Here is a 144,179-nt window from a genome sequence, read left to right as displayed (position 1 = left end):
GGATGGGCCACGCTAAATTGTCCCTTAATTGGAACAAAAAATAACTCTGTACTCTAAATTTATTTTTTATAACTGAATTGAATAGTAATACAAACAATTATTTTCCGTCCCCCTTTGGTCCAAAGGGATTACTGTACTAAAATCGGGGAAAGTTGGACAATGTCTGCAAATTGTCATTTGTTTTTTTTTGCAAGGTTGCATTTCCTGTTAATCAATTTCTATTGGATATAGTTAGTCGGTAACTGTTAATGTTCTACCAGCAGAAAACTCACCAAGTTTGTGAAATAAACTGTTTTTTTGTCAACTGGATAATAGGGCCAAACCCATTTTGCAGTGTTAAGGTGTCTATGAAATGAAGTATTAATATTGCAGCCCTGATATTGTCAGCGAGGCAAGGGTGAAATCGGATCATTAGGCAGTCTTTGGAAAGCCCAGAAATGATTAGAATGTGAAGGCTTTACTGGATTGAATGGCAGGAGCTCATTAGAAGGTTTATCTATTTTTTCCAATTAAGAAGAAATTTAGCGTGGCCAATCCACCTCCCCTGCACATCTTTCGTTTGTGGGGGCGAGACCCACGCAAACACTGGGAGAATGTGAAAACTCCACATCGACGGTGACCTGGGGCCTGGATCGAACCTGGGCCCTTGGCGCCACAAGGTAGCAGTGCCAACCACTGCACCACTGTGCCGCCCAGAATTTTTAATTTTTGGTTGTGACAATAGGCTGAAGCCTGGGTGGATGTCTGGTGGGGTAAGGCCTGCGGTAGAAAGCAGGAGGGACAGTCCCAGACAATGAAGAGGATTCAAGGCCACCTGTGGGATGGGAACTCGGATCATAGAGATTTCAGGGTATTCCCAGTCCAAAGGATGTGCACAGAGGTGGTTCTGTATCCCGGAAAAGAGTGATTTTAGATTACAAGGTTGATTTGGGTGAAAGGGTGGACTTACATGATGGATGACATTAATGAGAGATCACCTGGTGGACTCAAAAAATGCGGTGGGCTTGGATTGTGGGGGAATAGGAGATCATTGTCAGCATCTCGTTGGGAGGCAGAATTAAGGAAGTGTGTTTGAGGGCTGGTGGGGCTGGTGGGAAGTACTCCTGCTCCTACTGGTCCACAAGCAGTGCTGGAAAAGCATTTCCCCAGCTCCCATCTCCTGCAAAGTGCTGAGTTTCCTGAGCCCTGGGAAACCTATCCTGCAGGCATTAGATCCAAACTGCCGAGATAAAACCTGGGCTATGCGGCCTTATTTAAATATTTAAAGTATGGCCTGTCTCTACAGAGTGGGTTACCTGACTGACCCTAAGCCTGTCACAGTTAAACTGGAAGTTCTTGGCGGTTTTGGACCAAGCTACCCATTTGTCAAAATTAGCCGCCACACCATCAGTGGAGGAGACTTAACCTGACATTACGTCAATGGTACACTAGAAATCCTAAAATATCTAGTACAAGAAGTTGGTTTTCAAAACATCTACTCAATCGATTGGTGTTGTTGCAGACACATGTTTTGGACAAAAGATTGCAAAATTTGTCAGGGTAACATGCTGGTTAACCTAAAGTGCTTGAATCTTGCCCTCCCCTCTGTAGTCCTGCTTGGAGGAAAATAAGTCGTTATGGGCTGGTTTAGCTCACTCAGCTAAATCGCTGGCTTTTAAAGCAGACCAAGCAGGCCAGCAGCACGGTTCGATTCCCGAACCAGCCTCCCCGGACAGGTGCCGGAATGTGGCGACTAGGGGCTTTTCACAGTAACTTCATTGAAGCCTACTCATGACAATAAGTGATTTTCATTTTCATTTCATGTATCATTTGCACATGGTGCCATCATGGAATAAATGATTACATTGATTGGATGCTTTCCCTCCCAAATCATAAGTTCAGAACTTCCTGAAGAGAAGCCAATCAGGGACGAGGAGCTAACTTTCCAGCCAACCTTTTACCCCATAAAGGCGCCTGAGATACTGCGCCTGAGTTCCTTTAAAACTCTTTAAAGGAGCGCTATTGACTGCCAATGGCACCTCCATGCAGAAATGGTAATATAAAGCTGGAGATTATTGAGCACACTTGGCACACGTGTCATATCTCCTTCTCACATTACTTAGAGTGGCAAACAACTCCAACCCTTTTTGTGGTTTATCTTTCCATTTCTGCGATACAACAGGACTGACTGAACGTGGCAGTATATACAAGGGCTAGGATTTTACAGTCCCTCAAAGGAGTGTCTCCCATGGGCAGATGCGTGGTGGGGGTGGGGGGGAGGGCATTTAAAATGCTGTTTACTTCAGCGGGAGCATAATATCATGCCGGACGAATGGGACCGTAAAATCCTGACCAAGGTGTTTGCCAAAGAAAATATGAGCTCAACTAACAATTTGAAGTTTGTGGACACCTCAACCTATCTGTTGCACTCGTCATGGCTATTGCCTCCAGTTTCTCTGCTTAAATATGTAGGGCGCTGTTACTGCTGGATTGTGTCATAAAAACAGGGGCTGTTTAGCACAGGGCTAAATCGCTGACTTTGAAAGCAGACCAAGCAGGCCAGCAGCACAGTTCGATCCCCGTAACAGCCTCCCTGAACAGGCGCCGGAATGTGGCGACTAGGGGCTTTTCACAGTAACTTCATTTGAAGCCTACTCGTGACAATAAGCAATTTTAATTTTCATTCCATTTTCAAACATGTGACTTAAATCATTTTTAATGCACAAATGACCATTGTCTAAAGAGGTAATTACATTGATTCTCAGTCGGATGAGAAAGTTATCCTAGGGGGAGAGATTGGGTAGAATGAGTCCATGTCCTCTCGAGTTTATAAGAATGAGAGGCAATCCCATTGAAACATTTAAAATTATCAGAGGGTTGGACAGGGTAGGTATTAAGAGGCTGTATTCCCCTGGCCATAGAGGTTAGAAGTAGTCTCAGGGTAAGAGGGTTGACCGTTTAAAGACTGAGAGAAAGAGACAGTTCTCCACTAAGACAGTTGCTAACCTTTGAAGTTTTGCGCACCAGAGAGTTGTGGGTGTTTGCTGCTTGAACACATTCAAGTTAGAGATCAATAGATCTTTGGAACTGAGGGAACTAAGGAATATGGAGGTAGGGCAGGAAAAGTAGAGTGGGGGTAAAAGATCGGCCATGATCTTATTGAATGGTGGAGCAGGCTCAGGGGGCTGTAAGACCTGCTCCTTTTCCCATTTCTTATGTTCTTATTGATGATACATGTGGGAGCTCTAAGCCAGGCCAAAGTTTGTTTAATTGATGATCTGATAGGGATGAGAAAGCAAAGAACAGCATTTTAATGAGTAACTTCTCTCTTCATTTAAATGTACTTTAAACTGACTTAGTGTTTTTGTTCTCTTGGTGGTACTTTATTGGAGTTAAGGTGAATGTGTAGAAAACAATGCAAATCCCAGAATAGTGTACCAAACAAGAAATTTAGTAAGTTCAGATAAATCATTGGGTGGGATTCTCTGGTCTCCGATGCTGAAATCCCGTTTGGTGATCGGCTGGAGAATCCACATTGGTGCCGAAATTGGGGACGGCGCTGCTTTTGCAATGCTCTGCCCCCTCCAAAACAGCACTAGGAAGATGCCGTACACCGTCGGGACAGTCTCAGGATGTTACCGGAGGTCCTCCCCCCTGATGCTCCGCCCCAGATGGGCCGTGTTCCTGACAGCGTTGGTCACTCATGGTATTTATTTTCGGGAACTTGTCGTGGTGGCTGCAGACTAAGTTCAGCACCGCCACAGTTGGGGAGGGGGGGGGGGGGGATCAATCCACGGGCAGGGGAGGCTTTGGCAGGGGCTGGGGGCACTGGTGAGTGGTGGTCCGGGGGTGGCGAGCCTGGCTGAAGTGGGTCACTATTTGGTAGGCCGGGTCCACGCACAGCCGCTGTTGCACGCCGCAGCCGCTGCAGACCACCACCGTGCGCATGCGCGGGCACGGAACCGTCAATTCCGGGCGTATCCACAGCTGGGGCTGAATATAAAAGAATATTTTACATCTTTTTACATTTATTATGTGGATCTGGGCGGGTCACTAGTCTTTCCTTCCTATCCTGATCCTTAATTCCTATCCCTGGAGAAAATGCCTTTTCAAATATTCCAGTCCATGTTGTGAAGGAACACAAGGTGATGTCAGACTGGCAGTTCCAGGAGTTTGACCCAGCGATCATGCAGGAACAAATGGCCAAATCCTGAAGGTGTGTGTCTTGAGAGTTCCTGAATGTAAGAACATTGAGCAGGAGGAGGTTATTCAGCCCCCTCAAATCTACTCCGCCATTCGATTAGCCGTTGGCTGATATGTATCTTAATTTCATGTACCTACTTTGCTTCCATTACAATTAATTCCATTGCCTAAGAAAAATCTACATCTATCCGTTTTGACATTTTCAATTGACCTCGCCTTAACAGCTTCCATTCTACTGGAGATCAACGAGAAGATACTTGAGTATATCTGACCAAAAATGTTATTCAAATCTAATTATCCCGAGTAAAATTATGGCTCTTTTAAGCTAATCTGACAATTTTTCAGAAAACCCATCATTAGCTTTCAATGGTAACTTTTCATTCCACGCAATACAAAATATATTCTATGCACTCAACAAGTGAAGCATGTGTATGCTTAAAATAGTATACAACTAATCATTAGATTGTACAGATTACAAATTAGAACTTTGACATTTTACATATCAATTTAATGATTTAATTAACCATTTACGATTTAATGATTAACCATTAATCAGCATAACTAGAGGGAATCAATTGTCTAATCTGTAAATCATTTAGGTGACAACAACTTCACAAATTAGATTAGGTGGAGAACAAAATGTATATTGGCACAAAGGAACATTACCAATTGGATAAATAGGCAGTTTATATATTTGTTTTCCATCTAGATTTTTGAGATGCATAATAAGAGTGGTACTATCTTCCTTTAATTGGAGCATTTAAGTGCTTTGGTCCATATTAATAGTTCAAAATCTGTATTTGAAAGCAGTCCTCTAAAAGTGAAAGGCAACTTTAGGTTATTAGTCTAGATTCAGTACAGTTATCTGATACAAAGTACAACTGGGCCCCAACAAAATATTTCTTTGGCATTTCAAGTTATGCCTGGGTCAGGGTTATTAATGGATTTTGATTTATTAGTGGTATTTTACAGCCTCTTAATTTCACAATGTATTCCGATCTGAGGGTTATTTATAACTTTGTTACAGGCTGCCAAGAAACTATAGGTGGATTTTTTTCCCACTCCTTGCCCTCACACGTAGCCAAAGCTCCAAGGACTTTATGGGTGGCACAGTGGTTAGCACTACTGCCTCACAACGACGGGGTTCGATTCCGACCTCGGGTAACTGTCTGTGTGGCGTTTGTATACTCTCCCCATGTCTGGGTGGATTTCCTCCGGGTGCTCCAGTTTCCTCCCATAGTCTAAAGATGTGCAGGTTAGGGGCAATACTAAATTAGGCTAATCTTAGACTGGAGTTGCAGGAATAGGGTGGGGATTAGGTCTAAGTAGGATGATCTTTCGAAGGGTTGGTGCAGACTCGATGGGCCGGATGGCCTCCTTCTGCACTGTAGGGATTCTATGACTTTGTGTTTCATATAATAAGCCTAGATATTGGTGTAAATCCTGGAGTTCATCTTAACCAAGATCAATCCATGACTTGATGTCATAACCTAATTTAATAGTGATTTCACCAACCTAACTGAGATGTTACTAAGCAACCTCCAGTCGCAAATTTTGACATTCTATGTTACATCTGAAGTTCCTGAAAGGGACTTTAACATTCAGGTGGTGCTAGAAACATTCATCATACAAAGATGAAGTTGTAGTTACCTCCCCCTTAAAGTAGGATTAAATATGCAATTCATTTGTTGAATTTAAAAATAAAGGGACTGATTACAGATAAATAATTTCTGGAGTTTGAAACTTTTAATGCTTTTGTTTACTACTTCCAACTGTTACCTGGGTGTTACTAGATGTAGTGAGTCTGGCAAGGGTAGCTGACATCAGGTATAAATGCAAATAACATCATGTCACTTTATTAGAATTAAAGGAATGCACATGTCATTTGAAATTATTATTACAACATAACAGTTTCAAGTGTTTGAGGACTTCCTATTTTACAAAAGGAATAAATGGAAGATTTGATTTTGAGTCTCAGTTGTTTGTTTTTCTTGGGCGCAGTGCTGGCCGCATTGCGGCAGGGAACATTGTGTGATGGAACACTAACGTTATCATTACCCTGGTGGAACAGCATTTAGACATCCAGTTATGAAATGGCATTGAAGAAGCTGCAATTACATTTGCAGCCTTAAAAAGCCATTCTTGCCCAGGCACAGCGGTCAGGCAATGCACATCAGCATGAAAAAACAGTAGACTATTGAGAGATATAAAGGTCAAAGCAGTCCACTTGGTTAGGACTCCATCCACCACCATAAATATTCATTCCCTCCACCACTGATGTACAATGGCAGCAGTGTGTACCATCTACAAGATGCACTGTAGTAACTCAAGACTCCTTTGACAGCACGTTCCAAACACCTGACCTCTGCCATCTAGAAGGGTGAGGGCAGCAGGGGCATGGGAACACCAGCATCTACAAGTTCCCCTCCAAGCAACACACCATCCTGACTTCGGAAAATATCACTGTTCCTTCACTGTCATTGGGTCAAAATCCTGGAAACCCCTCCCTAGCAGCACGGTGGGTGTACCTACGCTGCATTGGCTGCAGTGGTTCAAGAAGGCGACTCCCAGCCACCTTCTCAAGGGCAATTAGAAATGGCCAACAAATGCTGGACTAGCCAGCGATGCCTACACCCCGTTAAACAATGTTAAAAGAAGATTGTTCAACAGCATGAATGTGCATCATAAGAAAATAACAGGAAACATACTTTGATGTTACATGACAGAAAGCCTGCTCCCAACCCTAAATGTTGACAATTGTACCCAAAGTTTAGAGTTCTCTGTTTTTTAAATTTGATTCCCCATGTACTATTCGGGCAGCACGGTAGCATGGTGGTTAGCATAAATGCTTCACAGCTCCAGGGTCCCAGGTTCGATTCCCGGCTGGGTCACTGTCTGTACGGAGTCTGCACGTCCTCCCCGTGTGTGCGTGGGTTTCCTCCGGGTGCTCCGGTTTCCTCCTACAGTCCAAAGATGTGCGAGTTAGGTGGATTGGCCATGCTAAATTGCCTGTAGTGTCCTAAAAAGTAAGGTTAAGGGGGGGTCTGTTGGGTTACGGGTATAGGGTGGATACGTGGGTTTGAGTAGGGTGATCATGGCTTGGCACAACATCGAGGGCTGAAGGGCCTGTTCTGTGCTGTACTGTTCTATGTTCTATGTTCTATTCTGTCGTCTCTTGGTCAACTCCAGGCTGCTCTTCCTCTGCTCAGTGAGGCCAGGCTGAGAGAGTGCCAGACTCTCACACCTTTCTTTGCTGCTGGGCCAGTTACTGGTGCCAGCTCCATAGCAAGGCCAATGGAGTGCCAGACTTCCCCATTGATCCCATTCAGCTGAATGAAGTGAGCACCTAGCCTTCCGTGCTCGGTGGGTACCGCAGGGGTTGGATTCTTTTATCGACGCTTCTTTGCACACATTGATTTGATGTTTTTAAGTTTCCATTTCTCTTTTGTTATATTCGGGCTGTGCTTCTACTAGGAGCGACCCCTTTTAATTTATCCTTTGGTTACTTTCTGATAATCCATTCAGTTGAACTGCCCAATAACATCGTGAAGTGCGTACTTGAGACACTATACTATTACTGAAAGCACCAGGGCAGAATGGTGGCGCAATAGTTAGCACTGCTGCCTCACGGCGCCGAGGTCCCAGGTCCGATCAATCCAGGCTCTGGGTCACTGTCCGTGTGGAGGTTGCACATTCTCCCCATGTGTGCGTGTGTTTCGCCCCCACAACCCAGAAGATGTGCAGGGCAGGGTGAATTGGCCACACTAAATTGTCCCTTAATTGGATAAAATGAATTGGGTATTCTAAATTTATTTTTAAAAAATAAAAATAAAAACAAATGACTGAAAGCACCATCGTTAATACTGTTTCGTCACCTTTTCAGGTTGCTGTTTTCAGAGCATAGCTGGCTCACAGGGTGACCCAGAGCTGTCCCCAAACTATCTATTGTTCTGAAGTAGGCCAGCCGTTTTGCTTCACCACATTAAGGAGCGAGGTAATCAACTGGTACTTCCACATTCAGAAATTCAAAACATCCCTGCATATTTTGTATCTTTTTGCACACGAAGGATGAAATGCAATTCAAAGCAAACATCTAGAAACAAATGAAGAAAAAGTACAAATGTCGCTAAAATTTGAAATAAAAACATTGACAAAATAAGCAGGAAAACCAGATGGCTCATCAGCATCTGGAAAGAGATTTGATAAGTTAACATTCTGATAAATGGATGCTCTCCCTTGCTTGCGTTATCACTCTGTCCCTCGCATCCTTTGTTTCTCTTCCTTTTCAAATGCTGGAAGAGCTGTGGAGTCCCTGTGTTTTCCTTTTAAACATTCAACAGTGCTGGGAAGGTCTGCAAGTTTCAGATCTGCAGGAGTCTATCGAAGCTTCTTTTCCTCCTGGTTTACAACTTGTGACACACAGTACGGAACAAATGCCACAGCTGCCAGAGGCACGGCGGCACTCTTACAGAAAGACAGTAAGTAAAACAGGAATTCTCTCTGTGTCGGGGGCTTCACCGAGTCAAACAGGTGCAGGATGATCAGGGACGCGACGATGCAACTTAGTCTGAAGCTGAACTGCTGGCTTCTCTTTCCTTTGCAGCTTTCCACATAAATGGGGGAGTTGAGGGCTAATCCTAATCCAAACAAGGCTCCCATGTTCCTGACCAGACTAGCGAAGGGAGTGCTGTCGATGTGGACCCACTCTGCCCGGGCGCACCATCTCTTGGCTTTCTCCACAGACCACAGCAGATCCACTCCCAGTACCTTCAACAGCAGGTAAAAGCCCAGAGCGAAGGAAAAGAGGAAGAGAGTGATCTTCAGATACTGCTTGAAGGTTACATTGTAGATTGCATTAATTCGACCAAATACTTCGGCCACAACCAAACCTATGGAAAAAAAATTACAATTAATATTAAGCGAAAATGTAATTTCACTGATAGAAGATATATATATGTACAATATAAATATCTGTCAATAGCAGTCATTTTATGAGGATTTAGTGCACTGTATCTGAAATATAAATGCTCATCATTTTTAATTTCAAGCATTTGGGGGACGTGGGGATGAAAATTTGTCTCAAGTGGTGGCGTCAAATGGGCAACTTCAGATTAGTCGTCCAGTAAACGCAGCACCTAATATTCAGTTCCATTGGCTCCACAGTCAAATATAGTCATCCTCAGCAGAAAGAGTCAGTTTTAGACACTGCAGCCAAACAGCTATTGAATCAGTTGTGTTTTAGTCCCTTGAGAACTCAATTATGGAGGATATCACAAACAGGAGCAGAAGTTCAAAACAATGCAAGTTAAATGTATGCACAATTAATAGAGTCGTACTGTTATATTTTCAATTGAAAGAAAGAATCCTGACCTGATATAACCCCCAAGAAGACCTGATGTGGGAAGTGAGCAGCAAGGAAGACTCTGGATGTACAGACACAGGCTTGAATCACCCAAAACATTGTCCAAAACAATACATGGAGACACCTGGAAAAGGGAACGCTAATTATTGTACAGTTAATCAAAGAATGAGTCCATTATAATGAAACGTCACCAGGGATTACAGCATCATGCAGCCAACCAACCACTATGCATCCATATTTATTTGTAGTATCGAGTAAACTAGGTAGATTGTGATGTGACCATCAATTCACTAGACACGTGGTTGGAAGTGAACAGTGGCTTTAATAGTCTTACAACAGAGCCTGCCTGCGACGTGATGAACTGGCAGGCAGGCTCACAACTGCAAAGCTTTATACTTCCGGTTAGTGGGAGGAGCCATGGGCGGAGCCAAGGGTGGAGCCCAGTACAATCTCCTCATCACCCCCTATGGGCAGAGCCACGCAACTGCTCGTACACTGAGCTAACATGGAAACAGCACATTATATAACAACAGTGTGAATTACGCGGAATGTGATTCACCACAGATTGTATTGGAAAAGCTATAGTTTCAGATCATACCCTACATTTTCTGCATCTAGATTACCACCACATAAATCAACTTTATAACTGCCCTGGGCAGCCCCTCAGTAAAAGAGGTTCATCAATAAAATGAAAAGACAAAAATTAGCAAGGTAACTTCTCAGTACTAATCATTTCTTTAAAAAAAGTTCAACGGTTACTTATTACAAGCCACACAAATATAAAGTTATATCAATATGGATTGGTTTAGTAACTGACTGAGAATAAGCTCTCGCCCCAAATCTGGGAAGGTCAGAATGGACATTATCATGTACACATATGGGTGATTCATGATTCCTTTTTGTCATATGTTAACGTTACGTGCAGGCTGATGTTTGGGGGATTAGTGAGAGGATTGGATCGTTGTTATTGATATGGGGACTGACATTGCATTTGTTATTGATTGTTGGGTGATAATGTGAAAAAGGTGGAGAATAAAAATATATTTTTAAAAACTTATATAGTGTTCACATGGTACAAGATCCCAAATGATAAATAGCATTTGTGGGAATTCAAATCAACCCACAGGACATTTACTAAATCTACTTGTACATAAAAAGTTCTCAAGACTAGACACAGCGTGATAAATGTGGAAGTGTTGAGTTTAAACATGATCTATCTTTACACAAACACACCAACAGTACTGACATACAGAATTGCATACATATTGAACTGCATCCACACCTCACAGAGAGAACGGCATTTTATGTGCACGATAAAACTCCATGACTCCATGAGTCTATGACTAACCCATGTCGATCCAGACAAACACCATGTACAGAAGCAGACGGTAAATATCTATGCACATAATTGTATGATTTATTGAAATCTTGAACGGTAGGGAATTAGGCCGGCAGCAGCAGCAACCGGGGGGGGGGGGGGGGGGGGGGGGGGGTTTGGTTCGGTGGGAGGGTTCTGTGTACATGGGTTTGTTGGATGTGGCGGGTGTTATCTGTTTCCTTTTTGTTGTTTGCTTTTTTTTTGTTTTTATAGTTGCTTTTGTAGTTGGGTGGGTGTTGTTCTTGGGTTTTTACCATGGTTGTTTTGTTAATATTGCTTTGTTGTTTATATTTTGTGAAAATCTTAATAAAAATTATTTTTAAAAAAAAATTATTTATTGAAATCTTACCATTTTTGGAAGCCGGGCTGCTTCTTTTGTAATCCAAAGGTTAGGAGTGCCGTGACCATCACATACCAGACACCAGCTGAACCCATTGCATGACCAGATGGACTTCCTGTCAAACACATCATACAGAGGCTCAATTATAAAATGGTGTTTTCCTTTGCTGAATATTTAAGCAATTCTTGGCAATGCTTTTTAACACTTCTTTTCCTACTCCTGCAGATCACTCCTTGGCCCCCTCCTATCTGCCCCTCCATGACAAAATCCCAAAACAGTGTTAGTTTACTCATCTACCCTGACAACACCCAGCCGTACCTCATCCTCCTCTTAACTCCTCCACTTTCTCTAAATTGTCAGATTCCTTATCAGACACCCAGTACTGGATGAACAGAAATTGCCTCCAACTAAATATCAGGAAGATGGAAGAGACTATGGGCACGATTCAGTGACAACATTTCAGAATCCGGTTTCGGGCGTGGGTTTAGCTGCAGCATCGAGAAAGACCCCATTATTCAACGGCACTTTGTTGTTTTTTTTGGTCTCCGCCAAGGCCACACTTTAACCATTTCCTGCACTGGAAAGCGGAGTTCACCAGTGCAGGATGATCACTCACAGATCCCAGCCTGGCAGTGCCACCTGGGCACCCTGTGCCAATGCGAGTGCCAGGGTTCCACCGTGCCCTGTCCCCAACCACTGGGGGTGTCTAATGGCCTGGGAGACCCCCCCACCACCCAGCTGCTGTTACATCTGGTCTATGTTTGGCTGGACCAGTACTAAACGGCATCCAGTCGCAACCTCGCTGATGAGGCCGTTAATTCCTGGGCGCCGGGAGAATCTGACACAAGCATATTTTAATGAGTCTAATGGCTCATTTAAATATCCTGATTTAGATCTCGCCCAGCTGGCGAGATACAAAGGCATGGCGGATAATGGTTTCCTGGTGCATTCTCCATGGCAACAGCTTGACTTGCCAACCAATCAGCTCTGATTTTTCATTGTTGCTCCCTTTGAAATTTGGCAATCTTGCATCTGTCCGGGTGAGTGCAAGGTTTGATGGGATATCTCTTCTTTCTGAAATTTTACTTTAGTTGCTAATATCAAGAATCATTACAGCGCAGAAGGAGGCTATTTGGTCTATCATGTCTGCATTTTGATGTATGATCTACTTCAATCACAGTAGCATTGGACAAGGGAATTAAACATTGAAAAGTACAAATGATCAAGATTTTGCAGCATCAGTGCTTGCTGTCTTCTTTTTAGTGCAATGAATTGCTCGTACCTGGTCCTGTTTCACAGGTGATGGGAAACTGCTGCACCAAGGGAAGAGAGGAATTAGCGTAAAACTGAGTCTCATGGACCCACCAATAAGGTCTCTCTCCAAATAAGAACCTGTAAAAGAGGGAGGCTGATTAATGTGTGTCCAATATCCATTATGCGATTTGCTTATACGTCCTAGGAAATGCTGAGGGTTTTGGCCAAGGTTGGTATCATGACCGGTACAGGCTTGGAGGGCCAAAGGGCCTGTTCCCGTGCTGTATTGTTCTTTGTCCTAATTCTTTGTCAAGTACATTTAACTCCTCCAATACTAACTCTTTACTGACTGATACATGCAGGAAATTTGAACCATTGGGTTAGGAGTAGTTAAACGGGTCGGGCACAGAGTCAAGAGGCTCTGGCAGGTATGTCATTGGACTTGAATTCTGCAGATGCAAATTGGAACCAAACCACAAACTGGAATCTCCAGCTGAAATGTCCTAGCGCTTGCCAAGAATTCAGTTAATGGACTAATGTGCCACATTTCATAAGGGAGCAGGGAAGGAAGACGTTTCCAACTCTGTTACATTGATCTCAATCAGGGGTAAAATCAGATTCAAACTCTTTCAAGCTTGTTTTATTTTGGGAGACTGGTTTAATCTGCCCAAACACCTTGAAATATGAACTAATACTTAAACACAAAGTTGTGCTGAAGTAATAATTTTCCTCCTCTGAAAAAAATTCAAATACAAAAGATAACAATACAATATAAATATTAAACTTTAAAAAGATTAATTAACCAGAGATAAGACCAAGAAAAAAAAACAGGGTTAAAGAAGGATTTATTAAAGCTGAGGAAGGTTTCATGAGGAAATTGATATGGCCGAGCTTGCTTGAAGTTGCCAATAGGGAAGTCAGCAACAGCGAAGGGAAAAACAGACATTTTAACCTGTAACCTGGACTTACTGCCGACAGGGTAAGCTGGAGGGACAATATTGGAGGCAGTTGGCATTGTCAGGTCTGACAACACATGTAAGCTGCATCTCAGTCCTAACTACACTGTGTTGTTTCACAGTCAAAGCCTAGAATTGCTTCAAGGCCTCCTCAGACGTTTGGTGGAGACAACCAGAAAACACTTACCATTTAAAGATGAGGTTGAGCCAGTCTCCAATCACTGCCACCCACAGGAGTTTGATGCCCACCGCCTCACACAGGTGGAACCAGATGGGGAAGAAAACAAAGAAGGTGTTTCTCAGGTCAGCAGCGAAAGAGATGAAAGTGAACCAACTCTGGGCGTCCTGATAATTCACTTGTAGATACTGCACCAGTTCTACCCCTGAGCTGTGGAGCAGATCCATCCCGGTGTCCAATCTCTGCATGATCAGAAGTTTCTCCCAGTTTGCAGTTTGGCTCATGTGAATTCAGGGTTTTTATAGGGGAAGAGAGCATTTTGTTATCTTGTCATCAATTCCCATTTACAGCCAATAATCACGAAATGTTGTGCAAACCTGGGCAAAACAATGTCAATGGCCTTTTTGGCAACTACACCTGCGTCACTGGCCTGACTCAAACCAAAATCCTAACGCAGGCAGTGATTCACAAGGCCAACCCTTGTGAAAATATTGGAGGCTGACAAACCTATAAAATTCATCACAGAAAAACTCGACCATCTCGGCTGCTTACATCATTTATAAACTAAATAGAAGAGGGCGTACGCAGCAAAAGTAAATTTGCTGACAATATTAAGTTACGCAGCCAGATGACTAGGTAAGAGAGGCTTGTACCATTCAAAACGCTATGTAGAAATTAAATGGACAGGATACACAGTGATTATCCATTCTGATGCGGATACTGAATATTGCAATAAAAAATATGAATTGTCGGAAATGGGTAACTGATTTTGGTAGCAAGTGTTGAGTAAGGGTGATTGTAAGACTGACTGGTTACCTTCAGTCAGTCGAAAATTTTCAATGTTTTGTCTGCTTAATATCTTAACTTGAATTTGTTACTTCAGGTAGGAATTTCAATATAATTATACTAGTTTGTGGCTTAATGGGCAAAATGCTCTGTCCTTCTGTAATGATTTCTCAAACTCTCAGAGCCATGACTGAAGAATGAGACACCAACATTCCCCCTCCCCTAGGCTGTCCATTTAAAATAGTGTTGGCACACCAGGATGTTGGATATTTGGTGTACCATAAAAATCCAGATCTGCTTGTGGTGGTGGGAGAGGGCTGAGATGGGGCGCAGTGGTGTAGTTGTTGCTGAAGGGGGTCTCGCTTCAGGGATGCTGTGCGCATCTGGATGATGGCCGCCATTTAAAATGATGTCTTGCCCTGGGTCACTGTCCGTGTGGAGTTTACACGTTCTCCCTGTATCTGCGTGGGTTTCACCCGTACAACCCAAGAGATGTGCAGGATAGGTGGATTGACCGCACTAAATTGCCCCCTAATTTGAAAAAAATAATTGTGTACTCTAAATTTATTTTTTTTAATGTTGTCTTGGTTGAAGATCTCAGCTCTGCGATACAGGCTACCAGAGCTCATTGTGAAGGATTGCGGTGTACCTGTGCCAGAGCGGTGGAGGTGCATGAGAGAATTCTTGCACATGAAAAAGCGCTTTCCCCAGTGAGGGTCCACCTTCGTGTCATTAAGATCCTGCTGCATGGTGTGGTGTTTATCCTGACGGGTTTGAAAGGTAGGGGGAAGGCAAGGCGTGTTCGTGGGTTTGGTCCATGGCAAGAAGTGGGAGGTAAGTTCCCGATTGAGGTTGAAAATTGGCTGCCATGTTTTGTAATCTTAATTTGGAAGCTGGGTGCATCAGCACAACAAATCCGATATTTGAGGTCAGGGACGGTTGGGCCCACCAATTGCGGGTCCTATATTGTCCTATTCTCGATGCATGCCGTGGGAGATTGGAGGTGGCTGAGTGGGTTGAGTCAGTGATCTGTGCAGTTTTGCTCCTTTTTTGTTATAATGTCTTATAATACTTGTGATTGTATCTTGTTTATAAGAAAGGTGATTGAAGCCGGAGCAGGGTGAATGGTGGATGGTTGGGGTTGGTAGGGTTAGTTTGAGTCCTTACTGAGATTGAGGATAGCCCCCCAATTAGAGCTACTCTGTGGCAGGTTTTTCTTATGGATTTTATTTTAAATTTTAGTGCACTGGAATTTAAGAATATGTGCCTTTATCCTTCGATCGCCTGGGCAAATATTGTATCCTGGGGAGGACTGGGTTCTTTCTGACTCCTGAGGTTGAGCCTTCTTTCATTTGGGTCTCTCCCTGTGGTCCTGTTCAGAGCTATCAGAACACGATGATTTAACCATGGCACTTGCCTGGGTGAGATAGGCTAACTGTTGTTGAGGAGTGGGATTGCTCTTGGCATTCTTTCTGTGATAGTGGTCATTCTAAGTCAGTTCAGGCCCCCCCCCCCCCCCCCCCCCCCCCCCCCCCCCCCCCCCCCCCCCCGCCCCCGTGGGTCTTCGTTCTTTCTCTCTTGGCCTGGATGAGCAGGATTCTGTTTCTAATCCTGGTCTGGTCCAATGGTTTGGGGGAGGTTCCCCTGGTTGTATGGGGAGGAGGGAATTGGCGCTCTCTCCTAGTGCGCCCAATTGTTGGTATACTTTCCTGTGTGGTGGGAGGTACTGGGCTAGTATCCTGCTGCCGCTGGGGATTTGGGGTGTCCCTATTTTGAGTGTGCTCGTTGGAGGCATTCTGGTTAGTTAGGTTTTGCTTCTTCGGTACACCGGGACCTGGGAATATCGTGCTTGCTGGATATCCTGTTGTTCCCCTGAGGGGTGGGATACCATTTTGGTTGATTTCTTCTTCATTGGCGGTTGCTTGGTATGCACCAGGGAAATATGGAGCCTGGGGTGGGTCCTGATCCCTGGTTATCATATGGGTTAGTTCTGATGGTTCTTTTTCGCCTTTCTTGGGAGGCTCTGAGGGTTTGATCATAATCCGAAGAGGTAGCTGCCGGTCCTCTCTGCATAGTAGTAAGGAATGATGTTGGGTCTTAGTTTGGGGATTAAATTGCGTTGTGGGGTAGACATGTAACTCCCCTTAGAACTGATGGTTTTGCGTATTTTCTTTATTTTTGTTAGGGTTGTTATGAAAAACCCATTCTGCCTGGCTCCTATGTGGGTGCTGGTGGGTCCAGTATCTGAGGTGAGGAGGCTGTGGTAGGGTTGTTGGTGCCTTTAGTCTTGCTAGAATTGCAGGAGATGTATTTGTGGGAGATGTAGGTTGGCGTGCACCTGAACGTGGTGCAGAATAGTTATCCTGATTTTGTGTAGTAATTGTGGGTGGACGCAGTACGGGAGGGTGTGCACCATATTACTGTGTTTTTCATCGCCTCATCCTGTTTCTCCCTACCCAATTTCTGGTGGGGCTGTATAGGTACCTAGTGATGTTTAATAATTGTATCGAGCCAGTTGTGATATTATTCTCCAGTTTCTCTCTCTGTACTCATGTATGCTGAGCCGTTTTCTTTGTAAACCTTGCTGATGGCGATGTATTATTTTGTAATTTTGTTGTGTTACTCTTTAAAATGTAACGCCTTAATAAATATGCTTTTTTTAAAAAGCCAAAGCAATAAGCCATTTCAAAATGCTTTCTATTATATTATTGGCAGTTCACACCAAGTTGCCTTTTTCCAATCTGGCAGTAGCAGAGTAACCATCAAAACTGACTTAGAGGTCACCAATCTACTTTAGGAATAGTGACAATGAGGGACATTGGCATTAGATAAACCTTCTGAACTCTTGTTTCCAAAGGAATCTCAAAGGCACTTCATCTACTTTGCTCCATGCTGAAATAGTGTTTTTCTACTTTTGTTATCATTTCCACTTTCAGTAAATGATTACTACTTGGATCAATCCCAGTGAAAAACAGAGTCAATGTCCTTTCGATCAACAAGACTTGCGTCATTGCAATAACTGGGAGTGAAGCCCTACGCACATCTTGATTCACAAGGACAGGTCTTATGAAAGTCGCTGGAAATGTTTACAGAAAATAAATTGAGTTTTGAAGAGTGTCTTTTAATTATTGGTGAAATTTTAGCAACCAATTTATGAATTTATGGTAAATCAGCGAGACTACTCTACTGCAACAATCAATTGGATTTCAGATTTACCACACATTGTTTCCAATTACGCCAACGACAAACAGCAAACTGTTTATTGATGACATTGAAGTTTCCGTGGAATCAATAGAAAACACACTATTGACAGATCGTGGGAAGTTTTGAATGCTGGTGAATAAGATGTTATGGACAAGACCGTGTATTTTGCTTAGTATTACACAATTTTGTTTGGCTTACATATCTCTTTACAGATTGAATCCAACCTAATGCAGCACCACACAGAGAGGATACCGTGGAATCTCAAATTAAACACAACCCTCCTAATTGCATTCTTGTTTATGCACAGAAGTCTTTGGGAATGTTTAAACGCTGTGATGCAGAAAACCAAGTAAATTTGTTCAGTTTTAAGTAAATCTTCCTTAGGCTTCTGATTCCTGATCAGTCCAATCAACCATTTTCATGCCCACATCATTCCCCTCCGATATTTAGCTCAGTCTCCCGGGGATTAATTAGAATCAGAGCTCTGGGGTCAAGAGGTGAAGTAGGATAAGTCTTTTTAAAACTAGTATATCTCTGTTCAATAGAGAAGTTATATATTTTAACAACAAATGGTGGGAAGTTGGTAGCTCGACCATCAGTCTAAGCGGAGGTCTTGAGGCAGTGGGTAGCTTCCATGACGCGGAGTCTGAAGCTCCGTGTCAAGTCCCACGCTAGGATTTGATGGCCAAGGAAAGTGCGTTCATAGCGTAGCCAAGCAAGGAGAGTGCGAATTTGCAAATACTTCCAACATGCCAATGGCTGGTGGTAAGAGTGAGAGAGACTCATGTTCAGCCAAACTTGATGCAGAGTGGCGCCCCTCAATCTATAAGCCTCTGGCGACAGACTAGATGTGGGAAGAGAATTGAAATTGGAAGACTAAGTGGAGAACCTTTCAATCATTTGCCAGTTTCCATTATCTAAGATGTGCCTGGGACCTCCATTGTGGTAGATAATGGAACAATAATCATTAGAAATAGGAGAAGAAATAGATCATACTGCCGTTCAATACAATCATGGCTGATATTGTCTTCAACTCCACTTTCCCATCCATTCCCCATATCCCTTGATTCCCTCAGAGAACAAAAATCTGTCTATCTTAGCCTTCAATATATTGAAGTATGGAGCATCCACAATCATCTGGGATAGAGAATTCCAAAGATTTACAATCCTTCCAGTGAAAGAATTTCTCCCCTTCTCAGTCGGAAATAATCAATTCCATAGCCTGAAACTGTTCCCCCCGTTCGAGATTCCCAAGCCCTTTCAGAGTTTTGTATGTTTTAATGCGATCATCTCTTATTCTTCTAAATTCCAGAGACGATAGACCTAATTTACTCAGTCCCTCATCATAGATTGGCCCTCTCATCTGAGGAACCGATCTAGTGAACTTAGTTCATACCTTTGAAAAATATTCTGCAATACAATTCTTAATAACAAAATCAATAACCTCAAACATTCCTTCATTATACTCCACCTACCACCCTGTGTCCACTCACCTAACCTGTCCCCATCTCTTTGCGGCCTCTTTGTGTCCTCCTCATACTTACCTTTCTTCACAGCTTTGTAGTGTCAACGATCTAGGATCCACATGACTCTGTGTCTTCATTCATATAGATTGGAGCTAGCTGAAGCCCAAGACAATTGGAAGGCCAGGATGTCTTGTGGCACAGTCAGTAGCATCCCTACCTCTGGACCAGAGATTCTGGGTTCAAGTCCAACAACAGGACTAGTTGGCCACAGGGAGAATATTGATAATGTCGTCCAGCAGGCTGATAATCAGTTTGGGAATTTTTCCACCACTTCCCCCACTATTCCCCAAAGAGGTGGGGGTGGGGGTGCAGTGTGTATGTGTGAAGATATGCAGCAAAAGAATTGGAAGAACTAAAATGAATATATCTCTAAAATATGATGCAGGTGTATGAGGAGTGACTAGTTTGTCCACACTTCATGACTTCTGACTTAAGAGTGATATCTGGAAATAATGAAAGTAAGATCGATGTGTGGTGGGATCTGACCCCCAGCCAGCACCAGTGTTGGAACAGATCTCCAACTCAGTACCAAACTGGAATCTTCCAAAGATGGAAATCCCAATAGGCATGACTTCAATGCAGGTAATATGAAATTTTTCTCTCAATGTTTCAGTTGATCATTAGTTGATACTTCTTCGGTTCGCTGCCCAAAGGCAGGTCCGATCCATAGTGCCATGACCTCCACCATGGTTAGGGCAAGGAGGCAGGTGCCAAATCCATACCTACCAGAACAGGGATCGAATACTCTACTGCCGGCACCAATCTGATCCACGCCAGCCATTCAGCCAACAAGCCCTCCCAACGTTTCCGAGCTGCAGCGGCAACATGTACTTTTAAGCGGGTGTCGTAGTCCGGAGATTTGTGATGGTAGAGGCTCCAACTTTTCTTTCATCACATGGCTGGCCAGGAATCATTCTCGCATTTACTACCTGCATTTCGTGACTGTGGAGCTCAAGGAAGGAACCAAACAGGAGGGTAAGGAAATGAAAGGTTTATTGACGTAGAACAAAATCTGTGCACACTTGTCTCCGAAGGGGCTACCCATCCTCCCAGCCCAACCTCGGGCCCGGGATTTTATCTCCTGATTTTTTTCCCTCCTGATGAGGGAGCTCCATCCCTCAGTAGGAAATTTCTTATTCCACAAGACACACAGGGAGTCTAATCGTTCCGGTTCGTGGTCCTCATGTAGTTACAACAACAACATTGGAAGAATTTGCAGGTTAATACTTGACCTGATTGGTTGCATTATGAAGGCACCTTCCTTGGCCATCAAGTCTATTTCTGGGACTTAAACCTGGGCCTTCTGATCCAAGGCAGGCATATTACACCCCACTGTATCTCGAAACCTAGTTAATACAGAGGGAAACACTTTGATTTAGTACAGAGGGGTCCAGGGCCCTGTTGAGAGTGGGGTGGGGAGTAGAAATAAGGAAAATGGAAGGAAAAACATTGGGGTACAGTCACATGGATCTCAAAATACTGACTTATAATTTAAATAAAAGAATTTGAAGAAAGGCAATTACTTTGAGTATTGCTTGTATCCAATCAGGCCAGTCAATAAGCTGGAGTGTGCTTGGCTGAAGCATCTTTCAATAACTACTGAAAAACAGCCTTGTGGTTAATCTCCTCCTGTTGTTAGTTTTAGAAAGGTAACTGGCAGGTGTGCAAGATGAGATTGAGGGATATGTGCATTCGAGGGATGCATGATCCTTTGTGGACTTTCAGACTGGCCTAATCTTTTCTGGTTCCATAAGATTTCACAGTCACTGTTCCTACGCACAATTAATATTCCAGTGAAGTTATTAAGAGAAGGAATTTTGTTCCACCCCCCCCCCCCTCCAAACATCCCTCCAAGCACGGCATGGAACTGGCGCTAGCAACTAAACAGGTCATAAATATTAATTATTAAGAATACGCAGTAGACTTTGTTTTGCACATGATCATTAATCTGGGTACAAATTGCACTTAAAATTGCACTTTTTTTCAAAATCACATTATGGTTCAAGTTTCTGTTTGAGCGAATTTGCATAATGACCAACGTAAGGGGCGCGATTTTCTGCCCTCTCCGCAGCGTCCTTTCTGGCCATTGGCCAACAGTGGGATTTTCCAGTCCCGCCATTGTCTGGGGGATTTTGCATGGCCCCCGCCATCGGCCACTGGGAAATGCATTGCAGGGGGCCCGGGGGGGGGGGGGGGGGGGGGGAAGATGCAGTCACCATGGTCCTGGATGATCCCACTGGCTGGAAAGGCTGGAAAAATCCACCACAGTCATCAACAAACCAGTATTGTTAGACAACGCAATAGATCATAATTTTAAAAAATCCTTCCATTAAAAAATACCCATTTCTGTATTAAATAAAGGTAACCTGGTGCAGTTTGATTAATACATCTGAAAATGGGTTGACCACATGGAATATGTACCTTAATTTGAGAGTCATGTCCAGCAACTGAAACCTAATTTTAGACTCACTAAAGAAGACCACACTAATCCCTTTACTAATTTCAATGGTGCACAATTACCAATATCTTGTATATTGCTGAATATACCTCCAAATTTTAAACGATCACAGCAAAATTTGGTATTCTTGTGTTTGTCCTGATGAAATCGACAAAAAGCTTTGGCGGCATCTCTCCCTTTTCAGCAATGTTTAAAATCAATTTCTTACTAAGTTAAGTATATTTAATATAATGTATATATTTACAGGTAAAAACTGTTAAAATATTACCTTTTGTGTTCTGCTGCAGAAAGCATGGCAGCGAAGGAGAGAACTGCAGCATAATCTTTGGCACGTTTATTTGCAGAGCTGCACACTGCAAACATACAACTCCAAGCCCAACAGCCATAGGTTCAACTTGCTCCTATTTGTAGGAACAGAAGTGAAACCCCACTTGATGCCCACCACCTAAATGTAATTAATTAGAATTTAATTAACACTGTGCTCCTAACATTAATTAGCTCAATTCGAAGAGAATTCTGGAATGGTTACAACCAAGCGCAGTTGGTCAAACCAATACCATCCTTGCTAATTCAATCGGCGCTTGGCCAATTTTGCGGCTTAAACCAAATGTAAAGTTCATGGAAGTTTGATTTACTCTCAGTATAACTTACACATCAATTCCGTCATCTTTTAAGTTGGTGTGGCCAATTTTGGAATAATTGGTCCGTTAAAGCCAGCACAAACTAATGGAAACTCTAGACTAAATTATCCATATTACAAGTGTATGCATTTTGAACATTACTCCTCCCTTTGAAATTTTAAATATTTACAGCCAATCATGGCAAATGTGACCTTGGATGAATAAGTCAAATTTAAAAATTATATCAATGGACAAAACACATATCCTTAATAGTTCTGCTGTAAAAAGGAAGAAGAATATGTAAACTGTGTTATTTGATGAATAGTAGATTGTTCTTTTGTAATCCTTAGCATAAATGGTCAATGTTCTTGCAACCTCTGTAGTCTCTGCAAATGAGTGGGAAGATTTTCGCTGAGAGAACTCCTTTCATTTTGCATTACCTAAGACATTGTGCAACCATAATTTGTGAGTAATGATTAGTGAATTCCTGAGAATGGGATAAAATGGTAAGAAATTGGTTACACAGCTAGAGAGCAGGTACAGTATGCACCAGCACATCTTATGCAAATTCAGAGCCTCGTGGTTAAATCAGAGCAAAATCCCCAGACCATTTAACAGAAAACGTATACATTTATTTAAAGAAAACACTTGTTTTTTTTTTAAACAGGAGAAATTCTGTACACTGGCTTTCATACAGATAGTGTCTCCCCGCATGACCTTTACAAGGTGGTGCACAGATGAGCTATTTGTGAATATTTACTCAGTAATTTAACATGCTTATGTGCTATTAGAGAAAATCCCAGCTGTTACAGGGTTAAAGCTTGCTTTCTTATGTTTGAAAATAAATGCGGATCTTAAACATTATAATTCATTTACTTTATTTCAAAACTTAGCCAGACTTAGACCTCTGCTACCACGTCTAAAATTACATTAGGTGAAGTGCAATAATGTTAAAAACACTTCAATCCTTCCTCTCTAGTTGTCTATTAGCTCAATCAATAAATTCAATGACTTGGGTGTTTTTTAAGCTAATAGGTATCCAAATATGTTTGCGTCAGCCTGACATGATCTTGCTTTGTTCGTTGACTCTGTGAGCCCAGCATTTGAGTCCAAAGATCACTCTGTGCGCATTATACAGCTGGCTATCACAGTATATAACGGATCCACTTCGCTCAGCAGATTAGAGCAAATCCTGCAAAGGGACAGACTGTGAGAGAGGTTGCCTGAAGACTCCAACGGTGCAGAGAATGGATGCTGGGATGGACATGCTCCACAGCTCGGGGGTAGAACTGGTGCAGTATCTGCAACTGAATTACAAGGATTCCCAGAGCTGGTTCACCTTTATCTCTTTCGCTGCTGACCTGAGAAACACCTTCTTTGTTTTCTTCCCCATCTGGTTCCACCTGTGTGAGGCGGTGGGCGTCAAACTCCTGTGGGTGGCAGTGATTGGAGACTGGCTCAACCTCATCTTTAAATGGTAAGTTTCAGAACATAAAATTACAATATATAGATTTTTTGTTACCTGTCAAATCTCAAAAATAGCCTAAACCTTTCTGAGAAGCCGACCATGTAGAATACAAATGGTTCTGCTTCCATATACAAGCCAGGAATAACCTGATCTTGGTTAAAAAGTTCCTCCACAATCCAATTTTCATTTTTGTGGGATTTGGCTGTGCAACGTTTTAGCCTCAATGAATAATAACAATAATCTGGCCTTGTTCTGCATTACAAGCCAGCTGTTTAGCCCACTGTGCTAAACCAGCCCTTATTGGACCTTTCTGGGTCAGCTCAGCTATTCAAAGGGTGAACAAGTTGAACCTTTGTGGATCCCATTACCACTGTCATCTGAAGGACGTAGAATCACAGAATTTACAGTGCAGAAAGAGGCCATTCAGCCCATCAAGTCTGCAGCAGCACTTGGAAAGAGCACCCTATCAAGCCCACACCTCCACCCTATCCCTGTAACCCAGGAAACCCACCTAACCTTTTTCGGACACTAAGGGCAATTTAGCACAGCCAATCCACCTAACCTGCACATCTTCGGACTGTGGGAGGAAACCGGAGTACCCGGAGGAAACCCACGCAGACACGGGGAGAACGTGTAGACTCCGCACAGACAGTGACCCAAGCCGGGAATCGAACCTGGAGCTGTGAAGCAACTGTGGTAACCAATGTGCTACCATGCTGCATTTTGTATCTTCCATCAAACTTTTCCTCTTTTCTATCAAAAGTGTTGATTTCCTCCAGGCTGCACCTTGGTAGAAAAGGTAAGTCAACCACCGGGTGCATCACTATCCAATCCCCTCCACATCAGATGTTTACACCTGAGAACTTTCCAAGCTATACCCTGGTTGTTGTTTCCTTCCTTACCTCTGGGGCATTGCAATTGCAACATTAGACCCCCTCCAGTGGCCGACCAATATAATTGAGATCAAGGATACATGCCAGGACCTTTAGCTCAGTATTGCACCAATTACAGTCTTGTATGTTTGCACTTTGTATTCTTGTATGCAATTGAAATAAGACGAACCGTGCTGACCTTTTTGTTCTGTTCATGCCCACTGCTTCAATTGAAGGGGAATTCTTCAAATATGTTTGTTCAGAAATTGATGTAGGGTTGATCACCCAAAGAAATATAAAACCCACAGCTACAGCACTGCATCATGTACTCGACTTCAACAAATAATAAAAGGACTTGTTGACCAAGCGACCTTTCTTATTCCAACACATTTTTAAATTTGAAAATGATGGGAGGATGGATTGAATCTTGTACCCGTTCCACTCTTCCCACTAAACTGCTGACCACACCACTTCTCTTTCTGGTTCCTACACTGGCTAATGCTGCTCTCTCCTCAGGTACTATCCTCCTCTCCTTCATGCCTGATATCACCCTTCTTCTTGAAAAATCAACCCTTGGCCCCTCTGTCCCTGAACGCCACTGACCCATCTCCAATATCTCTTTCCTCTCCAACGTCCTTAAATGTGTTGTTGCCACACAAATCCTAGCACCAGCGAAGCCACGGATTTCTGGCGCCATTTAACCTTTGTTTCAATAGTAACCTTTAGTTACCATCTTGGGGGACATGATGTAGATACACTTTGTTGGGAGAAATTCTGGGAGACGAATAAACAGGAATCAGTAATTAACAAGACCAAGGTAATATTCCAAGATAACCTTTCTACAATCAGGCCTTGGTAAACAGGAGGCACTTGGCCCTCAAGTTTAACAATAGTTGCAGCTTCTGAGTTCAACTCATTGTTCAATGTACTTTTAAAAAGAAATTCTTATCAGCATTTTCTAGATATTCCAGTGTAAATGTTTAACAAATGTTCCAGTTTATTTGGTTTCAACATGTTTTGCATTAGTTTAGCGATTTTCTTGTGTGAATACCAGAAGTTATCTGAAATCCAAATATAAATAATTAAATATGGTTTTTTAAAAATTAAATATGTTTTTTCCTTTCCTTTGCAGGACATTATTTGGCCAGAGACCTTACTGGTGGGTTCATGAAACTTCCTATTATGGCAACTCGACTGTTCCTGTGTTAGAGCAATACCCCATCACCTGTGAAACAGGGCCAGGTACTTATCAATAAGATCAGGGCTGATTTCATTATGATCTCATTTCCACTTTCCTGTCTGCCACGCAAAACCTTTGACTCCCTTCTCTATCAAACACCAGTCTAATTCTGCCCTGAATAAATTCAATGACCCAGCCTCCACTGCTCTCTGGGCAAGAGGATTCTATAGACTAACGACCATCAGGGCAGCACGGTGGCCTAGTGGTTAGCACAGCTGCCTCACGGCACTGTGGTCCCAGGTTCGATCCCGGCTCTGGGTCACTGTTCGTGCGGAGTTTGCACATTCTCCCCGTGCCTGCGGGGGTTTCGCCCCCACAACCCAAAAATGTGCAGAGTAGGTGGATTGGCCACGCTAAATTGCCCCTTAATTGGAAAAAATAATTGGGTAATCTAAATTTTTTTTTAAAGTCTAACGACCATCTGAGAGAAAGAAAATTCACCTCACCTCCACCTTAAAGAAGCCTCTTATTCTTAAATAAAAACAGAAAATGCTAGATACACTCAGCGCATCTGGCAGCATCTGTGAAAAGAGAAACAGAGCTCATGGGCACGATCGAATGGCCTTGCTGTCCCCGACTTGGTGACGCAATGAGGCCGTTAACCTCTCGTGGGAGTTATGATGCTTGGAATGCCTCGCGAGATCTCCTCGGGCGCCGTTTAGCATCGGTCCACACATTGTCTCTCATTCTTCCAAAAACTCCAGTGGCTATAACCAATGAGAGAGCAGCACACTTGCAAATAATAGAAACTGTAGATCTTTAAAAACTGCACATTAGACTTTTTCCATCACCACTGATGATCCCAAACCTTCTCTGTTTCAGGAAGCCCATCGGGCCACACTATGGGATCAGCTGGGGTTTGGTATGTAATGGTGACAGCCTTTCTGACCAGCACACTTCAGAATAAGCAGCACGGCGTCCAAAACTGGTGAGTTTGTGAAACACCCTTAATACTTATAAATTGGAGTCCAATTAAATTTGATTGAACCCCTGTGTTACGCAGAAAGCCTCTAAAAACTGGAGGCGTTTATACTGTAGAGAAAAAAGCTCAGGACAGATCTTAAATGAGAAATGAAAGACGTTAAGGTGTGGTGATAATTTGAACCATAATCGTATGATTGACAGAGACAAAAGAGATGAACAAACGCTCAAAAACTGAAGAGTTAATTCATTGCTTAGAGGTTAGTGAACTGCGCAACAAACTGCGCAGGTGATTGATAGTTTGAGATAATCCTAGACGGGACTGGTGAGGTATTTACCAGATGACACGATTTCAAAGGTAAAGAAAGAAAGGAACAAATATAAACCTTAACGAAAGGAACTTTGGAACTGGCCTGATAAACCACTTTGGTCCAGTACATTCCAACCTAGGTCATAAGTGGGTTGTGGGTTGGCCACTGCATACTCCACCCCTCCTCGATCCTCCACCCCTCTCAGGCAGAGGTTACTGTGCGTGTGGAGTTTGCACATTCTCCCTGCGTCTGCTTGGGTCTCGCCCCCACAACCCAAAGATATGCCGCGCAGGTGGATTGGCCACAATAAATTGTCTCTTAATTGGAAAAAATGAATTGGGTACTCTAAATTTATAAAAATTTTAAAAAATAGTTTTGGTTTTATTGGTTGAGGGAAGAATGTTGTCAAAATTCCAGGCAAATTCTCTACCCTTCTTTGAAAATTGTGCCATGAGATATTTTGCATTCACCAGGTAAATGGCAAATCGGTTTCACATCTTAATGTACGATAGTGCAACATTTACTGAGTGCAACACTGAGGTAACAGTTTCCTAGTTGGCACAGGCTATAGTCACAGGCTACAGACTGAAGCTACTCAAATGAGTACATCAAAGTTGGTAGGTAAACATTGCAAGCTCTGGAATGTTGGTAGATGTTACGCTGCAGAGTATGTAGGAGACCGATGTTTATCCCAAAGGTAAAAAGGGAGATATATAAGAATGGATGCTAATTTATTTCAAAATCAAGTTTGCTCAATTGAAGAAACTCCTATCTCCACAATTTCACCTTGTGCCAATCATGTAAACCTGATAAACATCTTGGGGATATAAATAGCGTTATGACCAGAGAGTAAAGCTGAATATTAGTTCAACATTATTTGTTTGACAAGAACAATCTGTTAATTTGGTAGTATATGCGCTAATTGCAAGTATGCAACGTTCAATCGGAATGATCATGTTATGTTGTCGTCTGTTGTCACCACTGCCTTCACTCTTACAGGTGTCTGCGTGCTTTACTATGGGGAGTCTTCTGGATGATTCAGATCTGTGTCTGTGCGTCCAGAGTGTTTCTGGCTGCTCACTTCCCGCATCAAGTCTTCCTTGGGGTCATTTCAGGTCAGTGGAAGTATTTAGTAATCCTTCCTGTGTGACTGAGAGACCACAATATCCGACCTGTGCTGTTTATAGGAAGCAGCTGGGTTGCTGCTGCAGAGAGCAGGCACGGGGTTGATGGGCTAAATGGCCTCCTTCTGTGCTGTAACTATTCTGTGATTCTTGTACAGAATACCTTTTTCTGTTCATTTAAAGCTGCTCAGCACCTCTGTTAAACTAGCATACATATGATAGTTGCACAAGTGCATTTGGTCATATGAGAACAGCTCAGATTGAAATGTGCAATGCAGAGCCAGTGTTTACTTATAGGGCCAGGAGTCCTGAGTGATGCTGATTACTGTCACACCGCCACTCTGCTCCTTTCTCAATCGGCCTTCCGACTCAAGTCGGCAGAGAAACGTGCAGCATGCCGGCTTCTGGTATTCTTCTCCGCTATATACTGAAACCACACCCCGGATGGAATTCTCCGCTCCCGCGATGAATCTGGGGGAGGGCAGGGAGTAGTCAGGAAGTCTGGTGGGGTGATGGGGAGATCCAGTATGGATCACTAGTATAGTTTACCAGATATTAGAAGTGGTTTTAATACTTCTAACCTTTCCTGGGTAACTATTCTGCTAACACAGTCAGAATCATCAGAAGTCTCCAATTTAAATTGGAGTATTGGATGATTTCCAGTACAGGGTATTTACCCATTAATTTCCCAGGCAACCGCCGTGCAGTCCTTGCATGGGGACTTCCGGGGGGCCCCAGTGGACCTTCTGGAGTACATCCCAGATGCAAACCCCCAATCAGAGAATGGAAGTTCCGGGCAATTTGTCGCCTTGACAACAGAGTTAGCACAGAAATACTTTGTAAAGTTATTTTAACCACCTTGTAATAGCTTCATAATTGAAATTGCCTTCTCGTCTCTGCAAGTAAGAAAGAAAATGTTTTTTGCAACCATATTCTCAGGATGTTTCTAAATGCTCCACAGCCAATGAACTACTTTTGAAGTCGGCGTATTATTCAGAACCTAAATTTGATTTACAGATGGCAGTGTAGAACTGAGACGACACAACTTCAAGAGATTACTTGACTGTTCTGTGGACTTTTCTTGAGTTTTATTCCAGTACCTAGAGCTTGGTTTTATAAAATGAGTTTCTCCCCCTTTCATTGTCCGATTTCTCCCTTCCTCCATTTCTGAAGCTGTGAATACCTTGCTGGGGTGGGTTTCCATGGGCACTGGAGGCCCATTAATTCCTAGTTCAAGTGCCCATTCTCAACTTGTGAGCCTGAACAATGAACTTTGACTAACGGCTAGATCACAGCTGAGATCTATCCTGTCCTTGTGAACAGGGAGCCATTGGATAAAGACCAGAAGCAGGAACACTGACCAATTACAGGACACTGAAGCTAGATATAGAACCCATAACGATATCTCATCTGACATTGTTAACTCAGCAGAGTTTAGTGAGTGCACATAGAACCATAGAATCCTTACAGTGCAGAAGGAGGCCATTCAGTTCATCAAGTCTGCATCAACTCTGCAAAAGTGCGCCCTACCTCGGCCCAATCTCCTGCTCTATCCCCGTAATCCCACCCAACCTTTGGATACTGAGGGTCAATTTATTATAGCCAATACACCTAACCTGCACATCTTTGGACTGTAGGAGGAAATTCATGCAGACAAACTCCACACAGACAGTCACCCAACGTAGGAATTGAACTTGGGTCCCTGGCGCTGTGAGGCATCAGTGCTAACCACGGTGCCACCCTTCCAAAGCTCTTCCAACATTTTGCCTAACCTCAAAAAGTAACGAAACAAGAATGATATTCCAGAATGTCTATGTTTTCATCTTCTTTATTCTGACAGGTTGCTTTTGCCGTCTAATACTTGGTCCCAGTAAGAGCTAGCAGCCATTTTGCCTGCTTCATTATCTCTAACTTCTCTGATCCAATTAGCCTTTAATCCTGTACCAAACCAGATTTAACTTTTCTCTAGTATTTGTTTCATTAGATTGTTAAATCAATAGCATCAAGAACAGATACACTGGACAGACATCTCATTGGTGTTCGTGGATCTTTTCCAAGTGTCAGCCCACTCAAGAAGGGGCAGCAGGGTAGCATGGTGTTTAGCATAAATGCTTCACAGCTCCAGGGTCCCAGGTTCGATTCCCGACTGGGTCACTGTCTGTGTGGAGTCTGCACGTCTTCCCCCTGTGTGCGTGGGTTTCCTCCGGGTGCTCCGGTTTCCTCCCACAGTCCAAAGATGTGCGGGTTAGGTGGATTGGCCATGCTAAATTGCCCGTAGTGTCCTAATAAAAGTAAGGTTAAGGGGGGGTTGTTGGGTTACGGGTATAGGGTGGATACGTGGGTTTGAGTAGCGTGATCATGGCTCGGCACAACATTGAGGGCCGAAGAGCCTGTTCTGTGATGTACTGTTCTATGTTCTATGTTCTAAGAACAGATCAAGTAGTTCAAAGCAACTCACTCTATGCAGATATGACCGATGTGATAAGGCATTACATTACATCAGTACAGATTTTACTGTTAAAGATAGAGGACAATAGATCATTTGAGATCAACTGGTTTCAACATAATCCATCAAATGACCTTCATCATGAATTATGTCAATTACGAGAGGAGTTCCATGTATGTTTACTATCAAAACATGACAACAATTTCTTGGTCTTTTTACATTCACAGTGTTAATTTTGTACTGTTTTGTGTTCAGGGATGGTTGTGGCCGAAGTATTTGGTCGAGTTAATGCAATCTACAACGTAAGCTTCAAGCAGTATCTGAAGATCACTCTCCTCCTGTTTTCCTTCGCTCTGGGCTTTTACCTGCTGTTGAAGATACTGGGAGTGGATCTGCTGTGGTCTGTGGAGAAAGCACAGAGATGGTGCGCCCGGGCAGAGTGGGTCCACATCGACAGCACTCCCTTCGCTAGTCTGGTCAGGAACATGGGAGCTTTGTTTGGATTGGGATTAGCCCTCAACTCCCCCATTTATGTGGAAAGCTGCAAAGGAAAGAGAAGCCAGCAGTTCAGCTTCAGACTAAGTTGCATTGTCGCGTCCCTGATCATCCTGCACCTGTTTGACTCGGTGAAGCCCCCGACACAGAGAGAATTCCTGTTTTACTTACTGTCTTTCTGTAAGAGTGCCGCCGTGCCTCTGGCAGCTGTGGCAATCATCCCATACTCTGCATCGCATGTTATGAACCAACAAGAGAAAAAAGTGCTATAGATAACTAGAACTGAAATATTTGGACAATAGGGGCATAGTAATGTCACTCTCCAAATCAAATCAGTTTGACTTTGGTTATTTTTTGTACTTTGGGAGAGAATATGAAAGCCAAAGCCACAAATCTAACAGGTCCCACTGAACAACACAGTTAGACAATGTGACTTACGGAGAAAAACTGCATGAGCTGGAGGTTTCCTCAGAATGAACTGCACATCATAGATCAGCAGCTGCATTTTTAATTGCTGTTCTGTCCATATTCCATTGTAATCCAATATTTATATTGAGTTTCATTTATCGAAGTCAACTCTTTGGATATGCAGTCACCCTACTTATTGTTGTGTGGTAAAATGAGAACGTAAGGGTTGTATTTTGTATGGTGCTGTTTGCCTTCAACAGGCTCCTTGTCAATAAAGCTGTTTGTTTCAAGGGAACACCTGGAACACCCCTGACAACCCAATGTGAAACTGCACACATGATATGTTCTGGACAGGTCTCATGTGCAATTTGTTGAGTTGGTTGATCTTACCTGAGCGTAAGCCAGTGTTTCAGCTCCTGACCGTTGGACTGTGTAGAAAGTATGCACGCCTGGGCGAGGGCAGGATTGTGCTAAATCGTGATTCACCCCAAGGTCGAATACGCTATTGACAGTCTATCTGCGTACACATGAAAGAATGGCCGACTGGATACGTTGTGGAGGCACAACGGTCCGTGTGAAGTATCCTTCCAGTTTGGTGAATAGAAGATTATATCGCATTTCTACCATTTCAATTTCTAATTAACTTGTTTGACATGACTAATTGCTCGTTACCAGATAGTTTGCTCGTTACCAGATAGTTTGGTCAACATCTTCGAATTGACAGGATCCAACTCTTCAGAATTTGTGCTATAACAAAATGATTTGAAAATGTACCTGAGCTTTGGCATTTTTTTTCTGATGGTGGGTGGACAGTTATTTATTTTATATAGGTGGTCTTTATCATGGAGAAAACAACTGTTAAATGCTTTCAGACAACTTAGCAATATTCCACCATTTTGTTCTTTTTCATTGTGCACATCTTTGAGTAATTGTTTTCTTCAGTGTTTTATTGTAATAAATATTTTGAAAACAGTGATGTTGTTTGTTTTCCATTTGTTTTAACTTATTTAATTTGATATTAATTAATTAAGTGTGCAGTTCTGGTCACCTCATTATGGGAAAGATGTGGAAGCATTGGAAAGGGTGCAAAGGAGATTTACCACGATGCTGCCTGGATTGGAGGGTAGGTCTTATGAGGGAAGGTTGAGGGAGCTAGGGCTTTTCTCATTGGAGCGAAGGAGGATGAGAGGTGACTTAATAGACGTTTAGAAGACGATGAGGGGGATAGATAGAGTGGACGTTCAGAGACTATTTCCTCAGGTGGATGTAGCTGTTACAAGGGGGCATAACTATAAGGTTCGGGGTGGGAGATATAGAAGGGATGTCCGAGGTAGATTCTTTACTCAAAGAGTGGTTAGGGTGTGGAATGGACTGCCTGCTGTGATAGTGGAGTCGGACAGTTTAGGAACATTCAAGCGGTTATTGGATCGGCACATGGAGCACACCAGAATGGCAGGGAGTGGGATAGCTTGATCTTGGTTTCGGACAAAGCTCGGCACAACATCGAGGGCCGAAGGGCCTGTTCTGTGCTGTACTGTTCTATGTTCTATATTCTATGTTCTTACTCCTTTAATTTCCAAGCACCGTGTATGGTCCCAGCTGAGAATACAGGCTGAAGAACTGTTCCTGGGCCCACTCTGTAGTTAATTGTTAGGGGGCATTGGAGTAGGCTAGACCTGCATTCTGCCAACAGAAAATGAATTGTGCTTGTCTGAACATCATGAGAATCTCCATATGCTCCTGGCTAAGAGTCTGAGCTGACAGAGGAGGCTTCAGCCACGGTAGGCCTTTCATGGCCCTTGTGACCTCCAAGTCCTGGCCCAACCGCAGAAAAGACTGCATTCTGCCCAGTTTGTAAACTCACAACTACAGGATCTTCAACATTGCAACAAACAATAGTTATAGACATATGTGGTAATGAGAGTACAGTATTTTTAGGTTTAGTCAGGAGTTAAAGAACGATTAAGGACTGGGAGGACCTTTAAGGCATTTGGTATTGCAGGTTACAGTGTAGAATCAAGACATGGCTGAGGTATTAAAATACTTTGCATCTATTTACATGACCGAATATAACACTGGCCTCATCGCGCCTGACCCGGGAAGCGAAAAGGCCATTCAATATCTAGAGATGCCTCTAACGTGTGCATGTTTGGACGAGCGATCAGGTTTTAAACAATTAATTTATGAGATGTGGGCGTCGCTGGTTAGGCCAGCATTTATTGCCCCTCCCTAGTTGCCCTTCAGAAGGTGGTGGTGAGTTACCGTCTTGAAGCGTTGCAGTCCTTGTTGTGTTGGTACACCCACTGTGCTGTTAGGTAGGGAGTTCCAGGATTCTGCCCCAGTGACAGTGAAGGAACAGTAATATATTTCCAAGACAGGATGGTGAGCGACTTGTAGGGGAACTTCCAGGTGATGGGATTCCCATGTATCTGCTGCTCTTGTCCTTTTAGATGGTAGTGGTCATGGCTTTGGAAGGTGTTGTCCAAGGAACCTTGGTCAGTTACTGCAGTGCATCTTGCAGATGGTACACACGGCTGCCAATGTTCATCGGTGGTGGGGGGTTTGAATGTTTGTGGAAGGGGGAGCAATCAGGCGAGCTGCTTTGTCTTGGATGGTCTGGAGCTTCTTGAGGGTTGTTGGAGCTGCACTCATCCAGGCAAGTGAAGAGTATTTCATTATGCCCCTGACCTATGCCTTGTAGATGTTGGACAGGCTTTGGGGGAGGGTCAGGAGGTGAGTTACTTGCTATAGGATTCTTAGCCTTTGACCTGCCCTGGAAGCCACAGTATTAATATGGCTAGTCCCGTTTAGTTTCTGATCGATGGTAACCCCCAGGATGTTGATTGTAGGGGTTTCAGCGATGGTAATATCATTGAATGTCAAAGTGCGATAGTTAGATCCTCTCTTGTAGGAGATGGTCTGCGGGAAATATGTCTGCGTTGGAGTTGCCCAAGGCCTGGGATCGTACGTCCACACCTGGAAGAATTCACCCTGGCATTGTTTAGCACTGGCCCACACAAACGAGGACCAGGTGTAACGGCACCTTTGGGGAGGGGTGTCCCAGGCCATCAGAGCACCCTGGGTTGGTCTCCCAGGCAATTGGAGGCCCCCGGGTGGTTGGGCTCTGAGGCAGGGTGGTACCTGGCAATCTGGCTGCCACCCAGGCACCTAGTCAATGCCAGCCTGTCACCTTGGCACTGCCACCCGGGCACCCTGGCAGTACCACCCAGGTAGTCGCCCCATGACATTGACAGGTGCCTGGGGGAAGAGAGAGATCAGGGAGGCGTGTAAAAACGGTGCCCCAATCTCTCCCTGTACTGTCGGCTGAACTCGTCAGTGCAAGAAATGAAGGTAAGTGCTGCCTTGGCAGGTCGTTCCTCGCCAAGGCCGGAAAAGAAAACGGAGTCCCATTTGATCGCGGGGTCATTCTCGGCGCTGCAGGTACCGAGAAATATCCCGCTAAATGTGACTCTTTTTCCCTATTAAACCGTGCCCGCTATGTTGTTAATGTTGACAATTAGAGGGGCAAGTAACATTCAATATTTGGAGATCAAATAGTCCTGTTGGGGTTAAGGCCCTTAGAAGGCTCACAATACTGGCTCTGATGACATTGAGGTATTGAATAATTAGGGCTGTGTTGCAAACTATTGACTAATCTATCCGGTAATGAGCAAAGTGTTCCCCTTTATCCAATTATGCATGTAATAACTGGCAATATTTAAGGAGGGAAGTAAGTCAGAATTAGTGATGACTTGTACAGCCACCTTGGGTTGAAGTGGTTTTAAGGGCTTTTGAACTAGCTTGGTTGAATTGTTTGACGAGCTGGCAAAGCACTTGAAACACTGTAGCACACAAGACCACAGACCCAGTGCTGGCCAGCACAGACACATACATAGAAACATATATCGAAAATAGAAGCAGGAGGGGGGCCACTCTGCCCTTCGAGCCTGCTCTGCCATTCATTTTGATCATGGCTGATCGTCGAGTTCAATACCCACCTTCCCCCCTCATCCTTTGATCCATTTAGCCCCAAGAGCTCTATCTAATTCCTTCTTGAAATCACACAATGTTTTCACCTCAACTACTTTCTGTGGTAGTGAATTCCACAGATTCACCACTCTCTGGGTGAAGAACATTTTCCTCACCTCAGTCCTAAAAGGTTTACCCCTTATCCTCAAAATATGACCCCTAGTCTGGACTCCCCCACCATCAGGAACGTATACAATGGGCTAAGGGGTCTCTTTCTGTGCTGTACAACTCTCTGACTCTATGAGGTTTCACCCAATGGAAATTGACCAGCTAATTTTACACTGGGCACCAAATTGGTTCCAATATCATAGGCGGAGGTAGGCAAGTGATGGAAAGTAGCCTGGAATCCGATTTGGTCCACAGTGAAATACTGCCGAGATCTATGCTGTGACCATGAATATTTATCAAACTTAGCAATCATAGAATTGTTATAACACAAGATGGCCATTCAGCCCATTGTGTCTGGGCTGGTTCTCTGCAAGAGCAACTCACTTAGTCCCAATTCCCTTCATAGATACATAGATGCATAGAAGATAGGAGCAGGAGGAGGCATTTTCCTCCGCCATTCATCCCGATCATGGCTGATCATCCAACTCAATAGCCTAATCCTGCTTTCTGTCTGGCCTTGCAATTTTTTTTCTCTTCAGATAATCATCCAATTTTCTTTCTTAAGCCATGAATGAATCTCTCTATCACACTCTCAGGCTGTGTATTCCAGATCCTATCTACTCTCTATTCAGAAAGGCTTTTCCTCATGCTTCCTTTAACAATCGCCTCAAATTGGTGTCCTCTGATTTTCAATCTTTCTGCCAACAGGAACACTTTATTCTGATATATTCTCCCCAGACCCCTCATGATTTTCAAGACCACTATCACATCTTCTCATGGAAAACAACTGCAACATCTCCCATCTATCCACATAAATGAAGTTGCTCATTCCTGGAATCATTCTCCTGAATCTTTTCTGTATTGCCTCTATTGCCAGCACATCCTAGGCCCAAGCATTTTCGGCTGCCTTGTGTATGACCTTCCTTCCATCATAAGGTCAGAAGTGAGGTTGTTCGCTGATTATTACGCAATGTTCAGCACCTTTTCCGACTCCTCAGATACTGAAGCAATCTGTGTCCATACGCAGCAAGACATGGACCGTTCCAGATTTGAGCTAACAAGTGGCAAGAAGCATTTGTGCCAGGCAAGGCCTATCTCCAACAGGAGACAATCTGACCATTGGCCTATGGCATTCAATGGCAATAACATTGCTGAGTTCCTCACTATCAACATCCTGGGGGTTACCATTGACCAAAAATTGAACTGGACGAGCCATAGAAATTTGATGGCTGTAAAGGAGGTCAGTGGCTAGGAATCCTGTGGCGGCAAGTACCTCAGCTCCTGACTCCCCAAGGCACAGGTCAGTAGTGTAATGCAATACTCTTCAATTGCCTGGATGAGTGCAGCTCCAACAACACTCTTGAAGCTTTGCACCATCCAGGACAAAGCAATCCGCTCGATTGGCAGCCTTTCCACAAACATTCGATGATTTGGATGAAGGGACTGAATATCACTAAATTTGCGGAATAAGATCAAGATCAGTAGGAAAGTAAATTGTCAAGAGAAAGTAAGGAGTCTCCAAAGACGCCATTACACTCTTGACTCCATTAAACTCCTGACTTGTACCTTGTAGACGGTGGACAGGTTTTGGTGGTCAGGAGGTGACTTACTCGCCATAGGATTCTAGTCTTTGACCGGTTTTGGTAGCCACAGTATTAATGTGGCTAGGCCAGTTCAGTTTCCGATCAATGATAGTCCCCAGGATGCTGATTGTGAGGGGTTTAGCGATGGTCATACCATTGAATGTCAAGCGACGATGGTTAGATCCTCTCTTGTAAAGGGCGAAAGATTTATATGATCTGAAGAGAAACCAGAGTGTATTGTAGATCCTCTCTTGTAAGAGACAGTCATTACCTGGCACTTGTGTGGCACAAATGTAACTTGCCACTTGTTAACCCAAGCTTGGATATTGTCCAGGTCTTGCTGCATTTGAACATGGATTGCTTCATTATCAGAGTTATAAATGGTGTGGAACATTGTGCAGTCATCTGCGAACATCCCCACTTCTGACCTTGTAATGGCAGGAAGATCATTGATGAAGCAGTTGAAGGAAGTTCTGCAGTGATGTCTTGGGACTGAGATGACTGACCTCCAACCACCACAACCATCTTACTTTGCACTAGATATGACTCCAACCAGCGGTTTGTTTTCTCCCTGATTCTCATTGACTCCAGTTTTGCTAGGGTCCCTTGATACCACACTCGGTCAAATGCTGCCTTGGTGTCTTGGGCAGTCACTCTCACCTCACCTCTGGCATACAGCTCTTTTATCCATGTTTGAAGCAAGGCTGGAATGAGTTCAGAAGCTCAGTGACCCTGGCGGAACCCAAACTGAGTATCCGTGAGCAGACTATTGCTGAGTAAGTGCCTTTTGATAGCACTGTTGAAGACTCTTTCCATCACTTTGTTGATGATGGAGGGTAGACTGATAGGGTTGTAATTGGCTGCGTTGGCTTTGTCCTGGAAACACCTGGGCAATTTTCCACATTGCCGGGAAGATGCCAGTGTTGTAGCTGTACTGGAACAGCTTAGCTAAGGTGTGCGGCAAGTTCTGGAGCACAAGCCTTCAGTATATTGACGGAATATTATCAGGACTCATAGCCTTTTCAGTATCTAGTGCCTTCAGCCATTTCTTGACATCACATGGAGTGAATTTCATTGGCTGAAGACTGACATCTGTGATGCTGGGGACCGCTGCGGGAGCCCAAGACGGTCATCCACTTGGCACTTCTGGCTGAAGGTTGTTGCAAATGATTCAGTCTTGTCTTTTGCATAGTTGTGCTGGGCTCCTCCATCATTGTGGATGGTGATATCTGTGGGGCGTCCTCCTGAGTGAGTTGTTTAATTGTCCACCATCATTTACGACTTGATGTGGCAGGACTGCAGAGCTTAGATCTGATACGTTTGTTGTGGAATCACTTAGCTCTGTCTATTACTTGTTGTTTATGCTGTTTGGCACACAAGTAGTCCTGTGTTGTAGCTTCACCAGGTTGACACCTCATTTTTCGGTATGCCTGGTGTTGCTCCATCATGCTCTCCTGCACTGCTCATTGAACAAGGATGATCCCCTGGCTTGGTGGTAATGGCAGAGTGGGGGATATGCTGGGCCATGAGGTTGCAGATTGTGGTTGGGTACAATTCTGCTGCTGTTGATGGCCCACAGCACCTCATAGATGCCCAGTCTTGAGTTGCTAGATCTGTTTGAAGTCTATCCCATTTAGCATGGTGGTAGTGCCACACAACACGATGGAGGGTATCCTCAATGTGAAGGCGGGACTTTGTCTTTACAAGGACTGTGCGGTGGTCATTTCCACCGATACTGTCATGGACAGATGAATCTGCATCAGGCAGGTTGGTGAGGATGAGGTCAAGTATGTTTTTTCCTATTGTTCGTTCCCTTACCACCTGTTGCAGTCCCAGTCTAGCAGTCATGCCCTTTAGGACCCGGCCAGCTAGATCTGTGGTGGTACGACTGAGCCACTCTTGGTGATGGACATTGAAATCCCCCATCCAGAGTGTATTCCATGCCCTTGCAACCTCAAAGCTTCCTCCAAGCAGTGTTCAACATGGAGGAGTACTGATTCATCAGCTGATGGTGGCCGGTACGTGGTAATCAGCAGGAAGTTTCCTTGCCCATGTTTAACTTGAAACAAGAGACTTCACGCGGTCCATTATAACTCCACTGGGAAAAACAGTGGAGTTATAATAAGGGGTAAGGAGGAAGCTGGTCAGGACATTGTTTGGAACTATTGTTCTATTCACGCAAGGCACTGGCATCAGAAGGAATTCTATCCGATCTTCAAGAGGCGTTGAAAGTTAAAAGTTGTGAATTTCATTAAATGCAGCACACTCAATACCAGGCTTTTCGAGGCTCTGTGTTCAATGAAGGGGTTGAGCACACTCAGAGGTACGTTGGCTGTCAAACAGTCGGGTGCTTGGCAGAGATTACAACTGAGGTGTAAAATCAATGCTTTCCTCCTTGAGAAATCATCCCCACTGGCTGATTCGCTTAGTGATGAAACTTGGATGCTAATTGTGTCTTACCTTGTCGACATCTTTTCAATTCTAAACAAGCTAACCTCAAATTGCAAGGGAAGGATGATTATCGCTTTCGACGCTGTGAAGAAATAGATGCTTCCTAAAAGTCATTGAAATTTTTGCGAGTACAAAGCCAAAACTACTACTTGTTCCCCACACTGTTACGACACATTGAAGAAAACAATGTTAGTAAGGGAACTGTCAATAGACTGGCTGTGCTGATCAACAGTTTTTGTTGCTACTTTCCAGAGGAGAGGTTTCTGATTTTGAAAGAGAAGAGGTGGGTGAAGGATCCCTTTGAGTTTCAGACCACAGACTCAATTATTAACTTGCAGCTGACCCCAAATGAGGAGACTGAACTTCTGCACCAGATATGTGACAGCACATTAAAAGCACGCCACAAGTCCATTTGAGGTTGTCAGCATTCTGGAGTAGCATCTCCGAGAAGCATCCAGTGCTGAGTACAGCAAGCATTTTGTTGCTTCATGTCCTTCATGACGACCTAGATGGACGGGGTTGGATTTTCCATTATCACAAAGATAAAGACGATATAAAGGAACCGACTGAACTCTGCATCTGATAGGTGCATTGCCCTCTCCTCCTGTGAACCTGATTGGAGTAAGATTGTGCTGAGGATCAAGTATGCCCACCTGCCACATTAAAGGTAAACAAAAGTGGCACGTGTCACGAAGGTCGGCCAGTTTGGTAGCAAAGGTTGGCCGGCTTGGGTCCTGAAGGTCAGTGAGTTAGAAAAAGATGTTCCTGGGAAACAAAGTTTGAAAACCACTGACTTAGGGCATGGTACCTGAAGGATGAGGAAGATTTCTACTCTCTGCTTCCTGCTAGCTAACCAGTTCTTTAACCAGCTATTCATGCATTGTTTTTGGCCATTGTAATTCCAGACATATGTGTAACATACTGGATTACTCACTAGAGAAGGTGATCAGTAAAGGGATCTATGGATTTCAGTTGGTGAAACATTGAAAAGTTGACAGCGAATGTGAATAAGGAGGTAAGATGTGTTACTAGGACAGGGAAAATAAAACTAGAATTACAGTACTTATCCGGAACAAATACCTGGTATGTCTACTTTCAGAATGATATGCCTTGATTTGGTCCTTTCACATGAAGACCCTGAAGAAAGTTAGAGGAGCTCCACTGGAATAATACCTTTGGGAAATTGACTATCAGTACAGGCTCAGGCAAAAGGGGATTTTATCATTGGGAAAAGTCTTGGAGGTGGCATCATTAAGGTTTTTAAAATGATGGTGGAAATAGATGCTGTTCAGATGAATAGGTTATTTGTGTGATTTGAGATCGAATTGGGTGAAGTGGGGTTCCCAGTGCAAAATACAATAAACATTGTTAGGTTACAGACCACCCAAATAGATTAGCAAAACAGGTGTTTAAGTACAGATTCACTGTAGGCCTTGACAAGCATATTTGATGAATTACTGAGAGTGGGCAAAGAATTACTGAGTAAAAAATGGGCAAAGGGTAGTTATAATTATTAATATCAATTAATAACTCTCTGGGATTTACTTGATTTGAGGCCAGAGAAGGATTTATCTTCCTAAATTGGTCTAAGTTTTTTTACTCCATGTTTGACATTGCCCCTCCCAGGAGATTATGTGATAGGGTGGACTCTGGGTGCATATAGGCCGAATGGTTCAGGTGATCTTCACCCTTTTATTTCATTTATTAATAATTTACAGTAATCTTTTCCATTTTGGAAAGATTGAGAGTTCAGACAGAGATTGCGGAATCACAGAATTGTTACGGTGCAGAAAGAGGCCATTCAGCCCATCGTGTTTGCATCAGCTCTCCAAACCAGCATCATGACTCACTGCCATTCCTCTGCCTTTTTCCTGTCCCCCTTTATTATGGACCAGGGCTTAGAAAATCCAAAGTATATTATGAAGTCCACCTGACCGACAACTTTACGTTGAATTTGGCTAGGATGAGCACAAGAGCCTTCCCTTCAGGTGTGATTCAACAGTCTTCCTAGACACTTTAATAAAAATAAGCTTTATGCTAAGAACTTAGTTAACACACACACATATATATATATATATATATATATATATATAAACAAACAGCAAGAATTTTTATCAATTACAAACATAAAGACACCCCACAGCTACAGTAATCTAAATAATAATGAATTCCCCCTTAACTATTCCAATTCTGGCCCAGCACTCTGCATTCTCACTTGAATAAGACTGGCTTTCCCTGCGATTCTGACCCTGTCTCACCAGCAGGTTTAAACCCTTCCGGAAAGCAAACTATATCTTTTAAGTTACCAAAGCAGGTCGCTATAATCAATGTTTTTTTATCTGGAACAACTCTTTAAAATGAAATAGAGAGAGCCAGAGAAAATACTTCTTTTCTCCTGGAGTCCACAGCAGTCAAAACTGAATGTGAAAGTAAAACAAACCCCGCAGCCACAGCTCAGCTCCGCCCACAAAATAACATCCCTGAAGCCATGTGACTGGACAAAACCCTTTCTTAAAGGGACACTCCCAAGACACCTTGCATATTTCTTCTCATTCAAATAATCACCGAATGCCCTCTCGAAATGCCTCGATTGAATTTGTCTCCATCACATTTCCAGGTAGTGCATTTCAGACCTGAGTCACTCATTGTGTGAAAAAGGGCACGATCTTCCAGCCTCGTTATGCTTACGCTCAAGCGAAACAAGGCCAGTGAATAGCAGGTGAGGCCAAAAACAAGAACCGCGGCAGGGCAGGCACCAAACAATTTGCGATGCAACCAGCCAGCTCCCGTAGGCAAAATCGGAATGTCGCTGCAGAGAGGCGAGAAAGCAATTATCACCACTTAGCCCTATTTCTACTATTTCTATACAATCAATGAGAGCCACCCCATATCCTACAGCCTCCTGTCATCCAGCGGCCTCCCTAACAAGTGCTCACGCTGGCGTTAATTAGTACTCCTTTTGAAAAACGTTAACCTAGCGGAAGGGCTTCTGCAGGGAGCCGAGGAGGGAAGTAGCTATCTTTGCTCGCAGGCAAAGAGCCTGCGGATGCTGGGCTTGCCACCATAGGAGGGTGGGCGGGAGGTGCTAGGGGGGCAATCGAGGGCAACTGTTCACGGCACCATGCCAACCCCTGGATCGTTCACCCATTCCAGGGGCAACCCTTGTCCCTGCCAGTCTGCCCCACTGACCACCCATAACCCTAACCGATTGCCAAGGCCTCTGGCCTTGCGGCTGAAGGCCATGCTGATAGGGAATTGGCAATTGTGGTTAAGTGAGCACATCGCACATTCCAAGTGGATTCCCGGGGGTGGGCAGGCTCTGTAGCTAGTAGGAGTCATTACCTAGCATCCCAATCACACCTTGATGCCCGGACACTGTGATTGAACACTGTGGGAGGCAACACAACACACGCAGCAGCCAACATCCGAATACCCAGGGGATGGGACAAGCCCTGAGGAGACGCAAAGGGGGCATCGTTAGCCACACACGTGGTTCACAGTGATGGGAGGGCTGTGTGCGAAGGGAGGATTGGGGGGTGGTTGAAGGGGGGGTTGTGGGTCACATGGGAAGTTGGGGGGTTGTGGATGCTCCCTTGGGGGGGGTGGAGGGTGTTGGTGTCTACTCACTCGTGTCACCCAGTGTAGATTACTGACCTTTTGTCGGCGCTGGAGGCAGTCCTTCTGGTCACACTCCCCGAGCCATGTGGCTCACCCTCCGGGACCCTCGGGGGAACAGGACTTCCCTCCTGGCCTCCACCGCATCTAGCAGACCCCCCAGACCTGCGTCTCTGAATCCTGGGCTGGTCTCCTCGGCATCATTATTGCGAGCTGGCTGGGGTTGGCTGAGCAAGTGCAGCTCAAGTGCTGTCTGGCCTTGTTAGCGGGGGGGGGGGGGGGGGGGGGGGGGGGCTGTAGAGCCCGGCCCTGGCAAATCAGCTGTCGAGCCTTCATTTGAGGCGAAAAGCACATGAGGCCTCGTTAATTCGACCAATTAACGTTGAATAGCATTGCTGGCCTGAGCACCATGAAACCCACAAAAATTCCCGCTCTCTACATCACTTGGAAACTTTTCCAGAGAATCGCGCCCAGAGTTTTTTCTCACATCATATTTGCTTCTTTTGTAAAGCACTTTCAATCTGTAGGTCTGGAGGAGGTTGGAATGTTAGTGAGGATGAAAGCCACAGGTATCTCAGTATAGTATGTTGTTATATTTGTCCATAGTCCATACATTTGAAAAGTGCCTCACTGCGTGAGGTACTTGGAGATATTCCACATCATTCGGAGCTCGCTGAATCCAAGTACTACTGTTAGTTTTAAACTGAGCCAACCCCAACTTTTAAAACATCTGTTTCAATAGATTTTCTACTTGAATTTACTGATAAATGGAATTATTTCAGTATTCAGAATTACAGCATATTTAAAATGTGACTGATTTTGACCATTTGCCCTGATTTTTTCACCAAATGCCCCAGATTTTTCAACTTGTAGATTAAAGATGATTTTCCATATGCAGGGACACCGCCAGCAGGTGATCACTGAACAGGAAGGATTGGGATCACAGCTCAACCTGACTGTTGTGCATGTTCCCAATTTGTGTGCCTATCCATAAGGACAGGGAAGATTAAGCCACCTAATGTATAATGTGAGTACTGCAAGACCAAATTCAAACACATTCCTCTTAGAATCATAGAATTTACAGTGGGGAAGGAGGCCATTCAGCCCATTGAGTCTGCACCGGCCCTTGGAAAGAGCACCCTACTTAAGCTCATACCTCCACCCTAAATCCGTAATCCAGTAACTCCACCTAACCTTTTTGGACACTACGGGTAATTTATCATGGCCAATCCACCGAACCTGCACGTCTTTGGACTGTGGGAGGAAACCGGAGCACCCAGAGGAAACCCATGCAGACACGGGGAGAACACTGTCCTCACAGACAGTGACCCAGTGGGGAAATCGAACTTTGGACACTGGTGCTGTGATGCCACAGTGCTAGCTACTTGTGCTACCGTGCTGCCCCACGCTACCCCATTTTACTATGTTAAAAATGCAATATAAATGCATGTTGTAAAAAATTGCATGCTTCCTTCTCCTAATAAGGTTTTACTCTTAATGCAAGTTATTCGAGCTGTAAAATACATTCAATAGTAATGACATAGACACCTTGTCTGATTCAGCATAAATATAATAGAAAATGTCCAAAGGTGTGCAGGATTTCCCATGCTAAAATTGCCCCTTAGTGTCCAAAAATGTGCAGATTAAGTGGGGGATAGGGCGGGGGAGTTAGGTATGGTTCCCTTTCTGAGAGTTGGTGCAGACTCGATAGGTTGAATGGCCTCCTTCTGCAATATAGGGATTCTATGGCTCTCTTATTGATGGCTTACTAGGGAAATTGGCACCACATCCATCACCTTCAACATCAACTCCCTGCACCATCAATGCACAGTGGCAGCAGTGTGTACCACCTACAAGATACACTTCAGCAATTCATCAAGACTGCTTTGACAGCACCGTCAAACCCACGACCTCGACCATTTTGACAGACAAGGGTAACAGGTGCATGGGAATCCAAGTTCCCCTCCAAGCCATGCACCATCCTGACTTGGGACTATGACTAGGATAGTGAGAGACTTGGCAGACGTGGTGGTGTTCCAAGGTATCTGATACCCTTGTCCGTCGAGATAGTAGCAGTCGTGGGTTTGAAAGGTGCTGCCTAAGGAGCCTTGGTGAGTTCCTGCAATGCATCTTGCAGATGGTTCACACTGCTGCTACTGTTAGTCGGTGGTGGAGGGAGTGAATGTGGAAGAGTTACTCGCTGCAGGATCCTTAGCCTCTGATCTGCTCTTGTAACCACTGTATTTATATGGTTAGTCCAGTTCAGTTTCTGGTCAATGGATGTTGATCGTGAGGCGTTCAGCGATGGTAATACCATTAAATGTCAAGAGACGAAACACCCCAAAATGCATCGTGGCGAATGACGTACTTTAGAAATGTAATCACTGTAAAACCTGAACAGTGCACACCATCTGCTCATTGTGAAGCCTGAAGAGAATGGAGATGGATTATGGAGATTTGTAGTGCTCTGTGTAAACACCACAGAATTAAACCTCGTTATTGTAATCTGTAGTGACCATAAACAGTCAACCTTCTTCTTATTGATTCATGGCTCAGGTATTTTTTGAACTGCTTTTGCTGACAACATTGGAGCTACTGCCGAGATCTGAAGAGGGGTTACTAACGAAGTTACACGCTATTCTATGGCATGTGGTGCCGACCCTTCCCGATTGCAGCTTAAATCAAAATTAGGTTTCAGTCACCAAAAAAGATGAAAAGAAAACTCTAATAAAACAATTGCACTGAATTGGTTGAACTGAAGAAAATGTGCTGTTTATTGTCCAATTTCAAAGCGTAGTTGGTGAATCAATAAGTGAGATACTAGAGGTATTTTCAGTGCGAATGTCCTTAAACGCATTTACGTCAGCTTGGAGTGACATTACATCACTCATTGACTTTGGGTCAATTTTAGAAGACCAAAGGTCACTTTATGCACAAGGGCTGTTTTGCTGGCTGTCGTACATAACTGTCGCAGCAAAGAGAATTTCAGACAACAAGCCGAGAAAGGGGAAAGGTAAGAACCGAGAGAAATAGGAACCTCCGCTGGACTCTTTGGCCACTTCTGAACGTGCAGAGATTGGACACCGGGATGGATCTGCTCCACAGCTCGGGGGTAGAACTGGTGCAGTATCTACAAGTGAATTATCAGGACGCCCAGAGCTGGTTCACTTTCATCTCTTTCGCTGCTGACCTGAGAAACACCTTCTTTGTTTTCTTCCCCATCTGGTTCCACCTGTGTGAGGCGGTGGGCATCAAACTCCTGTGGGTGGCAGTGATTGGAGACTGGCTCAACCTCATCTTTAAATGGTAAGTGTTTTCTGACTGTCTCCACCAAACGTCTGAGGAGGCCTTGAAGCAATTCTAGGCTTTGACTGTGAAACAACACAGAGTAGTTAGGACTGAGGTGCTGCTGACATGTGTTGTCAGACCTGACAATGCCAACTGCCTCCAATATTGTCCCTCTAGCTTACGCTGTCGGCAGTAACTCCAGGTTACAGGTTAAAATGTCTGTTTTTCCCTTCGCTGTTGCTGACTTCCCTATTGGCAGCTTCAAGCAAGCTCGGCCATATCAATTTCCTCATGAAACCTTCCTCAGCTTTAATTGTCCAATTTCCATTCTCCGGCCATGTGCGTCCCTCATCACACATTAATGTATGCTGATACCTCATATGTTACTTATCTTTTTGAGGATCAGATTTAGATTTGTTTCAGTTTCTTAGACCCTGGATTAAAATACTGTCACTTCTACCTGAATACTGAGAGAACTGAGCATCTCTAAGTTCCAAATAACAGTTCCCCGTAGCCACCATCTCCTGTTGCTTTCCTCTAAGTTGGAGCTTACGTAAAACCACGTGAAGATGGAGCAGCCACGTCTCTGACCCCCGACCTCCCCCCCTCACTCTGTGTGCTGACAGTTACAACTACTTTGCAGCTCCACTGCCGAGCAGTTACACGGGCAGTCATAAATCGTGTGAAATGTCCACCAGCACTCGCTCCTCCACCGCATCAGGAGGTCAGATTGCAAGTCACATGAGGCAACAAGTCAAACTCTCAAATGATGAATAGGATATTCATGCTGATGAGATCTCTGCCTGTGGGAGGGGAGGTGGAGGGGGGGGGGGTCCATTTTAACTTGCATTAACAGGGCCACAGCTGCCTGAGAATGGGGTCCAATAATCCCCATGATGAAATGAGTGCCACTTTGTAAGGGGCCCAGTCCAAGGCGAGAAGCCTGAAGTGCTTAAATAAAAGCAAAACACTGCGCGTGCTAGAAATCTGAAATAAAAACAGATGTGGTATGAGGATAGGGTGGGGGTGTAGACTTGGCTGGGTGCTCTTTCCAAGGGCCGTGCTGATTCAATGGGTTGAATGGCCTTCTTCTGCACTGTGAATTCTGTGATTGGGATTCTGCGATTGGGATCCCGTAACAGGCAGCTCTTCTCACCCCACATTTGACAACCTGCCTTCATTTTTTTCTTTGCAGGATATTATTTGGCCAGAGACCTTACTGGTGGGTTCATGAAACGTCCTACTATGGCAACTCGTCTTTTCCTGTGTTAGAGCAATACCCCATCACCTGTGAAACAGGGCCAGGTACTGAGAGGCCAAATAACAGTCACGGCAGATCTTAATAAACCAAAGATTGAATTTTCTTCAGTGTTCCTGATGTAAACTTGACCTCAAATCATGTCTATTTCAGGAAGTCCGTCGGGTCACGCCATGGGATCAGCTGGGGTTTGGTATGTGATGGTGACAGCCTTTCTGACCAGCACACTTCCGAATAAGCAGCACTGCGTCCAAAAGTGGTGAGTTTTACATCTCAAACTGGGGGTTGGAAATAGTGAGAATTAGTTGTTTTACAAATAAGCATCATTGACTGAACTTGAATGAGAACGTTGAACGATATGTATAATACAATTTAATCACAGCAGCGTTACAGTAAGACAAGGGTGATTCTGTGTGTGTGGCTTGTCCAAAACGAGGGGCCATAAGTATGGAATTTAGCCACTGGGTTTTAAATCTGGTCCAGTTGTTACAATGCCCCAGGTCTCATTTACTGTGGATGCTAGAATCTCAAACAAAAACAGAAACCCTGGATGATCTCAGCAGGTCCAGCAGCATCTATGGAGAGAGAACGGAGTTAACATTTCGAGTCTGGATGACTCTTTGTCAAACCTCTCGGGCGGGATTCTCTGACCCCCCCCCCCCCCCCCCCCCCCCCCCGGGTCGGAGAATCGCCCGGGGCCGGCGTCAATCCTGCCCCCACTGTGTCCCGAATTCTCCGCCACCAGAGATTCGGCGGGGGCGGGAATCGCGCCGCGCCGGTCGGCGGGCCCACCGCTGACAAGCCTCTCCCGCCGGCGTGGATTAAACCGCCTCTCTTACTGCCGGGATTGGCGGCGCGGGCGGGCACCAGGGTCCTGGGGGGGGGGGGGGGGGGGCGGGGCGATCTGACCCCGGGGGGTGCCCCCATGGTGTCCACCGATTGGCGGGCGGGCCTGTGCTGTGGGGGCAACCTTTTTATCCGCCTTCGCCATGGTCTTCACCATGGCGGAGGCGGAAGAGACCCCCACCCCTGCACATGCGCCGAGATGACGTCAGCAGCCGCTGATGCTCCGGCGCATGCGCGGACTTACGCCAGCTGGCAAAGTCCTTTCAGCCCCGGCTGGCGTGGTGCCATAGGCCGTTCACGCCAGCCAGCGGATTGGTAACCACTCCGGCGTGGGCCTAGCCCCTCAATGTGAGAGCTTGGCCCTTAAAGGTGCGGAGACCTCCGCACCTTTGGGGCGGCCCGACGCCGGAGTGGTTCATGTCACTCCGACACGCTGGGACCCCCCGCCCCCACCGGGTAGGGGAGAATCCCGGCCCTCATTTCTGGACGAGTCAAAATCGGACCAGGAGCTGTAATTAAACACTGGTACTCAATGATGCTTTGTTCTAAGGCTTCCTTCCTGTTCCAGGTGTCTTCGTGCTGTATTGTGGACTGTATTCTGGGTGGTGCAGGTCTGTGTCTGTGCATCCAGAGTGTTCGTGGCCACTCATTTCCCACACCAGGTCTGTCTGGGAGTCATTTCAGGTCAGTGGCATATTACTTCCAGGTCACCACTGCTTTCCATCCAATATATTATGCTTTGTTAATATTTCAACTCGCAAGATATTCAAATTTTAGTTTGATGGACTGCAAGTACAGTATTATAAATAATGTAAATAGTGCCATGTATAATCTATAATTTAATTTAAACCTCTATTGTGCTACTAAACAAAGACATTTCTCGCTATTTGCGGTTGATGGTGATTGTATTGTTAAGATCAGAATTAATGGAAAATACTTACTTCTATCTTGGCTAATGCTCATTGCTGAAAGACCACCACCAAATACTCCAGCTCACTGGCAGTGTATTTGGGGCCCTACAAGGATTACATCACCTTTCCCTAGACCCAACCTCTGGCACCCCCCTGCCACTCACCCATTGTGAGTTGTTGTGAGGCATTGGTTTGTCGCCGGCCTGCAGCTCACCAACAGCCCTTAGAGTCATAGAATCCCTACAGAGCAGAATGAGGCCATTCGGCCCATTGAGTCTGCACCAACCCTCTGCAAGAATCCCTACAGTGCAGAATGAGGCCATTCGGCCCATCGAGTCTGCACCAACCCTCTGCAAGAATCCCTACAGAGCAGAATGAGGCCATTCGGCCCATCGAGTCTGCACCAACCCTCTGCAAGAATCCCTACAGTGCAGAATGAGGCCATTCGGCCCATCGAGTCTGCACCGACCCTCTGCAACAACACGCCCACTTCCCCACCCCACCCTATCCCCTCAACCCCACCGAACCTTTTGGACACTTACGGGATATTTAGCATGGCCAATCCACCCAACCTGCACATCTTTGGACTGTGGGAGGAAACCGGAGCACCCGGAGGAAACCCACGCAGACATGGGGAGGATGTGCAGACTCCACACCGACAGCGATGAAAAGAAGCCAGATTTGGCACTGGCTTTTACTCCACTGCTTTTGCACTCAATTTTGAAGAAAGTAGAATTTCTTAGCCACAGAATTTAAAACACATAAAAGCCACGGAGAAGGTAATAATCCAATAAAAAATTTTAAAACACAGAATTTGGCTTATCACAATCACCAGGAAAGAGTGGCCTTGGCCCGTGGCCTGTTTGCCTCTTGGGTTAATTCATAAGTGTGAAGCTTTGAACTAATTGGAGGGAGTTCAATGATTCTCCTCGATGCTAATTGTTGGACTGTTTTGTGTTCAGGGATGGTTGTGGCCGAAGTATTTGGTCGAATTAATGCAATCTACAACGTAAGCTTCAAGCAGTATCTGAAGATCACTCTCCTCCTCTTTTCCTTCGCTCTGGGCTTTTACCTGCTGTTGAAGATACTGGGAGTGGATCTGCTGTGGTCTGTGGAGAAAGCCAAGAGATGGTGCGCCCGGGCAGAGTGGGTCCACATCGACAGCACTCCCTTCGCTAGTCTGGTCAGGAACATGGGAGCCTTGTTTGGATTAGGATTAGCCCTCAACTCCCCCATTTATGTGGAAAGCTGCAAAGGAAAGAGAAGCCAGCAGTTCAGCTTCAGACTAAGTTGCATCGTGTCGTCCCTGATCACCCTGCACCTGTTTGACTCGGTGAAGCCCCCGACACAGAGAGAATTCCTGTTTTACTTACTGTCTTTCTGTAAGAGTGCCGCCGTGCCTCTGGCAGCTGTGGCATTCGTTCCGTACTGTGTGTCACAAGTTGTAAACCAGGAGGAAAAGAAGCTTCGGTAGATTTCTGAAATGACACATTATCAGAGGTAAGAGGGTGAGAAGTCAGAGGACCCTAAACAAAAAGTTTACATTTAACTGATTCATGTACACCACACAAGAAAAGCTTTCTCCACAAAACCCACGTTCACTATATATTTTGCTTTGGGATAGAATAGAATGATTATTAACCCGTCAGGGGATTCCTATTGGCTATCTGATTAACATCTCAGTAATTAAGTACCTCTTTAGTAAGGCTGAGGGATATAGGATAGAGAGTCGAAGGGTTGATACGTGTGTGCGGGTGATCCACTGCACATTTCTGCCAGCACCCAGACACAGAAAAGGATCAGAGGAGATGGGACAGATTTTAAATGGCAATGGATCCTCAGTCATACCTTGAGCTTCCTCTACCTGGCGTTTACCTCTGTTTGGTCAGCGACTTCACAAATACTTGAATTTTAGACACTTGAAATGTGACAAGATCGCGAATTGTTATTTATTTATTTTTGGTGATTGTGTTTTTGTTTCAAAAGTATGTGACAAGAGTAAAGCTAAATTTGAAATACATTATGACAATTAAGTTTCTTTTCATGTAATGTTTAATTTTGTTATTTCACAGTGGAAAAAAAATCCAATAAAGAAATTGGCAAATGCCGGATATGAAATGACTGAAATTTTGCGCCTTTGGAAAAGTTTTCTGTTTTAAACTTGACTTTTGGAGCCCCATAGACTCAAAACATATAAGTGACAATTGAAGCATCTACCCCTTCCTCCCAGAGCTCTCTTGCCGGAACAGTGGATTATTGTTGAATGCATGCATGATTAGGCTTCCGTGTCTAACCTGTGTTATGTTAGTATCCACCCAGTTATAAGACCATAAAACCATAAGATGTAGGAGCAGAATTAGGCCACTCGGCCCATCAAGTCTGCTCCGCCATGCAATCATGGCTGATATTTTCTCATCCCCATTCTCTTGCCTTCTCCCCATAACCCCTGACCTCTTATTAATCAAGAATCTATCTATCTTTGTCTTAAAGGCACTCAGTGATTTGGTCTCCACAGCCTTCTGTGGCAAAGAGTTCCACAGATTCACCACCCTCTGGCTGAAGAAATTCCTCCTCATCTCTGTTTTAAAGGATCGTCCCTTTAATCTGAGATGGTGTCCTCTGGTTCTAGTTTTTCCTGCAAGTGGAAACATCCTCTCCACATTCACTCTATCCAGGCCTCGCAGTATCCTGTAAGTTTCAATAAGATCCCCCTCATCCTTCTAAACTCCAATGAATACAGACCCAGAGTCCTCAACCGTTCCTGATACAAGTTCTTCATTCCAGGGATCATTCTTGTGAACCTCCTCTGGACCCTTTCCAAGGCCAGCACATCCTTCCTGTTGATGGTTATTCAGTTCAGTGCACTGCATTTTATAAGGCAGCACTTTGCCAAGGGAGTTAAGAGTTATAGGGACAGGCAAGAAAGCGGAGTTTGTGGTGTTCTTTGTGTTGTTAATACTCAGGATGGGTTCATAGCACACACAAAGACCACAAGAAGCTAAGCCAAATAAACAAAGCTAAAATTTATTAAACTATACAGTTTGATCACGATTCCTAAAACAAGCAATATTATAACTAAGCTACAATCTACACTATACTAATACCCGTCTCATGCACACTATCTTAAATTGTTCTCTGCTCTGCTCCTATTCTCCCACCTTCTCTACACTCTCTCCCAGAAGCCCGAGAGGCATTCCTTTTTATAGGTCTGCTCCCTGCTCCATCTAGTGGTCGGCTAGACTAGAGCATTACATTAACCCTTCATGTGCTAGACATTATACGTAATGTCACAGATTTAAGACCACAATTGGCTCAGTAATGATCTTATTGAATGGTGGAACAGGCTTGATGGGCCAAATGGCCTTCTCCTGCTCTTATTTCTCATGAACTTTTGAGCATATATCCAGAACCATACCTGCACATCAGAGAGTTTGATCTATAGAAGAATTGTATAAATTCACAGCTAATTCAGCTTTGACGAAGAGTTATCGGACTCGAAACGTTAGCTCTTTTCTCTCTCTACAGATGCTGCCAGACTTGCTGAGATTTTCCAGCATTTTCTCTTTCGTTATAAATTCACAGCACAGAAAGAGGCCATTCAGCCTACTGTGCCTGTGCCAGCTCCTTGAAAGGGCAGTCAAAATTAGGGCGCGATTCTCAAGCCACATTGCGCTCTCGCTCGAGTGAAACGAGGCCCGTGAATAGCAGGAGGCGCCAAAAACGAGAACCGCACCAGGAGCCAAACAGCTTGCAATGCAACAGGCCCGCTCCGTAGGCGAAATCGGGATCTCGCCGGAGCATGGCGAGAAACCAATGATCACCTCTTAAGCCCTATTTCCATACAATTAAGGGAGAAACTCCTTGTCCAACGGCCTCCGGTGGTTCACGGCCTCCTCAGCAAGTGGCCAGGCTGCCACCGATTGGTACTCCTTTTTAAAAACGCGAACCTGACGAAAGGGTTTCTGTGGAGAGCAAAGGACGTGAGTAGCCATCTTTGCTCAAAGGCAAAGAGTCTGGGGGTACTGGGCTTGCCGCCCCGGTGCTCGGGGGGGTGGATTTTGGTCCCTGGGCTGGGGGGGGCACCCTCCGCAGGGGTGGGCTGCCATGCGAAACGGGGAGGGGGGAGGCCCTGGGGAGCAACTGTGAACGGCACCACCGTGCCAGCCCCCAGATTGTGTGTACCCATTCCGGGAGTAACTCTCGCCCCTGCCCGTCTGCCCCACTGACCACTCATAATCCCACCGACTGCCGAGGTCTCTGGCCGTGCGTCTGACGGCTATTGCTAATAGGGAATTGGCAATCGTGGTTAAGTGAACACGTCACACAACCCAAGTGGATTCCCTGTGGGAATCATTGCCGAGCATCCCAATCACACCTTGATGCATGGATACTGCTTTGAATACTGCAGGAGGCAACACCACATATGCAACAGCCAACATCCAAACACCCAGGGATGGGACACAGCTCCCTGAACATGTCCACAGTGTCATGATATGCAAACATGCAACCAATGAACACTCAGAATAGGACACAACCAATGGGCAGTCAGGACACTCCACGATGGCATCACCACTAGGGGGCATGACATAAACACTATAAAAGGGATGAGGCACTCACACCCTGCCTCTTTCCACAGACAGACATCTAGAGAGTTAGACAGGGTTGATCAGCAGCATCACACCCCAGCACATGGCTTAGAGCAAGCTGGTACAATTAGACTGAGTTACTACAGTTAGATTAACAGAGAGTCAAACTCATTTGAGAACTGTGTTAACAGTTCAATAAACACGTTGAACTCATTTCAGAGTCTGGAGCATCCTTTAGTTAAGACTGCATCAAGTAGCAGCCTGTGTTATCTGAAGCAGCATAACAAAACACACAGCTGGAGGGTGGTTGAATGCTAGAGTTTGGGGGGGGGGGGTGCCTGGAGAGATGGGCCAAGGGTTCAGAGGTCAGACTATATTACGGAACAAAGACTCAGAGGCATCATACTGGTTATGGTCAAGGGCCACGAAGAATCCAGCACGAGTTTTCAGGATACAAATCACCGCCGCCGCCACCGCCACCACCACCACATTTTGCCGCAGGCCGGATACCATTTGCACGAGGCGCTGGATCGGGCGGCATGTAAAGAGATGGAGACCGGCGCTTCCGTGATGAACGGCGTAACGGTTGTACATCCACGGCCTGTGGGCCCGAGGATTCCCCCTCGGAGGTGTCTTGTGTCTCCATCTCGGAGTCAGAGTCTGCTGCCTCCGTCATCTCGGCGTCTTTATCTCCACGCGGTTCTGTCACAACCTGCGCAGGCTTTGAGTGAGGCACCAGAGGAAGATTGTGAGGAATACTTTCCATTGTGTCTGGTCAGCTGTAGAAATGAGCTCCTGGGGCGGGGAATCTTTGGAAGGGATAGTCTTCTGGACCGAACATGGTCTACATGTTTGCGCTGGGGATGACCCTGGGCTTGCACCTGGTAAGAGATAGGCCCGTTTGGTGAAAGATTACGCCAGGGACCCACTGGGCACCACCAACAAAATTCCGAACGAACACTGGGTCACCGGGCGTAAACTGCCGAATCGGCTGATGCCGAGAAAAACCATGTCCCTGCCATTCTTGTGTGCGGCGTACTTTTGCGCCAATGTCCAGAAAAACCATGCTAAGGCGGGTACGAAGTTTCCGGCCCATTAGGAGTTCTGCGGGTGCTACCCCAGTCACCGCATGGGGGGGTTGGTCCTATATGAAAAGAAAAAACGAGTCAGTCTCGTGTCCATCAACACAGAAGACTGCTTCTTTAGGCCTCATTTGAATGTCTGCACTGTGCGCTCCGCCAACCCATTTGAAGCCGGGTGGTAAGGGGCAGTGCGGATATGGCATATGCCGTTCATCTTCATGAACCTCGCAAACTCCTCACTTGTGAACGGAGTGCCGTTGTCCATGACCAGCACCTTGGGGAGGCCATGCTTACTGAAAGACAAACGCATCTTCGATTGTTGCGCAGGACGTTGTGCCTCCCATCTTATGCACCTCTAGCCATTTAGACTGGGCGTCGATTAATAGACGGAACATGGATCCTTGAAAAGGGCCGTCAAAATCCCAAGCGCACCCAAGGCCATTCCCAGTGATGTAGGGGCGTGGCCGGCGGAAGCTTCTGATGCTCCTGGCAAATGGAACAGTTTTGGGCCACCTTCTCAATGTCGGTGTCGAGGCCTGGCCATCAGACATAACTCCGGGCCAACATTTTCATTTTGGTTACACCTGGATGCCCATTGTGCAAGTCTCTCAGTATCAGCTCCTGTCCTTTTTCCGGGACAATCACACGCGTCCCCCACAAAAGGATGCCGTCTTCCACGCTGAATTCGGACAGCTTGGAGGAAAATGCCTGCAACTCGCCTGGGAGCTGTCTATGCTGCCTACCATACAGGACTATGTGTCGAACCTTTGACAGGACTGGCTCCGTCTGGGTCCACTCACGGATCTGTGATGCCGTGACAGGCAAGGTGTCCATAAAATTTAGGGTTGCGACCACCTCACCATTCGTGGGGGTCGACATGGGGCCAGTCGATAAAGGCAATCGGCTCAGTGAGTCGGCATTCCCTATCTGGGTTCCTGGTTTGTGCTCCAGAGAATACTCGTATGCAGCGAGCAACAAAGCCCAGCGCTGGATCCGTGTGGAAGCAATGGGCGGTATTGGCTTATCCTCTCTGAAAAGTTCCAGCAGAGGCTTATTTAGAATTTAGAACAGTACAGCACAGAACAGGCCCTTCAGCCCTCGATGTTGTGCCGAGCAATGATCACCCCACTCACACTCACGTATCCACCCTATACCCGTAACCCAACAACTCCCCCTTAACCTTACTTTTTAGGACACTACGGGCAATTTAGCATGGCCAATCCACCTAACCCACACATCTTTGGACTGTGGGAGGAAACCGAAGCACCCGGAGGAAACCCACGCACACACGGGGAGGACGTGCAGACTCCGCACAGACAGTGACCCAGCCGGGAACCGAACCTGGGACCCTGGAGCTGTGAAGCATTGATGCTAACCACTATGCTACCGTGCTGCCCAGATGATCAGTCACGATAGTGAAGTGGCGGCCATATACGTACTGGTGGAAACGTTTCACTGCAAAGACCACTGCCAGGCCCTCCTTCTCGATCTGCGCGTACTTTTTTCCCGCTGCAGTCAATGTGCGGGGGGCGAAAACTATCGGCTGCTTGGCCCCGTTCTCCATCTTGTGGGACAGGACGGCCCCAATACCATACGGGGATGCATCACATGTGACGAGCAAAGGCTTTCCAGGATCATAGTGGGTTAGTAACCCAGACGACAATAATTGTTGTTTTACCCGCCGGAAAGCGGTTTCTTGCTGCTGACCCCAAACCCAGGTGTGATTCTTTTTTAGCAGAAGGTGCAACGGGGCCAGCGTAGTTGCCACATTGGGGAGGAACTTTCCGCAATAGTTTACGAGGCCGAGAAACGAACGAAGATGCGAAGTGTCAGTCGGGGCGGGGGCCTGTTGCATTGCGTGCACCTTCTCTGCGACGGGGTGCAAACCTTCGCGGTCCACCCGATAACCCAGGTAGACTATTTCCTTCGCTTGAAAGACGCACTTTGTGTGACGTAAACGGACTCCAGCCTCCGATAAGCGTCTAAGGATAGCCTGCAAATGCTCCTGCGTCCCTGTGATCAAAACGTCATCTAAGTAGGCAGCAACACACGGTAAACCTCTCAAAATGCCCTCCATAACACATTGAAAAATAGCGCAGGCAGAGGATACTCCAAAGGGCAAACGTGTATATTCATACAGGCCCCGGTGTGTATTAATAGTTACATATGGCCGGGAGGCAGGGTCCAGCTCCAACTGTAGGTAGGCGTGACTCATCTAATTTTGTGAACGAGAGTCCGCCTGCAAGCTTCACGTAGAGATCCTCTATGCGAGGCATTGGGTATTGGTCGCGTCGGGAAGCCTTATTCACTGTAAGTTTATAGTCGCCGTACAAGCAAACTGTGGCATCTGGTTTCATTTCAGGTACAATTGGTGCTGTCCAGTCAGCGAAACGGACGGGCCTGATGATACCCAAAGTCTCCAAACGAGTGAGCTCCCCTTCTACCTTCTCGAGCAAGGCGTAAGGCACCGGGCACGCCCGGAAATAGCGCGGCGTGGCTCCTGGTTCGACTTGGATACGGGCTGCAGCCCCTTTTATTTTCCCCAAACCGGGCTGGAATACATCTGGGTATCGTCCTAGCACCTCAGTCAACTCTCCAGAAACTGTTTGGAGGATGCGCTGCCACTGCAGCCTCAAATGGCGCAACCAGCCCCAACCCAACAGGCTGGGCCCGTGGCCGCGCACCACGGTAAGTGAGAAACGCCCCTCCTGGCGTCCATAAACAACAGGGGTCAGGGCAGCACGGTGGCGCAGTGGTTAGCATTGCTGCCTCACGGTGCTGAGGTTCCAGGTTCAATCCCGGCCCTGGGTCACTGTCCGTGTGGAGTTTGCACATTCTCCCCGTGTCTGTGTGGGTCTCACTCCCACAACCCAAAGATGTGTAGGATAGGTCGATTGATCACGCTAAATTGCCCCTTAATTGTAAAAAATGAATTGGATACTCTAAATTATTATTTAAAATAAAGAAATAAACAGGGTTCATCGTAGTTCCTGCAATGTCCAATGGTTCCCCCGTGTAGGTGGCCAACCTGGCCTGTGTGTCGGTTAATGTAAGGGTCTGTATGCCCTGCTTGATGCGGTCGAATGTCCGCTGGGCCGTCACGGAGACCGCTGCGCCAGTGTCCAACTCCATCTCAAATGGGTGACCATTGACCCATACTGTCACTTTAATGGGGGCCACATGGGGAGCTGCCACACAATGCAGCTGCAGGCAGTCATTCTCCGTCTCCACGTCCTCGGGTGTAGTCGCCGCAGGTTCATCCAAATGAAAGGTACGGCCCCTGGGCTGGTCCCAATTTCGGTCGGAACGACAGCGCCTCTGGCGCCCCCAGGACCGGCGTCCACGACGGGGGTCAGCGTCTACAAGTCTGACACGGACATGGCTCCTCATTCATTGGTTCTGGAGAAGGCTCCCTTCGGGGAGGAATGTCCGACGGCCACTGGCGTCGATCAATACCTCGCCCAAGGTACCGGAGGGGTGCACGGGGACGCTTTCAGACGGAAGGAGTTGCACCCCGAGGCACCTCCATTCCCTGTAGCTCCTGCACTCCTCGTTCTGCGCTCTCTCGAGACAATACTATTTGAATGGCCTGTTGAAAAGTCAATGTTGGCTCGGCTAACAACTTTCTCTGGGTGGCCGCATTGTTAATACCGCAAACCAAACGGTCGCGTAACATTTCTGACAAGGTCTCACCATAGTCACAGTACTCCGCAATCATAGAATTTACAGTACAGAAGGAGGCCATTCGGCCCATCGAGTCTGCACCGGCTCCTGGAAAGAGCACCCTACCCAAGGTTAACACCTCCACCCTATCCCCATAACCCAGTAACCCCACCCAACACTAAGGGCAATTTTGGACACCAAGGGCAATTTATCATGGCCAATCCACCTAACCTGCACATCTTTGGACTGTGGGAGGAAACCGGAGCACCCGGAGGAAACCCACGCACACACAGGGAGGATGTGCAGACTCCACACAGACAGTGACCCAAGCCGGAATCGAACCTGGGACCCTGGAGCTGTGAAGCGATTGTGCTATCCACAATGCTACTGCGCTGTCCTGCATAGCCTGGATAGAAAGTCGGCAAGGGATTCATAGAATTTACAGTGCAGGAGGCCATTCGGCCCATCGAGTCTGCACCAGCTCTTGGAAAGAGCACCCTACCCAAGGTCAACACCTCCACCCTATCCCCATAACCCAATAACCCCACCCAACACTCAGGGCAATTTTGGACACTAAGGGCAATTTATCATGGCCAATCCACCTAACCTGCACATCTTTGGACTGTGGGAGAAAACCGGAGCACCCGGAGGAAACCCACTCACACATGGGGAGGATGTGCAGACTCCACACAGACAGTGACCCAAGCCGGAATCGAACCTGGGACCCTGGAGCTGTGAAGCGATTGTGCTATCCACAATGCTACTGAGCTGTCCTGCATAGCCTGGATAGAAAGTCGGCAAGGGATTCATAGAATTTACAGTGCAGGAGGCCATTCGGCCCATCGAGTCTGCACCAGCTCTTGGAAAGAGCACCCTACCCAAGGTCAACACCTCCACCCTATCCCCATAACCCAATAACCCCACCCAACACTCAGGGCAATTTTGGACACTAAGGGCAATTTATCATGGCCAATCCACCTAACCCGCACATCTTTGGACTGTGGGAGAAAACCGGAGCACCCGGAGGAAACCCACTCACACATGGGGAGGATGTGCAGACTCCACACAGACAGTGACCCAAGCCGGAATCGAACCTGGGAACTGTGAATCAATTGTGCTATCCACAATGCCACCGTGCTGCCCCCATTCTCCTGGGGTCTTCTCAGCGGTATTAAACCGGTAACGTTGGACTATCGTGGATGGGGTTGGGTTAAAATGTTGCCCCACTAAGTTCACAAGTTCATCAAACCTATTGGTCTCCGGCACAGCTGGGTACGTAAGGCTCCTAATCACCCCAAACATATGCGGGCCGCAGGCGGTGAGCAGTATGACCACCTGCTGCTCGTTTTCGGTGATGTTGTTTGCCCGGAAATAGTAACACATCCGTTGTACATACTGATTCCAGCTTTCCAGCGCAGCATCAAAAACATCCAAACGTTCACACAGAGGCATGGTGTAATAGAAAACAACTTCCAACCTGTATCCAACAAAAATCCAGGGAGGTGGCTTCAGCAGTGTAGACAGCTATTCACTTTAACCCTCGTCGCCAGTTTTGTGAGGGCCACGAAGAATCCAGCACAAGTTTTCAGGATACAAAGAAATAACATTTATTTACAATAACATACACATACAGATATATATATATATATAATATATATATATATATATACAATGACAGCAGCAACTTCTCTTGCTGCCCACTCCTCTCTCTGCTGGTTCCAAACTGGCCAGCTCTATTTATGCAGGGAGTCTGCTAATTATTTCTCTGCCCCCCTCATTGGGGAAGCTCATACTCCCACAGGATTGTGGGATTGTCATTAGTCCCCAGCTAATGGTAAGCAGGCAGGCTATAACAGGTTTTATGTTTTTTAAGTTTCCGTTCTTCATTGTTCTTTTTGGGCTATGCTCTGGTTGTTCTTTGTAGGAGTGGCCTCCTTTGATATATCCCTTAATTAGTTTCAGTTCTTCTAATTAGTAGATTGGCCCTAGAACACACCATGGGCAACCAATTGTCCCCAGCCAATAGGATCTGGGCAGGCTGTAAAAGTCTCTTAGTTTTATATTCGATTCCTCTATTCATAAATCCAAGTATCCCATATGCTTTATCAATGTGCCCTGCCATCTTTAAAGATTTGTGAAGGTGTCCAATCAGGACTCTACTCATCTATACCTTTCAAAATCATGTCATTTGTGGTGTCTGCCATAGAATCGCTGCAGTGCAGAAGGAGGCCAATCGGCCCATTAAGTCTGCACCAACCATTTTGAAAGACCACCCCACTCAGACCAAATCCCTGTCCTAGCCCTGTAACCTCAACTAACCTTTGGACACTTAGGGGCAATTTAGCAAAGCCAATCCACCTGATCTGCACATCTTTGGACTGTGGGAGGAAACTGGAGCACCCAGTGGAAACCCATGCAGACATGGAGAGAATGTGCAAGCTCTACACAGACGGTCACCCGAGGTCAGAATTGAACCCAGGTCCCGAGCACTGTGAGGCAGCAGTGCTAACCACTGTTCCACTGTGCCGCCAACTGATATTCATCATTCACATTTTCTAAATTGCACTAGAAATCCCATGGCAAGTAAGTCACCTCTTGTCCACCATCCACAAGGCACAAATCAGTAGTGTGATGGTATACTCTCCACTTACCTGGATGGGTGCAGCTCCAACATGTTGTGTCCAATTTGAGTGTTTCAAGAAGCTTCACACAGTCCAGGATAAAGCAGCCCACTTAACTGGCAACCCATCATTCAGTGTGTACCATCTACAATATGCACTGTAGTAACTCAACACGGCTCTAAAGACATCACCTTCCAAACCCATAACCACGACCATCTCGAAGGGCAGCAGACACACCGCCACCTAAAAGTTCCCCTCCAACCCACTCACCTTCCTAACCTGGAAAAAACATTACTGCTCCTTCACTGTCACTGATTCAAAACCCTGGAACTCTGTCCCTAACAGCCAGCGCCGGCTCTAGGGTTGCTGGCGCCCCAGGCAAGCTGAACTTCGGCGCCCTTGGGGAGGGGGGGGCGGGGCCGAGGGGGGGGGCGGGGCCGAGGGGGGGGTCGGGGCCGAGGGGGGGGGGGGGCCGAGGGGGGGGGCAAGGGGGGGGGGCGGGGCCGAGGGGGGGCGGGGCCGAGGGGGGGGGGGCGGGGGGGGCCGAGGGGGGGGGCCGGGGGCGGACACGCGGGGGGGCGGATGCGGGGGGCGGACCCGAAGGGGGGGCGGACCCGAGGGCGGGGCGGGGCGGGGGGCGGACCCGAGGGCGGGGCGGGAGGGCGGACCCGAGGGCGGGGCGGGGGGGCGGACCCGAGGGCGGGGGGGCGGACCCGAGGGCGGGGCGGGGCGGGGGGGCGGACCCGAGGTCGGGGCGGGGGGCGGACCCGAGAGGGGGGCGGACACGCGGGGGGGCGGACGCGTGGGGCGGACCCGAAGGGGGGGCGGACCCGAAGGGGGGGGCGGACCCGAGGGCGGGGCGGGGCGGGGGGGACTGAGCGGGGGGGCGGACCGAGCCGGGGGGCCGCCCTGGGGGCGGGCGGCCACCGCGCATGCGCTGGTTGGCACCGGCTCAACTGCGCATGCGCGGGTCCCGAGTCTCTGGCGCCCCCGAGCACATGGCGCCCCGGGCGACGGCCCGAGTTGCCGGTGCCTTGAGCCGGCCCTGCTAACAGCACAGTGGATGTACCTACACCACAGCAGTTCAAGAAGGCAGCTCACCACCACCTTCTCAAGGGTAATTGGGGCTAAGTGCTGGCCTAGCCAGCAACACACACATCCTGTGAATGAATCAAATATCGTTGCCATGCCTCTGCCCATTTCACTATCTTCTTTATGTTGTTCTGAAGCCTTTGACTATCCTTGCAATGATTTACAAACTTTCTCAGTATTGGATCATCTGCAAATTTCATGTTTCTCCCGACAATGAGGCTTGGCTGTTTATAATAATTGCATTCTTGGTAAAAACCCAAGGCAGATTTGAAACTGCAATCAAGTTAAATATAGTTATGCATATAGTTCCCAATTTGGATATTTTTGACTTTAGATTTACTTCGGTTCAATGACTTTGTATTTTTTGGCTGTTATTCTGAAGGTCAATGCGTAGGAAGGCATCTGTTTAGTAACATGGATGTCGTCAAAAAGCTCTGTTTGGCTGGGTAATGTTAATCCGATGGAGTTAATCTTTTTCTGGCCTTTGGGGTGACCAGATGGGCTGCAGTGGTTCAAGCAGGCATTGCCCCACCACCTTCTCAAAGGTAATTAGGGTTGGACAATAATTGTTGGCCACGCCAGTGACGTCCACACCTTTGTGTAAATAAAAATTGTCTGAGCTGGCTGCTGATTACCACAATCTCTAAGAATTTCACTGACAAAGAATTACAGAGGAATGATAATCAGAAGAAAGGTTGATGCTTGCTCTGCCTTCATGGATTGTGACATTTGGAATTATATTCAGGAAGTTTTCAATAGAGGAGCCTGGTTTGCATTGCAGAGATTGAGACAATAAGTGACTTTGTTGTACAACCACCAATTGAATCCTCAGTAATTGTTAGTAACGTCTCAGCAACCGTCCCTGCTACTCCAACAGTCTCGTAACTTAATGTCAGGGCAGGAATTTTGCAAATGCAGACTCATAGGTAAATATAAACGTATCACCATTACATAATTAATGAGACACAATAATTAATTTGCTTATCTTTTGGCACTATGTTTTTATACAAAGTATGTACTGGTTGATGCCAGAATTTAGGGATTAAATGAACTGGAATTGTCTATAACTTAGAAAAACAGCTAAGCTGTTTGTAACGCATACATTATCCTCATCTGAGTCCTATGAAGCTATCAGTAAAGACTTCTGCACTTTGTAAAGGCTAACCTAATTAATGGTGACACTTCTCCCTAACGATTAATGTCACGGTCAGTAATGAGACAGAAATCCGTTGTGGGGTTTAAAAGCTCAAACCTTGAATTTACACTCAGAGTACATCAAATTGAAGGGGCGACCTGATAGAGGTCTACAAAATTATGAGGGGCATAGACAGAGTGGATAGTCAGAGACCTTTTCTCAGGGTAGAGGGGTCAATTACTAGGGGGCATATGTTTAAGGTGCGAGGGGCAAGGTTTAGAGGAGATGTACGAGGCAAGTTTTTTTACAGAGTGCAGTGGGTGCCTGGAACTCACTGCCGGAGGAGGTGGTGGAAGCAGATAGGGTGAGGGTGGGATAGGGTGAGGGTGTGGGCCTAGGTAGGGTTCTCTTTCGCAGGGTCGGTGAAGACTCCAGACCCACAGCAATGTGGTTGACTCTTAACTGCCCCTCTGTGATGGGGTCACAAGTCAATCAGTTGTACCAAACTGCAACAGAAACACCAAATGGGGTGCAATGGGTCAAGGAGCTGACTCACCACCACATTCCCAAAAGTAAGAGGGATGGGCAACAAATGCTGACCTTGCCAAGAATGCCTAATTTCTCATCCTAAATTTAAAACCCTTATCATTTTGCCCTGAATTTTGTCCTTATCTGAGTCCTATGAAGCTATCAGTAAAGACTTCTGCACTTTGTAAAGGCTATCCCATTTAATGATGACACTTCTCCCCAATGATTAATGTCATGGTCAGTAATGAGACAGAAATCCGTTGTGGGGTTTAAAAGCTCGAACCTTGAACTCAGAGTACATCAAATCGGCCAGGTACAAATGTAATTGTCAACATAACATTAATACAGTCTGATTGATTTCAATAAAAACTGTCATGCAAAGTTACACAGAAATAACAGCACGAAAGCAGTCTATTAAGCCAAACTCATTGTTACTTGCAAATGTACAACTGAAAGTCAAAGAAAGCTAAAGAATGATTTTGTATTCTTAACCTAAAACATCTATGCAAACAAAAGAGATTAATTAACACCATGAATCGCCGAGAAGGACAAGGATCTCCAATGTAGTGGGCTGATCATCACTTCCACATCCCTCCAAGTTGACACATGATCCTGATTATGGACTGATGTCGGCGTTCCGTCATTGTAACTTAATCAATTAAATTCCCTCCCCAGCAGCATTGTGTCAGCAACAGCACTACACATTCAGGAGAATGTTCACCAGCAGCTTCCCAGGACAATTAAGGTTGAGCAATAAATTCAGCCTTGCCAGCATTGCTCACATCCCATGAACAGATAAATGTGGATATTCCAATTCCAATGGGAGTTAGGGTAGGTGAAGCGAAAGAAGTCTGAATGTCTGATCAATCAGAATGCCGGTGCTTCCTCAGACGCAACCCACAGTCTATTATGCTTGCAGTGACCCTGTAATGAAATATTGCAGGATCAGCAACCTGTAATGGCTGAACTTGCCAAGGCACCAAGAAGCACGGTAGCACAGTGGTTAGCACTGTTGCTTCACAGCACCAGGCTCCCAGGTTCGATTCCTCGCCGGGTCACTGTCTGTGCGGAGTCTGCACGTTCTCCCCTTGTTGCGTGGGTTTGTTCCGAGTGCTCCGGTTTCCTCCCACAGTCCAAAGACGTGCAGGTTAGGTGGATTGGCCATGATAAATTGCCTTTGGTGACCAAAACGTTTGGGTGGGGTTATTGGGTTACGGGGATAGGGTGGAAGTGAGGGCTTAAGTGGGTCGGTGCAGACTCGATGGGCCGAATGGTCTCCCTCTGCACTGTATGTTCTATATTCTAAGCCATGAACCAATGTTGTTACATGTATCTGGCAATCATCATAGCATCTCAGCCTGCAGAGAGCCAGACGTGACCTGTTATTAGGTCAGTTGTAGTTGACGTGGAGCAAAGGATTTTCCCTGACAGTGCGTATAAGTTGATTGTGACTTCAGCCTGTCTCCTTCTCCTTCTTGGAAAAGCTGCCACCCACACCTCATGCAGCATCACATTCACTTTTGTAGCCATATCCAATAGATAGGAAATCATTTGGGAGATAGGTGTGCATCCAATTTCCCAATGTGCACAAAAGCCTGTTTGAAAGTACACAGGTCAGAAAGAATATGTAAAAAGGGGGGAGTTAATATTTTGAGTTCATACCTAATGCCGGGGTTCCACCTGAAGAATGAGCCTGCCTCTTTGGTGGCATAGTGGTTAGCACTGCTGCCTCACATCTCCAGGAACAGTCACACAAGGAAGAGTTCACATCTTAGTGCTACCAATGCACTCTGGAGCTGCATGTTGGAAAATTGCACAAACGCAGCTCTTATTGGATGGAAATTCTATGCCCAAGGGTGAAGAATTGCCCAGCATGCACTTCTGCGAAGTAATTAAACTGTAAAACTGACAGGTATTTTGCATTAATTTTATTCGTATTAATTTAGCCTATGTTGAAATATCTCAGAGAAATATTGGTAAACTAAGAAGTACCACCTGGAACATGTCACCTACTATTTCTCTGGTGCTTGCTTCTTGTGCCTTTAGAGGGATATGATGGTCATTTGCCCCACTGAAAACTAACTGATCTGCTTAATAACATCTCCAGATAGGTATGATCGCATAAAGAAGAAATTTGCACTATAATGATAAATGACATTTCTAGGAATAAACAAACTTATTGCCTCATCAATCATATCTTTACTGAAAATGGGGGTGTAATGAAATTATTACAAGCTCATTGTACATATAATTGCATTTTTTTTGGACTAATAGTTATACATATAATTGCTAAATGAGAATGAACTCTGGAAATTGCCAACTTACCTGATGGTGCTGGTTTAGCTTAACTGCATCCAACCTCTTTGTTCTACATTAAGGGAACTGTTTGTTCATTTAAAATAAAAGGTTTAATCCACCGTTAAAATATCAGAATGTGGCACCAATATATTAAGTCTTTGTGCAATTGCATTGACCACTTTAATTTCCCGTTTTAAATTTTGTCTGTATAGTTCAGAGTCATGAATCATCTGGACTGTATCCAGCATTCAACCTGCTTTCTTTTTAAAACAGCGCAATAGCCTTTGCAGCATGTGATCTGCAGAAGTGTTAGAGAACAGTGCCCTCTCCTGAAAGAGAATAATTGCTGCTTTACCATAGAATGAGACTATCGTCAAAATGTATGTTTGGAAAATAAAGGTAGCTTGAAGGGATTTATATTTATATTGGTAAACATTAGAAATAAGGTAGAGTTTTCAGTGGGTTTAATTTAATGTTCCCGTGCCTGGAAGGGTAGAACCTATAGTTAGATTCATGCTGGACAAAGGTGTTTGTCAGGGCAATTTAATGAAAATGAAACAGAGTCCTGTCTTGGGCAAGGAACAGCCCGCCCAGGCTGCACTTAGTTCCATTTCCTGCATTGACGAGCTCAGCTCGCCAGTGCAGGAAGAGATCTAAATGGCACTCCGATCTCTCAACCCGCAATGTGGCCTCTGGACCCCCAACTTACCAATTGGAGGTCCTAGAGTCCTGTCCGCACCCCACTATATAAGGGCAGGATACCCCCTGGTCCAATCCCCCAGGCACCTTGACACTATCAGTACAGCCTGGGCACCACCAGGGTGGCACATAATTGGCACAGTCAGGGTGCCCAAATGGCATTCCCAGGGTGCCAATGTAGCAATAATGCTGCCCGGGTGGCATGAAGAGGTCCAGGGTACGATCCTGCCAAGAGCCCATACAACCGAGGGCCCCCAGTTACCTGGGAGACCCCCCCCCAGTTACCTGGGAGACCCCCAAAGTGCCAGTATGCTTGGTCCACGTTTGTGGAGACCAGTGCTAAATGGTTCTTGGCTGGGGCCTCCAAGATGAGGCCATTAGGTCCCAGGCGCTGGGTAGATCTGACATAGGCATATTCAGGTGAGGCTAACTACTCACTTGAATAGGCAAGTATCTCGCCCATTGAGGGTGAGATCTAGATCGCAAAACTTTATGAGATCCTGTTAGATCTTGCGAGGCGTAAAGAGCACTGTAAATCTCACGAGAGGCCTCTCAGGATATTTAACGGTTCGTCACATCCCGAGTCGGGTGCAACAAGGCCGGTAGATTGCAGCCTGTATGTGTGGGGGTTGGTTAAATCCCAACTGGGTTTCTATTGTGCTGAGAGAGAGGGCTACGGCATGAAGAATGAATAAAAGCATGAGCACATGGGTGTTGCTTAACAACTGGAGCCTTGTACGGTATAATAGCTTTTAAGTTTTAATTTTAGCTGAATTTGTGGGAAGTTGGAGGTAGGTAGCGAGAGAGAAAGCAGCTTTTACAGCTCTGCTAACAGCAGTTGGCTTTGAAGGCCAGTGAAGGAACATCTCTCCCAGATTTGCTGGAAGAAAAGCCATACCAGGGAGTAATGGTTAAGAAAACAAGTGTAGAGAACTGAAGAGCAGCTAGCTATGGAAACTAGAGAAATAAAGAGAAGTTTCCAAGAAGTCTGATTTAAAGGTACTAGAACAGAGAACTGTTCAGCAAAAAAGACAGACAGAGTTGACATGAAGGCTGAGATGCCAGAAAGATACCTAAAGTGAGATTTTACTACAGCCTGCGGCATGTGAGTTGAAATAATGATGGAAATTGTTGGTTAGATCTCGGAGTTTGTGTAAAAGCAGTCAAGGAAAAGGAAACGTAAAAGGAGGTGGTGTAAAATCCTGGACTGGATTCTCCGTGAAACATTGAGTGGAAGCTTTGTTTAAAAGTGTCGTTAGAAAATGCTGGTCTGGATTTCGGAATGCAAACCGCTAAAGGAAGCCTAATTATAAGAGAGAATTTTAAAGCATGTTCTTGGGAATGGAGTTTAGAAACTCTCACGTGACAATCATTTGGAAGGATTCTGAGGAGACTTCCACAGATATTTACTTGGGGTGCAGAGTATAGGTTAAGATATACTTTGTAATCCATGTGAATCGTAAAACCTGTGTGTAAGTGTTACATTAAACGGGGATTAAAAGAGTATTGTATCATGATACAATCCTTAAATGCCTTTTTCTTGATGTCAAAACTAATTTTAAAGAATAAATTTACAGTACCCGATTAATTTTTTCCAATTAAGTGACAATTTAGCTTGACCAATCCACCTACCCTGCACATCTTTTGGTTGTGGGAGTGAAACCCACACAAACACAGGGAGAATGTGCAAACTCCACACGGAGAGTGACCCAGAGCCGGGATCGAACCTGGGACCTCGACGCCGTGAGGCAGCAGTGCTAACCATTGTGCCACCGTGCTGACCTGAAGTTAAAACTAATTAGCGATCCTATAACTCTGTGCCTCCATGTTTAACATAAAACAAAAATGTTAAAGTCTTTTGAGCCAGGATTCTATTCTGGGACCTTCCCGTCCAGCGATAACATCAACTGTGATCGACATGGTGGCTCACAGGTGTCGAATTGAACTCACTTTAAAAATTGTTAGTTTTTTTGTCCAACATTTTGCCCTCACCTCTGCTGATTTAAGCTGGGTAACAGGACCCCAGTGGCTTGTTCAATGCTTACATATGTGGCGCTAACAATTATACTCAAAGCCGAGAGACTAGTACAATAGAGGCTTTATTGCTGTACGATGTTGTCCCTCCATCTGCAACAGTAGACTAAGGGTCTGAGCAGCTCTCATACATTTATACATAAGCTCCCTGTGGGCGGAGCTAGCCGGCAGGGGCTGACCGGAGGAACCTGTATTACAGGTACAGGCATACATCCCCCTACTGCAGTACACATAACTACAGTGGTTATATCACCACATTCACCCCCTGTAAAAAATGAGTCCGGCGGGGTGACATGTAACTCTAATACAAAGGATGCTATTTACAAGAGGGTCCAACAAGGAAAATCAAGAGTCCATCCGGTTAGCAGGTTACAGGTTGAGCCGAATCGGTGGTCGAACGTTCCGCTGTGATCGGCGTAGCTGTGGTGGTGATGTCGGCACAGGCGGTGATGGCAACGATGGTGCAGGTGTTGGCGGTGTTGGTGCTGGCTGCTGGCGGGATGACTCCGAGAGCAAGCCGAAATCTTCCGTGTCCTCCAGGGTGGGCAGGGGGATGAGGGATGGACCTGATGGGGACGAATAGGGGGGCGCAGGAAGGGGTGTGGGCATGGGATCGGCACCTGAGGGAGCCAGGTCCCGGAGCGAGACTGTGTCCTGGCGGCCGTCGGGGAACTCCACGTAGGCATACTGAGGATTGGCGTGGAGAAGGCGTACTTTGTCCACCAGGGGTTCCGCCTTGTGGTGCCGTACATGCCTACGGAGAAGGACTGGGCCCGGAGTCGTGAGCCAAGTCGGGAGCGACACTCCGGATGTGGACTTCCTAGGGAAGGCAAAAACACGTCCATGGGGTGTACTGTTAGTTGCTGTGCACAGTAGTGACCGAATGGAATGGAGCGCGTCAGGGAGGACCTGCTGCCAGCGAGCGGCTGGGAGGTTCCTGGACCGTAGGGCCAGCTGGACGGCCCTCCATACCGTCCCGTTCTCCCTCTCTACCTGCCCGTTTCCCCGGGGGTTGTAGCTGGTCGTCCTGCTGGAGGCGATACCCCTGCTGAGCAGGAATTGATGCAGCTCATCGCTCATGAATGAGGATCCCCTGTCACTGTGGATATAGTCGGGGAAACCGAACAGGGCGAAAATGGAATCCAGGGCCTTGATGACGGTGGCAGACGTCATGTCTGGGCATGGTATGGCAAAGAGGAACCTAGAAAATTCATCGACCACACTAAGGATGTAGGTGCTGTGGTCGGTGGAGGGAAGGGGCCCTTTGAAGTCCACGCTGAGGCGTTCAAAGGGGCGGGATGCTTTCACCAGGCGCGCGCGATCTAGCCGGTAGAAGTGCGGCTTGCACTCCGCACAGATCTGGCAGTCTCTGGTGACTGTCCGTACTTCCTCGACGGAGTAGGGCAGATTGCGGGCTTTGATCAGATGGTACAAACGAGTGACCCCCGGATGGCAAAGGCTGTCGTGCAAGGCACGGAGCTGGTTCACTTGTGCACTGGCACATGTACCTCGGGAGAGGGCGTCTGGGGGCTCGTTGAGCTTGCCGGGGCGATACAAGATCTCGTAGTTAAAGGTGGAGAGCTCGATTCTCCACCGCAAGATTTTGTCATTCTTGATCTTGCCCCGCTGCGCGTTGTTAAACATGAAGGCTACCGACCGTTGGTCAGTGAGGAGAGTGAATCTCCTGCCGGCCAGGTAATGCCTCCAATGCCGCACAGCTTCAACGATTGCCTGGGCTTCCTTTTCGACAGAGGAATGCCGAATTTCGGAGGCGTGGAGGGTGTGTGAAAAGAATGCCACGGGTCTACCGGCCTGATTCAGCGTGGCGGCAAGGGCGACATCTGAAGCGTCGCTCTCTACTTGGAAAGGCAGAGTCTCGTCTACGGCGTGCATCCCCGCCCTGGCTATGTCAGATCGAATGCGGGCGAAGGCCTGTTGTGCCTCGGCCGAGAGGGGAAAATGTGTGGACTGGATAAGTGGCCGGGCCTTGTCTGCGTATTGCGGGACTCACTGGGCGTAATAAGAGAAAAACCCAAGGCAGCGTTTGAGGGCCTTGGGGCAGTGGGGGATTGGGAGCTCCATGAGGGGGCGCATGCGGTCGGGATCGGGCCCCAGTAGTCCGTTTTGGACTACGTAGCCAAGGATGGCTAAGCGGTCTGTGCGGAACACGCATTTCTCCTTGTTGTACGTGAGATTAAGGAGAGATGCGGTGTGGAGGAATTTATAAAGGTTGGCATCATGGTCCTGCTGGTCATGGCCGCAGATGGTGACATTGTCGAGGTACGGGAAGGTGGCCTGCAATCCGTACCGGTCAACCATTCGGTCCATTTCTCGCTGAAAGACCGAGACCCCATTCGTGACGCCGAAGGGAACCCTCAGAAATTGGTACAGACGACCGTCTGCCTCGAAGGCAGTGTAGGGACGGTCCGATTTACGGATGGGGAGCTGGTGGTAGGCGGATTTCAGGTCAATAGTAGAGAAGACCCGGTACTGTGCAATCTGATTGACCATCTCAGAAATGCAGGGGAGGGGGTACGCGTCGAGCTGCGTGTACCAGTTGATGGTCTGGCTGTAGTCCACGACCATCCTGTGCTTCTCCCCGGTCTTAACCACTACCACCTGGGCTCTCCAAGGGCTGTTGCTGGCCTCAATGATACCCTCCCGAAGCAGCCACTGGACTTCGGACCTGATGAAGGCCTTGTCCTGGGTGCTGTACCGTCTGCTCCTGGTGGCGACGGGCTTGCAACCCACAGTCAGATTGGCAAAGAGGGAGGGAGGCTCGACCTTGAGGGTCGCGAGGCCACAAACGGTGAGGGGAGGTAGGGGTCCACCGAATTTGAGGGTGAGGCTCTGGAGATTGCACTGGAAATCCAGGCCTAGTAAGAGTGAAGTGCAGAGGTCGGGGAGAATGTACGGACGGAAACGGTCGAATTCCACGCCCTGAGTTTAACCAGGCAGAAACCCCGGATCGGGACAGAGTGGGAACCGGAGGCAAGGGAGATCTGCCGGTCGGCGGGATGGACCGCAAGGGAATAGCGCCTTACCGTGTCCAGGTGGACGAAGCTCTCGGTGCTCCCGGAGTCGATGAGGCAGGAGGTCACATGGCCATTGACCAGCACCAATGTGGAAGAGGGTGCCAGGTTGTGAGGACGGGACTGGTCGAGCGTAACGGAGGCGAGCAGTGGTTGGTCAGCGGTTGAGTCAGATGAGTCCGACGAGGAGCGGTAGCGACCCGTGTCCCGTGATGGCGGCTCCTGGAGACGAGATGGCGGCATCCGCAGTAGCTGTGGGTAAAATGGCGGCGTCCATGGAGCGCACGTTATGGGGTCGGAACAAAATGGCGGCGCCCATGGAACGCACATGGCTGTGGTGGATGAAGATGGCGGCGCCCATGGGGCGCACGTGGCGGGGGCGGCAAAAGATGGCGGCGCCCACTGATCGCACGTGGGGTCGGGGGAAGCGGACGGCGGGGCCCATTGAGGGAGCGGCTGAGGCGTGGGGACCGGCGGCGCGATAGCGGCGACCGTCCGGGACTGACACACCGCTGCAAAGTGGCCTTTCTTGCCACAAGCTTTGCAGGTCGCTGTGCGGGCCGGGCAGCGTTGGCGAGGGTGCTTCTGTTGGCCGCAGAAGTAACAGTGGGGACCCCCAGGGGGTGCGGTGCGGCGGGCAGCGCAGGCATAGTGCGCGGGGGCGGCTGCTGGGGGGGGCCGTTTGTGGGGTCCACGAGGGGTAGGACGGATGGGCCTGGGGAGCCGTTTGCGGGGTCCACGAGGGGTAGGACGGATGGGCCTGGGGAGCCGTTTGCGGGGTCCACGAGGGGTAGGACGGGTGGGCCGAGTGGCTAGCGGAGTAAGTTTGCATACTACGGGAGGCGGCCGTCATGGAGAGCGCCAGGGCCTTTGCGGCCGCGAGGTCGGGGGCGACCCCTTCCAGCAGTCGTTGCCGGATGGGGTCCGAAGCAATGCCTGTAACAAAGGCATCGCGCATGAGTAAATCAGAATTTTCCGTGGCTGTGAGGGCCCGGCAGTCACAGCCTCGTACCAGAGGTATAAGGGCCCTCCAGAAGTCCTCAATCGACTCACCTGGCTGCTGGACGCGAGTAGAAAGTTGATGCCTCGCAAACAGGGTGTTCGCCGATGGTGCATAGTTCTCCTTGAGCAGTTCCATAGCTGCGGTGTAGTCGGTCGCATCTCGAATGAGCGGAAAGACGCTGGAGCTAAGTCTAGAGTACAGGAGTTGCTTTTTCTGAGCCTCCGTCGGGGGAGGGTCCGCTGAAGAGATGTAGGCCTCGAAGACTGCCAGCCAGTGATCAAAGTCTTTTCTGGCGTGAGGCGAATGCAGATCCAGCTGCAGACGGTCAGGCTTGATTCTGATGTCCATGGTGACTGGGAAATCGTACAGCAATAAATTGTGGCACTAACAATTATACTCAAAGCCGAGAGACTAGTACAATAGAGGCTTTATTGCTGTACGATGTTGTCCCTCCATCTGCAACAGTAGACCAAGGGTCTGAGCAGCTCTCATACATTTATACATAAGCTCCCTGTGGACGGAGCTAGCCGGCAGGGGCTGACCGGAGGAACCTGTATTACAGGTACAGGCATACATCCCCCTACTGCAGTACACATAACTACAGTGGTTATCTCACCACACATACCCATCCAGCCTCTTACACATTTCTTCATAGGATCGCTGGATAATGATAATTGGCCAGAATTTGACTGGGGTTTTTTTGTGGGTTTCAAGTGTTCATGAAGCAGATTTTACTACTGTTCTCAACCAATCTGACATTTATAACTCCCTATCGTGATGTGGATCTGCTGCTGGAAAGCTAAGACTGTGACATCTATCGAATGTTATTTGTACTGTTGATGACATGTAACTGCAAACCCCAAATTCAGTATCAGTGCTGGATTGGCAGCTGATGTGCAATCCTCAAAATAATCACATTACCAGCTGAAGAATAGAAACCAGACTTTAAAAAGTAAACATATAAATTTTCTTTTATCCCCCTTCAGTTCCCATACAATGATGGTTAGCAGCTGGTTTTAGTTACATGACCTTTGCTTCCCTCCACAAAACCTCTTTATCGTGCTGGGGATTCTGGGAAATGGTGGACACGCAATCAAACAGCACTAAGCTGTTCTCCTCGAGGTTATCCAAAGCTCTGCTGTCCGTGTCTTGACTCACACTAAATACCATTCCCTTATCACCCCTGCGCTCACTGGCTTGCAATTGGCTCGTGTTCAAGCAATGTCTTTTCCTCAAATCTTCCCATGGCCTCACCCCTCCCTCTCTCTGTAACTTCCTCCAGTCCTACAATCCACAGTAGCACCGTGTTTAGCACTGTTGCTTCACAGCGCCAGGGTCCCAGGTGCGATTCTCGGCTTGGGTCACTGCCTGCACGTTCTCCCCGTGTCTGCGTGGGTTTCCTCCGGGCACTCCGGTTTCCTCCCACAAGTTCTGAACAACGTGTTAAGAGGTGAATTGGGCATTCTGAATTCTCCCTCAGTGTACCCAAACAGGCGCCGGAGGGTGGCAACTAGGGGCTTTTCACAGTAACTTCATTGCAGTGTTTAAAAAAAAAATTTAGTGTACCCAATTAATTTTTTCCAGTTAAGGAACAATTTAGCACGTCCAATCCACCTAAATTGCACATCTTTGGGTTGTGGGCCGAAACCGAGGCAAACACGGGGAGAATGTGCCATTGCAGTGTTAATATAAGCCTACTTGTGACAATAAAGATTTTTATTATTAAAATCCTCCGCGATATCTTTGATCTTCTAATTCTGGCCTGTTGTGCGTCCCCAATTTTTAATTGCTCCACTATTAGATGCTTCGGCCCTGAATTCTGGAAAAGCCTCTACTTCTCCATCTCACTGTCCTCCTTTAAGACACTCCCTAAAATCAAAGTCTTTGCCCAAGCTTTTGGTCATCTGACTGATATCTCCTTATGCGGCTTGGTGCCATACTTTGTTTTATAATGCTCTTGTGAAGCATCTTGGCACATTTTATTCCATTACAGATGCTATACAGTTAGAAGTTTATGTTATCGTGGTGATATCAATGGAAAATGTGCAGCTGCTGAATATCAAAGATTGCAGCTGAAATTCAGATTCCACAAAATGTTTATAAGATTGTCTTGAACTTTCAAAACCTTATAAAATAGATTTGATCTGTATATCATATGTCTGATTATCCAAATTGGATGTTTATTACAAGATTGCATCCTTTGTTATCCACAGCAGTGCCCATGGTAACAGGTAGGACACAACTCTAACACTAACAAAGCCAACCATTTCAAAATTTGTTGGCCAGAAACTTTTGATCAATCAATATTATTAACCTATCATTCAAGGTGGAAGTGACTCTTCATTTTATAGCAAACTCCATAGTTTAATTCGTTGTTAAACGCAGAAATGTGAAAACATGTTTTTGCATAAAATGACAAAACAATTGATTCAATCTGACTTAATTTCTGCTTTATTTATATTGAAACATTTAGGTTCTCAAAATAATCACAAGCAGGTGGCTAGAAAATCAGCAATCATGTCAGAAGAGGCTCTTTAATTTGTGCTTTATTTTTCATCAATCTCTTAAGATTGTGTTACAATACCCTGCGGTCAACTTCAGCCCCACAGGCCCTGGAGTCACAATACAAGTGAATTACCCAATAACTCATATAAGAATTCCCAAAATTGTTGGCTCTTGGCTACCCAATAATTACAGTCAGCAGGTTTGTAAGTTGAAACACAATTACTGTTTATTTATAACAGGATTAATGGTGAAATAGGCAGTAAATGCTAACCTACTACCTCATTAACTGTCCAACCCTCTACCCCCACACACAAGACAGACAAACACAGAGGGGTGGGAAGGGGTAGAAATAATAAGGATTAAGGTAAAAGATAAGAGTCTTTGGTTCAGATGATGAGTTATTTACAGCAGGCTTTCCTCCCAGCATGCTGGTTGATCAAAGCCTCTGGTTTACAGCTGGCCATGGTCTTCCTGCACAGCCATTCATTCAGTAGTCACAAGCAGTCGGCATTCTTTTGGAGGGACACTTTAGTTTTTATTGAACTGGGCCTTCAACTCAAAGGTTCACATTCAGGTCTATTTCTTTCTTGAGATCCTGGGCAGAATTCTGTTTCTCGACGGCGTCAACACGGCCTCAGGATCAGCAATTCTGGCCCCTACCAGGGGCCAGCACGGCACTGGAGCGACACACGCCGCTCCAGATGCATCAGAGCCCCCCCCCCCCCCCCAGGGTCAGACCCCCTCCCCCCCACAGGCCACCCCCGACCCTTCCACGCCGGGTACCCACCGGCTGAGAGCAGGTGTGGACAGCGCCGGCGGGACTCGGGTTTTTTACGACTGCCGCTCGGCCCATCCCGCCAATGCGGCCGATTCTCTGCTCTGTGGAGAATCACGTGCCGGCGTCAGGGTGGCGTGGCGCGATTCGCGCCGGTCGCGGGGATTCTCCAGCCCGGCCCCGGGCTGAGAGAATCCCACCCCCTTTGTCTCACATCAAGCCCAGTTTCTGACCTGCAGTTTGACTTCAAACAGTCTTGAGAGAATAACATCCAGTCTTGCTGGGGAGAGAGAGAAGAGCTGTTACACTGGTTTTCTACAGAGAATTCATCTGATCTTAGAGAGAGAGAGTTTGGATTCCTCCATCTGGGCTTCAGAATCAAAAGTGAAACTAACTCCAGCCTTGACTCTGAAAAACATCTCAGTGTAATCAGAACCAATCACCATTGGCCACCGGGCAAGGCCCCAGCTGTCTGGGCTGATTCATTGGCCACTAGCCAAGTCAATCAAATGGAGTCATCACTAATGTCAGTCGAAAACAGCACAGCCTTCTGGGTCTTCCTGTTCAAATTAAAGGTGCAGGCTGCTTTGCCTTAAAGTCACAGGTCCATTAAACAGCCATGGACCAAAAATGTATGTGGCTGGTTTAGCTCAGTGGGCTAGACAGCTGGTTTGTGATGCATAACAAGGCCAGCAGAGTGGGTTCATACCAGCTGGACCAGAACTGGTGCTGGAATGTGGCGACTTGGGGCTTTTCACAGTAGCTTCATTGCAGTGTTAATGTAAGTCTACTTGTGACAATAAAGATTTTTTTTTAACAGCGGAAATAAAAGAAAGGGGAAAACAGGGAACAAACAAGATTTAAACAAGGGGGAGCCCTTACAATTGACAAAGAAAATGTTTGCACAAGGATATTCAACAAGGTCCATGAAATGGAGCCCGACAAAACCCAGATGCAATTATGGAATTGAAAGCATTTTTACTTTGACTGTCTCACATTAATTCTTCAATGGAAATCCAACCGAGTGACAAGATCATCATTTTACAGTGATTACATTTATCCTAAAATGGCTGTACTTGGTATTGTTTCCATTGATGTAGGACAAGAAACCACAGTGCCAAGTGTAGACCTGCTAATCAATAGAACTTTAAACCTAAAGACGGCCTTAATGTTGAAGATTGTTTCCCTGAGGCTGGGTTATGGGAGGAGACTCTGAGGAGGGTGAATGCATCCTCTTTGTGTGCTAGGCTTAGCCTCATTCAATTTAAAGTAGTCCACAGCGTGCATATGACAGTGGCCAGAATGAGCAGACTTTTTGAGGGGGTGGAGGATAGGTGTGGGCGGTGAGCAGGAGGGGCCCACCAACCATATCCGAAGCTGGAGGGAATTTGGGGGGGGGAGGGGGGGGGTCGCTGATGTGATGTCTGAGGTGCTGAGAGTGAAGGTGCTCCTGACTCCAGAATTGGCAATTTTTGGAGTGTCGGAAGGCCCGTGAGTCCAGGGGGCGGCGGAGGCCAACGTTTAGGCCTTTGCCTCTCTGGTCGGGGCTGGTTTAGCACAGTGGGCTAAATAGCTGGCTTGCAATGCAGAACAAGGCCAGCAGCGCTGGTTCAATTCCCGTACCAGCCTCCCCAAACAGGTGCCGGAATGTGGTGACTAGGGGCTTTTCACAGTAACTTCATTGAAGCCTCCTTGTGACAATAAGCGATTGTTATTATTATTATTATTATTATTGGTAGCCCGGAGCCGGATCCTGCTGGAATGGAGGGACTGGGAGCTGTCAAAACCGGGGGTGTGGGTGAGCGACCTCACAGAATTCCTCAGGCTGGATAAAATTAGGTTCACCTTGAGCGGGTCTGTGGAGGGGTTTGCCCGGAGATGGAAACTGTTTATCGACTTCTTTCAGGACAGTTAAGTTAGCAGGGCGAGGGGGGGGGGGGGGGGGGGGGGGGTTTGGGGGTTTAAAAAAAGAGAGAAGGCAGAGCAGGGTTAATGGGGAGCACAGCAGGGAGGGTGGGGAGCGGGTGTTGGTTATTTATTTGTTATGAGATTTTCTGGTTGTTCTCTTTTTGGTTTTGGTTGTGTTTGATGTATATATATATATATAAATGCCTTAATAAAAATATTTTTTAAAAAGATTGTTCCCTAATGTAATATTACAGTATGTAAAGATAAAATACTTTTCATTTGTATCAGCGATATGCAGGCAGGGCCTAATCAGAGATTAGTTCAGTGATTTAAATGTAATGCTAATAATGTTACATGACCTTCAATGACGTTGATCATAACTCCATTTATACATCGATTTATCCGTTATATTTTATTTGAATGACCCACTAACGTATAGAAGAAATAAAATATTCAACATGGCATTGTTGGCATTTGGCAAAATATGTGTGACATTATGAATTATGTAGCCCATGGCATTATTTTACGAGGTGGCACAGTTGCAATATAAAAAAATATAAAAATGCATTGAAAATTACGTTATAAAAATGTTTACAAATAGAAAGTCAAACCAACGGTGACATAATGTCATTATATCCCCTTTGTGAAGCTTTGCGCAACACACTCTGTGATTCAATATTTTCTAGGGAAGAATAATGGAAACTTGGAATTCAATCCCCAGAATACCAGCAAAAGTCGTGGAATGATGCAGAATCTCCATGTAATAAAACAGAATTTGACTTATTCGGGCACTGGAAATTGCTGTCCTAATTTTGAACAGCTCTGATTTTGCAATGCAGATTTCAGAACATTGTAAAAGTCCTCAGAGCCCTTTTAACAAAAGTGAAGTTCAACTTAATCACACAAAAAAATCAATTAGTCACAATTGATACAGCTAGCTTCACATTTGGAGACATTTACCAAATCTTAACGACTAGCTAGGACGCATCTTTAATATGTTGTAATGATGTATCAACTCGAGCCTGAGCTATTAAAGAAGTTCCCTTACACACCAATGTTTCAATTAAGCACTCTGTTACACAGAGGCGAGAAGATATCAGTTAGTGTGTGAGCAGTTGAACGTAATCTTGTTTTCATCCATAATAGATTTAAGGGTAAATTTTACTAAAGAAGATTTCCCTGATGCTGATCTTTCTGCATCAGCTATGCATGTCTAGCATTTAAGCATGGAGGTCACTTAGTCCTGGCAGGATTTCCTGCCCATTAAATTTGATGGATAGAGGCTCTTGTGGGGCCCCTACACTCCCAGCACACAAGGTTCTGTGCCAAGAGCAGCAATTTATGAAATCTACCCAATTGCATGAGTGGGGCTGAAAAAATTTCAAGTCGATCATCCGCGTCTATATAAGTGATTTCTCAACAAAAAATGTACTGTAGAGTTAAATTGAAAGTGGTGGTCAGTCACAGTTAGCTTGCTAATTCACTAATTCAGTCCTGCTAACTATCAACAGCTAATCTTCTGTTCCATAGGTAAACTCTGGGATATGGGGCGTACACGAAGCATATTCGACTATACATGCCATGGGGTTAGTCTTGCATGCTTTTCCACTCTGGGAAGAATTGATGTAGATGGCATCTTGAGCTTCAATAGAAGGATCATTGCGGAAGTAGTTGACTGGTTTTAAAATGAAGCCAACACCATTTCCAGCTGTGGCCGTATTGGGAACATCCTCTGCGTGGGGAATGTGGAGGAAGCCAGCGGTAATCCAGGCGACCAGATCCTGTTCATAAACATGAAGGAAATGGGAGCATGGTTAACATTTTGACATTTAGATCGTAAAAGAAAAAAACTCCCACCATTTTTCTCCTGTCCTTTAATAACATGGGGTGAAATTAGCCTACAGCAGAAGTGCAAAACCGGCTTCCCGTCATCATGGCACCAAAGGAGGCGATTCAGACCATCAAATCCGTGTCATGTGAGTCAGCAGGGGGGGGTCTTTCTCCATGAGCGGGAAGCTTAGCCAATGGGGCGGTAATGGCAACAAGCCCAATTTGAGCATCATACATGTGCATGTTTCAGCAGAATATGGAGGCCTACCGAAATTTGCCTGGGGTGGTGGGGGTGGGGGTGGGTGGTGGGTGGGGAGGTGTGATGACTGCAATAACACCACCACTGCACTGGCTGGGATCAGCTCCTCTAACACAGATCTTCTGCCTTACACAACTTCTCATGAATATCAATGGGTCATGTTGCAGCCACGGAATATCAATAGGTAGGCAAGAATGGATTGGGATTGCTCACTCAGTTTCTCTGGCAACTATGATGCAATCGAAAATTTGCAGATCCAAACAAAAATACATCTCCCATCGTCAAACAAATGGTTTATACACATAGATAAACAAACCTCATTTTTAATATTCTCATCATTAATGAAGTCTGCAAATAAACAGCAGGCTCCCAGGGGTTATTCTGATTGTAGATACTGCTGCTCCTTGTCTCTTTGTCCTTGTATTTTGTTATTGCTAACTGATACCTAAATTGGAAGCGACAGCATTATTAACTCATGTTGTGCATGAGCATGCATAAATTCAAATGCAAGAACATTTTTACAGGGTCTTTAAGCAATAAAACATCTCAAGGCACTTTGCAGCAGCTTTATAAAACAAAGCTTGATATCCCGTAAAGGGATGTCAGAGCAGATGACTAAAGGCCTGGTCAAAGAATCAGGTTTTAAGGAGCACCTTAAAAAGAAGAGAGGTAGAAGATGGAGAGAGGGATTGAGGGAGTTCCAGAGCTTAGGAGGAGGTTGAAGGTTGAACACAGAAAAGTAGGCTGTCGAGAAAAAGATACAGTGAATGAAAGGGGCATGCGGATTGCTAGTAAAATGGAAAGGCTGACAAATAGAGAGGAAAGTAGAACATGTGAGAGAAGCAGGCAGAAAAAGTGCAGGCACAAAGAAAAGAGGCGAAAGGCAAAACTTACAAAAAGAAAAACAGAATGAGAAGTAGGCCATAGACAAATATTGAAAGGAGACAGAAACTGAAAAGCAAACAGAAAACGAGAGCGAAAAAGGCAGTTAGTGACAGAGAAGTAGAGGAACACAGAGAGACATTATTTTCATTGGCAAATCATTGAGCATCGACTAGTTTACATAATACTTCCTTTAATTAATGCTCCATAATCTAACAAACAGTAATATTTACAGTCCAATGGTGATAAAGGGAAACCTTGTGTAAGCATGTATATATAAATTTACCAATGATTCTACATTCCCCATATGTAAAATATTATTTATTATAAATGTCACCAGAAGTTATGTAATTAATCCCAACTGTGGTTGACTATTGCAAGGAATCTAAGATCGGTCGCATGATTTTTGTAACTCAGCAGGACAAGAGGGCCAGACAGTCAAGTAATGTACAATAAGTCTTGTATTTCTCAGAAGTCTGAAACAATCACACTTTAAACCCAAATATTGGAGCTGACATTGAGTGTATCTTGCCATATGCTACAGAATAATACATCGTTAATTTGAAACACTGACTGTAGTGCAGTAGTAAGTGATGTGGCATTTCAGATACACTGAACATGGAGGCAATAGGGGCAAAACTACAGTCCCTAACTCTTCTCGAATAATATAACCATGTAACAGTAACCAAGGGCTAAATGCACCATACCTTTGCCAGGAGATGGCTTTTTCTTCAGGAATTTCTTCAGGCACACTGTCAGGGTTGAAGCTCACCACTTGAATTCTGTAACCTCGATAATGGTTCCAGTCATTTCTTTGTTCCAGATTTACAAAACTCAGATATTTAGGCATTTTTGTTCCAACTCTGAAAGCTGCTTTGTTTTCGGTGTCTAATATTTGTTCTTTCACGGTTGGCACTTGTACCTTCTGATCGCTTTCCCAGGGGACTGACTTGAGCTTGTATTCCACGTCCTTTGTTTCAATGGAGTTACTTGTTCCTAAAAGGAACAAAAGTCGCAATGAACTGATGAAATCAGTTTCACACCAGTGGCGGACTGGCCAGGGTGTCAGCTTGCCCGATGGCAAGTGGGCCCCTGATGAAGTGGGGCCCCCTATATCAAATAAAAATGCAATAAAGAAACAAACACAGACAACTGTTTTAGTAATAAAAAGGAATAAGAAAAAAAAGAGAACAGGACACAAATAAGCAGTGCATGAAAAGGAACGAAGCAGGGGAGGTAGTGGAAGGATGTGGAATAGGGGGGTCCGGGTCGGGCATAATGAAGGAAATTCCATGTTTTCAGCAAGAGTGTGTGAATTTAAAGATAAAGTTACAATTCGTGATTTGAGATGGTTGGCAACTTCAAAGGATATCAAGCAGTAGTTTTGGTTCAGCCGGTACATCGGTCCGGGGCCCGGAGAGCCAAGAAGGGGCCCGTGAATCTCTGAAGGGCCCTTAAAAATTATAATTAATTAGATAAATAAATCTCCAACTTCTTTCCTGAGATTTGTATTCTAACTTAATAAAATATAATTGTTTTTAAAAAGAGCAATACCAAATAAAAATGCAATAAAGAAACAAACAAATAATCACTCAGTGTATGAAGGAACGAAGCAGTGTTAAACGGATGTGAAAAGGCGTGGAGGGGGCCGGGGCTGGTTCACCCGGTTCGGACATAGTTGGAAATCCACGTTTTCAGCAAGAGTGTGTGAATTTAAAGATAAAGTTACAGTTTGTGATTTGAGATGGTCGGCAACTTGAAAGGATATCAAGCAGTACATAGGGTCGTGAGGTCACCGAAAAGGAGAAGCGGTACCTTTGACCGTGAATCATGAGGTCAAAGATATTGAAGTGATAAGCCATGATTGATAAACGCAAAGGGTTGCGATTTGTAACACTACACTGGTATCAAACTGGACATGTTAACTTTGGTCGTGGGACCATTCTTACTGTCTTACAATAGTCGGACCAAACTTCTAAGTTTCAACAGTTGTCTCAGTTGCTTGCTGGTGTGAACACTGGACAGTGGATTGCCTCCTCTTCTGAAGCTGCATAGGCCACAGTAGTATTGACTAATGAACATAGCCTATCGAAGTGTAAGTAAGTTATTTTATATTTTTTATCAAGTAGGGGTTTATCTGGCGTTCCTTCAAGTTATTCTTGCAATCATCAATATTCATTTTTCCCAATGTGGGCTATTTTTAATTAAGTTTTTATTTCAGGAATATTACCCCTACCAGCATGGAAAAGAAAAAGCATAAATCTGGGTCACTAAAACGCAAAGAACAAAAAGAAGCAGAAAGAAAGGAATCAGCCAAGCGATGCAGGCCTATTACAGAGTTTATAATACCACAAGCACAATCCACATCAATATCCAGTTCTGCAACAAATAATCAAGAAACAATGCTCATGGTGATGATGCAATGACATGCGAGTTACAAGAACAGAGAAGAGCTACTTTGAATGTAGAGACAAATACAAGTGCATCCATTACTAATCAACTCAGGCCCAATATTTCTTCTGGCTTCCTTATTCCGGTATCTGTACTGCCTGTAGTTGCAACATCTGAACACATAGCTTCAACTAGTGACAGGGAATCAGATATTCCTTCAAGCATAAATGACTTGGTTTCTGAAGCACATCCTGTAAATGAACCTACGCAAGAAAATGAAAGATCAATTACTGGAATCTTCCAATATCCATCACGAGCAAAGCTAAAACAGTTTTTTGCTGAACATCCACTTCAGCCACTTGATGATCTGCCATTTGATGCTCGTTTGTATGAGAGGAAAATTATGAATGACTCAGTCCCAAGAAAATGGCTAACATATAACAAAGAAAATAGATGCTTATATTGTTCATACTGCTTAGCCTTTGAGTTTCCCAACACTTGTAATCCATCACCCTTTGTACGTGGCTTTAGTGACTACAGGCGTATTAGCCAGAGCTTGACTTTACATGAATCGACAACAACACATGTCAGAAATGCTCAGCAATATATCAGTGTGGTTAATGATGGCACCTTAGATAATTTTTTTGCAGCATCACTAATTAAAAGGAAAGAAATATTGAAGCAGAGAAGTATTGTCATGAGGATTATAGACATCATAAAGATGTTAGGCAAGCAAGCACTTCCTTTTCGAGGTCACAGAAATGAATCGGCCTACACTCTAGATAATGAGGTTCTGAATCATGGCAATTTTTTAGCTACAGTGCAGTTGATGGCAAAATATGACCCCATTATGGCAGCTCACATTTCTGCAGTGCAAAACAAGTCGAAACAAAGAATCAAACGATTAGAGCAACAAGGAAAGGCTCAAAGTAAAGGCCATGGTGGACTTGTTACATACCTGAGTAAAACAACTATAAACATGTTAATCAAAATTATGAAGAATATGATACAAGAAAGAATTAGTCATGAAGTTTCTCAAGCAAAATATTATTCTATTCAGGTTGATTCAACACAAGATAATTCATCCGTCGATCAGTTTAGCATTATTTTTTTTATTTATTTTTTTTAAATTTTGAGTGCCCAATTTTTTCCAATTAAGGGGCAATTTACCATGGCCAATCCACCTATCCTGCACATCTTTTGGGTTGTGGGGGTGAAACCCACGCAGACACGGGGAGAATGTGCAAACTCCACACAGACAGTGACCCAGGGCCGGGATTCGAACCCGGATTCCTCAGCGCCATAGGCAGCAATGCTAACCACTGTGCCACCGTGCTGCCCTCAGTTTAGCATTATTATTCGGTATGTGCTTAAAGGTATTACCTGTGAGCGACTACTTTCAGTTGTGCCAAGTAATGATGGTACAGGACAGGGACTTTTTCATTTATTGATTGAAACATTACAGCATCTTAAAATTGACCCCCAAAAATGTTTATCTGATAGGACAGATGGCGCTGCAAGCTACCATGGCCAGTATAATGGTTTGCAAAGTAAAATTGCTGATGTGGCTGATCAACATGTTCATATATGGTGCTATGCCCATGTCTTAAATTTGGTGATAACTGAAACAACAAAATGTTGTGTGCCTGCAGTTTCTTTTTTCAATTTGCTCCAGAATATAGCGACTTTTGTGAAAGCATCATACAAGAGAATGGCTGTATGGATAGAAGTTGTTGGAAAACATCTAGGACAAGAAAAAATGAAACGATTAAAGCTAATTGGTGAGACCAGATGGTCAGGAAAATCCAATGCAGCAACAACTATCTTTGGACGTTTTGATGATGCCGCTGCCAGTACTTTCGTAAATCTATTGACATGCTTATCAATGATACAAGATTCAGAAAGGTTTGATGCAAAAACAAAACATGAAGCAAATGTTTTACTTCAAAGTCTTCTAAAGTTTGAAACCATATTGACAGCATTTACCTACTTGTATATATTTGAAATTACAACCCCGTTATCAAGTTATCTACAGACAAGTGGTTTAGATATGTTTACTGCATGGAGTTTGGTAGATTCAGCTACAACAAAGCTGAAGGAACAGACAAGAACATTTGATAATGTTCACAGCAAGGCTTTGGAATTTGTAAATAAATGTAATGACAGGATTTCACAGATGAATATGGATGAAAATCAACATTGGAAATTGATGCGTTGGAAACAGCATTGCCAGTTAAGAGGCAGAGAAAGAAGAAAAGAATGGCAGATGAGCTTATTGATGATGAAAGAAATTCCTCAGATTCTCTAGCTGATTTTCAAGTAAATGTGTTTAACCTAATAATGGATCGCATTGTCCAGTCACTAGAATCACGCTTTGTACAACACAAACAGTTGTATAAAGATTTGTCCTGCTTGGACCCAGCAAAGTTTAAAACTATTGCAGAGAAGGGCCTTGAAGATGAAGCATTGGAAGGTATTATTAAGCTGTTTCCACAACTCAGCAAAGATCAAGTAATATTGGAATTGTTTTCTTTTGCTTCAAACTTTGATGTATTAAAGCTATTGCTTAATAATGGTGAGAATATTGATTCCAGTTGCAACAATTGTAAAATTTGCAGCACTTGCCCATCGTGTGTACTAAAAATTCTGGCATCCAACAGACTTCATGACAAGGCATATAATAACCTTTATGAACTTTATAAAGTCATCTGCACACTATCAGTTACTCAAGTCCAATGTGAGAGGACATTTTCAAAGCTAAAGATCATAAAGACAAGGTTAAGAAATTCGCTGTCTGAGGAGAATTTGGAATCATACATGTTGCTATCCATTGAAAAGTAATTGTAGATGAATTGGATGCAGAAGCAATTATTGGCAGATTCGCACAATCTTCTAGCGAACACAAATGATTGCTCTTAATATAGTAGACTGCATGCAATGCTCTATTGTGCTTTTGAACTATCTGTTAATGTGCAAATTGTGTCAACCAATTACTTTTTAAAAAATTTAAAATTAAAAATTCTATTATAACATTCTGTATTTACATTTGGTATCTACTGCCAGTAATATGTACAGTACATGTACACTGTAATTACTAAGAAATACACATTTTTTCCACAAAAATTTTAATTGTACTTTTTTCCATGTGTATTGTTTGAAAATTGTATTTATTCGTTATGAAAATTAAATGATAGCATTGTAGTTGTGGGTGGGCCCCCTTTGTCTCCTGGCAACCAATATTTTTAGACCCAGTCCGCCACTGTTTCACACCGGTGTGAAATTACAGCGGAATCTTCTGATGTGCCAGCTGTGACAGATTGGGAAGGCTGCTGGACATGAAACTGATTCATATTGCGCTGATGTGGTGCAGATAAAGGTCTACCCAGAATCTTCCCCGAACACTCGATTCTCTGTGATGCCAGCGGAAAAACATGCCGGTGCGGAACACATCTGGAACAACGTGGTGTGCAAATGTCAGGACTTACCTGAAGAACACTTGGGGCTGGCTGCCCTTGCAGTTCAGGTTGGAGGCCAACAGCAGCCCTGGAACAGCATAGCAGTGGGTAGGGAGCATCTTTCAGCTGGATCGTCCTGATTCAGTCTCCTTCAGGAGGTCCATCTTCCAACCTTAGAATGCTCCTGAAGATGCATCTTCTTTCTTTATATTGAAAAGGCGCTTGACATCACTGACCCACTGTTGGGTCAGTGTCAAGCGCCTTTTCAATATAAAGCACGGATACAATGGCAGAACATGCACCATCAAGCTCTTCCTGCCACAGAAGATGGTGCAAAACAGCCAGTTGCATATCTAATTACATTGGGAACGGATTAGAGGGCATGGTTTCCCGTCAGCCTCCGCAGTGGGAACCACTCAGTGCCCCCCCCCCCCCCCACACCCGCCGTGGGACTTAATCCCGAATGGGAGAATTAAACCTCAAAGTTGCCGACATGTTGCAACGAATGCAAAGTTAAAATGCACATTGCTGCTGTTATCCTGAATAGTTAGCACTGTTGCAAAGCGAAAACAACTCCACAGCGAGCAAAAGATGTATAATAATCTTAAGAGATGTTAGTTCTAGTTGCTGTCTTCATATGAAGACATATTCAGCAATAAAATCCTTAAACACCAAAGTCCTTCAAGATTTCATCCAAGAAAGTCGTGACGTCCAATCTAATTAAAGACAGTGGGCGCGATTCTCCCAGAGAGGGAGAAATCGTAAGGCTGGCGTCAAATCTGGGCGGGTTTGACGCCAGCCTCCCCCTCCCCGACCGGGAACCGATTCTGGTCCCCGGTCGGGGCTAGCATGCCGCCGCCGTAAACTCCGGCATCGCGGGATTAACGAATTTCGTTAAGCCCGCTTCCCAGAGTTTGCGCCGGCTGACGCGTCACATGACGTCAGCCGCGCATGCGCAGATTGGAAGACTCCAACCCGCGCATGCGCGGATGACGTCATCGCGCATTTGCGCGAAACCCGCGCATGCGCAGGCCGGGATGCCCCTCAGCCGCCCCGCAAAGTGATACAGCGGGGCGGCGGAAGGACAAAGAGTGCGCGGGTATCGGACCCGCTGCCCACGATCGGTGCCCACCGATCGCGGGCCCATGGCACCCTTGGCACGGCCGTGGTACTGCCGTGCCAATCGGTGCCATGGTTTTAAAAATCGGCACTTTACGGCCGTTTTTACGAACGGCCAGACCAGGTGTGTTTGCCGTTCGTAAAAACAGCCGTAAAGGGCTGGGAACTCGGCCCATCGGCCAGCTGAGAATCGCTGCTGGCCGTAAAAAAACGGCGGCAGCGATTCGTATCGGGAGTCGGGCGTGGGGGGGGGGGGGGGGGGGGGGAATAGCGGGAGGGCGTCAGACTAGCGTGGCCGTAAAATTTTACGAACCCCGCTATTTTCCGCACCGTCGTGAGTGCGGAGAATTGCGCCCACAAAATTCCACATGACTTTCTACATCTTATTAAGCAGTTTCCAGTCTCCCTATTAGGATTTCCGCTTTTCTGTCCACATTGCAGGGCTATGGGGAGTGAGGGGAGAGTGGAACTAAATGGCCAATTCTTTCAAAGCGCAGGCACAGCCGCATCCACAATAGACAGCTCTTGTCACCAAAAATGAGTGCTCATAAATTTGGCAGCTGCCTCAGTCCTGCTCAATTACATTCTTAGACAAGTTGACAGTTGTGTATGAAGTCAGATTTTCATGCACTGTCAATTTTGAATACTTCAATTTTTTTTGTTAAACCTGAATGGCATTTGAGCTATGTATTAATTTGTATTTTTAAAGGAAGCGTAACAATGTCTATGGGCAAATGGCTTTTGCACAATGAAAGCCACTTAGTAGAGTTCAAATGTTCATCAGCTAAAGCTTTGAAAAGCAGCTTGCAATGTGATAATGTCATGCATTCTTGGTATTTGTCAAATGGCAGGCAGGAACATTTTCCAGGGATGTCAGTGAGCTGTGCTTTTTGTATAAACTCAACTTGCTAAAAGCACCTATGAGAAAATCTTAGTTCAGTTACATAGCAATTTCGAGAATTGATTACTAAGCACAATTGCCCTGTCCAAGTTTTTAGGATCATTACAGATTCTCAGCTTTGTCAGTTTCAGATTGTATCCATACTTGATTCATGTTGTGAGCTACTCACAGAAAGAAACAGCCCAATTGTTGTGATATCAGACATTCTCTCCATACAACAGAAAACTTTTGGAGCATGTATCCTTGCTTTCATACTTGGATCCACTTTAACATGATTTATGTGGTCTTCAAACACATCAACATACATTTTATATGTTTCACACTCAATATATATATTTTTTTAAATAATTTTTATTGAAATTTTTACAAAATATAAACATCTCAAATCTATTAACAAAACAACCACGGTAACACCCCAAGAACAATACCCCCCCCAACTTCAAAAGCAACTACAAACAAAAGAAAAAAAACAAAAGAACACCCAAACAACAACAGGGAAAGAGATAACACCCGCCACACCCCGCAAACCCATGTACACAGTTTTCCCTCCCACCGATCCAAACCCCCCCCCCCCCCACCGATCCAACCCCCCCCTCCCTCCCACCGATCCAAACCCCCTCCCTCCCTCTCCCCACCCTCCCCCCCCCCCCCCCGGGTTGCTGCTGCTGCCGGCCTATTTCCCTACCGTTCCGCCAGGAAGTCCAGGAAAGGCTGCCACCACCTAAAGAACCCCTGTACTGATCCCCTCAGGGCAAATTTCACCTTCTCCAATTTAATGAACCCCGCCATATCATTGATCCAGGCCTCCACGCTTGGGGACGTCGCATCCTTCCATTAGAGCAAGATCCTCCACTGAGCTACTAGGGACGCAAAGGCCAGAACACTGGCCTCTTTCGCCTCCTGCACTCCCGGCTCCACTGCAACCCCAAAAATTGCGAGTCCCCAGCCTGGCTTGACCCTGGATCCCACCACCCTCGACACCGTCCTTGCTACCCCCTTCCAAAACTCCCCCAGCGCTGGGCACGCCCAAAGCATATGGGCGTGGTTCGCTGGGCTCCCCGAGCACCTAGCACACCTGTCCTCGCCCCCGAAAAATCTACTCATCCTCGTCCCAGTCATGTTGGCCCTATGCAGCACCTTGAACTGTATGAGTCTAAACCTCGCACAGGAAGAGGAGGAATTCACTCTCTCCAGGGCATCCGCCCACGTCCCCTCCTCAATCTCCTTACCCAGCTCCTCTTCCCATTTACCCTTCAGTTCCTCCACCGAGGCCTCGTCTACCTCCTGCATTACCCGGTATATGTCCGAAAATCCTCCCTCCTCCAACCCACACCCCCAAGAGCAACCGATCCCGTACCCCACGTGGGGGCAGCACAGGGAACTCCTCCACCTGCTGCCTGGCAAACGCCCTCACCTGCATGTACCTAAACATGTTCCCCGGGGGGAGCCCAAACTTCCCTTCTAACTCCCCCAAGCTCGCGAACCTCCCCTCCACAAACAGGTCCCTCAACCTCCTAACCCCTGCCCTGTGCCAGCCCAGAAATCCACCATCAATGCTCCCTGGGACAAACCGATGGTTCCCCCATATCGGAGCCTCCATCGAGCCCCCCACTTCTCCCCTATGTCATCTCCATTGCCCCCAAATTTTGAGGGTAGCCGCCACCACCGGGCTCGTGATATACCTCGTTGGAGGGAGCGGCAACGGCGCCGTTACCAGCGCCTCCAGGCCCGTGCCCACACAGGACGCCACCTTCATCCTCTTCCATGCTGCCCCTTCCCCATCCATTACCCACTTACGCACCATCGCTGTGTTGGCAGCCCAATAGTACCCACAGAGGTTAGGCAATGCCAGCCCCCCCTATCCCTGCCCCATTCCAGGAACACCCTTCTCACCCTCGGAGTCCCATGCGCCCACACAAATCCCGTAATACTCCTGTTGACCCTCCTAAAAAAGGCCTTCGGGATAAGGATGGGGAGGCACTGGAACAGGAACAAAAACCTCGGGAGCACCGTTATCTTAACGGACTGCACCCTCCCTGCCAGTGACAGCGGTAACATATCCCACCTCTTAAACTCCTCCTCCATCTGCTCCACCAACCTTGTGAGGTTGAGCTTGTACAGGGCCCCCCAACTCCCACCTGGACCCCGAGGTACCTGAAGCTCTTCCCTGCCTGCTTCAGTGGGAGCCTACCAATCCTCTCCTCTTGATCCCCCGGATGCACCACAAACAACTCACTCTTGCCCAGGTTCAACTTATACCCAGAGAAAGCCCCAAATTCACTAAGAATCCTCATCACCTCCGGCATCCCCCCCCACCGGGTCTGCCACATACAGCAACAGGTCGTCCGCATACAGCGACACTCGATGCTCCTCCCCACCCCGCACCAGGTCCCTCCAGTTCCCTGACTCCCTCAATGCCATGGCCAGGGGCTCAATCACCAACGCGAAGAGCAAGGGGGACAGGGGGCACCCCTGTCTCGTCCCCCGGTACAGCCGAAAGTACTCCGACCTCCTCCTATTTGTGGCTACACTCGCCATCGGGGCTTCATAGAGCAGCCTCACCCACCGGATAAACCCCTCCCCAAACCCAAACCTCTCCAGCATCTCCCACAAATACTCCCACTCAACCCTATCAAAGGCCTTCTCCGCATCCAATGCCACCACTATCTCCGCCTCCCCTTCCATGGCCGGCATCATAATGACATTGAGGAGCCTTTGCACGTTCGCATTCAACTACCTTCCCTTCACAAACCCCGTCTGGTCCTCATGAATGACCTCGGGCACGCAATCCTCTATTCTAGTGGCCAGGATCTTTGCCAGCAGCTTAGCGTCAGCGTTTAGCAGCGAAATCGGCCTATATGACCCGCACTGCAGAGGGTCCTTGTCCCGCTTCAGGATCAAGGAAATCAGCGCCCGTGACATAGTTGGGAGCAAAGCCCCCCCCCCCCCCCCCCCCCCCTTGCCTCGTTGAAGGTCCGGACCAACAGGGGGCCCAACAGGTCCAAATACCTTTCATAAAATTCCGCCGGAAACCCATCCAGCCCCAGCGCCTTCCCCAACTGCATGCTCCCTATCTCTTTGACCACCTCCTCCAGCTTGATCGGTGCCCCCAGTCCCTCCACCTGCTCCTCCTCCACCCTCGGGAATCGCAGCTTGTCCAAGAAGCGCCCCATTCCACCCCCCTCCACTGGGGGTTCCGAACGGTACAGCTCCGCATAGAAGTCTCTGAAGACCCCATTAACATCTATTCCCCTCCGCACCACCTTCCCAGCCTTATCCGTCACTCCCCCAATCTCCCTGGCCGCGTCCCGCTTTCAGAGCTGGTGTGCCAGCATCCTGCTCGCCTTCTCCCCGTATTCATACACCGCTCCCTGTGCTTTCCTCCACTGAGCTTCCGCCTTTCTGGTAGTCAATAGGTCGAATCTGGCCTGAAGGCTACGCCTCTCCCAGACTGTCCCCACTCGGACCTCCCCGTTATCATTGGCCTTGAGGTACCTCTCGATACACCCCCGAACCCTCTCGGCCACCTCCTCATCTGCCAGCAGCCCCACCTCCAAGCGCCAGAGCGGACGTTGGTCCCTCTCTTCCCCCAGCCCGAGGTCCACCCAGTGCGGGGCATGATCTGAAATGGCAATGGCAGAGTATTCAACATCCTCCGCCCTCGAAACCAACCACCTGCTCAGGACAAAAAAATCAATCCTCGAGTAGGCCTTATGTACGTGGGAGAAAAACGAGTACTCCCTGGCCCTTGGCCTCGCAAACCTCCAGGGATCCACACCCCCCCATCTGGTCCATAAATCCCCTCAACACCTTAGCCCCCGCCGGCCTCCTACCCATCCGGGACTTGGATCGATCCAATGGGGGATCCAGTACCGTGTTGAAGTCCCCCCCCCCCCCATGATCAGGCCCCCCACCTCCAGGTCCGGAATGCGGCCCAACATACGTCGCATAAACCCCGCATCGTCTCAATTTGGGGCGTAAACATTCACCAACACCACCCGCTCCCCCTGCAGCTTACCACTCACCATCACATATCTCACATATCACATTAGGGGCCTCACGGTAGCATGGTGGTTAGCATCAATGCTTCACAGCTCCAGGGTCCCAGGTTCGATTCCCGGCTGGGTCACTGTCTGTGTGGAGTCTGCACGTCCTCCCCGTGTGTGCGTGGGTTTCCTCCGGGTGCTCCGGTTTCCTCCCACAGTCCAAAGATGTGCGGGTTAGGTGGATTGGCCATGTTAAATTGCCAGTAGTGTAAGGTTAATGGGGGGATTGTTGGGTTACGGGTATAGGGGTTACGTGGGTTTAAGTGGGGTGATCATTGCTCGGCACAACATCGAGGGCCGAAGGGCCTGTTCTGTGCTGTACTGTTCTATGTTCTATGTTCTATCTCCCGCCACTGTCAGCCACCACATTTAACGCCTCAAACGACACCTTCTTCCCCACCAGGATCGCCACCCCCCTACTCTTCTCATCCAGCCCTGAGTGAAATACTTGGCCCACCCATCCCTTCCTCAGCCGGACCTGGTCCACGACTCTCAGGTGTGTCTCCTGGAGCATGGCCACATCCACCTTCAGCCCCTTCAGGTGCGCAAATACCCGGGCCCGTTTGACCGGCCCATTCATCCCCCTCACATTCCAGGTTATCAGCCGGATCAGAGGGCTCCTTGCCCCCTCCCCTGCCGATTAGCCATACCCCATCCCTTGCCCACCACCGGCCAGCGTCCCCCGCTCTGCCAGTTTCCCACGGCGGCAACTCCCCCCCTCCAGCACCCCCTGCATCCTCCCGCTCCTTCCTGACCGTTTCAGCAGCAACCCGGTAACCCCCCCCCCCGGCTAGGACCCCTCCTAGCCGCGCCCCTCCCTCCATAGCACTCCCGTGAGCCAGCTAACTTCTGCTGACCCCGGCGACTCCCGCCCTACCTCCGACTCCTCCCCACGTGGGACTACCCCTCCTCCATCGTGCCCGTAAATGGGTCCTCCCCCCTCCCCCCCCCCCGCTCTTGCGCGGGAAAAGGAAACAGCCAGCCACGACCCGCGCTTCTCAGTCCCGACCCCGCCCCCACCATCTCCCAGCGCGGGAAACCCGCAGAAAGCCCGCGCTTTCGCCCTGCCCGGCCCCGCCTCCTCCAGGGCTACTCCCATTGTCAGTCCCCCCACCAGCTCCCCGAACTCTCCGTTTACCCCCCTTTCCCGAACCTGTCCACCAGACCCCTACAGAAAAACCCATATAGAAAAGACAAATCGACATCACCCCACCCACCCTAAGGCCAACCCACATCTTACATTAAACCAAGCAAATACAAATACAGTATTATACAGCATTCCCCCATCTTAGACCCTCAGTTTGAGTCCAATTTCTCGGCCTGCACAAAGGCCCACGCTTCCTCCGGGGACTCAAATAATGGTGCCGATCCTTTTAGGTGACCCACAGACGCGCCGGCTGCAACATGCTGAACTTCACACTCCGTCTATGGAGCACCGCCTTCGTCCGGTTAAACCCGGCCCTCCGCCTCGCCACCTCCGCACTCCAGTCCTGGAAGAGCCGCACCTCCGTGTTCTCCCACTTGCTGCTCCGCTCCTTCTTGGCCCACCGGAGCACACACTCACGATCAACGAACCAATGAAACCGCACCAACACCGCCCGCGTCGGCTCGTTTGGTTTGGGCCTCCTAGCCAGAATTCTGCGGGCCCCCTCTAACTCCAGGGGTCCCTGGAAGGACCCAGCCCCCATCAGCGAGTTTAACATAATCGCCACATAGGCCGCCAGGTCCGACCCCTCCAGCCCCTCCGTGAGGCCCAGGATCCGCAAATTCTTCCTCCTCGACCGGTTGATTGGCTCCTCGAACCGCTCCTGCCATCGTTTATGGAGCGCCTCATGCATCTCCACCTTCCCCTCGACGGCCATGGCCTCATCCTCCCTTTCGGAGGCCTGCTGCTGCAGCTCCCGGATCGCAGCCCCCTGGGCTGTCTGGGTCTCCATCAGCTCCCTACCTGTTGGTTACCTTCTGCGACTCCAGCAGCTCCAACTTAAGCTCCTGGAAGCAGCGCAGCAGAGTCGCCTGCTGCTCCTGAGCCCACTGCCTCAGCTCCTCAAGGCCTCCGCCGGCCGCCATTTTGTCTTCCTTCCCCCGCTTTTTCAGGGGTGCGTTCTCAGTTTTTCTCCTTACCCCACTCCTGGTCCGGACCATAGGACCGTAGGGGCCGACTCCTGTCCTCTTCCCACGTCGGGATTTGCCGACACAGCTCCGTTGGGGGCCCTGAAAAGAGCCCCAAAGTCCTTTTTCAGCGGGAGCCGCCGAATGTGCGGCTTAGCTCCGCATTGCCGCCACCGGAAGTCTCACACACTTATTATAAATTGTCCAACGCAGCATATTCAACAACTAACCATTAGAATATTTACTAGGTTACATCTATATGAGCTGCCAGCATCTGCTAAACGTTTTACATATTTCCATGTTCAACAGGGGCATGATAACTTCTGGATCCAATGGGCCCCCAGTAAAGCCTGTCTTTTTGTGGAGTATGTGAAACATTCCTAGTTCCAGTCCTATTCTGGGCCCAGCCCATAACTCTTTTTTCTGTTAATCAATAACTGTATCGGTGCTCTCATCCAGAACTGGAAAAAATAATAAATTTTGCATCCAATTTCCACCACTTTCACAATTTCACGTGATCCATCTCCGACACTTCCCTTCCCTTCCCTGACTTCTCCGTCTACATTTCTGGGAATAGGCTATCTACTGATATTCATTATGAGCCCACCGACTCAAACAGCTACCTCGACTGCACATTCTCATACCCTGCTTCCTGTAAGGACTCTGTTCTCTCCTTCCAATTTCTCCATCTCTGTTGTACCTGTTCTGATGCTGCTACCGCCCACAATGATGGTTCCGACATGTCTATCTCTTTCTTCAGGCCAGGACTCTCATCCCTGGTGTTTAACAAGGCCCTCAACCGTATCCAACCCATTTACTACTCTTCAGCCCATGCCCCATCCTCCCAGAATCAAGATAGGATTCCCTTGTCCTCATTTAGCACCGCACCAGCCTCCATATTCAAAGGGTTGTCTTCCACAGTTTTGAAGCAGATTTTAACCAACCCCTACAATTCTGCCATTGTGTAAGTGTATCTGAAATCTTGTTTGTCTGTTTCCATGGGTTCAGTAGCTCATTTCCTTTTGGGGACTTACGTTTAGGAGGGGCAGCACGGTGGAGCAGTGGGTTAGCCCTGCAGCCTCACGGCGCCGAGGTCCCAGGTTCGATCCTGGCCCTGGGTCACTGTCCGTGTGGAGTTGCACATTTTCCCTGTGTTTGTGTGGGTTTCGCCCTCACAACCCAAAGATGTGCAGGCTAGGTGGATTGGCCAAGCTAAATTGCCCCTTAATCGGAAAAAATGAATTGGATACGCTAAATTTATAAAAAATAAATTTTTTAAAATTCATTATACGGAAGTCAATGAGGCATAAGCTTATTTAAATAGGGCTATGTGATCCCACTATTCAGAAAGGGTGTTGCAGCACACACAGGCAGCTATTTGCTCATTAACAGTTTATATTCCATGTAAAATAAAGAAATAGATGAAAGGTTGAGGATTCTCTTTTCAATACAATATCCTTGATGACTTCGAGGAAGTAGCATCCTGGCTGACAACAGAAAGCTGAATGAGAGGCTGTACCTAAACTTTCAGAAGACATTTGGTAAAGTTTTTACTTTCAGTTACATTCCAAGCTTTGGGGATTCAATGTAAATCTGAGGGATGGTCGAGAAACTGTCTGAATGATAAAGAGAAACCAGAGCATTTTTAAAATTTGCTTTTGAGACACAACATTTATTATTCATCTCCAGTTGCCTTGAGGTGATTAAGAATCAGCCACTTCATGTGGGATCTTGGCCCTCTGGCACAATGTGAACATCACAACACTGCATAATACAGGTTCCTCAAATTGTTGAGCATAATTGATGACACCCACATAGTGAACACTTACATTATCCATAGAATCCCTGCAGTGCAGAATGAGGCAATTTGGCCCATCAAGTCTGCACCGATCCTCCGAAAGAGCGCCCTACCTACACCCACTATCTATCCCCGTAACCCCACTTAACATGCACATCTTTGGACACTAAAGGGTAATTTTAGCATGGCCAATCCACCTAACTTGCACATCTTTAACTGGGGGAGGAAACCGGAGCAGCCGGAGGAAACTCACGCAGACATGGGGAGAATGTGCAAGCTCCCACACAGACACCCAAGACCAGATTTCAATCCAGGTCCCTGATGTTGTGAGGCAGCAGCGTTGACCACTCTTCCCTAAAATTTCTGAATAAAAGGGGGATTCCACTCAATGCGTATGCAGATCACGTGCAAATAGATGTAAGAAATTAATGCCAGGTTTGTTGAAAGTTGGCAAAAAGGGCGGCACATTGGCACTGCGGTTAGTTAGCACTGCTGCCTCATGGTGCTGAGGATCGGGGTTCAATCCTGGCCCGAGGTCACTGTCCGTGTGGAGCTTACACATTCCCCCTATATCAGTGTGGTCTCAGTGTGAACATCGGCTCAATACAGTTTGCAAACAATGTTACAATGATGTATATACGTTCACAAGAATTATAACTGACAGAGCTGTAGATGGTTTAAGGAGAGCTTTTGTTGTTCCATAGATCTGGAGAGGTTCCACAATATAATTGTAAGCATGTGCCCTGCACAGTGGTAACTTGAAGCCTGTTAAATATGTTTACAATTTGAAAAGGCTTACACAGAGGCAGACGGGTTTAACTGCTTAGGAAGCACAAGATAATTGGGTGGAATGGTATGAAGACTGGAAGACTACTTATTCAGTGACGGCTATAAGGAGCATCAGATTGCATCTCATTATTGAAGCATTCCCACCCGTTTGACAGTCTCCATTTACTTGATTTTCCCTGCCTTCACAAAAATTCCAATTCCTTAAATGCAATAACCACCCAAGAATCTTACAGAACTCTTTGCAACAGGTTTATTTTCCATTTCTAACAGTAAAGCATTCCAACTTGCTTCACATTCACTGAACCAGGGACGGAGGTAATAATAATAATAATCGTTATTAGTGGCATACATAGGCTTAGATTAACACTGCAATGAAGTTACTGTGAAAATCCCCTAGTCGCTATGCTATGACGCCTGTTCAGAGAAGAGAATTCAGATTGTCCAAATCACCTAGCAAGCAGATCTTTTGGGACTTGTGGGAGGGTTGACCAGGGTAATTGAAAGCAGTAAATGGGGGTACTCCAGATCAAGAATAGCCCCAAAAGGGGCTAGGATTGTAACACACCGCAGCTGTAGCCAGCCTTCCACAACATTCCATCATTATGTCATATTTAAAGGTTGCAAAAATACACCCATCCCCCTCCCCCCCCCCACTTACAGTACAGTACATGTGCATCCCATGGATGTTGCACTGCAGAAATGCAAGAGGGTATTTAAATGAGCAGAGTCCCCATTCCAAAATACAAACAGAAAAGGCTGGAAATATTCAACACAGTGGACAAGATCTGCAGAGAGACCTTATGTCAAAACTGGAAAAAAATTAGTGCTGCAAGTACAGAGCCAGGGAAATGGGGGAAGGGAAAGTCGAAAGGGAAGGCCAGTGAAAGGGGAAAATGCAGGAGAGATTAAATAATAAAAGGGATGATGGTGCATGACATGAGGGGATATGGGAATGGAACGAAGAATGAAGCAAAGGATGATTCTGATGGAAGTGTAACTGAATAGCAGAATCCAACAGTCATCCAAAAACAGCAAAAAGAAAGGCAACAAAAGAAACACAAAGAAATGGGGGCAGAGGTTATGATTATAAATTGTTGAGTTCGGTCCAGAAGGGTCTAAAAGTGCCTGATCGAAAGATGAGGTGTCGCTCCTTTAGGTTTAAGTTGCGTTTTATTGGAAACATGTAGGAATGCAGGAGAAAGAGACATCAGTGGGATGAAGAATTAAAATGGCAGGTGAGCGGAAGCAGGGGGTCATTATTACAGGCTTAATAGAGGTGATTCACAGAGTGGTCACCCCATCGGCTTTGGTCTGCCCCAATTTGGAGAAAGCTGCAAGATGAGCAAAGAATACAGTACACTAAATTGAAAATTGTACAAGCAAATCTCTGTCACCTGGATGGAGTGTTTGGGACCTTGGATGGTGACAAGAGAGGAGATAAAAGGGTGGGCGTTGCATTTCCTGCGCTTCAGGGAAAGGTACGCCTCATGTACTGCAGCGGTTAAAGAAAGCAACTCACCACCACCTTCTGAAGGGTAACTCGGGATGGGCAATAAAGGGCTGGCCTAACCAGCGATGCCCCATCCTGTAAATGATTTTTTTTTAAACTCCTCTTTATCTTGTACTTTCAACCAGTTTTTATATTGTTCAGTGCCCTACCGGTTCTACCAGCAATACTTACATTCTTCCGCTGATTGGCCCCTTCTGGCAAGCATATCACTTTAGTGCCCAACTTTTGCCAGTTGTCATTTGGGACCGACCAATAGCCTCATTTGGTTGGTCAGAATTACTATGTCCCTCTTCAGATACCTTGTCAATTTGCACGATCTGGTCCTCAGAATTCAGTAACATATGTGCATGAGAAATACCTGATTCCTCAGCACATTCAATGAACCCCTTTGAATCTACAAGCTTGTAATCTGTACCCATTAATCTTGGCAAATGTACCCAAACAGTTTGGTTTCCAGGCGGCAAAAGGATTGTATTACTATCCGGACATATATCCTTTCCTTGACCTTTGCACTCATTAAATCCATCTCTTTTATGGTATGCCATTTCTCCCTGTTTGCAAATAGTTTCTGATGGCTGTACATTGTGCTTCAAAGCTCTCCAAATTCTTTGTGAGATTTCTGCTTTAAGGAATGCTGTCCTGCCCGTGAGGAGTGCATTCAAATGCTCAGAAAAGGTCGAACTAATCGTAGTCCCATCCCAAGCTGCAGGATGATCATTTGTGAGTGAACGATTTTTGGGATTTCTCCCAAAAAACAACAGATCGGGGCGAAATTCACCGACCCCCAGCAGGGTCGGAGAATTGCCTGGGGCCGCCTAAAATCCCGCCCCCGCCGTGGCAGAGATTCTCCGCCACCTGGGAAGTGGCGGTGGCGGGAATCTCGCCACTCCGATCGGCGAGGCCCCTGCGGTGATTCTCCGGCCCGGATGGGCCGAAGTCCCGCCGCTGGGAGGCCTCTCTTGCCGCCGAGGTTTGAACCACCTCTGTAACAGTGGGATCAGCGGCGCGAGCGGGCCCCGGGGTCCTGGGGGGGGAAGGGGGGGCGGGGGGGGGGGCGATCGAACCCCGGGGGGTGCCCCCACGGTGGCCTGGCCCGCGATCGGGGCCCCCCGCTCAGACTCCGGGCCAGTGCCCTGGCAGCACTCTTTCTCCTTCCGCGGCCACCACGGCCTCCGCCATGGCGGAAGCGGAAGAGAAACCCACATCGCGCATGCGCTGGTGGTGACGTCAGTGGCAGCTGGCCGCTGACGTCACCGCCGGCGCATGCGCCGACCGGCGAAAGCCTTTCGGCCAGCCCCGCTGCCGGGGGCGCCGGATTTTTGCGCCAGCCTTCTGGTGCCGACCGCTCCGGCGCGGGCTGGCCCCCAAAGGTGGGGAGAATTCCGACCCCTGAGTGGTTGGCGCCACTCCCCTACACCGGGACCCTCCGTCACGCCGGGTAGGGGAGAATCCAGCCCATGGACAGTAGCCCCCTACCATCTGTAGTGAATTCTTTGCATGGACGGCCCATGCTAAAGCCAAAGTTAATTTACAATTTGGCCTACCTACCAAAATGTTATGAAGCATTTAATTCATCACAGCATGATTTCTCTCGCTCATCCCGTTACTAAATGAGTTTCCTGCTTCTGTATTCACAACTATTAGGTTCATGTTCCCATACATGACCTGAAATTCATTGTTAGCAAACTTTCCCCATTCCCCCCACAATTATCAGTGAGGAACTTTGCTGGTGGCCCCAGTGCGGTCTGTATCAAATTTTCTATTACCTGTTCCACAACTATTTTCTTTTCTTTACTACATATAATCTTCGGCTGACTAAATCTAATTGCCCAGTCTACTTAGTGCAAAATGAAAATGTTATTTTCTTTATTCCATACCTTAAGATCCATAACCACAACTTCATTAAAATCTGTTACTAAGGACATACTTATTATGGGTCATTCTTCCATATTTCTTACATTTCTCTCATCTATTGTGATGTTAAAAGGGCTGTTTAGCACAGGGCTAAATCGCTGGCTTTGAAAGCAGACCAAGCAGGCCAGCAGCATGGTTCGATTCCCGTAACAGCCTCCCCGAACAGGCGCCGGAATATGGCGACTAGGGGCTTTTCACAGTAACTTCATTGAAGCCTACTCGTGACAATAAGGGATTTTCATTCATTTTCATTTTCATCTATTGCTTATCTGTTCTATAAGTTTGGTGTATTCTTCACCCCTTATACCCACATCCCTGGGCAAACTTTTTAATCTTTGTGAAGACAGATGGGCAAATTGCCAATGAAACTTTAACACAATCAATGTTTTCTTCTAGACTCCTGCTCTCTGATGTTAACAGTACTTCCTTAATTTCCTTACAAGAAAAATTAGTATTCTTTAATAGGCCACAAATGTAAGTCCACAGTTTTCCAAATATTAAGGCCTTATCGTTTTCCATGTCAAATTTCAAATGTGCTTCTTCATCGATGGTTGGCTCAATAATTAAGGTATTTTGCTGGTTACGACATGCGTGCAAATGAAATGAATGTTTTGCCAATTTTACATGGAATCACTATTTTTTTCAGGGATTTAAGGCTATTACCTCCTAAATCTGAAACTCGTGGAACTTCCAAATTCTTTAACCCGATCTTTGTCATTTGAAGAGTCCAGGTAACATTTTAACCAGTCTATTCCACATACTGTAGATGTACATCCGTTGTCTAATAGACACAATTGAAGGACTCTGCAACCAACACCCTCATCACCGGAGTGAGAGCTTTTGTTACTATAACAATGCCTTCCCTTTGGTTAATATCTTCCTCTTCTTCTTCAGAATCTTCTATCTTGTCTTTGGTTTCAAAAACCCTATTATCTGGCTTCGGACAGTTTATTGTATAATTAAATTTTGAATCACACACAGAGCATTTCTGAGGTTAATTTTTCTATTAATATGTTCTAATTCATTCATCCTGCCATTACTGTTAAAGGTGTATCTGTCCTTGTTATGTTTTGTTATAAATCTTCTTTCATATTGATTTTTTAAAATACATTTAGAGTACCCAATTATCTTTTTCCAATTAAGGGGCAATTTAGCATGGCCAATCTACCTTTCTTGCACATCTTTGGGTTTGTGGGGGTGAGACCCACACAGACACGTAGAGAATGTGCAAACGCGACATGGACAGTGACCCGGGGCTGGAATCTAACCTGGGTCCTCAGCACCATGAGGCAGGAGTGCTCACCACTGCGCCACCATGCTGCCCTTTCTTTTGTATTGATGGTTGTGGCCTGTTTGTAGACCACCTCACCATCCCATGAACATTTGAGTCTTCCAGAGTCTGTTTTATTACTGATCAGCCGATTTGTGTCAGGAAGGCTGCTGGGAAGGAATGTTTGCCAGGAACATTATTTTCGAGCGTCTGGCATTTGTTCTAGCAGAGTGTCTCTTTCAGCAAGTTTAACTCCCATCAAAACCCGAAGCCCATCTATATTTGCAACTTTAGCACAGTCCAATAACTTGAATGTCAGCGCTGATTGAGAAATTTCTAGATGGAAGTGCTGAAGCCTTGTATACAGTCTGTTAAATGGTTAACATTGCTGCCTCACAGTGCCAGGGACCCGGGTTCAATTCCAGCCTTGGGTGACTGAATGGAGTTCATGCATTCTCCATGTGTCTGCATGGATTTCTTTCTACTGTTCCAGTTTCCGCCCACAGCCCAAAGATGTGCAAGTTCGGTGAATTAGCCGTGCCAAATTGTCACTTTAGTGTCCAAAAGGTTAGGTGGGGGTTACTGGTGTATGGTGGGAGTCTGAGCTTGGGTAGGGTGCTCTTTCAGAGGGTCAGTCCAGACTTGATGGGTCAAATTGCCTCCTTCTGTACTGTAGGGATTCAACGATATGGAATTATATATCGAGAAAGGCCAATTTTAATATGATTTGGCCAGAATGGATTGTGAGGAAAATCTGTGCGACGCATTCAAGAAGGGTATAGGGAGAGTTCAGGGTCAACATGGTCCAACTGATCAAGAAAAAGGGTGAACCAACAAATCCAGTGAACCCTGGATATCGAAGGATATTCAGCATTGGATAAGGGGTAAAAGGGAGGCGTGTGGCAGATATCGAGAGCTCAAAGCAGCAAAAGATCTAGAGGCATACAGAATGTACAAGAGGGAACTTGAAAAGGAACTTAGGAGAGCAAAAAGGGGACATGAAAGGATACTGGTAGGTAAAATAAAGGAAAACCCTACAAGTACATTAAGGGTAAAAGGTTAACTAAGGAAAGAGTAGGGCCCATTGAGGAGCACACTGGAAATTTGTGAGTGGAGAGTGTTGGTGTACACTAGTGAAAAAGTGGATGTGGGTACAGGAATCAGGGAGAATGACTATGATAAAATGAAAGAAATTAACGTACACAGAGAGGAGGTTCTGAGTGGTCTGGCAGGCTTAAAAGTAAACAAATCTCCAGGGCTGGATGAAATGTATCCCAGGCTGTTGAGTGAGGCAAGTGAGGGGCGCTGGCAATAATTTTCAATTCCTCTCTGGCCACAGGTGGAGGACTGGAGGATAGCCAATGTGATACCATCATTCAAGAAGGGAGGGAGGGCTAAACCAGGATACTACAGGCTTGTCAGTCCAACCTCAGTGGTGAGGACACTACTGGAAGCAATGTTGGAAGAGACAGAATTAATCTGTATTTGAGGATGCGAGGATTAATCAAAAACAGTCAGTATGGATTTGTTAAGGTGAGGTCATGTCTAACCAACTTGACTGAATTTTCCAAAGAGGTGACCAGGTGTGTAGATGAGGGAAATGCATTTGACATAGTTTAGTTTTAAAATTTTTTTAGAGTACCCAATTCATTTTTTCCATTTAAGGGGCAATTTAGCATGGTCAATCCACCTAGCATGCACATCTTTGGGATGTGGGGGCGAAACACACGCAAACAAGGGGAGAATGTGCAAACTCCACGCGGACAGTGACCCAGAGCCGGGATCGAACCTGGGACCTTGGCACCGTGAGGCAGCAGTGCTACTCACTGCGCCACCATGCTGTCCTGATGGAGTCTAGTTGCACTTCCAGAAGACTTTTGGTGAGGTCTCACATGAGAGACTGATAACAAGAACGCGTGGGATCCAAGGAAATTTGGCAAATTGGATCCAGAAGTGACTGTGTGGCAGGAAGCAGAAGGTGATAGTCGAGGGGTCTTTTCTCACTGGAAGCCTTTGTCCAGTGGGGTCCCGCAGGGATTGGTGGTGGGGCCCTTGCTGTTTTTGGTTTATGTAAATGGTTTAGATATGAATGTAGGAGGGTTGATCAGTAAGTTTGCGGATGATTTGAAAATTGGTGGGATAGTAAATAGTTAGAAGGATAGCCTTATAGGACGATATAGACAGGCTGGCAAAATGGGCAGATCAGTGGCAAATAGAATTCAATTTGGGTAATTGTGAGGTGATGCACTTGGACAGGATGAGGAAAGCAAGGGAGTACTTGATAAACGGCAAGAACCTGGTAAGCAACAAGGATCAGAGGGACCTTGGTGTGCATGTACACTGATCCCTTAAGATGGCAGGGCAGGTAGATATAGTGGTTAAGAATGCATTTGGTATTCTTGCCTTTTTTAGCTGAGGCATAGAGTTTAAAATCAAGGAGATTATGCTGGAACTGTGTAGAATATTGGTTAGGCCACAGCTAGAGTATTGTGTGCTGCTCTGGAATCCACATTATAGGAGGAATGTGATAGCACTGGAAAGGGTGCAAAGGAGATTTACCAGGATGTTGCCTGGACTGGAGAGTTTATCTATGAAGACAGATTGATAGACTAAGGTTGCTTTCCTTGGAGTAGAGGAGACTGAGGAGGGACATGATTGAGATGTATAAAATTATGAGAGGCATAGGTAGAGTAGACAGAAAGGAACTTCCTTTGGAGGGATCAATGACCAGGGGACCAAAAGGAAATGAGGATTAGAGGGGACGTGAGGGAAAACTGTTTCACCCAGAGGGTAGTGGGACATCTACAGAATACACAGTCCATCAAAACATAGTCAACAGTTTTACAGTTTTTCCCTTTTTAATTCCTTCCCTCAACCCTTGACAAACACCTCCTCAAATACGGTCATGAACGGCGTACACCGCATCTCGAAACTGAAACTTTTGACTCCCTAAACTTGAACTTAATCTTTTCCAGCCAGAGAAAGTCATACAAGTCCCCCAGTCAGGCCGCCACCTCCGGCGGCGTCTCCGACCTCCAATTCAACTGAATCCTTTGCCGGGCAATGAGAAGCAAAGGCCACAACATTGGCCCCCTTACTCTCCAGCAGCTCCGGCTCTTCTGGAACCCCAAAGATTGCTACCATAGGTCCGGCCTGACCTCAGTACCCACTACCCTGGATAACGTCCTGAACAAAGCCTTCCAAAAGCTCTCCAGCTTCTCGCAGCCCCAGAACATGTCAGCATGATTCGCTGGCCAAGTCCACACTTCTCACACCCATCTGTCACCCCTGTAAAAACCCACTCATCCTTGCCCAAGTCATGGGTACCCTGTGCACCACCTGGAACTGAATCCAGCTCATTCTCGCACAGAAGGAGGTTGATTTCACTCGCTGCCTTGCCTCACACCAGATACGCCATCCTATCTCCCTCCCCAACTCCTGCTCCCACTTATGCTTCATCCTCAGCACCTGTGCCTTGCCCTGCTCCCTCAACCACTGTATATGTCCCCAATCCTGACCTTCCCGTCTCCAGTTCTGCCCCTCCCTTAATCTTGCCCTACCCCCGAATCCTGACCTTCCCGTCTCCAGTTCTGCCCCTCCCCTAATCCTGCCCTCCCCCCGAATCCTGACCTTCCCGTCTCCAGTTCTGCCCCTCCCCTAATCCTGCCCTCCCCCCGAATCCTGCCCTTCCCGTCTCCAGTTCTGCCCCTCCCTTAATCCTGCCCTCCCCCCGAATCCTGACCTTCCCATCTCCAGTTCTGCCCCTCCCCGAATCCTGCCCTCCCCCCGAATCCTGACCTTCCCATCTCCAGTTCTGCCCCTCCCCGAATCTTGCCCTCCCCCCGAATCCTGCCCTCCCCTAATCCTGCCCTCCCCTAATCCTGCCCTCACGTCATCAGGGAGCAGCTGTTTCCCCAATAAAGTGTACTCCGGTAGCTGGGGGAATGTCTGCCACTCCTTTCGTGCAAAGTACCGCACCTGCATGTACCTAAACTCCCTTGGCAACTCAAAACTCCAGCCCCAAAATCCTCCCCTCTAAGAATATATCATTAACTCGCTCCAGCCCCACCAACCCTTAAACCTGTGTTCCCTCGCAATGGCATCAACACTGACATTTTATCTAACTTGAACTGCTTCCTCAACTGATTCCATATCATCAACTGCACCACCGAACTCCCCATATACTTCCCCGGGGCTAACGGCAATGGGGGCATCATCAGGGCCTTCAGACTGGACTCCTGCAGGACTCCTCCTCCAATTTGAACCACTTTGCCCTCTCTCCCCTCACCAATGTCTCACCTTCGCCACGTTCACAGCCCAGTAATAATACATCGGCTTCAGGTAGCCAATCCCCCTTTCTGTCACCGCAACAGAGCCTCTTCACCTTTGGTACTTTCCTCACCCATATAAACTCCACTCTCCAGAAAAAGGCCTCAGGGGAAAAAAATCTGAAGGGTCTGAAAGACAAACAGGAACCGTGGCAGCACATTCATCTTTACCACTTGCACCCTCCCTGCCAACGTCAAGTGCAATGCATCCCACCTCTTGAGATCGCGCTTGACTTCCTCCAGCTATAGGTTTCACCTGTGCATCGTGGCCCACTCATGAATCACCTGAATCCCCCAAATACCTAAACCGCTCTTTTGCCACCTTAAGTGTGGCCAAAGTGGCCCCCCCACCACATTCACCGTAAACAGCTCACTCTTCCCTACATTCAGCTTATACCTGGAGAAGGTCCCAAACCTCTCAAGCAGGCCCATGATTCTGCCCATATGATCCAGCGGGTCCGACACATACACCAGCAGGTCGTCTGCCTACAGCAACACCCAGCGATTCCTGCCCCCCTCACAATCCCTTGCCACTCGGCCGTCCCCCCAAAGCAACTTTGTCAAGTGTTCAATCGCCAATGCAAGTAACAATGGCGACAGCGAGTGGGGAGGGAGATAGGATGGGATATCTGGTGTGAGGCAATGCAGCGAGCGAACTCAATATCCTCCTGCGCGAGCATGAGCTGAATTCAGTTCCAGGTGGTGCACAGGGTGCACATGACTCAGGCAAGGATGAGTGGGTTGTTCCAGGGGTGACAGATTCCCGTGTGGCCCAATGTGCTTCATTCCCCTGTGTTGCCCAATGTACCCAAAACTCATTTTGGTCGTAGTCACACTTGCCACCGGGGACACATACAAAAGATGAACACATGCCACAAACTTCAGTCCAAGCCCAGACCTGTCCAGAATTTTAAACAGATGCCTCCACTTTTCCCGGTCAAAGGCCTTCTCCACATCCACGGATACAATAACCTCTGGTGTTGGCCCCCCTGACGGAGTCATTACTGCATTTGGCAGCCTTCTAATGTTGCTGGAGAGCTGCCGTCCCTTCATAAAACCTGTTTAATCCTCAGAAAACAACCTGAGGTACACACCCCTCCCACCTGCAGGCCAACACCTTCGCCAATACTTCCATATCCGTGTTCAACAAAGAGATTGGTCCATAGGACTCACACTCCAGTGGGTCCTTCCCCTTCTTCGGAATCAACTTTCCTGGAAACTCTTCCCTCCCACCACCCCACTGAACATACCCGTGGGGAGGGGGGTGGGGGTGGTGCGCAACTCCGTCACGAACTGCTTATAGAATTTTGCCGGAAAAACATCCAGAGCCTTCCTGACCTGATACTATCCCTCACCTCCCTCAGCCCCAGTGGCTGCTCCAAGCCTGCTTCTTTCCCTCCTCCAGCTCTGGGAACTCCAATCCATCCAGAAACCATCCCATATCCCCCACCTCTCCACCCAGATCGGCCTTGTACAACTTCTCATAGTACCCCCTGAATACCTCATTTTTCTTTTCAGGCTCCTATACCACATCATCTTTCTCCACCCTTACCTTTCAAATCTCCCAAGATGCTGCCTGCCACAGCAATTGGTGGGCCAGCATACGACTCGCCTTCTCCCCATACTCATACTGCACCCTCCTCGCCCTCTGCAGGTGCCCCACTGCCTTGCCCACTGTCAGCCTGTCAAACTACCCCTGCAAACTCTTCCTCTCCACCATCAACTCCTTTGTGGGGCCGCTGAGTATCCTCGATCAACCTCCACTGGCTCGTCCAGCAGCGGCCTGTGCTCCTCCCATCTTTATCCATCCTCCACTATCTCGTCCAGCAGCGGCCTGTGCTCCTCCCATCTCTATCCACCTCCACTACCTCATCCAACAGCCGTCTGTGCTCCTCCCATCTCTCTCCACCTCCACTACCTCGTCCAACAGTCGCCTGTGCTCCTCCCATCTCTATGAGCCTGAAACAAAATAACCTGACCTCGGACCACTGCCTTCAAAGCTTCCCAAAATGTGACCGTCATCACCTTCCAATTCCACGTAATTACTAATCTCCACCCTCATCTTCTCACAAAATGCCGTATCTACCAAAAGTCTCGAATCCAACCACCACCCCGGATTCTGCACCTGCCCGAACTAAGCCTCACATCTAACCAATGCAGCACGTCGTCCGATACCACAATTCCCGCACACTCTGTCCCTACCATTCTGATCAGCGTGGCCCGACTCACCACACAAAAAAAATCAATTCTAGATATACCTTCGATATGTGCAAGAAGGAGGAATACTCCCTCCCCTGGAATTCTAAACCTCCACGGGTCTCCATAAACCCTCCCAGCTCCTTCACCATCCTCAACCTACCGATCGACTTGGAGCTCGACCTGCCTACCTTTAGGTCCATTTTACAGTTAAAATCTCCTCTCATGATCAACTGGTGTGTGCTTAATTCCGGATTTGCCTTCAGTAGCTTCTTTACAAGCCCCATATCGACCCAGTTAGGCGCATACACGTTGACTAACACTGCCACCGTCACCTCTAACACCCCACTCACTAACACAAACCTTCATCCCAGATAATGCACCTCTCTGGCCCCCACAAACCCAGTTTTCCTTTCATAACAAAATAGTCACCCCCCCCCCCCCACGACTTCAAATCAAACCCCGAGTGAAATATCTGTCCCACCCATCCCTACCTCAGCCTAAACTGATCATTCACCCAGAGATGAGTCCACTGCAAGAAAATGACCTCAGCTCTCAAGCTTCAGGTGTGCAAAAACCCGGGACCTCTTGACTGGTCCATTCAACCAGTGGACATTCCACATGACAACTCTTACTGGAGGCTTACGCGTCCACACCCCTCTATCATCGGCCGTCATCCCCCCTTCGATTCTGCCTCGCCCAATCTCACTTTGAGCCGAGCCCATTCAAGATGGCTCCGCCTACACCCATGACCACGCTCATCCTCCAAACCTGCTATTCTCCCCCCCTCCCCCTGTCTGGCCATCTCTTACAGCACCTCTCCCACCACTCTTACGTTCACTAGCACTACTTGCTAGCACGGCACCTTCCGCCCCAAGGACCACCTGCACATCCTCCCACTCCTCCCCCACCAGCCCCACCTTGTCCTGCACAACCAGCCCCCAACCCCTAAACCCCCCTTAATAATGACCAAATCAGAAACACCATCCATGTAGCTCCAACAAACACACCCCCGACATGGAAAAAACCCACAATTCACAAATGTCTGTACAACATTATCTTTGCCTTGTTGAAACCTGCATGCCTCTTTTCCAACTCCACGCCAATGTCCTACACTCCCATACACAGACTCTGGCCCTGGCCCATCTCTGGATCTTGTCCAGAAACTTGTGTATCCGCACAATCACCGGTGCGGCGGCTCCTCTGCCCTCAGCTTCTGCCTCAAGGACCAAGGGCCTGGCCCACCTATGGGGCCTAATCCAGCACCTTCTCCTCCATCAACCTAGTCAACATCCTCGAAACATACTTCATGGCGCTTGTTCCTGCCGCACTTTCCGGCCGTCCCACAATCCGCAAATTCTGTCATCTGGACCTGCTCTCCTGCTCCTCCACCTTCGACCGCAGCGACTTGCACAGATCCCTTAGGATCCCGACCTCCGCCTCCAAAGACACAATCCAGTCGCCCTGCTTGGACACACCTTCTCCACCTCACCGATCATCACCCCCTGGCACCCAATATTCGAGGTCATTGCTCCCTCAATCCCCTTCGACCGGTCACTGTGCATCTCCTTCCTATTCTGTTGAAATTCCTCCATTATGAAGCTCACAAATTGCTCCATTTGAGGCTTCTGCACCAATGACTTACCTTCCTCCTCCATCATTTTCACAACAGGTCTCCTCCAACTCCTCAGCCGGGTCTGCAAGCCGGTAAACATGCCAATCCAGGGGAGAACTTCTTCTCTTACACTTTCCGTTCCATGTTTCTGCCAAACTACCCAGATAACGGGTAAAACAATGCCAAAACCAGTGCCTTTTGAGGCGGAGGTGTGTGACCACTCACTACATGGATACCACTGGAAGTCCAGAACCTCATAACATTTAAGATGTATTTAGATGTGCACTTGAGATGCCAAAGAATCGGGCAGCACGGTAGTATTGTGGATAGCAGAATTGCTTCACAGCTCTAAGGCCCCCGGTTTGATTCCGGCTTGGGTCACTGTCTGTGTGGAGTCTGCACATCCTCCCCGTGTGTGCGTGGGTTTCCTCTGGGTGCTCCGGTTTCCTCCCACAGTCCAAAGATGTGCAGGTTAGATGGATTGGCCATGATAAATTGTCCTTAGTGTCCAAAATTGCCCTTAGTGTTGGGTGGGGTTACTGGGTTATGGGGATAGGGTGGAGGTGTTGACCTTGGGTAGGGTGCTCTTTCCAAGAGCCAGTGCAGACTCAATGGGCCAAATGGCCTCCTTCTGCACTGTAAATTCTATGATAATCTATGATTAAAAGGTTATGGGCCAAATGCTGGAAAATGGGATTAAAATACTTAGGTGGATATTTTTGACCGATGCAGATGCGATGGGCTGAAGAGCCTTTTCTGAGTTGTATTTATGGCTCTATACACCCCTATAGAGGTTACCTCCGACTTCCTAAATTTTTCAAAGCCTAACTAAGCCTCATAAGCAAAGTCATCCTTTTGGTAAATCTTATGCATGGAATCTAATAATGTATCCAAACCTTCATCTAACTCCATTGGTCTGGCTCCAATTCTGAAAATATCTTGCACAATATTGTGCTTTTGTCCAGTAATGAAAGTGCCAAGGCCATTCCTTATTTTTTCCTGGCCATTGACGTAACCCATGTCCATACGGTGTTATGGGCCAGGGCATAGAAACTCCAAAGTGTAATATGAAGTTCAATTGACCTACAACCTTTACGTTGACTTTGTCTAGGATGAGCACAAAAGCCTTCACTACAGTTGTGATTTATCAGACTTCCTAGACACTTTAATCAAAACAAGGTCTATTCCAAGAATGTAGTTAACATACATATGTTTAGAAACACAGCAAGAATTTTTATCAATTACAAACATAAAAACAATAACCACACAGCTACAGTAATCTATGTATAATACTTAATGAATTCCCCCTTAGCTGTTCCAATTCAATAACAAAATGCAATTAAGGCAAAACCCCTTTTCAAGAGTGTGGCCCAGCACATTGTATTCTCTCTTGAATGGGACTGGTCCTGTCCTTGAGATTCTAATCCAGTTTCAACCAGCAGTTTCAAGCTCCTTCCGGAAAGCAACTATATCTATAAAGTTACCACTATTTTGTCAGCTTGTGTCGCAGTGATTAACACTGCTGCCTCACACCAGCGGAACTGGGTTTGAATCTGATCTTGGATGACTGTGGAGTTTGGATATTCTCCACGTCTTTGCGTGGGTTTCCACCAGGTGCTCCAGATTTCTTCCATCGTCCAAAGATGTGCAAGCTAGGTTGATTGGCCGTGCTAAATTGCACCATAGTCTCCAAAGGTTAGGGTTACGAGGATAGGACAGGCGGAGGGGGGGGGGGGGGGGGGTGAGGGGGGGGGGGGTGGTTTCTTTTTGGGATGGTCGGTGCAGACTTATGGATAAATTACCCCTTCAACAATTGCAGAATTCTTGCCATAGATTGATTCTCTGTCCGTATAACCCCTTTCTCTCTCCCTTCACCCCATGATTGGCAACCATATCTTCAGCTGTCTGGGCCTTCCAGCCTCTTTCAAATGCCACGGGACATTAAATGTGTCCCAATTCAAGGTCCTGTTGTTGTTCCACCGCACACTACAACTCTCTATAGTGTGCCAGCTGAAGCTCCCTGGACACCAGAGCGACTCAGAGGCTGGAAGGAAGTTGACAATCAAGGTTACATTCATTATCCAAGCTCACAAACCCAAGACTCCTGAGCAAATGGTAGAACTCAATTGTGAAGATTATTGGACGGTGTTTTCCACATGATCTAAGTTATTTTATGTCAACGTCTCGGATCTTCCCAGAGATATGTGTTCGCACAATTCGCAATGAATTGAAGAAAAGACTTCCTCAGGCGCAAAGTGGATTTGGGAAACCTACAGGCCTGAGTGCTCATGGGAATTTGCAAAAAGAAAAAAATAAATGATTTTAATCAGGGCCGGTTTTAAGCCTATTTGACCAATTTCATCAAATTGGGCCCCGCACCTTAAAGGGGGTCCTGCGCCAGCGGCGACAGAGTTACCGTTTGAAGCCTTTTCTGTATTCTAAGAGGAACTATAGGGTAGTTTTTACTTTTGGGGAACCTTGAAGTGCATTACCGTCGACAAATCCTTCAGCCCTGCGCCGCCAAATCCTTCCGCCCGGGTAAGTAAGTTTCAAAATTTTAGTATATCAAGCATTTAATGTTTTTTTTTGGTTAAAGACGAGCATACTACACGAAATATCAACATACATAAATTTTTACTTTTGTAGAGTAGGGGCCCCGCCATCACTTTTCTAATTGGGCCCGCAATTCCTAGCACCGGCCCTGGTTTTAATGTTATTTATTGACTGTTCTTTAATGAATGAAAAGTAGAAACTTGACATCTAGTGATTTGTTTGCAGCGACAAAGAAATTTCAGACATTGGCAGCACTGACTCTTAAACATTCGCGCGAATCAAATAAACTCGAGACACGCGACTAAAAAGACATAATCAGGTCCTCAGATAGAACTACTGGACACACTGACAAATTTAACCGCGAACAGTGATGAAGGTTTGAAATCCGCTTGGGACCTACCCGCTACATCCAAGTCAGCCTTGAAGTGCAAGAAGTGAGTGTGAATATTCCCTAAGACGTTCTCTTCAATTTTCCCACCGTAGCTCAGTCCTTCGTCAAAAAGGAATGAAGTTAGCGCATACCCTGTGGGGTGGACCTTGGTCTCAATAACCCCATTGTTGTGGAGCATGTAATCAAAGACATAATCATAGTTCCCCATGGTTGATATTGATCTGATGATGAGCACGTTGTCGGACAATCCCCCATAAGAAGGGGCAGTGTACCAGCTTGAATAGTGACGCCTGAGGGGCAGTTCTCGGTTTTGTTCAAAGATACAAATGGAATTTGGTATTCTCTCTGGTTCTTCGCTGTCCATAAAGTGAAAGGTGTCCTGGAAAGTTGCAGCATAGGGACAGTCCACGCCCCTCACCAGCTCATTGGAGGATTTCCCAACTCCATAATGACCGTCTAAGAACTTGGTCCTCATTAAGGATGGTGTATTGCCTCCATAAACAGAATTTAACTCCTCTACGCTTAATTCATAGACAATCCTTTCTCCATGGAATCTGATATCAAACAGCTGCAGACCATTGACAGTACTATGTCGAAATGCAAAGTTCCACCCGAAATAGCTCACATGGTTATTTACAATATAGTACCGTTGGCCATGTGGCTCATATTGTAAAGGGGCGGCTATTTTATATTCAGTGTGAGGTTCCAAAGATGCATAGTTGTGGTCAGATTCCTCACGGTGTAGCTTTATCTTCTTCACGGTCCCCTTATCATACCTATCGGCCAGTTCATCAATACTATCAAAGTACTGGTTATTGTAAAATACCTTTTTCACCCTCCACTCTGATTCATTTCTGCTGCTGTGGTCAACCAGCACTTCAAACCCCAAAGGATGCATGAATACACCACTGATGTTTCTTAAAAAGGGGAGCCAGGTTTCCCTGTCCCCGGGTTTGAAGCCACGGGGGGCTGAATCCATCTGAACCAGGTTTTCTGAATCTGCTCCAAAACTTTCCCGAAGAAGTCGAGAAATTTTCTCCAACCCCATTCTGGAAACGACCTTTTTGTACTCGGACAATGTCAATGGTCTGGAGTTGAAGCTGAGATTCTGGTACCGCTGGGAAGTGATGTCTTTGTGGTAACTTGGATCTGGAAGGGCTCCCACGATGTATTCAGTGACATTGGGCTCAGTCTGAGCCCCAAATATCACCACGGCCCTGGCTTCCCTCCTTGGCCGATTCTCGTGGTGGTCCAAGTAGTTTAAGACGTTCCCTTTCGGGGGGATTTGCAATTCGATGGTGTAAATGAAATTGTCAGAGGGCAGCGCTTGACTGCCGCCCACCAGCTTGGCCCCCAGTTTGTGCTGGAGGTATTTCTGAATGCTCGTCAGCTCCTCCGGTGTGAGGTCTGCAAACACGCCGCTGTCAGCGGAGAATTGGTGCCTCTCTGTCAGCCACTGGTAATAATCGGATTTCTCACAGACCCGGGATTTGGACAAGCCCACCACCAGAATCCAGTTCAGGGCTATAATCGCCACCAAAGCCACCGCCAGGACCACGAACAAAACCTTCAAGTTCATGATGAGCGGCAGAGGCTGCGGCAGGAGACTTGTATCTTTCTGTCTCTCTCTAATCTTCCCCAACTGGGAATAACACAAGTTCGATATGTTTTGTTCAAGAAGGAGACAGTTGCCGCGGATTGGTCCCAAAGCTGTTGACGCGGATGCTCCAGTTACTCTGTCTGGCAATACTCTCACTGAGATTTTAACTGTTCAGTGGCCTCCTCCGTTTGTCCTTCTGACCATTCGAACTGAAGCAACAGGAAGATCCTTTCCCAGCTCTTTCTCGAGATTCAAATAAATTTCGCACTGTTGCTGCCACCTAACAATGGAATAAGGAATCGGTGGAAACTGGTAAAATACTGGTAAAATGGGAGGTTTATTTCCAGCAACACATCCACAGGCAAGTGGAAATGGAAGAAAGACTTGCAATTATACAGTGCATTAGGTGATACGCGAAGGTCTCAAAGCAAGCTACTGCCAACAAAGTACCTTGTTGGAAAATAGGCCACTTTGTGCACAGTAAGCTCCCACACACAGCAGTAACATCCAGATGATTTGTTTTTGTGATGTAAATTGTTGGCCAGGACATTGGCCTCCTCTTAATGGGATCTTTTTTTTACATCTGATGTCTATTATCTTAAGGCCCCACAACAACCCCAGTTTCTGAGCTACTGCCTCCATTCCTCTCTCAGTGACTGATGCCAAACCAAACTCTTCACTGTTTCGCTGTTTGTATCTGACCCCAAGATGAACGTTGAACACATATCCGCGCCATGACTATTTTCACCTCTGGAACATTGCCCTGACCTGCCTCAGCTCATTTGCTGTTGAACCCCTAATTGTTGCCTCTCAACTTGACTATTTCAATGCACCCCTGACCAAGAGTGTGGTGGATACAGGGACAGTGAGTAAATTTAAGGAGGAGTTAGACAGATATTTAATTGGTAATGGGTTGAAGGCTAATGGAGAATGGGCAGGATGGTGGAGTTGAGGCCATGTTGGGATCAGCCATGGTCACATTGAAGGTGTCTAGGCTCGGGGGGCTAAATTGCCTACTCCTGCTCCTAGGTCATGTGTTCTAGGGAGGAGATGCGCTGGCTGATTTTGCAATTCAGCTCTTCATCTGTAGCATTATAGGTGACAGATGAGGAACATATCAGCCATGATAGAATGGCAGAGCAGACTCAATGGACCAAATGGCCTAATTCTGTTCCTATATGTAATGAATGTATAAGTTACCATCTTCTACTCTCCTTCTCCTCCCCCTGCAACCGCCGCGACTTGCACAGATCCCCCAGGATTCTGATCTCCACCTCCAAAGACACAATCCGGTCACCCTGGTTGGACACCACCTTCTCCACCTCACCAATCATCACCCCATGTGCTTCGGGGCACTTTTCCATCCGATACGCGAAGAGGTCACTACTCCCTCAATCGCCTTTGACCAGTCATCGTGCACCTCCTTCCTCTGCTGTTGAAATTCCTCCATGATGAAACTCATCAATTGCTCCATCTGAGGCTTCTGCACTGATGACGTACCTTCCCCCTCCATCATTTTCACAACAGGTCTCCTCCAACTCCTTAGCCAAGTGTTTCACTGTCATCTGCCGGGTCTGATAGCCAGAAAACATGCCAAACCAGGGGAGAACCTCTTCTCGTACCCTTTTCATTCCACTTTTCTGCTGAAAATCCACTTTTCTATCAAAACTACCCAGGTAATGGGTAAAAAAGTATTAAAACCAATTTCTTTGAGCTGGAACTGCGCTGCAAGTGACCAGTCATTCCATGGGTGCCACCGGAAGTCCAGAAGCTCAAACATTTAAGATGTATTTAGATGTGCATTTGACATGCCAATGATTAAAAGGTTATGGGCCAAGGGCTGGAAAATGGGATTAAAATACTTAGGTGTTGTTTTTGACCAACCCAGACACGATGGACTGAAGGGTCTTTTCTGAGCTATAGGGCGCAATTCTCCGCACTCACGACGGTGCGGAGAATAGCGGGAGTCGTAAATTTTTACGGCCACGCTAGTCTGACGCCCTCCCGCTATTCTCCCCCCCCCCCCCCACGACCGACTCCCGACACGAATCGCTGCCGCCGTTTTTTTACGGCGAGCAGCGATTCTCAGCTGGCCGATGGGCCGAAGTCCAAGCCCTTTACAACCGTTTTTAGGAACGTCAAACACACCTGGTCTGACCGTTCGTAAAAACGGCCGTAAAGTTGGGATCTTGGCAACCATGGCACCGATTGGCACGGCAGTACCACGGCCGTGCCAAGGGTGCCATGGGCCCGCGATCGGTGCCCACCGATCGCGGGCAGTGGGTACTTACCCCGCGCACTCTTTGTCCTTCCGCCGCCCCGCTGTATCCATTCGCGCAAATGCGCGATGACGTCATCCGCGCATGCGCGGGTTGGAGTCTGCCAATCCGCGCATGCGCGGCTGACGTCATGTGACGCGTCAGCCGTCGCAAACTCTGGCAAGCGGGCTTAACGAAATTTGTTAAGCCCGCGATGCCGGAGTTCACGGCCGCGGCATGCTAGCCCCGACCGGGGACCAGAATCGGTTCCCGGTTGGGGGCGGGGGGGGGGGGGGGGGGGGAGGCAGGCGTCCAACCCGCCCGTTTTTGACGCCAGCCTTACGATTTCTCCCGGTTTGGGAGAATCGCTCCCACAGTTCTTTATGACTCTACACAATCCTTTTTTTTCTTTTTTTTTATAAATTTACATTACCCAATTATTTTTTCCACTTAAGGGGCAATTTAGCGTGGCCAATCCACCTACTCTGCACATTTTTGGGTTGTGGGGGCGAAACCCACGCAGACACGGGGAGAATGTGCAAACTCCACACAGACAGTGACCCAGAGCCGGGATCGAACATGGGACCTCAGCGCCGTTGTGCTAACCACTAGGTCACCGTGCTGCCCTCTCGACACAATCCTTTATAGATTATCTTCAACTTTCTAAATTTGCCAAAGTCTAACTGAGCCTCAGAAATAAAGTCAGCCTTTTGGTAAATATTATACATAAAACTTAATAATGTATACAATTCTTCTTAAGTCCAATTGCTCCTGCTCAATTCCAAAAATACCTTGCACCATATTGTGCTTTTGTACGTTACTGAAAGTCGAAAGGCCATCCTCTACTTTTTCCTGGCCAAGGACATAGCCCGTGTCAATATGGTAAATTAGTTCTTCCATTGGTCATTGAGTTGATCCTCAGAAAATTATGGTGAGTAGTTATTCCCCAAAACTCTGAACTTGGATTCAGCCATTTGTTTTCCAGATTACTCTAAATCACTCTTAAATGTGAGAATGGAGTGTAATCTTTCATTCAAAGAAACCTTAGTTTACAATCCTTTTTAATTAAAAGCATTAACCATCTGATTCCACCAATCCCAATCTCTGATAGTAATGCTATAACAAGAACTGGAAAGCAGATCTTAACTTCTTCGACTCCAAGTTTATTGTGTTCAGCAATCACTTCTCCAACAACACCACAGTGCCACATGTATCCCCTTTATATTTGATGCAGTCTATTAAACAATAAGTGCAGTCTATTAAATAATAAAACACGAATTCCAACTTAAGTACCCAGGAACATTAACTCTTTCCTAAAACTGCAGAAAATGTGCAAGAGGATGGAGACCCACCTCTTGGAACAACATTAATATGAAAGATTTGAAGCATTTTGAGGCCAAGTGTCTGCACTATTCACACACTCAAAACTTGACAAGTGCCTATGAAGTTGTTAATCCTGCTCTTTAGTCACCGAGTGGCAAAATTAACATGCCAGAAGAAAATAAATATTCTGCTTTTGTGCTCTGGTGTCGAGTCTTGCTAAATGAGGCACATATTAGACAAGCAAGGTGTCCATTTCTGCATTTTTAAATATGTTACCGAGGCTCAGATTCTAAGTGCACCACAGTAAAGTGATCTTCTCCTCTGGAGTTCCCCTGTGACATTCAGTAACTAGATGAACAATCTCCTTTCTCATAATTAAAATAGCAAAAAATGTAGTGGAAAATTGTGTTGGATAATACAAGATTAAAATGTTAAATGGGAATATATACAATAACACTAAATGAGATGCAAGTAAATTTTAATTGGGAGTGAAAGACTGTTGAATAATAATAATATTAAAAAGAAAAGTTCTGGGATTAAGCTGCATGAACACCCAGGTGGTTTCACATAGGCAGATGACGCCAGCTCCACACTTTTGTATTGTGTCACACCGTGGAGCAGTGGTTAACACTGCTGACTCACAGCACAAGGGACCCGAGTTTGAATCCGATCTTGGGTGACTGCGTGCAGTTTGTACATTCTCCCCTTGTTTGCGTGGGTTTCCAATGGGTCCAGTTTCCTTCCATCGTCCAAAGATGTGCGAGTTAGGTAGATTGGCAGTGTGAAATTGCACATTAGTGTCCAACAATTAGTGTTACAGGGATTGGGGGGGTGGGGTGTGTGCTGGGGGGGGGGGGGTGTGTGCTGGGGGTGTGTGCTGGGGGGGGGTGCTGGGGGTGTGTGCTGGGGGGGTGTGCTGGGGGGGTGCTGGGGGTTGTGTGCTGGAGGGGTGCTGAGGGGGGTGCTGGGGGGGTGCTGGGGGTTGTGTGCTGGGGGGTGGGTGTGTGTGCTTGGGGGGGTGTGCTGGGGGGTGTGCTGGGGGGGTGTGTGCTGGGGGGTGCTGGGGGGGGTGTGGTGAGCTGGGGGTGGGTGGTGTGCTGGGGGGTGCGTGCTGGGGGGTGTGCTGGGGGGATGCGGGGGTGCTGGGTGGAATGCGTTTTTGGAGGGTAGGTTCCGACTTAATGGGGACAATGGCTGGTTTCTGCACTGTAGGGATTCTATGCTTTTGCAAAATTCAGTTTGTAGTAAATGACCATTGCATTGGATCCCTGCAATAAACTTCATATTCTTGCCATAGATTGATTCTCTGTCCCTATAACCCCTTTCTCTCTCCCTTCACCCCATGATTGGTAACCATATCTTCAGCTGTCTAGGCCTTCCAGCCTCTTTCAAATGCCACGGGACAGTAAAGGTGTCCCAATTCAAGGTCCTGTTGTTGTTCCACCGCACACTACAACTCTCTATAGTGTGCCAGCTGAAGCTCCCTGGACACCAGAGCGACTCAGAGGCTGGAAGGAAGTTGACAATCAAGGTTACATTCATTATCCAAGCTCACAAACCCAAGACTCCTGAGAAAATGGTAGAACTCAATTGTGAAGATTATTGGACGGTGTTTTCCACATGATCTAAGTTATTTTATGTCAACATCTCGGATCTTCCCAGAGATTTGTGTTCGCAGAATTCGCAATGAATTCCCGTACCAGCCTCCCCGGATAGGCGCCGGAATGTGGCGACGAGGGGCTTTTCACAGTAACTTCATTGAAGCCTTTGTGACAATAAGCGATTTTCATTTTCATTTTTCGAATTGAAAAAAATACTTCCTCAGGCGCAAAGTGGATTTGGGAAACCTACAGGCCTGAGTGCTCAGTGGAATTTGCAAAAAGAAAAATATAAATGATTTTAATGTTATTTATTGACTGTTCTTTAATGAATGAAAAGTAGAAACTTGACATCTAGTGATTTGTTTGCAGCGACAAAGAAATTTCAGACATTGGCAGCACTGACTCTTAAACATTCGCGCGAATCAAATAAACTCGAGACACGCGACTAAAAAGACATAATCAGGTCCTCAGATAGAACTACTGGACACACTGACAAATTTAACCGCGAACAGTGATGAAGGTTTGAAATCCGCTTGGGACCTACCCGCTACATCCAAGTCAGCCTTGAAGTGCAAGAAGTGAGTGTGAATATTCCCTAAGACGTTCTCTTCAATTTTCCCACCGTAGCTCAGTCCTTCGTCAAAAAGGAATGAAGTTAGCGCATACCCTGTGGGGTGGACCTTGGTCTCAATAACCCCATTGTTGTGGAGCATGTAATCAAAGACATAATCATAGTTCCCCATGGTTGATATTGATCTGATGATGAGCACGTTGTCGGACAATCCCCCATAAGAAGGGGCAGTGTACCAGCTTGAATAGTGACGCCTGAGGGGCAGTTCTCGGTTTTGTTCAAAGATACAAATGGAATTTGGTATTCTCTCTGGTTCTTCGCTGTCCATAAAGTGAAAGGTGTCCTGGAAAGTTGCAGCATAGGGACAGTCCACGCCCCTCACCAGCTCATTGGAGGATTTCCCAACTCCATAATGACCGTCTAAGAACTTGGTCCTCATTAAGGATGGTGTATTGCCTCCATAAACAGAATTTAACTCCTCTACGCTTAATTCATAGACAATCCTTTCTCCTTGGAATCTGATATCAAACAGCTGCAGACCATTGACAGTACTATGTCGAAATGCAAAGTTCCACCCGAAATAGCTCACATGGTTATTTACAATATAGTACCGTTGGCCATGTGGCTCATATTGTAAAGGGGCGGCTATTTTATATTCAGTGTGAGGTTCCAAAGATGCATAGTTGTGGTCAGATTCCTCACGGTGTAGCTTTATCTTCTTCACGGTCCCCTTATCATACCTATCGGCCAGTTCATCAATACTATCAAAGTACTGGTTATTGTAAAATACCTTTTTCACCCTCCACTCTGATTCATTTCTGCTGCTGTGGTCAACCAGCACTTCAAACCCCAAAGGATGCATGAATACACCACTGATGTTTCTGAAAAAGGGCATCCAGGTTTCCCTGTCCCCGGGTTTGAAGCCACGGGGGGCTGAATCCAGGTGAACCAGGGTTTCTGAATCTGCTCCAAAACTTTCCCGAAGAAGTCGAGAAACTTTCTCCAACCCCATTCTGGAAACGACCTTTTTGTACTCGGACAATGTCAATGGTCTGGAGTTGAAGCTGAGATTCTGGTACCGCTGGGAAGTGATGTCTTTGTGGTAACTTGGATCTGGAAGGGCTCCCACGATGTATTCAGTGACATTGGGCTCAGTCTGAGCCCCAAATATCACCACGGCCCTGGCTTCCCTCCTTGGCCGATTCTCGTGGTGGTCCAAGTAGTTTAAGACGATCCCTTTCTGGGGGATTTGCAATTCGATGGTGTAAATGAAATTGTCAGAGGGCAGCGCTTGACTGCCGCCCACCAGCTTGGCCCCCAGTTTGTGCTGGAGGTATTTCTGAATGCTCGTCAGCTCCTCCGGTGTGAGGTCTGCAAACACGCCGCTGTCAGCGGAGAATTGGTGCCTCTCTGTCAGCCACTGGTAATAATCGGATTTCTCACAGACCCGGGATTTGGACAAGCCCACCACCAGAATCCAGTTCAGGGCTATAATCGCCACCAAAGCCACCGCCAAGACCACGAACAAAACCTTCAAGTTCATGATGAGCGGCAGAGGCTGCGGCAGGAGACTTGTATCTTTCTGTCTCTCTCTAATCTTCCCCAACTGGGAGTAACACAAGTTCGATATGTTTTGTTCAAGAAGGAGACAGTTGCCGCGGATTGGTCCCAAAGCTGTTGACGCGGGTGCTCCAGTTAATCTGGCAATACTCTCACTGAGATTTTAACTGTTCAGTGGCCTCCTCCGTTTGTCCTTCTGACCATTCGAACTGAAGCAACAGGAAGATCCTTTCCCAACACTTTCGCCTCCTCCAGGTTCAAATAAATTTGATAAAAGGAAATTACTGCGGACGCTGGAATCTGAAACCAAAAGAGAAAATGCTGGAAAATCTCAGCAGGTCTGGCATCATCTGTCGGGAGAGAATAGCGCTAATGTTTCCAGTCCAAATGGCCCTTTGTCAAACCTAAAATGCATAAAATGAGGGAAATATTTATAATGTCGATTGAGGGATTTTAAAATGAGTCATAGCCACAGATACCCAGGGAAACGAGTGCTAATAGCCACAGAAAGAAGTCTTACAACACCAGGTTAACCTGGGAAAAGAGTGCTAATAGCCACAGAAAGAAGTCTTGTAACATCAGGTTAACCTGTGCTCACCCCAGTCCAACGCCGGCATCTCCACATCAATAGCCACAGAAACCAAGAGGAAAGAGTGCTAATGGCAGTCCCCAGAGAGAATAAAAGGTGTGAAAGGCCAATTATCAGAGGGTAAACTTGTGATAGATGTATTGGGGAAGGGAGAAGCACGTGTCTGTGTGGATTTCCTCCGGGTGCTCCGGTTTCCACCCACAGTCCAAAGACGTGCAGGTTAGGTGGATTGGCCATGATAAATTTCCCTTAGTGACCAAAAAAAGAAAGGGTTGGAGGGGTTATTATGGGGATAGAGTGGAAGTGAGGGCTTAAATGGGTCGGTGCAGACTCGATGGGCCAAATGGCCTCCTTCTGCACAGTATGTTCGATGTATATTGATGTATGTCAAAGAGGAGAAAAGGTAAGGAGAGGGGGGGATAAGAAAGTAATAAAACGTAAAAGGCAGTTAATATGAAATGGAATGAAAACAAAAGGGTTGAAGTGGGGTAGAGCTAATCAGCTGATGTTAAATTCAATGCTGAGACCAAAAGGCATGCCTAACCGGAAGATGAGATGCTGTTCCTCCAGTTTGCGTTGAATTTCACTGGAACCTTGCAGCAGGCCTAGGACAGACATGTGGGCATGGGAGCACGGTCTTGTGTTAAAATGGCAAACACCAGGAAGGGCAATGTCCTGAATGTGCACAGACTGAAGGTGCTCAGCAAGGCGATCACCCAGTCCAAATTGAATCTCTCTGATACAGAGGAGACCGTATTGGGAGCAGTACAAATATCACCCACTATCTATGCCTTTTAGCTTTGACAAAAGGTCATCTGCACTCGAATCGTTAGCTCTTTTCTCTCAAATAAATTTAGCATAGTTGCTGCCACGGGGGGTGTGGACAAAGCAGAAAATGCTGGAAAAACCTCAGCAGGTCTGGCAGCATCCATGGAGAGGGAAACAAGAGTTGATGTCTAAAATTACTCGTCTTTGACTCATAGAATCACGATGTGGAGATGCCGGCGTTGGACTATGGTGAGAATAGTAAGAAGCCTTACAACACCAGCTTAAAGTCCAACATGTTTGTTTCAAACACTAGCTTTCGGAGCACTGCTCCTTCCTCAGGTGAATTTCATGTTGGACTTTAACCTGGTGTTGTAAGACTTCTTACTGTGCTCATAGAATCACTGCAGTGCAGAAGATTGCCATTCAGCTTATCAAGTCTGCACCGACCCTTCGAAAAAGCCGTGTACTTAGCCCCCCCCCCCCCCATCCCTGTAACCCAGTGGCCCTAACCAATATTTTGGACACAAAGGGGCAATTTAGCGTGGCCAATCCACCTAACCTGTACATCATTGGATAGTGCAAGGAAACTGGAGCACCCAGAAAAAACCCACGCAGACACGGTGAGAAAGCACAAACGCCACGCAGTAACCCGAGGTCGGAATCGAATCTGGTCCCTGGTGCTGTGAAGCAGCAGTGCTAACTACTGTGCCACCTTTCAGAACTCTGAAATGTCACATTGACCCTGTTTCCCTCTCCACATATGCTGCCAGTCCTTTCTAAGGTTTCCCCGCATTTTTCTGCTTTTATTTCAGTTTCCAGCATCCGCAGCATTTCTCCAGCAGGGTCTTTTGGGGGTTTATTTCAGCTAGAGTTATGGAATGCTGCAATCATTTTTTGTTATTGTTTTCCGCGGTGACATTTGAATTGGTAACTTTGCTCCAATGCGTTATCAGCTATCACAGCTGACAATCAGGCATAATGGTGTACAAAATCGCATTTGGCAGCAGTCCACAGGATATATGCGATACCTATGGTGAGGAAGCCATACATGTGCATCTGGAACAGTAATTGGCAACCTAGGCTAGTGAGTGAGTCGCATGAATGGCCCTTCTTCATCTCAGAGATCGGCATTGTTCACTAATCATGACCCACAAATAAGGTGAAATACATTTAATAGACGCTGTACTTTCATAGTGAGTTATAGAGAATGCTCAATCTTTTATATATTAATAGAACTAGCATCAACTAGGGCGGCATGGTGGTGCAGTGGTTAACACTGCTGCCTTTTGGCACCGATGACCCGGATGCTGAATTAAGTATTGTTATGGGCCAGGGCTTAGAAAGTCCAATGTGTATTATAAAGCTCACCTGTCCTCTAACTTTTATGTTGAATTTGACTAGGATGAGCACAAGAGCCTTCACTTCAGGTGTGATTCATCAGACTTCCCAGGCGCTTTTATCAAAACAAAGTTTATTATAAGAATGTAGTTAACATATACAAAACGCTTAGCAAGAATTTCTTATCAATTACAAACATGAAAAAAAGCACAACAGCAACAGTAATCTATGTATATAACTCTTAATGAAACCCCCTTAGCTGTTCCAATTCAATACAAAATCCAATAAATCCAGCACCCCTTTTAAGGGCAGCATACTGTAATCTCATTTGAACGGGACTGGTCCTTTCCCTGAGATTCTGGTCCAGTTTCCAACCAGCAGATCCAAAACTCCTTCAGGAAAGCAACTCTAGCTTTAAGGTTACCAAGGCAGTTTGCCACACCCATTGTGCTTTCAGTTCACTGGAACAGCTGTAAAATAAGACAGAGAAATAGAGAAAAAGTCCTGCAGCTTAACACAGTGCTTTCCAACACTGCTTTTTTTCTGCAGTCCAAACGAACAAACCGAAAATGAAACCAAAAAACTAAGCCCCCTCTCACCTGACAGCCACAGCCCAGCTCCACCCACAAATGACATCACTGAAGCCGTGCTACAAGCTATGTGGTAAAACAAAACCTTTCTTAAAGGGACACTCACATGATAATATAAAGAGAGGCTAAGCCAATTGGGTAACCCAAATCCCTCTCCTGCTTGCCTTTAAAATAGTGCCATAAGATTGTTAGAGTCAAAGGAGGAGGCAAGCATCTGGCCTCTCATCTGAAAATCAGCACCTCTGACAGTACAGCACTCCCTCAGTGCTCCACTGATGCCTCAGCCGAGAATATGTTTTTAAAAATTTGTTCATGGGATGTGGGCATTGCTGGCAGGACCAGCATTTATTGCCCATCCCTAATTGCCCATGAGGGGGCAGTCAAGCGTCAACGGTATTGCTGTGGGTCTGGAGTCACATGTAGGCCAGACCACGGAAGGATGGCGGATTTCCTTCCATAAAGGATATTAGTGGACCAGATGGGTTTTTACGACAATCAGCAATGGTTTCATGGTCATCATCTCTGGAATGGAACTTAAATTCCAACCTTCTGTCTCAGGAGGTGAGAGTGTGACCACTGAGCCATGACTGAGACTTTAGTCAACCCAATAAACTAAAGATGTTGATGTGATTTAGGGTCAGAGTTGGGAGATGGAATAGCTCAACAAATGTGTCAAGGAAGACACAAAAGGAAATATTCATTTTGATTTGGTATTCATTGATAATCCAGAAAATGCACAAGAAATATGAGTAATTGGGGGATAGTGAGGACAGAGCGATGATATTTGACATGTTCTGGGAGTTAGAAGTACCTAAGATCGAAGCCAAGTTTAATAACATAAATTCAATGAAATAAGAAATCAATAGAAACTGATAATTTGGGGGAGGTTTTTTTCCAACACATGAGAAGACAATTGGAAATGAAACAAAGACTTGTGTTTATATAGTGCATAACATGATTGCCGGAGGTTTCAAAGCAAGCTACTGCCAACAAAGTACCTTGTTGGAAAATAGGCCACATGGCAGCCAATCTTGTGCACAGTAAACCCCCACCCACGGCAGTAACATCCAGATGATCTGTTTTTGTGATATAAATTGAGGGATGTTGGCCAGGACATTGGCCTCTTCTTAATGGGATCTTTTTACATCTGCCAGATGATGTTCATTATCTTTCGGCCCCACAACGACCCCAGTTTCTGAGCTACTGCTCTCTCTCAGTGACTGATGCCAAACTAAACTCTACACTGTTTCGCTGTTTGTATCTGACCCCAAGATGAACGTTGAACACATATCCATGCCATGACTATTTTCACCTCTGGAACATTGCCCTGACCTGCCTCAGCTCATTTTCTGTTGAAACCCTAATTGTTGCCTCTCAACTTGACTATTTCAATGCACCCCTGACCAAGAGTGTGGTGGATGCAGGGACAGTGATTAAATTTAAGGAGGAGTTAGACGATATTTAATTGGTAATGGGTTGAAGGGTTATGGAGAATGGGAGGACAGTTGAGTTGAGGCGAGGATGGGATCAGCCATGGTCACATTGAGGGTGTTTCAGCTCGGGAGGCTGAATTGCCTACTCCTGCTCCTAGGCCATGTGTTCCAGGGAGGAGATGCCCTGGCCAATTTTGCAATTCAGCTCTTGGTCTGTAGCATTGTTGGCAACAGATGAGGACCATATCAGCCATGATAGAATGATGGAGCAGACTCGATGGGCCAAATGGCCTAATTCTGCTCCTATATCCTATGAACGTATAGGCTACCATCTTCCATTCTCTGTAAACTTGAGGTCATCTAAGACTCTGCTGCTCGTCGCTACCTCACACCAAGTCCCATTCCCCCATCACACTGACACTTACTGATCTACATGGGCTCTCGGTTAAGCTACACCTCAGTTTTAAAACTCTCATCCTTCTTTTCAAGTCCCTCCATGGCCTCGTCCCACCCTAACCTCCTCCAGCCCTAAAACCATCAGAAGTCTGTACTCCTCCAATTCTGGTCTCTTGCTCATTCCTTTTCTTTAAAAAATGTTTTTTATTGGATTTTTGCGCAGAGTATATTTTGCCATTATTTACACAGGATATGATAATCTATATATACGTAAGTAGGCATCTGTTCATGCCGGCGAGGCACTTCCGGAGGGCAATCCGCAAGTGGGTCTGGTGCCGGTATTGCCCCTCGCTTCTCCTGGTTGGATTTCGCCGCCGTTGTCTTCTCATGCGTGCTGCCGCTTCACCCGGCCCTCCCGTCCTCTGCCTATGTTTTCCTTTTTCTCTGTTCCTGTGGATAGGTTGGTTAACGTTTCCCTGCCTCCCACCTCCTCCCACCTCCCTGGTTCTCCTCTATTGTTCCCTGCCTTTCCGCTCCTACCCCCCCCCCCCCCACCCCCCGTGGTTCGCCTTTCCTTCCTCATAGAATGAGTTGTCCCCCCCCCACTCCCGTTCTATCTCCCCCTCTCATACTTTGGCTTCTTTCCCCTGGTTCCCGGCTACCTGGCTATTCTTCTCCTTGTTTGTTGGCCACAAACAAGTCCCGGAACAATTGGGTGAAGGGCTCCCACGTTCTGTGGAAGCCATCGTCTGACCCTCGGATGTCGAATTTAATTTTCTCCATTTGGAGGGATTCCGAGAGGTCGGACAGCCAGTCTGCAGCTCTGGGCGGTGCTGCTGACCGCCAGCAAAACAGGATTCTACAGCGGGCGATCAGTGAGGCAAAGGCAAGGGCGTCTGCCCTCCTCCCCAGGAATAGATCTTGCTGATCTGAAACACTGAAGACCGCCACTTTCGGGCATGGCTCTACCCTCACTCCCACCACTTTGGACATTGCCTTGAAGAAGGCAGTCCAGTACTCCACAGGTCTGGGGCAGGACCAGAACATGTGGGCGTGGTCGGCCGGGCCTCCTTGGCACCGTTCACATCTGTCCTCCACCTCTGGGAAGAACCTACTCATACGAGTTCTTGTTAAGTGGGCTCTATGTACCACTTTAGTTGCGTCAGGCTGAGCCTTGAGCAGGTGGAGGTGGAGTTGACCCTATGCAGTGCTTCGCTCCAGAGTCCCCACCCTATCTCGATCCCCAGGCCCTCCTCCCATTTCCTTCTTGTTGCGTCCAGTACGGTGTCGGCTCCTTCTACCAGTCGGTCGTAGATGTTGCTACAGTTTCCTTTGTCTAATATGCTTGCGTCCAGTAACTTTTGCAGTAATGTCTGTCGTGGCGGTTGTGGGTAAGTCCTTGTCTCCTTTTGTAGGAAGTTTCTGAGCTGCAGGTACCTTAGCTCGTTCCCCCTGGCTAGCCGAAATTTCTCTGTCAGTTCGTCCAGTGTCGCAACCCTGCCGTCGGTGTATAGGTCCCTGACTGTCAGTGTCCCTCCGTCCTGCCCCCACCTTTTGAAGGTGGCGTCAGTCAGTGCTGGTGTGAACCTATGGTTGTTGCAGATGGGAGCTTTGTCCAACATTTTGGTCAGGCTATCACCACCGGGCTGCTGGAGTGTGTTTTGGGTGGGGATGGGAGTGCCGCTGTGGCGAGGGCCCGGGGGGGAGCTTCCCTTACAGGAGGCCTCCTCCGCGCGCACCCACTCAGCTTCTGGCTCCTTGATCCATCCCCTTACTCGCTCGGCCGTCGCCGCCCAGTGATAGAATTGTAGGTTTGGGAGGGCTACCTCCCCCCCCCCCCCCCCCTCCCATACGAACGCCATGATTAGTTTGTCTACTACTTGGAGATGTAGATCGGGCTCTGAATAGGAAGAGGTACCTGGGCAGCACGTTCATTTTGACCATCTGGACTCTCCCCGCAAGGGAGAGTGGGAGTGTGTTCCATCTTTGCAGGTCCTTTTTTATTTCCTCTGTCAGACTGGTGAGGTTCCATTTATGAATCCCTTTCCAGTCATGGGCTATTTGGATCCCCAGGTAGTGGAATTTGATTTGGGCTTGTTTAAACAGCAGTCCCGTTAGTGCTGCCCCCACCTACTTGTGGGTGAACCGGGAAGATCTCGCTTTTGCTCATGTTGAGTTTGTAACCCGAGAAGGTGCCAAACTCTTTAAAGAGCACGATGATTCCGTCCATGCTGCTTTGTGGGTCCGAAATGTAGAGGAACAGGTCATCTGCATAGAGTGAGACTCTGTGCTCTCTGCCACCCTTTTGGATCCCCCTCCAGCTTTTTGCCGCTCTGAGCGCAATTGCTAGTGGCTCGATCACTAGGGCGAACAGCAGCGGGGACAGTGGGCATCCTTGTCTGGTGCCCTCGTGCAGCTGGAGGTATCTGGAAGCCATGGGAGCGTGGTATAGGAGTTTTACCCAGGAGGTGAATCTGTTCCAAGCCCGAACCACTCCAGTACCTCTATGAGGTATTTCCATTCGACCCTGTCGAAAGCCTTTTCTGCGTCTAGGGATTCTCTCCCCGGATGGGGTCATTATCACGTTCAGCAGGCGCCTGATGTTTGAGGTAAGCTGTCTACCTTTGACAAAGCCCGTCTGGTCTTCTACGACCACTTCTGGCACGCAGTCTTTTGGCCTTTTGTCTAGAATCTTGGCCAGTATTTTGGCATCTGCGTTCAGCAGTGAGATGGATCTGTATGGCCCACATTCTGTTAGGTCTTTATCTTTCTTCGGTATCAGCGAGATTGAGGCCTGTGCTAACGTGGGTGGCAGTGTGCCCTTGGCCAGCGAGTCTGTGAACATCTCCCGCAGGTGCGCGGCCAGTGCTGTCGCAAATTGTTTGTAGAAGTCCGCCGGGAATCCGTCCGGTTCCGGTGCCTTCCCCGTCTGCATGGAGCTAATGCTCTCCATGATCTCTCCCAGTGCTAGTGGTGCTTCCAGGTCCCGTTGTCTGCCCTCCCCCATGGCTGGTATGTCCAGTCCATCAAGGAACCGTTTCATCCCGGCCTCCCCCGTTGGGGGCTCTGAGGTGTACAGTCCTTGGTAGAAGCCCCTAAATGCCTTGTTGATCTTTTCTGGTTCTGTTTCTAATGTACCTCTAGTATCCCTGATTTGTGCAATTTCTCTGGTGGCTGCCTGCTTTCTCAGCTGGTGTGCTAGCAGGTGGCTGGCTTTGTCTCCGTGTTCGTATAGGGTCCCATGTGCTTGGCGGAGTTGAAGCACTGCTTTCCTGGTGGAGAGCAGATCAAAGTTCCTTTGCAACTCTTTCCTCTCCGCCAGCCCTACGGTCGGGGCCTCAGAGTATTTACGGTCTACCTCCAGTATGGAGTCAACCAGCTGCTGCCTAGCCGCCTTTTCCTACCTATCTCTTCGTGCTTTGAAAGCGATGATTTCCCCTCTTAGTACGGCCTTCGGCGCTTCCCAGAACGTGGAGTGCAAGACCTCCCCATTCTGGTTGTTCTCTGTGTATTCTGCTATGGCACGGGATATCCTTTCATTGAAGGCCTTGTCAGCTCGTAGGGCGACGTCCAACCTCCATGTGGGGCGTTGGCCCTGCCCGTTTCCAGCCTCACGTCCATGTAGTGTGGAGTGTGGTCTGATATCACAATTGCGGAGTATTCCACTTTGTCTATCCCCGGAAGCACCGTTTTCCCCACCACAAAGAAGTCAATTCTGGTGTATACGTTGTGTACTGGGGAGAAGAAGGAAAACTGGGTGGGGGAACCTCAAGGGGTCCACCGCTCCCATCTGCCCCATAAAGTGACTGAGTTCCCTTGCCATGTTTGCGGTTTTCCCCGTCTTGGGTTTCCATCTGTAGTCATTGGATTCAGTACACAGTTGAAGTGTCTCTCCCCCCCCCCCCCCCCCCCCCCCATGATTAGCCGGTGCATCGCCATGTCAGGGATTTCTGCCATGGTCTTCTTGATGAAGCTTGGGTCGTCCCAGTTGGGCGCGTACACGTTAACTAGTACTACCGATGCCCCATCCAGGGTCCCGCTAACCATGACCTCCCATCCCCCTGGGTCCGCAACCGTCTTTGTCGCCCTACACGTCGTCCATTTGCTGACCAGTATTGCCACCCCCCTGGCCCTCATCCCGTAACAGGAATGGTAGGTTGCCCCACCCAGCCCTTTCTTACCCACAGTCGGTTGCTCTCTCAGGTGCGTCTCTTGAAGGAAGATTATGTCTGCCTTCATGTTTCTTAGGTGGTTGAGGATTCTGGATCTTTTCACTGGGCCGTTGAGTCCCCTTACGTTCCAGGTGACTATCCTGGTGGGGGCTTCTGTCCCCTCGTTCCTGTGGGATTAACCATATTCACCTGGTGGACGCGTCCCTGCCCTCTGGGGTCCCCCTTGTTAGGAGGCCGTCCTGAATGGTCGCTGTCACTGCTCTCTCCGTGCTGTCCAGCCCCTGCGCTCCAGGGCTTCCCTCCGTCCAGGGGCCCCCCGCTATGCGGCCGCCACGCGGGTAGCCCCCTTCACTTTGGGGTTTCCCTTTGCCCAGAAGCCGTACTGGGTGGATGCTTGCAGCGACTCCTTGTTCCGAGCCCTTGGTTGCGGCACTCTGTAGCCCTATTGTTGTTCCTTTTCTAGCCTTGTTTGTCCCTCCGTCCCTGTGTTCCGCCTCCCCGTGCCCCTCCCCCCACCGCCAGTCCCTCCTTTTCCTCCTCCTTCCTCCCCCTCTCCCATATGTCCCTCTCCCATATGTCCCTCCTTTGTCGCTCTTTCCCCTGCTCCTGTCCCCATTCGCCCGCCTGCCCCTGTTGAGTGGTCCCACCCGCCGTCTGCCTGGCGCCGTCCCCTCTATTGGGGGCGCGCTGCGGCCCTGCTTTTTTGCATGTCCCCAGTGCTAGCTTTCGTGCTGGTACGGCGACCCCCCCCCCCCCCCCCCCCCCGGGGAGCTACTGTCTCGCTTCTCCCCGGACCAACCTCTGCGTTTGTTCGCCCACTCTTCCCTCGCCCTATCCTGTGCTCCCCGTTTGCTCACTCTTCTCCGCTACTCTCATATCCTTGTGCTGGGGCCTGGTTTTCCACCTATGTCGGTTCGTTGGGTAACGGTTTGCATTTTGTTCAGGGTGCGCTTGCCATGTTGGGGGTGGGGGCCTGGCATTGCCTCACCCCCCCCCTCCCCGTCGGCACGTTGTTGCCCCTTCCCAGGGGCCCCGTGTTTCTACCCTCGCTGCTGGTTTTCCAGTCCATGTTCTTCGATAAATTTGTTTGTTTCGGCGGGGGATATGAAGAAATACTCTCTTTCTTGGTATGTGACCCAGAGTTTCGCTGGGTTCAGCATACCAAATCGCACCTTGTTCCTGTGAAGGGCTGCTTTTGCTCTATTGAATTCGGCCCGTCTCCTGGCGAGGTCTGCCCCAATGTCCTCATTCACTCTAATGAGGTGCCCTTCCCATCTGCAGGTTGTGTTCTGCCTGGCCCAGCGTAGGATTGCTTCCCTGTCTTTGTACCGGTGAAGTTTGGCTATAACTGCCCTCGGGTGTTCCCCCACCCTGGGTTTCGGGCGCAGCGATCGGTGCGCTCTGTCCATTTCTGGTGGTTTGGGAAAAGTTTCCCTCCCCACTAAGTTGCCCAGCACCTTGGCCACGTAGGCCGTGGGGTTTCTAACCTCGATCCCCTCTGGTAGACCCACTATCCTGACATTTTGTCTTCTTGAGCGGTTTTCCTGGTCGTCCACCCTGCCCTTCAGACTCCCCTGCGTTACCACTCACCACCTCTTTCTCCACGGCCATGATCCGGTCACTCATGTCAGTCGCAGCCCTCTCCAGCTCCTTAATGGTCGCTTTTTGGGCATACACATTCACCAACACCACCCGAGCCCTCTGTAGCTTGCCACTCACCATTATGTACCTGCCCCACCCTTGTCCGCTACGATGTTCCCTGCCTCAAACACCACCCATTTACTAACCAGAATTGCCACTCTCTGGTCTTTAAGTCTAGCCCCGAGTGGAACACCTGGCCCACCCATCCCTCCTTGACAAGCTACAGGGGGCCCGGGTGGTGTTGGTGAATGTGTATGCCCCGAACTGGGATGATGCGGAATTCATGAGGTGCATGTTGGGTAAAATCCCGGACTTTGAGTCAAATAACTTGATCATGGGGGAGGACTTTAACATGCCTCCTCGCCAGTTCAGCTCCCAAGTCCTGGTATATGTGAATCTCGCCATTCTCCCACTGATTGCTCCGCTCCTTCTTTGCCCAACGCAGGACACCGCTCCCTGTCTGTAAAATGGTGGAACCTTATAACCGTCGCCCTCGGTGGTTTGTTCGCCCTCGGTTTCCTCGCGAGGACTCTATGCGCCCCGTCTAGTCCCAAGGGCCGCGGGAAGCGCCCATCAGCGTCCCCAGCATTGTAGTCACATACGTGCTCATGTCTGGCCCCTCCACACCTTCAGGGAGGCCCAGGATCCGCAGGTTGTGACTCCGAGACCTATATTCAAGGTCATCCAGTCTCTCCTGCCATCTCTTGTGCAGGGCCTTGTGCGCCTCCACCCTCACCGTCAGGCCCAGGATCTCGTCCTCATTCTCGGATACCTTCCTCTCTATGAAATGAAAATCACTTATTGTCACGAGTAGTCTTCAATGAAGTTACTGTGAAAAGCCCCTAGTCGCCACATTCCGGCGCCTGTCCGGGGAGGCTGGTATGGGAATCGAACCGTGCTGCTGGCCTGCTTGGTCTGCTTTAAAAGCCAGCGATTTAGCCCAGCGAGCTAAACCAGCCCCTACCTCTTTGATCGACTTCTCCTGTACCTTCTGAACCTCCACCATCTTTTCCATGGAGGACTTCAGAGCGGCCAGCATCTCCGTCTTCAGCTCTGCGAAGCAGCTCCTCAGAAACTCTTGCTGCTCCCTCGACCAATGGGCCCACGCTTCATGGTCCGAACCGGCCACCATTTTGCACTCCAGTACCCACTCCGCTCTCTTCCCCGCAATCGCACGTTTCATGGCCCCGTTCCTGGTTCCCTCGATACAGCTGTGAGGGGAACCTTTCCAGCGTCCTTTCCCACGAAGGTATTCGCCTTCTAAGTGCCGATGTCGCCCCATTTAAAGGCCCGAAATCCCGATCCCGGCGGGAGCTGCCGTGTATACGACCTAGTCGGACATGGCCGCTACCGGAAGTCCCCCTTTCTTTTATTCCTGACATACCTATAGAAAGCTTAGGGTTTCCCTTGATCCTACCTGTCAAAGACTTCTAATATCTCCTCCTGGCTCTTCTTAGCTGTCTCATTAGGTCCGTCCTGGTTAACTTGTAACTCTCAAATGCCCGAACTGAACCGTCACGTCTCATCTTTACATAAGCCTCCTTCTTCCTCTTGACAAGTGATTCAACTACTTTAGTAAACCACGGTCCCCTCGCTCCCTGCCTGACAGGTACATACTTATCAAGGACACGCAGTAGCTGTTCCTTGAACAAGCTCCACATTTCAATTGTGCCCATCCCCTGCAGTTTCCTTCCCCATCCGATGCATCCAGCGCCGGCTCTAGGGTTGCTGGCGCCCCGGGCAAGCTGAACTTCGGCGCCCTTGGGGGGGGGGGGGCCAGGGGGGGCGGGGGGGCGGGGCCGAGGAGGGGCGGGGGGGCGGACCCGAGGGGGGGCTGGGGGGGCGGACCCGAGGGGGGGCTGGGGGGGGGGCGGACCCGAGGGGGGGGCGGACCTGCGGGGGGGGGCGGACCCGAGGGTGGGGCGGGGGGGCGGACCCGAGGGGGGGCGGGGGGGGGACTGAGCGGGGGGGCGGACCGAGCCGGGGGGCCGCCCTGGGGGCGGGCGGCCACCGCGCATGCGCTGGTTGGCACCGGCCCAACTGCGCATGCGCGGGATCCGAGTCTCTGGCGCCCCCGAGCACATGGCGCCCCGGGCGACTGCCCGAGTTGCCGGTGCCTTGAGCCGGCCCTGGATGCATCCTAAGTCTTGCCTAATTGCATCATAATTGCCTTTCCCCCAACTATAACTCTTGTCCTGCGATATATTCCTATCCCTTTCCACTGCTGCAGTAAATGTAACCGAATTGTGGTCACTATCACCAAAGTGCTCACCTACCTCCAAATCTAACGCCTATCCTGGTTCATTATCCAGTACCCAAATCCAATGTGGCCTCGCCTCTTGTTGGCCTATCTACATACTGTGTCAGGAAACCTCTTGCACACATTGGACAAAAACTGACCCATCTAAAGTACTCGAACTATAGCGTTTCCAGTCAATATTAGGAAAGTTAAAGTCCCCCATAACGACTACCCTGTTACTTTCGCTCCTATCCAGAATTATCTTTGCAATCCTTTCCTCTACATCTCTGGAACATTTCGGAGGCCTATAGAAAACTCCCCCACAGGGTGACCTCTCCTTTCCTGTTTCTAACATCAGCCCATACTACCTCAGTAGATGAGTCCTCATCAAACGTCCTTTCTGCCTCTGTAATACTGTCCTTGACTAACAATGTCACACCTCCCCCTCTTTTACCACCTTCCCTGAGCTTATTGAAACGTCTAAACCCCGGAACCTGCAACAACCATTCCTGTCCCTGCTCTATCCATGTCTCTGAAATGGCCACAACATCGAAGTCCCAGGTACCATCCCATGCTGCAAGTTCACCTACCTTATTCCAGATGCTCCTGGCGTTGAAGTAGGCACACTTCAAACCACCTTCCTGCCTGCCGGTATACTCCTGCGACCTTGAAACCTTACTCATGACCTCACTACTCTTAACCTCCTGTACACTGGAGCTACAATTCAGGTTCCCACCCCCTGCTGAATTAGTTTAAACCCTTCAAAAGAGCATTAGCAAATTTCCCCACCAGGATATTGGTACCCCTCTGGTTCAGGTGTTGACCATCCCATTTGTAGAGGGTCCACCTACCCCAGAATGACCCCCAATTATCCAGGTATCTGAATCCCTCCCTCCTGCACATTCTCTGTAGCCACTTATTTAACTGCTCTCTCTCCCTATTCCTCGTCTCTCTAGCATGTAGCACGGGTAACAACCCAGAGATAATAACTGTTTGTTCTAGCTCTAAGATTCCACCCTAGCTCCCTGAATACCTGCCTTACATCCCCATCCCTTTTCCTACCTATGTTGTTGGTACCGGTACCTATGTGGACCACGACTTGGGGCTGCTCCCCCTCTCCCTTAAGGATCCCGAAAACACGATCCAAGACATCACGGACCCTGGTACCTGGGAGGCAACACACCAACCGCGAGTCTCTCTCATTCCCACAGAATCTCCTATCTGTCCCCCTAACTATGGAGTCCTCAATGACTAATGCTCTACTCCTCTCCCCCTTCCCTTCTGAGCGACAGGGACAGACTCTGTGCCGGAGACCTGTATCCCATGGCTTAATCCTGGTAAGTTTCCCCCCCCCCCACCATTATCCAAAGCGGTATACTTGTTACGAAGGGGAACGACCACAGGTCATCCCTGTACTGAGTGCTTCTTCCTAGCCCCTCTTACCATCATCCATCTATCTTCATTCTACGGAGTAACTACATCCTTGAAGCATCTACCTATGACCACCTCTACCTCCTGAATGATCCGAAGTTCTCACAGCTACAGCTCCAGTTCCCGAATGCGGTGTTTGAGGAGCTGGAGATGGGTGCACGTCCCACAAGTGAAATCAGCCCAACTTATATACAGGTACTACAAACCTTCCCAGAACTCCCCACGGCCGACTTCCGGTTTCTTGCTGCTCTGAAAGAAAAACAACTCCGATAAAAGTAAGTTAAAAACAAAAATTCAGCTTACCTTCAGCTCTCCTTACCAAAAAATCGCTCCACTCTCTACCTGCTCCGCTGGAAGAATGAGCAGAGGAATTGAACAGACATCAAAATATGTCAGCATGGGTATCCCTCATTCAGTCCACTGTTTGGGTTTTGTCAATGTAGGGCCAGTTTTGATGGGTACAATACATAACTCTTTCCTAAATCGCATATATTCTGTGATGTGCTGTTGCATGACAAGACATGAGTATTATTACATGCAAGATTGGATTAATGGATTTGGAGATCATGCAGAAATTCCACATTCCTCATCATTCCCAATTATCGGGATCAAGTTATTTCAGTCCAGGAACAGAACAGACATAAGAACATGTTAAAACTATTGTACTTCTGATTAAGTGATTACGTTTTTAAAAAAAAATAATTTTTATTCAAATTTTCACAAAAAAGAAAACAACAACAGAAAATCCTAAGGACAAAAAGAACAGAACCCCCCCCCCCCCCCCCCCCCCCGTATATACAAAAGAGAAACAATAAATTAACGCCCGTCGTTGGCTAAAAACAGATATTCAACCCAAAACAAAAACAAAGAGACAGCCCCCCCCCACTTCACCCCCCCCCCCCCCCCCCCCCCCCCCCCCACACACACCTTGCTGCTGCTGCTGAACTTTTGTTTTTACCGTTCTGCCAGGAGATCTAGGAATGGTTGGCATCTCCTGAAAAACCCCTGCACTGACCCCCTTAGGGCAAATTTCACACTCTCCAATTTAATAAACCCCGCCATATCGTTGACCCAGGCCTCCACGCTTGGGGGCCTCGCATCCTTCCACTGAAGAAGAATCCTCCGCCAGGCTACTAGGGACGCAAAGGCCAGAACACCGGCCTCTTTCGCCTCCTGCACTCCTGGCTCCACTGCAACCCCAAATATTGCGAGTCCCCAGCCTGGATTGACCCTGGATCCTACCCCCCTCGATACCGTCCTTGCCACTCCCTTCCAAATTCTCCCAGCGCCGGGCATGCCCAGAACATGTGGACATGGTTTGCTGGGCTCCCTGAACACCTAATACACCTGTCCTCGCTCCCAAAAAACCGGCTCATCCTCGTCCCGGTCATATGAGCCCTATGCAGCACCTTAAGCTGTATGAGGCTAAGCCTCACACAAGAAGAAAAGGAGTTCACCCTTTATTAAGTGATTAAGTTAACCATATCTGGGCAGCACAGTAGCACAAGTGGATAGCACTGTGGCTTCATAGCGCCAGGGTCCCAGGTTCGATTCCCCGCTGGATAACTGCCTGTGTGGAGTCTGCATGTTCTCCCCGTGTCTGGGTGGGTTTCCTCCGGGTGCTCTGGTTTCCTCCCACAGTCCAAAGACGTGCAGGTCAGGTGGATTAGTCATGCTAAATTGCCCTTGGTGTCCAAAAAAGGTTACGAGGGGTTATTGTGTTTCGGGGATAGGGTGGAAGTGCGGGCTTAAGTGGGTCGGTACAGACATGATCGGCCAAATGGCCTCCTTCTGCACTGTATGTTCTATGTTCTATATCCTTTTTTGTCTTTCTAATGTGGCCAATAAAGCAATCAAAGGTAAATTTTTGCAAGAAGCATTTTTTACAGGTGCTCACTAACTATTCTTTTTTTTGGTCTCTCTAGCAGCCCTGACTTGGAACTATATCACTATTCCTTCACTGCGGCTGTGTCAAAATCCTGGATCTCCATTCTGAACAGCATTGTGGGGTACCCACACTACCTGACTGCAGCAGTTCAAGAGGACAGTTTACCATCAATGTCTTCTCAAGGACAGTAGGGATTGGCAATAAATGCTAGTGAGCTCACATCCCATGAAATTATTTTTTCCTTTTCAGTTATCCTCTTGAAGACATTGGTGCCCTTAAATTGTAAAATGTCATGCAAAGTGATCAGCCTCACTGATGCAAGTGCAAGCATTGAACATAACTGCCAGCAAACTCGAGAGCTTCTGGCATCCAAGCATGTCCTCATCCACTGTCTACAATATGCCCATCTCATTATATTGCGATCTGGACTGGACCCCAGCAGTTGCCTCGATACTGGACAGAAACCCCAATGTCTTATTTTATTTGTAAGACTGTGGGGAAAGGGTACTTCCCTCCAGAAGGGATTTCACACACAAATAGGGATTATGGTATATTAAAGCAAACTTTATGACTAACACAGTGTTACTAACTTTAACATCAAAAAGAAAATAGCCTATAATTACCAGTTGAACAATGCTTAACAATGACAATGAAACACTAAATCCAAACTGCTTTGTTTTATCTTGTTTTACTCAAGCGAAACCTAACTCAGGTCAAAATCCACTTTTAAATCCAATTAGCCAACCCAGGAACTGCTGTTCTATTCACAGGCAAAATCTTTAAGCAAACTGTTTTGAGAGAAACTGCTCCTGTTCAGTGACAGAACAAAACTCACAGTTTTCAGAGATGCTGCTTATCTGTACTCATGCCAATATAAAATCGAACTGAAACCCCAAACTGCAGCTCAACACCTGACTGCTTCAAGTCTTGGCTCCTCCCATTAACTACATCATCTTAATAAAACAACTCCATGGGCGGGATTCCGCACCTTCAGGGGTTAGGCCCGCCCCAGAGTGGTTTGCGCCCCGCCGGCCGGCGGGAAATGGGCTTGGCACCATGCCAACTGGTGCCGAAGGGACTCCGCCGGTTGGCGCGAGTTGGCGCATGCACGGGAACACCAGAGTGTGCTGGCGTCATCCCCGCGCATGCGCAGAGGGCTTCGTTTCCACACCGGCAATGGCAGACAGCTACAGCCGCCGGTGCGGAACAATAGAGTACCCCCATGGCACTGGCCCGCCAGTGGATCAGTGGGCCCCGAGCGCAGGCCAGGCCACCGTGGGGGCACCTCCCAGGGCCAGATTCCCCTACGCCCCCCCAAGAAACCCGGAGGTTGCCTGCGCCGCCTGGTCACGCTGGTGAGGGATCTACTCCAATTTATGTCGATGGGACTGGCAAAAAATGGGCGAGACTTCAGCCCATCGCGGGCCGGAGAATTCGGGCAGTCCCGGGGCCCATTGAGGCGTGCTGGTCCCTGCCATTCTCCGAGGCGGGCGGCACGATTCACGCCGGGCCGATTTTTGGAGGTCCGGAGAATTTAGAGGACGGCAGTGGTGGGATTCACGCCAACCCCCGGTGATTCTCCGACCCGGCGGGGGATCAGAATATCCCACCCCATGTCTCTAATTATCTGCTCCCCAGGGAACCTTCTTCATATGAACCAAATGCCATTAACTCAACTTTTACGATGCTTTAATTGCACCCAAAAATCCTTTCGAACCAGCATTTTCAAAAACATGACTGCATACTAACCCAGACATTTAATCTTTACTGTACCAACTATATATAATGCAATATACCTGAAGTTCCTCCTTCCATCACAATTGTTTTAGAATGCCTCCTTGTTCTTCAGCTGACGCAGGGCCAGAGGAATCCCCATATGAATGATAATCCAAAGTAAAGGGGCTGTTGCCACTCATTTAAATTTCTTTGAATGGTAGCCAAGAAAAAGAAACATCAGAAGGTAAATTTCACCAAATTGAAATACCAGAAAAACAAGAAAACAGCACAAAAGCAGCACTGTGATGCTGGAACTGTATGAAGCATTGATTAGGCCGCAGCTGGAATGTCATGTGTAGTTCTTGTCACATTACAGGAAGGACATAATTGCTCTGGAGAGAGTACAGGCGAGATTTACAAGAATGTCACCAGGACTTGAAAATTGAAGCTATGAGAAAAGGCTGGATATGCTAGGGTTGCATTTCTTAGAACAAAGGAGGCTGAGGGTGACCTAATTGAGGTGTACAAAATTATGAGAGGCTTAGATAAGGTAGATGGGAAAAAGCAGATTCCCCTTGCTGAGAGATCAATTACAAGGTGGCATAAACGTAAAGTGATTGGTTGAAGGATTAGAGGAGACATGAAGGAAAAACCTTCTCACCCACAGGGTGATGGTCACCTGGAATTCATTTCCTGAACTGGTGGTCGAGACTGAAACACTCAATCCATTTAAAAGATATTGGATCTGCCCTTGAAGTGCTACAACCTGCAAGGATACAGATCAGGTCCTGGAAAGTGGGATTATAATGAGCGACTACTTTCTTTTTTTTTTCCTTTTTGGCTGGCACAGACCCGATGGGCTGAATGGTCTCTTTCTGTGCCATAGCCTTTCTATGCTTCGAAAACAAACAATTTCCAGGAGATAAAACCAGGGCCAATGGGACATATGGCTTTGTGAGGCAGAAACTTGCTTCGCTCCTCCATTTACTGGCTCTTCCAAGCAGGCGATGAAGAAAAATTGTCACTGGAAAATGGTTGTCTGAGATGCCCTGGGCTCCTTCAATTTTTTGGAAGCTGTAATGAGACTCACACCCAGGAGCAGTGAGGTCCTGCTGGTCTCCACCACCCACCTCCCCCAACCCCCTAGCCCTCAATGCTGTCTGATCAGACTAGGTACACTCCCAAATTTCTGCTTCCACTGTCCAATTTGTCTGCACCTCTGAAATATGGACATGGGAAGCATGTCCTATCATTGTACATAAGCCAGTGAGCGGCAATCCCGAGCCTGGATACCTTTGATGGGCGGAACGGTAGCACAGTCGTTAGCACTGTTGGTTTACAACAGTTTCCTCCCACAAGTCCCGAAAGACATGCTTGTTAGGTAAATTGGGCATTCTGAATTCTTCCCCCGAACAAGGGCCGGAGTATGGCGACTAGGGGATTTTCACAGTAACTTCACTGCTGTCTTAATGTAAGCCTACTTGTGACACTAATAAAGATTATTATTAGTGTGAAAATGTGACTCAATACATGTAAAATCATTGTCCAATAGGTAAAACTAGAGGATTATTTGGTTATTTGCTGAAAGTTTTACCTATATAACGTGGGTTATATATTTGAATACACATACCTACTATTTCCTACAATAATCAGTCTAACATATACAATGTTCATTCCATGTGAAAATTCTCTTCCCTAAAAGTTACATTTCCCCAAGTACAAAACTGAAATTCCATACGCCCAATTCAGAACTCCATCTTATGGTACAGTTTGTTTATTTTCCTCCCATTGATAGTGGAATGACACCTGTATAAACATGGAAAATGAACATGAAGATGAAAGGATATTCCCCATGGAACTGTTATTTAATACAAGTTTGGAATGGAGACAGTTAACAGTGGGACAAGAAAAAATGTAAACAGACATAACTGGCATGGAAATAATGTTGAAACATTTTGAAGTAAATAATTTACACAAAGAAAGCAGGGGACAAAGAGAGGGTCAGACGTCCGTCCTGCCCCCCCCCCCCCCCCCCGTCTCTCTCCCCCCCCCCCCCCCCCCCGGTCGGCCTAATTTTTTTCTGGCACTACTTGACAGATTGCTTGCCAAGTTTATCAGAGTTCTTTCTGTGAATTCTATTATTTAAAGATGTGGGATTCCAGATGTTAACTGTCAAAAAGATTTTAAGTTTAATGTTCACTATTCAGTCTGCTCAAGCCCCATTGTGGCATCTAGAAGGTTGTGCAGAGTTCCACCTGGAATACATCCTGATAAACAAGAGGCGTCATTTCTTCAAGTCTGAAAGAGGCTTTAGGTTCTTTGCATATACGGATAACTAGCCTAAAACCTGTATGAGGCTCCTTTGTGTTTGCCCAGAGGCAGCGGAACCAGACCTGGTTGCACTCAGGGAAATCAGACCCAGGAGCCTGCCGACAAGACAGAAGGTAACCTCCTCCTAACCCACACAAAATTGAAGGAACTGTTTTTCTGCACTGATCAATATTTTTGTAGACAATTGTCCGGACAAAGTTGGCAACGGAATGAATATGAAGAACACTCTATGATAAATTGATTTTATTTTACTTCTTGTGAGGTTTGTGTGAAATACAAGGAATGCCAAAGAGATTGCTGTAACCTTTGCCACGATTCGGGTGATTTTTGAAATGAAGAGTAATTGATAACAGATTTACATGCTCTGTGACAAAATAGTTATTGTAAATCAGGAGAGAGAGCAGCAAAATACACTATCTAGGGTATAAAGCAGGCTAGAGTTTCAGAAATAGAGCAAAGTTCTGAATCAGATAATTTTGAGATTTGGTCTGCCCATTGCACATAATTAGATCTCAATAATCTCTGATCCCAATCTCCACTCTGCTCCTGACTACATCCATGCGCTCCCCTACCATCCCACTGCTCTTGACATGCTCCTGCATTCCCAAACTATAAATCGGGGCCCTCCATCCCAATCCCCGACCCATACGCCCGTCAAATGCACCATGCAGACTGCAGTTCCTGACAACATGGGCCTACGGGTTGCCACGATGCTTACAGCAATGTTATGAACCCCGTTGATGTTCAATGCAAGGGCATCCCAAATCCCAGAAGGGAAACGTGGAAAGCCAATTCT

General features: G+C 47.0%; 4 protein-coding genes across 6 annotated transcripts; 1 reads left to right on the top strand and 3 right to left on the bottom strand.

The window, feature by feature from the left end:
- Positions 1–8,478: 8,478 nt before the first annotated feature.
- On the bottom strand, positions 8,479–13,883 carry LOC119954323 (glucose-6-phosphatase-like). Its single transcript, XM_038779457.1, has 5 exons — positions 13,660–13,883; positions 12,545–12,654; positions 11,272–11,377; positions 9,553–9,668; positions 8,479–9,071 (listed from the first exon to the last, which is right to left on the bottom strand). The coding sequence occupies exons 1-5, from the start codon at positions 13,875–13,877 to the stop codon at positions 8,560–8,562; spliced, it is 1,062 nt and encodes a 353-aa protein (XP_038635385.1). The 5' UTR covers positions 13,878–13,883; the 3' UTR covers positions 8,479–8,559.
- A 9,550-nt stretch (positions 13,884–23,433) lies between these two features.
- Positions 23,434–51,745, top strand: LOC119954254 (glucose-6-phosphatase-like). 3 transcript variants are annotated; one of them, XM_038779340.1, is made up of 5 exons: positions 23,434–23,721; positions 25,717–25,826; positions 26,647–26,752; positions 28,056–28,171; positions 50,581–51,745. In XM_038779340.1, the coding sequence occupies exons 1-5, from the start codon at positions 23,492–23,494 to the stop codon at positions 51,090–51,092; spliced, it is 1,074 nt and encodes a 357-aa protein (XP_038635268.1). In that variant the 5' UTR covers positions 23,434–23,491; the 3' UTR covers positions 51,093–51,745. The 3 variants fall into 3 exon arrangements, with proteins under 3 accessions (XP_038635268.1, XP_038635267.1, XP_038635269.1); XM_038779339.1 differs by lacking the exon at positions 50,581–51,745 and adding an exon at positions 30,882–32,502 and having other exon boundaries at positions 23,435–23,721; XM_038779341.1 differs by lacking the exons at positions 23,434–23,721; positions 25,717–25,826; positions 26,647–26,752; positions 28,056–28,171 and adding exons at positions 45,998–46,621; positions 47,799–47,908; positions 48,015–48,120; positions 49,276–49,391.
- A 27,051-nt stretch (positions 51,746–78,796) lies between these two features.
- On the bottom strand, positions 78,797–115,569 carry LOC119954321 (membrane primary amine oxidase-like). Its single transcript, XM_038779454.1, is given in 5 exon segments — positions 78,797–80,360; positions 80,985–81,025; positions 81,028–81,113; positions 82,258–82,546; positions 113,948–115,569. Coding segments are annotated over 5 exon segments (2,256 nt in total). The 5' UTR covers positions 115,518–115,569; the 3' UTR covers positions 78,797–80,090.
- Positions 115,570–121,013: 5,444 nt separating this feature from the next.
- On the bottom strand, positions 121,014–122,951 carry LOC119954473 (membrane primary amine oxidase-like). Its single transcript, XM_038779733.1, has one exon. It carries the CDS (start codon positions 122,832–122,834, stop codon positions 121,188–121,190), a length of 1,647 nt encoding a protein of 548 aa, XP_038635661.1. The 5' UTR covers positions 122,835–122,951; the 3' UTR covers positions 121,014–121,187.
- Between the last annotated feature and the right edge of the window lie 21,228 nt (positions 122,952–144,179).

This window comes from Scyliorhinus canicula, chromosome 19, assembly GCF_902713615.1.
Source record: "Scyliorhinus canicula chromosome 19, sScyCan1.1, whole genome shotgun sequence".
Classification (NCBI taxonomy): Eukaryota; Metazoa; Chordata; class Chondrichthyes; order Carcharhiniformes; family Scyliorhinidae; genus Scyliorhinus; species Scyliorhinus canicula.
The sequence above is the reverse complement of the archived record's forward strand: the minus strand, read 5'-3'. Positions and strand labels throughout refer to the sequence as shown.

Excerpts from the sequence above, each read along its gene's own strand:
- LOC119954323 (XM_038779457.1), bottom strand. The coding sequence starts at position 13,877 with ATGGATCTGCTCCACAGCTCAGGGGTAGAACTGGTGCAGTATCTACAA. Across the intron at positions 12,655-13,659 it reads CTCAACCTCATCTTTAAATG|GTTCTTATTTGGAGAGAGAC; the intron begins GTAAGTGTTTTC and ends CCTCTTTTACAG. Across the intron at positions 9,072-9,552 it reads CTTCTTGGGGGTTATATCAG|GTTTGGTTGTGGCCGAAGTA; the intron begins GTCAGGATTCTT and ends TTTTTTCCATAG.
- LOC119954254 (XM_038779340.1), top strand. The coding sequence starts at position 23,492 with ATGGATGCTGGGATGGACATGCTCCACAGCTCGGGGGTAGAACTGGTG. Across the intron at positions 26,753-28,055 it reads CAGCACGGCGTCCAAAACTG|GTGTCTGCGTGCTTTACTAT; the intron begins GTGAGTTTGTGA and ends TCACTCTTACAG. Across the intron at positions 28,172-50,580 it reads CTTCCTTGGGGTCATTTCAG|GGATGGTTGTGGCCGAAGTA; the intron begins GTCAGTGGAAGT and ends TTTTGTGTTCAG.
- LOC119954473 (XM_038779733.1), bottom strand. The coding sequence starts at position 122,834 with ATGAACTTGAAGGTTTTGTTCGTGGTCTTGGCGGTGGCTTTGGTGGCG.